This window comes from Rhipicephalus sanguineus, chromosome 10 (assembly GCF_013339695.2).
Source record: "Rhipicephalus sanguineus isolate Rsan-2018 chromosome 10, BIME_Rsan_1.4, whole genome shotgun sequence".
NCBI lineage: Eukaryota > Metazoa > Arthropoda > Arachnida > Ixodida > Ixodidae > Rhipicephalus > Rhipicephalus sanguineus.
The window spans coordinates 145760951-145905129 of NC_051185.1; the positions used below are offsets into that span (position 1 = coordinate 145760951).

General features: G+C 48.1%; 3 protein-coding genes across 3 annotated transcripts; all 3 read left to right on the forward strand.

Moving 5' to 3' along the window:
* Nucleotides 1–9018: 9018 nt before the first annotated feature.
* LOC119406799 (luciferin 4-monooxygenase-like) lies at nucleotides 9019–73541 on the forward strand. The gene is made up of 7 exons (XM_037673534.2): nucleotides 9019–9161; nucleotides 33334–33733; nucleotides 54849–55020; nucleotides 62389–62489; nucleotides 63353–63494; nucleotides 66858–67124; nucleotides 73322–73541. Exons 1-7 carry the CDS (start codon nucleotides 9019–9021, stop codon nucleotides 73450–73452), a joined length of 1356 nt encoding a protein of 451 aa, XP_037529462.1. The 3' UTR covers nucleotides 73453–73541.
* A 6161-nt stretch (nucleotides 73542–79702) lies between these two features.
* Nucleotides 79703–99208, forward strand: LOC119406800 (phenmedipham hydrolase-like). The gene is made up of 5 exons (XM_049420216.1): nucleotides 79703–79887; nucleotides 82677–82866; nucleotides 97037–97397; nucleotides 97578–97867; nucleotides 98918–99208. The coding sequence occupies exons 1-5, from the start codon at nucleotides 79703–79705 to the stop codon at nucleotides 99206–99208; spliced, it is 1317 nt and encodes a 438-aa protein (XP_049276173.1).
* On the forward strand, nucleotides 98805–105489 carry LOC119371863 (uncharacterized). The gene is made up of 3 exons (XM_037642325.2): nucleotides 98805–99142; nucleotides 102843–103168; nucleotides 105327–105489. The coding sequence occupies exons 2-3, from the start codon at nucleotides 102903–102905 to the stop codon at nucleotides 105487–105489; spliced, it is 429 nt and encodes a 142-aa protein (XP_037498253.1). The 5' UTR covers nucleotides 98805–99142; nucleotides 102843–102902.
* The last annotated feature ends 38690 nt before the right edge of the window (nucleotides 105490–144179 follow it).

A 144179-nucleotide genomic window follows, 5' to 3' on the forward strand; every position in this document is an offset into this window, starting at 1 on the left:
CGTCCATTGCGCCAACAGCACAGAGTTCGTTATCGCGTTGTGTGGGGTATTCCTCGCCGGTGGCTGTGCCCTCCTCGTCAAAACGAACATCACCGAAGGTCTGTGCTTGCTAACACAGTCATTGTACATTATATTGTTTCATCTGCCTGGTTTTAATTACCAGCCCTCGAATAGTGTCATACGTGTATACAGGAGCGATTAATGACGACATAATTATTTACAGTCTGGCCACCTAGTGTACATATATTCTCTAGTTGCTCATCGTTACGTCATTGACTTTGATGCCGCCACCATGCCCATACTCGCCGTCATGAACTGTTAATTTCATACAACATCCCAAATACTGCCTCACAAAGCTCTTAGCAACAGCCATTCTTCGCAATATGTAGAAATATTTTTTTTTAAAGACGCCCTTTTATTTCACTCAAGTGTGGTGTCGACGTCACTTGTTGTCTGTGCATAGCACGTTATATATAATTTGAAACCCCTTGAGATGAGAATTTACCCAAGAGACTCGAGTGCGCTGTCACGATGAATAGCGCAAGGGCGCGACACAGAAGATCAGCTGGAAACAGCAATTCTTATGCTTCTTGTCGTCAGTGTGGTATCTTTGAGCTAATTACCATAGATGCCTTCGAACCTACCCACGTTACAATTTCTCTGCATTTCAGGTCTCGTCCGACAGTAGCCGTCAGGATATTGGCAGAGAGCGCAAGAATTGAGAATTCACAAGAGGTTACGACGGGCGTCGTACTGGACGGATCCGGTTGAATTCGGTGTTGATGTGGTTCTTTATAATGTGCCTAACGGACGGCTTCGTGCAGAACCATTAAGCAGACAACATGTGCAGCGCCCGCTACAACGCAAAGGAGAGACGAGTGAGGGCCTCTTTTGGATCGTCAAACCTGTGTAACTGCGCTATTACGGTACCATTTCGAAAAAATTCTCACGCCTACGTGTTCGGTGTAGACCTGTGCGCACCTGCAACACCACAACTAAATTTTGACCTCTAGGTCATTTAGGGCCTACTAAATTGCCCTCCTTTCGTGTATCGGTTATAAAGGAGGCGAAATAGCGCGTATGTGCAAACACTTTATGCGTCAACTCTCGGGGGCTTGGTAGCTGTGGCATTCGGAGTCTGAACCCAATCGGCTGCATAGGCCGCATGTATTCTAATGAAGGAGTGGCGAGTAAAGAGCCTCCAGATGTCAAAATTTCGTCTGAGTTTCTCCGCTGCGGACCGTGTACCATGTCGTTCCAAAGCATCTCTTTACCGACTGAGGTATGCGAACGCATGTCTTGTTGCAATAGCCCTGTATTGAAGCACACCTTCTACAGAGGTATTCGTGAAATGATTTATGAAGGCAAAATGACGCTAAAAACAAATAATTGTCAACATTCAGCATTTCTGTTCAATTCAACAACATCAGTGTTTCTTGCGTAGACATTCTCTGTCAAATCCAAGGAAAAGTGCGTATATAGCGCTAACAGAAAAGATGGTCTTCGAAAGAAATAAATTTGTGATTTTTCAGTTCAAGAACATTTGAGTACCCAAAACAGAAAATCTTCCTCTTTTTTGTGTTATTTAACAGCTATGTTTTAGAGTGTGGAATGCATCCTTGGCGAAGAAAGCAATTCATGCTCAATGCTCTTTGATCGGCTGTCACGATCCGGGTCTGATAAAAAATCACACCATCTCCCGCTAAAGGGGACCATGAGGCGATGCGAAGCAGCGTTTCTGCATGTCGAGCCCGCGTTTCAGAGAGCGGAGTGGAGAGGGAAAGTGGAGAGGGTGAGGGAAGAAAGTGGGGATGGGAGGGGTGAGGAGAAGCGGAGAGGGGAAAGGGGACGTGAAGAGGGGAAAGGGGGAGAGGAGGTGTGGGGAGAGAGTTTGCGCATGCGCAGTATGGGTGGTCACGCCGCACACCACCACCACCACCGGATTGAACTCCGCCGTAAGATGCCTCCCATCTAAAATCTGAGCGCTTTCTTCTAGTCCGTCCCGGTAGAGACCCTGCGAGCCACTGTCTGTTATGTTTAGTCACGTAATTCACCATCCGGCATGAAAATTGCGGATGCCTTTATTGATGTTGGTACAATGTCAACAGAGAGATATATATAATAAAGCTAGAGAAAGGCAGGGAGGTCAACCAGAATTGTAGCATACGGTTTGCTACCCTAAACTAAGGGGGGGGGAAAGGGAAAGAAAGATGGAAAGGAAAGCGGAGAGAAGAGCAGGCCTTGCTATTGTATGTTCCGACCTCCTTGGAATGCGGTAGACACCGTTGGGAATCCCACTAGGAACGCCAATCTTGTGCGATCAACAGCACGATGCCTTAGACATTGAACCTTCATGGTCGCTGATGAGCTGCAACTAATACGTACAATAATAGCGAAAGTTGGGCTAGTTGGTGATTTATGCTTGGGATGTAAAAACAGCGCAAGATATAGACAAGGACAGAGGAAGCGCGGTGTTGTCTCTTCCTCTGTCCTTGTCTATATCTTGCGCTGTTTTTACATCCCAAACTAATACGTACTTGGGGATCGTCTATGAGCAGCAGGAATGATACACGCGGCCTAAGGATGGATAAATATCATCTGCGCATAGTCTTCGTCTTTGCTCTTTTTTGTTATGCTCTCGGATCGTGTAAGAGGACACTAAGGGCAGATTAGAAAGGGAATCCGGTGTCGCCTTTCCGTCAGCTTGGAAGCTTTTGACGGGAGGAGGGTCATTGTAGGGAAAAAAAAAGGTGCACTACTTCTGAAAGGCGCCATGAGGTCTGCAGAGAAGCACGAATGACACAATCAATGCATAGCGCGCACGGGATATAAAATTCTGTAAATGTCATATTTAGAAATTATTATTGAATCGTACAGTCTACTTAACATGCACGTAGCAACAGCTAGCTCTATGAATCCAACAGATGGTTAGGCCCTGAACGAATTGTCTGTTGGATTGACTTGGCTGCCCAACAATGAAACTAGCACCTCGGCTAAAAAATTCCCCTTCTTTCGTTCTATTACCAGCGATAGAAATAGAAAATGTATCTTTTCCCAAGTCAAGTGCTTCACAAAAGTAAACCGATAATAATAATAATAATATCTGGGGTTTAACGTCCCAAAACCACGATATGATTATGAGAGACGCCGTAGTGGAGGCCTCCGGAAATTTCGACCACCTGGGATTCTTTAACGTGCACCTAAATCTAAGTACACGGGCATAAAACAGTTTCACCTCCATCGAAAATGCAGCCGCCGCGGCCGGAATTCGATCCCGCGACCTTCGGGTCAGCAGTCGAGCGCCATAACCACTAGACCACCGTGGCGAGGCCAAACGTAAACCGAAGCAGAAACAAAAGGCTATGCTAGGTTCAAAGAATTTATTCACCGGGCACAGTCCCGCAGACGTAAAACGTCGCACAATTTGGCAGGAGCTGCGGAGACGAAATCAAACGAAGCGTCGTATGATTGGTTCTATAAGCTATGAAATATGCATAAGAAGCTCTGCCCCAGCAGCATCACGGGTGCAACCGCTGAATGAACTTGATCGCCGTGTACGTGGAAAACTAACCATTTTTTATTTTGTTTATTTTACAAGAACAAATGCCTGAAATCCTAACAAGCATCAGTAGACATCATACGATAAGCTTTATGCAAACAAACGGCGGTTCTTGCGTTTTGTTTATGCCGCTCGTTCGAATTTCTTTCTTTCTCCTTCTTTTCAGGGGAAATTAGGCGCCAGTTCAAGGACATTCGTCCAGTCTTTGTCATTTGCGATCTTGAAAACATTCCTCTAGTAAAGAAGACATGCCGAATCATCCCCTCCGTAAAGGTGAAATCCTGCTTCAATGTTATACTAAACACATTTATTTTATTGCGATAACAAATGTAGGGACACTCGCAGCGAAATTCCACCCATGGCGTCATCGTCGCAATTTTGGGAAAACCAGCGCAAAATGACGAACACACACAGGAAAAGAAAGACACAAGACGAGCGCTGTCTCACAACCAAAATTTAGTGAACAGAGCAGAACAAACGAAAAACCGACACCATGAAAAAAGTTTGCTAAGCATGTGTAGCTCGCAGTCTAACCAACGGACAGATGGTTCGGATATGGAATCATCACGCATCATTTTGATGAAAAACGCTTTCGCAAGTTCCCGAGCCATTTTATGTTTGCGCTTCAAGATAATGTGTTCTTGAAAAAAAGCTTACACCCACAACCTCCAATGATCTGAAAGATGTGAGGTTGGCCAGGGGCGTAGCCAGAAATTTTTTTTTTTTTTTTTTGGGGGGGGGGGTTCAACCATACTTTAGGTATGTTCGTGCGAGCGTTTGTATGTGTGCGTGTTTATATACACATGCAAAATTGAAAATTTTCGGGGGGGGGGGGGGGCTGAACACCCCCAACCCCCCCCCCCTTGGCTACACCCCTGAGGTTGGCGTTCCCTTTAGTGTATTTTGGTGCTGGCGAAGTCGTTCATTATTGCCATTACATTAATGGCTATGGACGCCTTTCCGAAGGAGAGGGGGATTCTCTGAACAACACCGACGGCACATGAAACGACGGGATTGCGATGCTCCTCCGAGCAACCTACAACCGTTGTACCTCTAACCTCCGTCTCTATTGCAGGAAGTTTTTCATACTGTTAAAAATTATAAAGCAATGTGATTCTAAAATCATCAAGACTGCATTGAGATTATATCCCAATGCATTGCGAAAAGTCAGGCGGAGGTGACGTCGCATTTATGGAGCAAACAGCTCGATGTGGGGCAAACAAAACGGCAACCACGCCGAAGTGCGCTCTCCGCGTTGGTTCTCTCCTCTGCAGATTTGAGGCCCGAAGAAAACTCAACACAAATTGCGCAGTGTCCATGTAGTTGAATGTATGTACACCTTTATCTGGCTGCTCGTGCGTGGCAGGACCGAATGCTCCCTGCTGATATGCTTCGAGAAGCGTTGTTGGGCAACAATCCAGAAAGTATCGGTACGTGCCGCAATAAAAAAAATGCCAGGCCTGCGCTGAAACCGCAGCACAGTCACAGCGAAAGCTGGAAGAGCGGCGTTTCTAGAGCCCGTTAAGCTCTCTTGGGGCTACAATACAAGTACACTAGAAAGGTACCCACTACGCCATAAATCACAATTTTTGTGAAGTTGGGAAGCACCTACTAAGCCATTATTCGTCATTCTGCGGAGAAGCGAGGCACCAGCTACACGTCTGTAAGGCATTATGTGCACTTTGTTGACGCGACGACTGATGACGATAAAGAATTATGGCTCAGCCCTTTGAAATGGGTTGGAATCGTTAAACGGCCCACCAGTTATGTAATTTGCATTGGGTGACGCCCAATCGCTATTTCCCTCTCCCGTCATGCTGTATAACATACGTTGACGTGGGAGAGAGACGGGGGGGGGGGGGTCGAAGAACTTTACTGAGACCCCGAGAAAATGGATCATGCACTTATGGGCTTCCTTGGCAACCAATACAAGTGCACTTGCGAGGAACCCACTACGCTATAAATCATTGTAATTTTACTGACACCCCGAGGAAGTGGATCATGCGCTTATGGGCTTCCTTGGCATACAAGTGCACTTGCGAGGAACCCACTACGGTATAAATCATTGTAATTTTTGAGAAGTAGAGCAGCAGGCACTGTGCCATTTTTCGTCATTCTACGGAGAGCGTTGGTACCTGCTAAACGCATGTAAGGCATTAGGCGCACTTTGTTGATGCTGTGCCTGATGACGATGAATAATTATGGCAGAGCCCTTTGTAATGGGTTGGAAGCATTCAACAACCTACTCGTTGCGCAATTCGCATTGTGTGACGCCTGGTTACAGAATTCGCGTTGTGCGACGCTTGGTGTTTATTTTACTCTACTTCCACGCTATATTGCATATGCTAATGGGGTTCCTTCCCGACATGAAGCCTGTATAGGACCTTTTTGCAAAGCAGTTTCAAGCACCGGCATGGCTCAGAGGTTGAATACTGGGCTCCCACGCAGAGGGCCCAGGTTCGAACCTCGTTCCATCCTGGAATTTTTTTCTTATTTAGTTTTTATTCTTGTTTCGAGCGATACTGGTTACGGACACCGGCGGCGGCGGCGGCGGCGGACAACTACGGCGCCAAAAACGGCCGGTGAAATGATCTCATAACAGCTTTCGCTGTAAGAAAAGCGTTCAGCGCCGGCACCTTCGTATTGAAAATCACTTGGCAGCGACTAACCCTTTGCGACACGGCGTCTTCGTTTGTGGACGCGAACTTCGCAGGCGCGTCCCAAGCCGCGTGTTTCTTCAAATGGCCTCAAACTCAGTGTGCACATTCGTGAACGCATAATACGTAGTCAGTAAATGAAGCGTAAGTTGTTGAAAAGGATGCTGGGTGCTAGGTGTTCGTTTTCCTTTCTCGCAACTCATTGCCCGATCGAGTGGTCGATTAGCTGTTCTCTCTGCGCATGTATGGAGTGCGCGCGGCACTGCACGAATTTAAGAGCTTATTTAGTAGTGTGGGGCACATCGCCAACCTGTGCATCTTTGACGTAAGTTTATGTTGGAAAAAGGATACCGCTGTACTGTATACGTAATCCAGTGTATTCCAGTGCACACACAACAACTAGCATGCAGTGCGCACAGCGCACAGTGCATTTACTTCACGTAGTCCCATACCAACTAATGTTTATTACCCTTCAGTGTATGAACACATTATCAAAAAACACTATACGATACCTTTAGCGCATAGTAAGTACTGCGTGTCGTACGCAAAAAAAAAAACAAAAGTTTACGGCTTAGGCAGCCGGTTTTCCGTTTTCTGTTATCACTTCCCTCTGCGAATGTCTAGTGCGAGAGATTAAGCGCTAAGGAAAAACTGTCGAAAAAGAACGCTAAAACAACTAGAGCATCAGCAAACTCTTCGTTAATAATGTCGTTATTGTGTGGCGATTGGTGTGGTTCTAAATCGTGCGCTAAGTGCAGCTCCACTACTTTGAAACCTCAGGAAGGAAGTGTGTAGCACGGGCACTCAGCGATTGCCGTTCGTAGGGTTCCCACTCCTTCGTTTACCAAACCGCCGATGACGCCAATGTTTGAGGTAAACATATAGGGTTTCGCCAGCACGAGTACCATCTTGTTAGGAAGATACGGAAGCTGGGTGGGCGACATGCGCGCTACATTGTGCTGAGCTCTATCGACTTCCAGCTTGTTACGGCAGTTCAAATACATGTAGTACAAATACATGTGTAGCAGTTCATATACATGTAGGTATTGACCACTTGATTATGAGTGTGATCACGCCATATGAAATCTGTGGATCGACGAGAATCCGAGCTTTTAAAGTGCTACGCACTTAAAAAATGTGCCGCCATGCCTTACATACACCTAATGGCACATGGACTGAAAAATATGGGATCACGCTACGGTGTCCCGGTACTTTTTTCCGCCCAGAACAAATAATGCAAATTGCGCCCGTTGGTGAACAACAAAAAACACCGAAAAGAAGGGTATAGCTTAAGTAAATGCGGTGTGAAGCACAGGAATATCCTGTGCACTAGGTGTAGTATACCAAATACCCTTGTCCTGTAGCAAAATGTATATACGGCAGACGGGGCGCTGCCTGTATGTACGTCCTAAAGAACCTTCTGGAACCATCAAAACACCCACACATGCCAATCTGCCTTCGTATGGTTAAACGTGCGGGTGTTCACCCCTTTTCATTGATATGACGCGGTTCTTCACACGTAAGGATCAGATGACCACAGAACTCGTGGAAGCCTACTACATTGAAAAATAGGGACAGTCATGCGTCATCCAAGCATCGATATGTTTGCATGCAAAGAATTAAAACCAATCAGTACTATGTTTGATTGCCTGACATGCATATTTGTCGCGCGTGTGCATTTTCTTCAGCGGGAATATTTTGTTTGCATTGTTACGTTCCTCACCAGCTCCTCTGCGCTTGTTCACTTTGTATATTATGCACGTTTAAATATTCTGCACGTACAAATAAGGCGTCATTTGATAGTCGGCGCTTGTGCTGTGCCACGTTTCTTCGTCCCGTCCGTTTGCCTGCTATATTTTTTAGACGATAGTCTTTCTTGGGGAACTTAAATGTGGAAATTTTGGTCTGTCTTTCTCTCTGTCTGTCTGTCTGTCCGTCTGTCACCCGATTCAGCCGCCCGGCCAAAGTTGAACCACTTCCTTGCCACCCACCCTTCTTAAACTGGTACGGCTGTTCACACTTGTGAATGTTGTCGACCAAAAAGTAAATATTACGCATATCTGAGGCGCAGCATCACTAGGTAAGTATTAGGTGGTGTGTTCCTTTAATAGAAAATACATAGATACATAATTCTAAAGACCCTAGTTTCTTAAGCTGCGGCTGCGCTGAAAATGCCATGCTATGCCCGCCGACGAACGCCCTCTGCCACGGAGGAAGGAAACGCTCTGCGCAAGCTCATGTTTCCCGATGTATTGCCAGATGGCGTCCATATCTCACGCAGCGTAGATGCAGCGCCTCCTCTATCGTATTTACACGTCATTTGCAGCGGAGCACGCAGATACGCGGCCAATTTTTTCTGTAATGTATTATGTCTGCGAAACTTAGGCTCCGTTGTCGCAGTTTGTTTACACTTCCATGAAATAAACATTTATGGACTGACTGGTAGCTTCGATATCCTGCTGTGTGCTGTGTATAATTTGCAGAATTCGCCCTCCTTGTTAAGTTTCTTTCTATCCTTATCGAATTACATTGGCGTAACGCGGGCAGTTTCCTCGCAATGTGAACGTAAATTAGCAGAGTAACACAGAATACACGTGCACGTGTCGCTCGCTTATGCCCCAAAACATGGGACAGCAGTGGCGGTTTCGCAATACAAAATGATCATGACAACGAATGAGAAACAATGCAAACATCACGACGCTACAAAGAATTCACTTGGTTATAAACCGTGTGATCTTACAAACCCAGAGAATCATTGTAACTACCGGAACCAGCGATGAAGTGCTGACGCTGGCGGAACTCATGCACTCAACAGCCAGCTATCCTGAAGTCAACGTGGGCCCGGATTCGGTGCTCATAATCGTCTCTTCGAGTGGATCCTCCGGATTACCGAAGGGCGTGCAACTCACACATCGCAACATTCTCACCCAGGTGACATCATTGCGGTAAGTATGAGATAGTGCGATGTAGTCCTTCTAAAGAAGGCAGGGCGTGCAAACGCGGACACAAGAAGTCAGGACACCACAAACGCCGACTAGCAACTGAAGAGACGCACAACGGCGGAAAATAAAGAAGGCACGAAAACCTATCTCCGCATGCCCATACAACAGGCGAACCTATCAATCCGGCACGCGTGTCGGTCTACGTGGAAGATAACTGTTAAGGCATTTGATTTCATCTTTATGCAAGTTAATCGACGGTTGGCTCACGCATGCGCTACCACTATTCTCGATATACCATGCTTCAATCATCAGGCGCGTTTCTTCATTTCTATGCCGGTACAACACTGCGCATTCATCGAATTTTGGCGTGCACTTACAATCTCGGCAATCTAAAGATAAATTAGAAGGTGAGCCTCCTGTTAGCGATCTCTTATGTTCCAACAATCTCTGGTTAAAGCATCGGCCCATCTGTCCTACGTAGAAGCGGCCGCAGCTGAAAGGGATCTTATACACCACACCCGTACGGCAATCAGTGAATTTGTTTGTGTGTTTTACGGAATAAATATAGGTCCGCTTCTTGTCTTTTACTCGCTAATTTTTCCTCTGCACAGCGGCACAAATCTTACCTAACTTATTGGCAGCCGTGAAAACGACATTAACGCCGTATCTACTTCCTACTTTCTTTAGCCTGTGAGATACGAAATGAATGTACGGTATACCTACGACACGTTTCTTCCTATCGATTTCTGCAACCATGCCCGCACTTGACATAATAGACTTCTTTAAACGTTCAGCGACAGTGGCCACTGCATCACGAGGATACCCTACATCTACAAGACGCGTAACCTGTGCGTTAAAGCTATCACTCATTTTGTGCTCACACGACTCGGTGAGGGCTGACTTAAGGCAAGACATGGCGATGCCGTTTCTTACAACCTTCGAGTGCTTCGACGAAAAATTTAACAGCGGTTTCGAAGATATAGAAGAATACTGCCAGCACACGTGGTTCTTCTGAAACGTTAAGGAAATGTACAGAAATTGTATTCTGTTATTCTGAAACGCGCCTGATGATTGAAGCATGGCATATCGAGAATAGTGATAGCGCATGCGTGAGCCAACCGTCAATTAACTTGCACAAAGATGAAATCAAATGCATTAACAGTTATCTTCCACGCAGACCGCCACGCGTGCCGGATTGATAGGTTGGCCTGTTGCATGGGCCTGCGCAGATAAGTTTTCGTGCCTTCTTTCTTTCCGCCGTTGTGCGTCTCTTCAGTTGTTAGTCGGCGTTTGTGGCGCCCTGACTTCATTCTTGTGTCCGTGTTTGCAAGACCTGTATATTTTAGAATGAATACTTACCAACCAGCTGAGTTCTCTGTTATTCTAAGCAATGTAGTCGTGGCGCACCCTCGGCCCTGAGGATCGTTAATTTGCAATCTTCACTTTCTTCACATTGTTAACTTTGGATCTCAAAAAAGCAACGAGCAAATCCAATCAAAACGTACACAGTCATAAGATAACAGAATTGCAGTTAGTGAGGACTATTGCGCAGCAACGCGTCACGCAAGGAAAAATAGTCAAAGTTTCGCCGCAACGGCGAAGCAATGAATGCGATAGCAACAAATTGGAATGTAACGTGGAGAACGGAAGCCAGCTCGAAATTTCCAGCGCGTCGCTCAAGCGCAAAGGACGCACGAAAAGAACACACAAAAGACGAGCGCGAACATCACAGCTTGACACTTGAAGCGCACTGCTCAACCATAAAGCAGGACGCACGAAACGAACGAACAGGTACACACAGGACGAGCGCGAACTGTCACAGTTGTTGCTTATTTCTGTTCGAACAGCCCGCTCCTTTCGCAAACGCGGCGGCTGTAGCGAGCAAAGTGACCTTCGTACGCTCTGTGACTTCAGCGCGGACATCCCGGGGAATGCACAAGAGAGACAACGCCCCTCTCCCCCCTCCCGCCCGCCCCCTTTTTTCCTCGGATAAGCGCACGAATGCGACCACGCCATGTAGGCCGAAGAGAAACGGCGTTCGCAGGTGCGGGGCAAGCTGGCCGACGTTATAAGTGCGCCCGTTGCGCTCCTAGCGCCATGTCGCTGGTAATGAAGAAACGCTTATAAAAGCCTGCCGTGTCCGAGTACTGCAGTAAAGGGTATGTATAAAACGCTCGCCGTTAGCCACCTGAACAATCTGCGCTTTGTGGCATAGTGGTTAGAGCCACGCGCTGTGGATCGAGACGGCGTTGGTTCGATTCCGTGCTCCGGAAGTTTTTTCGGAACTATTTTTCTTTGGGACTTATATATATATATATATATATATATATATATATATATATATATATATACACGAAGCATGACGGCGGCGACGGCAAGAACTAGCCGAGACTGTCCATATAACTGTCTGATCGTACCTATCAGGCTAGCATATAAGGAACTGCTAATGAATGGTAGGTACTATGGCTACGACGCCAACGAAGACACTGTGTACGAAATGACACCGAAGGAGCTTCAACCTGATATTTCAGCTCTGGCCCTGCGGTTTCGGCTGCACGCCGGTAGAAAAACGCGAGGGGCAAGTGTTCTGTTAAAAAAAAACGAAAATAACGGTGCTGCTAACTAACATTTCTATTTACTTATCGAAGAACAATTACCTGTGCAGCCTAATAGATGGCTGTGAAGCTGGTAATATTGGTCTAACCGAAACATGGCTAACTTCAAAATTATCGAACTGTGAACTACTTCGCTGTAAGAAATCGTTTATCATTTACAGGTGTGACCGCGCTAACACTACAGGCGGCAGTGTACTGCTAGCTGTTAACAAGTGTTAAGAGTGCTTTTCCATGCCGCTAATTGGTAACATTGATTTCGTATGATCTGTCTGAACGTTACTTTTTAAAATAAGCCACAGTTTCAGCGCAAGGGAGAAGCAATGAATGCGATAGCAACAAATTGTAGTGTTTAGCGAAGTGAGGCTGGCAGCTAACTGTCTTGTATTCGATCTCGCGTTACTACAAAACGCTGGTGTAAGAGAATGCGGCCGCTCCAGGGAAGAGGAGGAGGAGGAGGAATAAACATTTTATTCAAATGGCAAGAAAGGGATGCTCTCCGCATAGTCACTTCGTGTAGAGAGCGCAGCACGTTGAAGGGTATACGAGCCGCCAGCTATGATGGCTTTCGAGATAGCGCGCGCGCCAGCGATCGCGACCTCGCCCTTAGATTCAAAGTGGCTGCTGGCGCGACAAAGTGGCTGCTGGCCCCCCACCTCGTGTCCTTTCACGGTCGTTAAAGGGACCCTCCAACACTTTTCCAGGCCTCATTGTTTTACATTTTTTACTTTCGGGTTGCGTAGACTGAAGGCTGAAGAGATTAGTGCAGCAAGAACGGCAGCGATAGGGGCACGCAGTCCGAAGTTATTTAGCCTAGAACACTCAAAATACAATAAGATGAAGGCCTACCCTCAACTCGATTTTCGCGGGGTCACCTGACCATGTTTCACTCGCCCTGTGACGTTTGATGGCGCCCCAATGAAATGAACTGAAAGATCCTACGTACGGCCTGACCATGTTTCACTCGCCCTGTGACGTTTGATGGCGCCCCAATGAAATGAACTGAAAGATCCTACGTACGGGAAGCTTGCATACAATATTGAACATTCTTTCCAACGTAATTATGACGCCGTTGCGATAGTAACAAACAATGTGGTGCATTAAGAGTGAACTGCACATGCGAAACGAGGCAGATCGCGAACGCCTCTATCATGTTTTGTAGTTTTAGTCATCTTTCTTGTTGCGGCGGGCGGTCTATATCACCGCTTTTACATTTTTTTCCCTTCAGTTTCTTCAAACAACGGCGCCTGAAGCGTCCCCAGCGCGTTTCCTGCTGCGCAGTGGCGTTCAGCGCATTCTTTGCCGGGCGCTGCAGTTTTAAAGCTGAAAAAGTCTAAGAACGTTCGTCTAGTTGTTGTTCAGTGAAAAAAGCATGATAAAGAAAAACTAAACCCAATAATAGCCCCTTTTGTGATGCAACGCCGTTATTACTTCTAACGTTACATTTATCCAATCAAAGGCCAGCGCTCATCTCCGTCATTTCCGCTCGCAATAGTTCTAGCGAGCGCCACTACGCGTTGATGCGGTCGGCAGCGATGTAGGCACTTCAAAAAAGTGTTGGAGGGCCCCTTTAAAGACGGGCGGGGCGTTTCCTGTCTGCTTAGACGGCAGGCCTCCCGAGCGGGGTGATGTTATCGCATGCACAGGGCTTAAAGTCTCCCTTCATTGGAGGGGGGCCCTCAGAGGGCGGCGACCTATATGCATACATACACATATACGTACAGCCGCTCCTTAAGAAATAGAAGGGAAGGCCGGGCCACACCCCCCCCCCCGATACCCCCCCTGACTTTAAGCCCGGCACATGCACCCTCCGAGCGACGGAAATGTGCCGGCTTGTTTGATCTCAACTTCGGCCGCGTTCGTCGCCCCCGCTCGCGCGCTTTTACTCGCGGTACAACATACAATGCGCGAAAGGATCTTATCAGTTTGGACTTCGTACCGGAAGGACATGATGGCGACGGCAATGGCGACGGCAAAAACCCGTCGAGACTGTCCATATAATTGCTATCGCAATAAAGCTTATCACCGGAGTTTGTTGCCACGCAACATGAAGTGTTCCGTCATTTTGCCACAACCTGTAGGACTGCCTCAACCAGGTGACAGTTCACTTTCCTGCACAACCGTTTTGAAACTAGTAGAGATTATAGGAGAGGGAACTTCGCTGCTATTAACTAAGAGCTTGAAACATTTTTAGATCAGTTTTTGACTAAGTTTGAAAACCGTCCATCAGAGCTGAACTGGGTAATGTGGAAGACTCAAATAAGTAAAATACATAATCAATTCATCCGTATTAAGCGGGTATTTTTAAATCACGAGGCACTACGGTATAACACATCTGCACTATTGCTTATTGATCTGGGGATCTACTACGAAAACTAATTTAAGTAAACTAGAAGTTTTGCAAACGAGAGCCGTTCGTGCTCCCGAACGCACCCCTTTCAGTGATACCACATCTCCATATAAAATTAAGTATAAACTAGTTCCGCCAAGTCTTCTTTACACAGAGAAGCTCTCACTTTATATGTTCATGCAAATTAAAGAAAACTGGAAAATGTTGAGTCCAGCTATCTTCAAATGACCACAGCCCGCAACCTAGGTGTGATCAACTATAAACTTCCTAACACCAGAACAAATTACGGGACGCAATGCTTGAGATACAAAATGCCTAGGCTCCTAAATTCAAACAAACAACTGTTAGATATAATAAAAGAATCCTGCGTTTCAACAGTGTATCAAAGAAAAATGTGCAAATATCGGTAAATGTGTTGCACATTGCTGTGTTATCAGTGCCAACAACATTACAACATAATATGTTTGTAATGTTCCTTATGCTACTTCCGTCACTTGTTATTTATTTTACTCATGATGAAAAAATCCGTGAACAGGGGGTGGGTGCTCGAGCCGACGTTTCGACAAGTGGACTTGTCTTCTTCAAGGCTGGAACTCTTCAAGGCTGGAGCTCCTGCCTTGAAGAAGACAAGTCCACTAGTCGAAACGTCGGCTCGAGCACCCACCCCCTGTTTACGGATTTTTTCACCGCAAGTTTCCATCGTCCACTTCCTGCCGTTTTTTTTTGGATTTATTCTACTAATGTTACCATGTTGAATATGTTGTTTATGTTACTCGATCATGTGTTTATTGTCTACATAAGCTGTTGTTTTCTGTTTTTAATTATCTTGCTTCGCCGAGCACTGATTGTACATGGGTCAGAGCCTAAGTCAGGCGCATGCTCGCCTTACTCCTTTGGGGAGCATGCGCCTTACACCTTTAGCCCTTACCCCTTTGGTTTTTCATAAGAAAACTATCCAATGTGTCAATAAGAAAAATCGTCTTTCTAGCAGGAAAAATACGTGTTTTCGCATTGCAAAGCATAGGCAATGTCAATATAAATGTAATCCTTTTAAAAACTTTGCTTCCGCTTATTTAGCTACATTAAAAACCACTAAGTCCTAATTTTTGCCAGCCCCGCCCGCTCGCGACACACGGTGCACTCTCGAAAGACCCGACGAAGTCATTGTGGGACTCGCTTGGCTACGACCACCGCGTCCTTCCGTCCAGTTCTCCGCCCGCTGCACTTCTCCCAGTGCTACCCACCGGAAAAATCATAAAAACCCTGTGCCTTTTCATGTTATGACCTGGACTGCCTATGGACCCTTAGTTTTGCGTTACCAATTCACTTGTATAAACACCGCCATAGTTTTCATTCGTGGTTCATTTCTGCGGGGAAGTAAACTGTAGCGTCATCATCTTCATTATCATCATCATTTTCTTCCGCCGCCGCGCCACTCCTGTCGCGTGCCGAGAGCTCGAGGCGCGAGCCAGTATAACACCCTCACGATCTCAGCCGGAATATTCCGCAGTGGCCACCGCTCCGCTTCAGCATTCGCCTTCTGAATAAAGTGGCGAGAACGACACGGCCACATCAGCCGCCGTCTCTGCCTCTCGCTACAGAACACTATGTTGATGCTGTGCTACTGCTGTTGATGCGGATGAATTATGTCTGAGCCTTTCATTATCGGCTGGCAGTTTTCAACCACACATTATTTACGAAATTCACATGCTGTGACGCCCATTGCAATTGTATGCCTGTACGCCACGCTACATCTATCGACGTCACTGCTTGAACGACCTTTTATTGCGATAGCAATTATATGGACCGTCTCGGCTAGTTTTTGCCGTCGCCGTCGCCGCCGTCATGCACCGTATATGTATAAGTATGTGTATATATATATAAAAGTCTCGAAGAAAAATAATTCAGAAAAATGCTTCCGAAGCGCGGAATCGAACCAGCGACCTCTCGCTTCGCAGCGCGTGGCGCTAACCACTACGCCACAAAACGCAGATCCTCCTGGTAGGTCACGGCGAGCGTTATATACACACTCTTTACTGCTGGTAGTACTCCGAGATGGCAGGCGCTTATAAGCGTTTCTTCATTACCAGCAAGATGGCGCGAGGAGCGCAACGGGCGCATTTAAAAGTCGCTGGCGAGCACGCTCGCTTCTTCTAATATTTGCGCAGGGAGAACCTTGCCCTTCCGCTGTCTGCCCGCGTGGTTATCTCGTGGTGAGGGGAGGAGAGATGTTTCAAGCTTTCACCGTGATGTCCGCGCTGATGTTACGGAGCGTACGGAAGTCACTCGAGCTCAAGGGGCGCCGCTGAACGAACAAACAGAAGATAAACGCGAACTATCAAGTGTTACAGCTAGACACTTGAAGCACGCTAGTTTCCTTCGCTGCTTTGGCAGCCTTTGCAACAGGAGCGCTGTTCAAACTGAGAGTATCCATTCGCGAGCCTCACTTCGTATAGCATTACCGTTTCTTGCTATCTCATTCATTCCTTCGCCCTTGCGGCGAAACTGTAACATTTTTTCGCACAGCACAGCATGAAGGACAGCCACCTTACAAGTTCCAAGTTTACACCGATTGGTGTGAAGTCGCCTCCATCTAAAAGCACAAATGCATTGCTGTAAATCATTTCGCCAGAGGCAATATAAACCGTAATACATCAAAATATGAAGGCCCTGCAACGTTTTTATTAGTATTTATTAATTCTTTCCTGTTGACAAGGACAGTATAGGGTTTCTTTCCGAAGCAGTTTCAAGTTTTGGCGTGGCTCTAGAGTGGCACTAGGACGTTGACACAACCAGGATATTTCCATTATTAAATGCGAAGCATTTCTTAGCGAACCTCAGACATTTTGGGCCTTTCTATCTACGTATCTATTAAATGCGAAGCATTTATTAGCGAACCTCTGGCACTTTGAGCGTTTCTATCTACGTATCTATCTATCTATCTATCTAGCCGCCTACGTCTGGGTGCTCTCATGATCGCCTCCTTAACTTGGTGTAGACCAAAATTTGCATGGGAGGGTAAGAGGATTTGACGAATATGATTGCCGGGTCATGACATGAATAACGTTAAAATCCTGTCGCGTACGTCGTCAAACCCTTTCCACTAGACACGTGTGGCACATACCCGTTTACCACGGGCCGCGGTGTACGGGTATGCGCCACAGGTGATTGACAGTTTATATCTACCCAGGAACGGCGAGAACAGACATTGGTAACTTAAATGCTAGAGCGTTAAAGAAAACCAACATCGGCAGCGTTGACTCAACGAATGGAAAGAATGAAATTTAGGATCCCAGCAGGAATCGAACCCAGGCATTCTGCGTGGCGATCAGGTATTCTACCACTGAGCCACGCCAGGTCTGTAAACTGGTTTGGAAAAACAGCCTACGCAGGCATATTATGGGTGCAACATAAATTGTGGTTGTGGAGCTGGCTATCTAATTTTACAAGAAAGCAATAAACACTACATGATACTCCTACGATGTGTACTCCTACGATACAGGCGTCATATCAGATTAACGTATGTAGTTCCAGTGTTGGCTCCGCTTTTATAGCAGTCTAATAAACATTACGTTTGTATTTCTATGATTAAGCAAGCTATATTGAAGCATTGCTCGACCCCGGAGGAGTACATTAATGAAAGTTACGTATGATATCCACATCACCGCACCGTATAAGTGCACTTAGTCCGCCAGAACGACGCCGTGTCATCTTCATTTCTTACGAGGCTGGGCGATGGCCTCATGCTGACCAAGGATAATGCCAGAGTGACTGACAGCCGCTTTGTAGACAAGGCTACGTAGGCCACATAGGCCCAGGTAGTCTAGGAATACGACAACCACCACGGGCATAGCCCCCCGAAATTTTTCAGTTTTGCTTGCGTATATATACATGCGCACATACAAACGCACGCACGAACATACATAAAGTACGGTTGAACCCCCCCCCCCCCCCCCCCCCGCGAAAAAAATTTCTGGCTACGCCCCTGCTACCAGCCTCGACGGCCTACACCTCACCAACGCGAAGGGTGGCTTCAGGTTCCAACATGTCGCCGGCTCTGTCGACAGACAATTTGTCGACGAAATGACCGAGGCATCCACGCATTCCAACAGCTCTACTATACCACATACTTCACTACACAGGGTCCCCTCGTCACCACGATCACGACCGGATCCTATAACAAGTCATGACCAGCTGCTGGTGCTCACTGATCACGGTGATGATGCCCTTGTTCAAGAACTGTCAAGAACTTGCACACATGCCCACGGGTTCGTGAGATGTGCGGGCGTTCTCGGGACACGTATAAGCACTACATATAAGCTAACCGCTTCTGGTGTTGGTAATACCCACGTTGAAATTGGCAGCGTTACCCAGCCGTAAACAACTGGTTATATAACACATATGCGGCTCTTCAACACACATATATATATATGTGCTTATAACATTTATACAAATCTCTAGCGTCATTCTGTAACGTGTCGCTCAGTAAAAAAAAATGGCCGCGTATCTGCGTGCTTCGCTGCAAATGTCGTGTAAAGACGATAGAAGAGGCGCTGTGTGAGATATGGACGCCATCTGGCAATACGTCGGGAAACATGAGTGCTGTGTTGCGTGCTGGTAGTCCCGGCGCAGCAGCAGGTGAAGACCGGCGGTGACCAACGCGACCGGTGGGGACGCCAGCCAGCCCGAACACGCGGTTTGGCGCGAAGCGCTGAAGCAGAAGAAACGTCCGCACTCAACGAGTACTCTCCACACACACTTTTATTTACACGTCGCCTGGGTAAAACAGGAATGCCAGAGCGGCGCCCACAACCGGCAGCCTGAAGGCCGCCCACAACGCTGCTTTTTCATTTTTTAAATATTTTTTTTCACCTTCTTGGCCTTCTCAAATCTAAAGTTTTTCAACACCAACCCATGGCATTCGTACAGTGCAATACAGAACCGAAACAGAAACACAACAATGAGCTCGTGTGGAGGGCACGGAGGAAGGCAAATTTCAGCGCAGCTTAAGAAACTTGGGTCCTTAAAATTGCGTATGTATGCATTTTCTATTAAAGGAACACGCCATCTGATACTTACCTAATGATGTCGCACCTCAGATATGCATGATATTTACTTTTTGATCGACAACGTTCACAAGTATGAACAGCCGTACCAGTTCAAGAAGGCTGGCCCTTGGGCAAGTGGTTCAACTTTGGCCGAGTGGCTGAATCGAGGGACGTGCCGACAAACAGAAAGGCAGATATATTTTTTTCCTCATCTCCTTGGGAAGTAAGATGCTTTAGTCAATTTGGTTGTTGTTTTATAGTTGCTCGGTAGCGTACAGTGTATTACCCCAGCCAGTAATTGCGTCTAGCGTTTGTATAAGTTACACTGACGCAATTTATAAGTATCTAGTTTATAAGTGTCTCTCGCGCTTGCGTGTACAGGTTCAATAAACTTTCCTTTGTGATAGACAGACAGAAAGACAGACCAAAATTTATCCGTTTAAGTATCCCAAGAAAGACTATCGTCTTTAAAAGTTACGCCACACTGACCTACCCGCCGCATGCTTCGCATAACATCGACTCCCACGGGACGTGGGATCTGCCGAATTTTTCTACCTATCTATCTAGCCGCCTACGTCTGGGCGCTCTCCTGGTCGTCTCCATAACTTCTAATGTACCAAAATTGGCATAGCAGAGGATCAGTGTATGATGAACACGATTCACTGGTCATGACATGAATAACGCAAAATACCAGTCGCGTACGTCATGAAACCCTTTCTCTCAGACACGTGTGGCACATACCCGCATAACAGTTTATGTTATGGGGGTATGTGCCACAGGTGATACAAAGTCGCAACCTACACAGTAAACGCGAACACACACATTGACACGCAAGTGATAATAATAATAATTGTAGAGGCTTTAATTTCGACCATCTGGTATTCTTTAACGTGCACCGAGATCGCACAGTACACGAGCATCTGGAATTTCGCATCCATCGAAATGCGACCGCCGCGGCCGGGATCGAACCCGCGACCTTCGGGTCAGCAGCCGAGCACCGTAACCGCTACACCACCGTGGCGGACACAAGGAAAGTGAGGAAGCTGAAAACAGAACACCCCTGGAAGACGCTTAACTACCATGCACTCGTTCACGTGGTCCGCAACGTGGACCACGTCGATTACGCAAAAATCGGGATCAATGCTTCCTACAATAAACCTGCCGAGAGAACCAGGCCGCTCATCATTATCGGTGACTTCAACATTGGTTTATCAAGACCCAACAACGACTGGTCTTTATACTGCGTGAAAGACGGCTTGAATCTGGACAGGGCATCAAAAGACTAAATGTAATATTGCCTTGGGCTTATACATGTAGATGCATTGGCGTATAAAATATTAAAGCAGTTGTTAGTCAGCACTTGTGTCGTACGTTTCTTTTCTTCGGGTGTGCCATGTGCATTTGCGCTGTAATTTTGGCCTCAAGATTCTGGTCCTGGTGTAAGATATATACCGTCATTCTAGTTCAGCCGTCTCGTTTCTTCCCTCTTGTAGCATAAGCCTACAATAGCCAAAGCCTTCCCACTAGCTCGCGCCACCACGAGCCAAGGGGAGCTCTTCTTTTTCCCCGGCCGACTGGTCACGAGTGGCGCCGCGCTACAGCCCCAAAATGGAAAACTAGCGCGGGTCGCCAGCGATACGACGCAAACTCAGCGCACGCAACGATGCAGCATGGCCCGCGTCTCGCATAATTTTAATTTCGCCACGCGTGGCGTCCCGTCTGTTTTACCCAACGTCACCTGCGTTGGTATTTTGTCGTTGGTATCCTGGAGAATGAATGACGCATGGCGTAATTGTCAAAGACAGCGCGCTGCGGAGCGAGGGGTCGCAGGTTTGAATCCCCGGTCGCGCACTTCGGCAATGTTTTATTTGTGCATTTTATGTATATATACATACATATACATACCCGGGACATGACCGCGACCGCAAAAAATCCACCGAGAGTGTACATATATTTGCTGTCGCATTAAAATTAGACAGCACTGCAACAACAATTGACGTTGCACCAACATTACGCCTGCATATGGACTTTTGCTAAAGCAGTTTCACGACCTGGCGTGGCTCTGTGGTAGAATACCCGACAGCCCTGTAGAAAGCTTGGGTTCGGTTCCTGCTGAGCTTCTGATAGTTATTATTTGCATTCGTCGGGTCGGCGCTGCCGTTGTCAGTTTATCTCAACGCTCTGGGACGTAAATAACCAATGTATGGTCTCGACGTTCCTTGGTAGATATAAACTGCCAGTCGCTTGTGCCGCATACCCGCATACCGTGGCCTGCGGTATACGGGTATGTGCCACACGTGTCTGCAAGAAATGGTTTGACGACGTACGCGACAGGATTTTCACGTTACTGATGTCATGACCACGCAGTCATATACGTCAAGTCACCCTCCCATACCTGCTTTCGTCAACGCCAAGTGAAGGAGGCGATCGCCAGAGCACCCAGACGTAGGTGTCTAGAAAGATACGTAGATAGATGTATACGTAGTTAGAAATGCTCAAAGTGCAATTGGTTCGCTAAGGAATGCTTCGCATATAAAAATTGGAGCAGGGGGGGGGGTGTCCTAAGGCGCGCCCCCCTCCCCGCCCGTCCTGGTTTCCGGATTGATTGTGGACTTATCAGGCTCGTCGACTACACTGGCGCCCAAAGGGTAACCTATGTTCCGACCTAACGTCGGTACTCACCTCAGAGCAGTTTTGTCAGTTTTATCGAAATGAACTGCACGCTGCGGTGCGATGATGTCAACATCCGATGAAGCGGTTTTTGTCGTATTCCTCCGGATTGAGCAGCGGTTGAGTATAGCTTGGCGAGTCATAGGAGTTAATATGCAATGTATATTAAATTGTTTTAAACGCCGATAGCGAATACTGCAACCACAGTCGACGTTGACGCGACATGACGCCATTATACGGAGTTTTTAACACGAAAGTGTTTTATGCCGGGGTCCACCAAGACTTAAGTGACGTATTTCCGTCACGGAAATGACGCCGGAAAAATTTACACGATCAGATGGCAAAGAAAAAAAGGTTCCGTCAACGGGCATCGAACCCACGACCGCTCGGTCCGCAACAACAGATGCCGGGCATGCTATCCACTACGCCAGGGTCACAGACTCTAGAGGCTTTAGAAACGCGCCTTTTATATCTACCACTCTCCCGGTCGGCGGGCTGGTGTTGCCCTCTGGGAGCGGTAAGGTAAAGTAATTCGTCATTACTGTGGCCTCCGCGATTAGCACCTGCAACGCGTAACACGTCAGTCCCATTCGGCGCGTTTTCAATAGAAGTTCAATTTTGTCAATGCCTTAACACACCGCGAGGTGGTGACCTTAGCATAAGCGTCGTAGGGAGCCTTCATGTGTGCGCGCCCCCTAAAAAACGGAGGGGGCGCGCACACATGAAGGCTCCCTAAAGCGTCGTAAAAGCGTCGGCCTCGCTCATAGCATCACGTAATCCAAACCAAAAATAGCTCTGCGACGCGCGCCTGCCTCACCTGGCTGTAACTCCGCGTTCCCCGCTCACGCGCTCCCCCCGAGAAAAATCGCGGCCGGTACCGGGGCGGCACGACGCGCTTTGCGTTTCCCTCTAGTGCGGCGGTAGTGTTCAATCACATTTTAACACGCCGTGGGATGGCAACCAAGTTCTTCGCCCAATATGCGACGCTTTTCTGGCTATCACACCTCGTTCTCTGAATACGCTTTCACCGTTAACTACTACAGCTGCCACAAGGGTTTGTTTAATCATTTAACACGGACGTTAGTCGTCGGGATGGAGATGCACAACCAATCATCAAAGTGGGTGCATACACGTTAAATGGTGCCATTAGCTGCCCGACATCAATACATATTCTGCAAACTCTCTTATATCAATGTACGGTAAACATTAAGTTACTTCTGTAAGGGCGCACTATACTTTCGTGTTATTCCGATTCCTATGACGGAGGGATCAACCATGTTTTTTCGTAAGCAGTTTCAAGCACTCGCGTAGCTCTGTGTATGAATACTCGACTGCCACACAGAATGACTGTGTTCTGTTGCGGATCTAACCGTTATTCTCTGTTGCGGATCTAACCGTTATTCTCCTTCCCTCTCATTTCCCTCGCCCCTAACGCTGCCCACGCCTGCCCCGCATTTTCTCCGACACAAGCTCCATAACGCGATCGCGTGAAGATTTTTGAAAGTCTGTTATCACCGTTAATGGGTTAATACGAACTGTGAATGACCTGCACATACCCGCATTACATGGGCCGTGGTATTGGAGTATGTGCCACACGTGACTGAAGGAAACGGTTTCATGACGTACGCGACAAGTCTCTCACGCTGTTCATGTCCATCGTGCCCATCGTTTTCTTTTATACACTAGTGCCCTCATATGCAAATTTCGGTATGTGTCAAGTTAAGGATACGACCTAAAGAGCACCCAGACGTAGGCGGCTAGATAGATAGATAGATAGATAGATAGATAGATAGATAGATAGATAGATAGATAGATAGATAGATAGATAGATAGATAGATAGATAGATAGATAGATAGATAGATAGATAGATAGACAGACAGACAGACAGACAGACAGACAGACAGACAGATAGATAGATAGATAGATAGATAGATAGATAGATAGATAGATAGATAGATAGATAGATAGATAGATAGATAGATAGATAGATAGATAGATAGATAGATAGATAGATAGATAGATAGATAGATAGATAGAAACGATCAAAGTGCCTTTGGTTCGCTAAGAAATGCTTCACATTTAAAAATAATGGACGAAGATATACCCGAATCTCGATACTTTTCGGAGAGCAACCATATTTAGTTATTTGGAGCTCTCATATTCACATGTTTTTATCGGTCAATGCAGGTATCATGAAGCGTCTATTTTCCAAGAGGGCGACGTTGGCCTGTGCTCAGCGTCTATTGGTAACGTTGGCGGCTTTTGGTTGTGCTTTTGTTTTCTTGGTAACGGATGCAAGGTTGTTTTGGTCGACACATCGGACTTCACGGCCGTTTTACCCGCCATCGAAAAGCACAGGGTAAGTACGGAACGTCTGACGCGGAAACGCTTGTAGTAACAAATGAGTTTAACTGTTGCGTCAACAGCGTGATGACATTCCTCATATGTTTCCATGAGTTGCTGGTGTATACTATGTTTTGATTCATAAGATGGCAATGCCCACTTATGTATACACTGATACTGATTATGTGTATTCGTTACTCCCGATAATATATATGTGCTATACTGTTTAACGATAGAGCCGTTGAAGCGAAACAGAAGAGATTCAATGAAAAAGGCTCTTCACCACCTCGTTGCGCCTGGACATCCTCGTCCAGGCGAAACGAGATATAGATGCTCCTGAACAAAGGCCAGCTCAGCTACACAGGTCCAACCCAGTTTCTACGTCACCTGTACCACTTGACTGACGACACTGTAGATCCACTGGACACGGCCGTATTACTTGAGTCGTTCCTACAACGTGTTCCAACCAAGGTGCGAATGGCTCTCGTCACAGCGAAGCATAAGTCCATGTTTGAAACTCTCGAACTAGCAAAAGATACCATGGACGTTGCTCCGACATTCACCGATTCTTCCCCTCTAAAGTTCAAATCAAATGAAATTTATTTCAACATACAAGTGATGTCGTGGACAATGAACTAAAAGCCAGCAAGGCTTGACAGGGTCCATTGCCCATTTTCGGGCAGTGACAAAACGGGAAAAACAAGAAATACACCGGAATAAACTATGGATACACCGCATCATATTACAGGAATTCAACAATTACAAGAAACACCTGAAGTTCCTGAAATAGATTCCCTCGGAGAAACACCAAACAAACTCGGCGCCATCTGTCGACAATCCCGTAAGCTCGATCCGCCATGTATTGTAGCGCGCGAAAACGAAACCAGTCGCATATCGCAGCCTTTCAGGTGCTATCTACTGGTTCTTTATCTTCGTTATGCGATGACTTCACAATGCTTCGTGCGCTGTTCAGGCAATGAGGGAGCCCTGACAGTGCCGGGAACAAGGTACCACTATTTTTAATCATATACCGTAATTACTCGAATCTAAGCCGATGTTTTTTTTTCAAAAAAACGATGTGCGAAAGTGGGGGGGTCGGCTTAGGTTCGAGTACAATGAATAGGTTTTTTTACTTTTCTGGCCTTGCGAATTTCGGGGGTCGGCTTAGAATCAGGGCCGGCCTATATTCGAGTAAATACGGTATATCAGTTACCTGAACGAAGAAAAAGAAAGTACCTACGCGAACTTGTTTCTTCAACAAGATCGGCACTGTGCTTTGGTTCGGAAATGACCGGCCCGCGCGAAAACGCTCTTCAACCTCAGTGCTGAGTTGCTCGCCTGCAACATAAGCTAGACTTGCAGAACAATATATTACGATACATGCATTTTAAAAGAGACAGCCGACGTTGCACACGTGCGAGTGAGCATCATTGATCGACATTATCTTTTCGGTGTTTCAGATCGACGAAAGCAATGGTTTATGTATATAAACGCGTGTAGGCAGTGCCACAGACACTGCTGCGCGCGTCCGTGGCACTTGTGGCGCGCGTTCATGGCGCGAGTCCGTGCCGCCACAGGAGACTCGATCGGCGCAAAGTTTCCAACAGGCATCTCTTTGCAAGCTTCGCAAGGTAATGTGCGCCGAAGCATAGTCCGCATGCCGCGTCTGCCATTCGCTTTCCACCCCCTTATCTCTCCCCTTTCATTTTTCTTTTGCTTTCTTTAGTCAGCGTGCGCTGACAACACGGAGCAAAGAGTCATGGAGCCGTACAGTCGATGGAGCTGTTCGTGCTGTCCATCATATTTCGGTCTACGCCAAGTTAAGGCGGCGATCATGAGGGCACCCAGACGTAGGCGGCTAGATAGATAGTTAAATACGTAGGTAGAAACGCTCAAAGTGCCGAAGATTTGCTAAGAAATGCTGCGCATTTGAAAAATGTACGGAGTTTTTGCAGTGACTCGCTATTTCTATTTCGTGCCGCACTGGACAGCTGCAAAACACACCAATACCTCATTCAGATAACTGCCATAAATACAGTTTGACGTCCATGCATGAAGTCTAAGTTTATTATCCTAACGCACACGCACACCAAGAACTAATTCAGTAGATCATACCAAAACTGGCAGTGTAGATAAAGCGGTTTTTTTTTCGCTAAGAAAATGTTTGTGACGCATTAAGTTAATTTCAGTGCCGTTCCAAGCAACTGTGTGGCTCTGTGGCAGAACACCTGCTTGCCATGCATACGGCCTGGGTTCGATTCTCATTCGAACCTAAGATTTTTTTTATTATTTGTTTTATACAAGATGGATGATTTTTCGCTCACAACCAACGCTGCCGACAGCGGCGCCGATGCCGACACCGGAATTCCTGCGGAATCACATCGTCTAATTCGACACATCAATCGCTAATAATTTTTAAATTGTCATAATGACATAAAGATTTTTGGTCATTTCCGAGGTTATGAACTACGGTCTAGGCTAATGCCGGTATTCATTAAAAATAACTCTTCATCCTAACTATATCTGCAACCTGTATTAGAACTCAAAAATTTCACACTACATGATCCTCCCAACTCGCGGCCGATCCTCATGAGTGGGTAGGTGCCAATCATCCCAGGAGCATCATCATCACCATCATTGGGATTTCTGCGGAACGAGCTCTTTAACGTTACCGCGTTAAAAAAAAGTCACAGTTTCGCCGCATCGGTGAAGCAATGAATGCTATAGCAATAAATTGGAATGTAACGCGAAGAACGGAAAGCAGCCCGAAATTGCGAGCGCGTCGCTCGAGCCCAAAGGATGCACGAAAAGAACGCACACAGGACGAGCGCGAACCATCATGCGTCACAGCTTGACACTTGAAGCGCACTGCTCGAACATAAAGCAGGACGCACTAAACGAACGAACAGGTGCACACAGGACGAGCGCGAACTAACTGCCACAGTTGTTACTTATTTTTGTTTGAACAGCGCGCTCCTTTCGCAAACGCGGCCGCTGCAGCGAGCGAAGTGACCTTCGTACGCTCTGTGACTTCAGCGCGGACATCGCGGGGAAAGCATAAGACATACAACCCTTCGCTCCAGCCCCCCCCCCCCCCAGCCGCCTCCTTCTTCGCTCGAGATAAGCGCACGAAGCCGACCACGCCCTGTAGGGCGAAGAGCGACGGCGTTCGCAGGAGCGGGGTGACGATCTATAAAGCGCGCCGCGCGCGCACTTAGCGCCATCTCGGTGGTGACCAAGAAAGCATGCTGAAGTAAATGGTGTATGTAAATAGCTCGCCGTTAGCAGGCTGAAAGACGGTACTCTTCGTGGCCTCTAGCCGTCTAACGCTGCGCGCTGTGAAGCGAGAGGTCCCCCGATCGATTCCGCGCGTCGGAAAGTTTTATGAATTACTTTTCATTGTGGCTTTTATTTATTATATATATTATAAGGGGGTTTATTAACAAAACCAGAGGCCTGGGTTCAGCGGTGTCAAAAACTGTAACGCGCGCTCACGATCGGCTCTTCGTCTTGTGGGAGAGCACGCGCGCCCATTTCCTTTCCTTAAGGCTGGCGCGATCGCGAACTGACGGCGGGAGCCGGGGACCACTAGGAGAGGAGCACCGTCGCCCTTTCCGGACAACCCCTTCTTTCCCGCCACTCCGCGCGCCATTCCTCGCTTCCCGGCTCGCGGGAAAGGGAACTCGCCCTGCGAGGGAATCAACCCTCGCGGTGGGGAGGGACACGGGAGGTGAACAAAACTGCCGACCAGGCAGGGAGACGGTCGCTCTTGCCCTGCTGACCGGCGAAGGAACATCTCACCGCCCCGAGACCCGCGAGCCGATCATCGACCGAAGGTGTAAGCCATACCCTTTGTTTTCTACGAGAGCGGACTATCCCTCTACGCGACATTTACGCGTTATTGCTAACGTAGCAATAAAGTGTTGTTTGTTGTGCTAGCCTGTTGCCTTATTCGCCCGAACCCGTCGTAGCTGCGATGACGCGCGCTACGGGAAGGGGACGTTGACACGGTACGACTATTTGCGGCTGGGACCGGAGCTAGGCTTCTGCACCAGCCGTACATAGAGCGGACCCCCTCATCTGGCGCCCAACGTTAACGAATTTGGCAACGCGGCTAGTTTTGTGGACGCGAGCGACTACCGACGCTCCGTCAACGTAGGACAACGGGCATGTCTGAATTCCAGGATTTGTTCATGTTGTCTGATGTCGCGTCGCAGAATGTCGATCCTATGGCTAACGCGGGGGCATTGTTTGGACTTTCCGACAGCGTGAATTTTGGTTGTTTCACGCGGGACAACCAAGGTGTTGCGGCGACCGCGTTAGGAGAGATTAGGCCTACGACGGAGAGCGCCACGCCGGGTGCCCCGTCACCTCGCGACGCGCACAGCGAGACGCCGCCACATGCTGCTTCGGCACAAGCCGCAGATGTGGTCGCGTCTTCGGGCAATAGTGTGCCCTCGAGCGAGGTACTCTTGCAGAATGCGCTGTCAGTTATGCAGAGCTTAGCCAGCGCGTTGCAAAACACAGCGCAGCCTCCTTCGCAAAGTGCGGGACCACGTGTCAAGGTAGACATGCCTACCTACAGCGGCTACCACGACTGCAGGAGTGCGAATGAGTACCTCGACCGACTGCTCTACTATCAGCAAGCAATGGGGCTTCCCGACGCCGAACTTCTCGCGCGTGTGGTCCCGGTGTCGCTGACAGAGCAAGCGGCCCGATGGTTCCGACTGACCGGACATCGCGCCCGCACGGTAGAAGAGTTCCGCGAGAGCTTCCGCGACGAATTCCTTCCGGCGAATTACGAGTGGCGTTTGAGGAGGGAGTTCGAGCTACGCACCCAGCATCCGGACGAATCCTTGCTGGAGTACGTACGGGCGATGGACGAACTTTATCGCCTCGCTAACCCTCTCGCCACCAACGCGGAGAAAGTCGAGCGCGTTACACGGCAAGCGCACCCGACTTTTGCGGCTCACTTCAGGGGATGCAAGTTCGCAGACCTAGAAGAGCTCGCCGCCGAAGCGAAGCGCATACAAGGGGACATCCTCGCGGCGCGAGCGTACCGCCCGCCTCCACCCGCAGCGCAGTCACTCGAGCCTCGCTGCGCGTGGAACGGTGGCGCGGTCAGTTCAGAGGCGTTTAGGGGTAACGCGTCAGCATCGTTCGCTGATGAGCACGTACCGCGCGGTTGGGAACTGTCAGACCGCGCTTTGGACCCCTACGCTTACGCGCTTCGTACGGCCCGTGCTGCGCCTGCACGTGACATTCCGCGGCAGGAGCACGTGGTCGAGACGAGCCCAGACGAGTGGCGCAACGCGGAGCGAGGCCCGCCGGATCGTGGCGACGAGCGCCCGGGCCGGAGTGGGGTCCGCGGTCCTTGCTACCGGTGCGGCGCACCGGGGCACATCGCTCGCGAATGCGGCCGCGCGCCGGGTCAGGAGCGAACACGCGGTTCGGGAAACGGACGACGCCGCCGGTGAACCACGTCGGGCACCGCGCGGCGATCAGTAGTCCTACCGATGCGCTCGGATCACTAGCACCTACAGTCTGTCGCGCAGGTGATGCCGTAGACTCGCCCGCACCGTTAATCGAGTTAACGATAGCTCGAAAGAAGTTTGTAGCACTGTTAGATACTGGGGCAAGCGCTTCATTATTTGGGGACGAGGTGTTGCACCATCTCTGCGAGAACAATATCCGCTTGAGACAAAGCAACACCACCTTCCGCCTTGCTTCGGGCACAGCGCAATCGAGCGGTGCGGCTAGACTTGTGATCCGCTGGGAAAGACGCGTGAGGCGACAACGCTTTGTCCATCTTCCCGGGTTGTCAATGCCTCTAATCCTGGGTCGAGACTTTCTCGCCAAGTCAGGTATTGTCATTGACATTGCAAGAGGCGGTTACCGAGAGCGCGACGGCGACGCGCTAAAGCTTTTCTCGAAAGCACCCGCATTGACAACGGCATGCCAATCGCAGGGAGCAGCGCGAGTGAGAGAGCAGGAAAGCGCGCGGAGTAAGCTAGTAACCCCGCCAGAGCAATGTGCCGCAGTACAGGGAAGGTCAGTGCACCCGCTTTTGGCAGAAGCACACAGCATGCCAGAAAGGGAAAAGGTGCAGCTGTCGTCGCTGTTGTACGAGTACGACGCGATTTTCACTGACCGCCCGGGCCGCACTACGCTGGTCAAGCACACAATTGATACGGGTGACGCACGACCTTGGAAATGCAATCCCCGACCGATTAGCTTGGCTAAGCGGAAAGCACTTGACGCCGCCTTGGACGAACTCATCGACACAGGCGTGGTCGAAAGGTCAAACAGCCCATGGGGTTTCCCGGTGGTTCTAGTTCCAAAGAAGGATGATACATATCGCCTTTGTGTAGACTACCGCAGGCTGAATGAGGTTACGAAGAAGGACGCATACCCTCTTCCATCCATTTCATCGTTAGTATCCAACCTAGGCGGGGCGAAGTACTTTACGACGCTCGATGCTAGTCGCGGATATTTTCAGGTCGAAATGGACGAGCGGGACAGAGAGAAGTCAGCTTTCACATGCCACAGGGGACTTTTTCAATTCAGGAGAATGTCTTTTGGCTTGGTGGGGGCTCCCGCTACTTATCAGAGGCTAATGGACCAAGTTCTGGGAGATGCAAAGTGGCAGCACGCCCTCGCATATCTAGACGACATAGTGGTTTACTCGAAAACGTTCGATGAGCACTTGCGCCACTTAAGAGACGTTCTAGAAAGGCTGAGGTCTGCGGGCATCACTCCGAACCCGAACAAAGCTCAGATAGCGGCGACCCGAATAACATTGTTGGGATTCACGCTTGACGAGGGTCGCATTTTGCCGAATAAGGGTAAGCTTGAAGCGATAGTCAGCTATCCGTCGCCGAAAGACATCGGCGAGCTGAGGCGCTTTCTGGGGATGGCGAACTTCTATCGCCAATTCATTCCAGACTGTGCAGCAGTGCAGGCGCCTTTGACAAAGCTCTTGAGGAAAGGCGAGCGTTGGGCTTGGGGTCAAGAGCAGGAGGCCGCACTGCGTCGCCTCACTAAGTTGCTGGCTAACACGGCTGAACTGCAGCTACCCGATTTGAACAGGGAGTTTGTGATTCAAACAGACGCAAGCGACCTGGGCTTAGGAGCAATTCTGCTTCAGGAGCATGGAGGTGCCCTCCGACCGATTGCGTTCGCGAGCCGTTCGTTTGACGCCGGCGGAGAGGAACTACTCGGTAACAGAGAAAGAGTGTCTCGCGATAGTTTTCGCTCTCCGTAAGTTTCACTATTACATCGACGGAGTGGCGTTTGTTATTGAGACAGACCACGTGGCGCTCACGTGGTTGAGGCGCTTGAACGAACCAAGTGGCCGCCTGGCTCGTTGGGCATTGCTTCTGCAGCGTTACGACTTCACCGTACGCTACCGCAAGGGCAAGAACAATGCCGCGGCCGACGCACTATCGCGTGCTCCAGTCCGTCACGAGACTGACCCGGAACGGACTGAGAGCGAGACACTCGAGGTAGCGCTAGCGGAAACAGTAGAACAAACGTCAGTTCAAGGCACAAGCGTGAACCACGTAGAGGCTGTCGTTAGCGCGGGGATTGTTTTCAGCAGAAGGGAGCTGTTAGAAGCTCAGCAGAAAGATCCGTTTTGTCGAAAGGTGTTCGACGGGCTCCGGGAGCCGGGTGGCGAGGCCACCGCGCACACGGGGGCAGCTGGTATTGCTGTCGGTGCGGAGCGCTCGGCAACAGCTGGTAATGCTGTGAGCGCGCTGGATTCGTATCTGCTGGATTCTGACGGCGTCCTGCTGAGGTACATCCCATCCGACGATGACACAAGTGAGTCATTCAAGGTCGTTATACCGCGCAAGTTGAGAGGAGCACTGCTTCGCTACTTTCATGACTCGTGCATTGCTGGGCATGCGAGCGGCCCTAAGACTTATGCTAAGTTGTGTCGCCTCGCTACCTGGCCAGGCATGAAGCGGGATGTGATTCGTTACGCCCGTTCATGCCACGTGTGCCAAAGCGTCAAGCCCCGAGGCGGACGACCGCCCGGCCTCATGCAGCCGATCAACAGCCAGACTCCCTGGCAAATCGCGGCATGTGACGTAATGGGACCGTACCCCACAACTCCTAGCAAAAACAAATTCTTGCTGGTGGTCACGGATCACTTCACTAAGTGGGTAGAACTTTTCCCCCTTAGAAAGCTGACGGCTCGAGTGATCTTGGATAAGTTGATGGAGGTTTTCACCAGGTTTGGTTTCCCTGAGCAGTTGATAACAGACAACGCGTCTTATTTTACTGCGAAGGTGTTTGTTGACACGTGCGCCGCGCTTGGCATTAAGCACAAGAAAACAACCACCTACCATGCTCAGTCGAACCCCACGGAACGAGTTAATCGCAACATCAAGCACATGCTTGTCGCGTTCTCTGAAAGGCACAAGGACTGGGATACCTGCCTTCCAGAGATCGGGTTTGCGTTGCGATCGACTGTGAACCGCTCGACTGGGTATGCGCCTTCTTTTCTAAACCTGGGAAGAGAACTGCCGAATCCGATGGAGACTGTACTCGCGGATCGCAGTGGAGTGCCAGTGGCGTCATCAGCACGAGCTGAATACGCAGCGCAGTTGCGCGAGAAGCTAGCGGAAGTTTTACGTAAAGCACGCAGTAATCTCGGCACTGCTAGGGCACAACAGAAGGCGCAGTACGACCGCTCGCATCGGAACGTACACTACGAAGTGGGCGATCTGGTGCTGCGACGCCATCATGTTCTTAGCGACGCTAGCAAACAGTTTGCAGCCTCGCTGGCAGCGAAATGGTCCGGGCCGTACCGAGTGCGAGAGAAGGTTTCCTCGCTTGTTTATCGGCTCGCGAACATGAAAGGCAAACCGAGCGGCGGACCAGTGCACGTATGCGACTTGAAACGTTACGTGTCACGGGAGGAGCATGGGGACGACTATCAGTCCCCCTCCGAGCCGCAGCCGGCGGCTGAGAACGCTCGAAACCGAGTGAAAAGCCCTGAGCCGCGGTACTTCTTGCGAAACAGGCGGAGACAACTCTGCATGTTGGATAAGCAAAAGGGAAATAGGTGCCGCCGGGACGGCTTGGAGAGGAGACCGCCTCCTCACGGCGAGCCCACACCCACATTACGTCGTCGTTGTCGCAGCCCCACCACCACCGGCAATCATCGGCATGGACGCCTGACTGGAGATCGACCGGTACATCACGCCGCCACTTCCACGCTACCCCATCGCCTCACCGCCCAGCCTCCACAGAAGAGGCCCGAAGACCAATGCCAACCCAACTGGGAGAGCCAGCTGCCTGGGGGCCGCAGCCACCAGGACGTGCCAGGGTTGTGTGGACACCCCGATGGCCTATGCTCTCTCAAGGCCACGGCGCAGCACGCCGAAAACCCCGAGCCCCGCCAGACCGGAGGAGCCCGAACCATGCTGGAGAGGCCGCCTGGAATGAAACGCCTCGCTGACTCGCTCCTGTCAATCACCACCAACGACCAGAGAGGCGGGGCCCAAGGAGACGCGGTCCGGACCACGGGGCTGCAGGAGCAGGCCAGACCTACCGCAGCAGTGACGGCGGAGGCGACGACTGGGGAAGCCATGACGCAAGGTGGCACGGCAGCGAAGACCGCAACGAGGCCGGTGGTGGCTACTTCGGAGGCAGCGGCGACGCCAGTGGGGGCACCGGCGACACCCACGGCAGAGGGCCGACCGCAGGAGGGCACGGACCTGGACCGATCCGTCCTAGCCTTTCTCGATGAGGAATAACAAAATATTACCTCATGGTGCAGTCTCTGTCGTCCGAGGGCTTTCTTAAGGGGAGGAGGATGTGGGAGAGCACGCGCGCCCATTTCCTTTCCTTAAGGCAGGCGCGATTGGGAACTGACAGCGGGAGCGAAGGAACCACTAGGAGAGGAGCACAGTCGCCCTTTCCGGACAACCCCTTCTTTCCCGCTACTCCTCGCGCTAATCCTCGCATCCCGGCTCGCGGGAAAGGGAACTCGCCCTGCGAGGGAATCAACCCTCGCGGTAGGGAGGGACACGGGAGGTGAACAAAACTGCCGACCAGGCAGGGAGACGGTCGCTCTTGCCCTGCTGACCGGCGAAGGAACATCTCACCGCCCCGAGACCCGCGAGCCGATCATCGACCGAAGGTGTAAGCCATACCCTTTGTTTTCTACGAGAGCGGACTATCCCTCTACGCGACATTTACGCGTTATTGCTAACGTAGCAATAAAGTGTTGTTTGTTGTGCTAGCCTGTTGCCTTATTCGCCCGAACCCGTCGTAGCTGCGATGACGCGCGCTACGGGAAGGGGACGTTGACACGGTACGACTATTTGCGGCTGGGACCGGAGCTAGGCTTCTGCACCAGCCGTACATAGAGCGGACCCCCTCAGTCTTGGTCTTCTTCCACTCCTACTCGATGCTGTCTCGCTGTCTCGCTGTCTCTCTTCCCCACTACACTTGCCCCGGTGTCGAAGAGGAGCCATCCTGGCGACTCAAGGCGAAGCAAGCACAAGCGGATCATAATAGGGCTTTAAGCGGCTGACGTGGACTGTTTCACGGCCACGACATCGTCTGTCGGTGGGAGGTGTCACTGGTTCGACGACGTAGTTGACCGGTGACGTGCATTGAACGATGCGGTACGGACCGGTGTACTTGGGTGCAAACTTTCGGGAGAGGCCGGGAGACTGGAACGGAATAGAAAGCCACACGAACGAGCCGACGGGGAAGGTGTGGGCAGGCTTGTCCTGGTAAAGTCGTTCTTTTTGAATACCTTGTGCGACGGATGTAAATGACCGCGCTAACTGGCGGCACTCTTCGGCACATTGAACGAGTTCGGAGGCCGGGCGGTATTCAGAAGCATCCGGGCGGTATGTAAGGATTGTGTCAAGCATCGAAGAGGGCTCACGTCCGTATAGGAGAAAGAAAGGTGAAAACCCAGTAGTGGCTTGTGTGGCCGTGTTATATGCATACGTCACGAACGGAAGCACTAAGTCCCAGTTGGAATGGTCGGATGATATGTACATGGAGAGCATATCACCGATAGTGCGGTTAAAGCGCTCCGTCAAACCGTTCGTCTGCGGGTGATAGGCCGTAGTGGAGCGATGAATAATATTGCACTCAGTGAGAAGCTCCTGTACGACTTGCGAAAGAAAGACACGCCCTCGATCGCTAAGCAGCTCACGTGGCGCGCCATGGCGAAGGACGAAGCTGCGCAAGATGAACAAGGCAACATCACGAGCTGCAGCGGCTGGCAGAGCGGCGGTTTCGGCTTAACGGGTAAGATGGTCAACGGCCACAATAATCCATCGGTTGCCAGCAGGTGTGCAAGGAAGGGGGCCGTGGAGGTGTATGCCAATCCTATCAAACGGGCGAGCTGGACAGGGCAAAGGTTGCAATTCGCCAGGCGCATGACAAGTTGTTTTCCGCCGCTGACACTCAGTGCAAGAACGTATGTACTTGCGAACGTATGTGTACATTTCACGCCAGAAGAATCGCTGGCGAAGTCGGTCGTAAGTTTTCAAAGCGCCAGCGTGGGCGCTTTGTGGGTCTGCGTGGAAGTACGTGCACAGGTCGGAGCGCAAATGGCGAGGTATAACAAGAAGCCACTTTCTACCATCTGGCTGATAGTTGCGGCGATACAACATGGCATCCCGTATCGCATAATGAGGGGCTTGTCGGCGTAATGCACGAGGTAGCCGTTGGCATGGTGTCGCCGAAGACGTGGAGAGAACGTCTATGAGCGACGCTATCCAAGGGTCTTTGCGCTGTTCCGAAGGCATGTCAGCGAGATCAATGCTGGCGATAGTAGCCTCGGCAAGTGAAACGGGTGCAACGGAAGGCAGGGGCGAACGAGAAAGTGCGTCGGCGTCGGTATGCTTGCGTCCGGAGCGGTAAATCACGCGAATATCAAATTCCTGTAGACGGAGCGCCCAACGCCCAAGCCGGCCCGTAGGATCCTTCAATGAAGCAAGCCAACAAAGGGAATGATGGTCGGTAACGACATCAAACTGATGGCCGTACACGTACGGGCGAAATTTGTGTAATGCCCAAACAATGGCCAAACATTCCTTTTCGGTAACCGAGTATTTGCACTCTGTCTTTGTGAGGGCGCGACTAGCATACGCAACGACATACTCGGAGAAGCCTGGCTTGCGTTGAGCAAGGACAGCGCCAAGGCCAATGCCACTGGCATCCGTGTGCACTTCGGTTGGAGCAGTAGGGTCGAAGTGGCGTAAAATGGGTGGCGAAGTCAGGAGATGGCGTAATGTTGCGAAAGCATCATCGCATGCTGGCGACCAATCAGAGAGGTGTCCATCACCAGTGAGCAGCTTTGTGAGCGGTGCGATTACAGTACCGAAGCCTACGACCGTGAAAGCTGCGAAGCGCTTTCACGGTCGTAGGCTTCGGGAACTCAGCAACTGCCCGAAGCTTCTCCGGGTCAGGGAGGACGCCCTCCTTTGAGACAACGTGGCCCAGTATTGTAAGCTTGCGAGCTCCAAAGCGGCACTTCTTGATGTTGAGCTGAAGGCCTGCACGCGTGAGGCAGCTCAAGACTTCTTTGAGACGACGCAGGTGACTGTCGAAATCGGGGGAGAAGACAACGACATCATCCAAGTAACAAAGGCATGTCTTCCATTTTAACCCACGCAAGACGCTATCCATCATCCTTTCGAATGTTGCTGGCGCATAACAAAGGCCGAAGGGCACAACATTGAATTCGTATAGGCCATCGGGTGTCACGAAAGCAGTTTTCGGGCGATCTGATGGTGCCATGGGGACCTGCCAATAGCCGGATCGTAAGTCTAGTGATGAGAAGAATTCAGCGCCTAGAAAGCAGTCCAGGGCGTCATCGATGCGTGGCAAAGGGTACACATCGTTGCGTGTAACTTTGTTTAAACGGCGGTAATCGACGCAGAAGCGAATCGAGCCGTCTTTCTTCTTCACGAGGACAACAGGTGACGACCAGGGACTGCTGGACGGCCGAATGACGCCGCGTTGAAGCATGTCGTCTACTTGGTCGGTGATCACTCGACGCTCAGCAGGAGACACGCGGTAGGGGCGCTGTCGCAGAGGCGCTTGTGAGCCGGTGTTGATGTGATGGACAACGGTGTGTGTTCGACCTAACGACGTCTGCTGGCAATCAAACGAGCCGCGAAACTGGTGCAGAAGTTCGAGGAGATGCTGGCGCATCAATTGAGGGTCCAAACTCATCAATAGTCGGGCGATCGGGCGTACAGGCAGATGGTGTCAGTGCATTAAGGAGCAAATCACTCGCGCCGCCAAGGCCGAAGATGGAAGTATCGTCCAACTCTTGATATGTGCCAATGCATTCTCCGTGGAGTAAGGTTGATGTAGGCGGCAAGGGATTCGTGACAAATAAGTTCGTAACGCCGGTGGTTACGTCGAGAATAGCGAAAGGCAACGCGAGGCTCCTGCGACGTTGGAAGGCTTGGGAGGGAGTAAACAAAACTGGAGACTCGGACAGATCGGCACAGGACACGGGAACAAAGGTTGCGCTATTGGGTGGTATGTCGATACCGTCGGCGACAAAGAGCTTGTTCAACGTAGCTTCAGGCGATGAGGAACACAACGCAGAGAAGGCAACTTCGGCACGAGCACAGTCGATAACCGCATGATGACGAGAGAGAAAATCCCAGCCGAGAATCACATCATGTGAACACGCAGGTAGCACAAGAAATTCAACGGTATACAAAACACCTTGGATGAGAACGCGGGCAGTGCAGGCAGCTGATGGCCGAATATGGTGAGCACTGGCGGTACGGAGGGACAATCCCTCTGACGTCGTGGTGACCTTCCGAAGCAATCGGCAAAGTTTTAAATCTATCACTGAAACGGCAGCACCAGTGTCCACAAGCGCAAGGGTACGAAAGCCATCCACAAAAACTTCGATGAGGTTTGCCGGAGAAATGCGAGGACTTGATTCTTTCGACGACGACGCAGTTCGTGCCTAGGGAACTGCGGCATCTAGTTTTCCGTGTCTGAAGGGTAGGGTCGACGGCGCATAGGTGACAAGGAGCGACGTCGGGGCGATGGAGATCGGCGGCTAACTGAGGGAAGGCGGTCGGGTGAAGAAGATTCTTGTGGCCGTGTTGTGCTGCTAAACCGTCGAGGGTCGTGCGAAGATCGTGGCAATGTATCTGTGTGGACGAGACGGCGGCGGCGGCAGAAACGTGCCACATGTCCTGCATAGCCGCAAGAATAGCAGATAGGGCGGTTGTCTGCGGTGCGCCACGGGTTAGGAAACGTAGTGACGGGTCGGCCGAACGGAACAGGTGATCACTGAACAGGCACCGGCGAGGGAGAATAAGTTGGCTGACGGGGCGCTCTGGCTGCGACGACCTGTGCGTACGTCAAGGGCGCAGCCTCCAGAGGTGGTGAACGAGGGAAAGGCAAAGCGTCAGTTACCTCTTGGATAGCTTGTCGTATAGCTGGGGCCAGATGATGTGTCTGTGCTGGTTCGGGCGTGCTTGATAAAATGGAGAGCTGCCGAGCGACCTCCTCACGCACAAACTGTTTTATCTGAGCCAACATGGAATTCTGGTCTCCGAGAGTCAAACCTGCGATCGAGTCACGATGTTCCAGAAAGCGTCGTGTCTGGGCGCGTTGCTTGCGCAACTCGTCAAAACTCTGGCACAAACTGACCAGTTCGGCTACGGTTTGTGGGTCCTTGGCTAACAACATCTGGAATGCGTCATCGGCTATTCCCTTGAGAATCTGCTTGATCTTGTCTGCTTCGAGCATCGATGGGTTCACACGCTTGCACAAGTCGACAACGTCCTCAATATAGCTGGTGAAGTTCTCTCCTGGCTGTTGAGCGCGTTCACGAAGTCGCTGTTCCGCGCGGAGCTTTCGTACAGCGGGGCGGTCGAAGACTTCTGAAAAGGCCGTCTTGAACGAAGCCCAGCTGGTAATATCAGCTTCGTGATTCCGTAACTAGAGACTAGCGACGCCGGCCAAGTAAAAGCTAACATAAGTCAGCTTAGCCGCATCGTCCCACTTGTTCGCTGCGCTCACCTTGTGGTATGTAGCCAACCACTCCTCAACGTCTTGGTCGTCAGTGCTGCTGAAGATCGGCGGGTGACGCAGTGGCAACACGCCGGGACAATGCAGTGGCTGGAATCTGGGAGGTACCTTGGTTGGTGGATTCTTCCAGCATTGCTGACACTGGAGGTAAGGTGCGGCTTCGTAGATCCAGCTTCGAAGGGTACCCAGCGACTCCACCAAATTATAAGGGGGTTTATTAACAGAACCAGAGGCCTGGGTTCAGCGGTGTCAAAAACTGTAACGCGCGCTCACGATCGGCTCTTCGTCTTGGTCTTCTTCCACTCCTACTCGATGCTGTCTCGCTGTCTCGCTGTCTCTCTTCCCCACTACAATATATATATATATATATATATATATATATATATATATATATATATATATATAATATATATATATAATATATATATATATAATATATAATAATATATATATAATATATATAATATATATAATATATATATATATATATATATATATATATATATATATATTGTAATGATTAATTAATATCTGGGGTTTAACGTCCCAAAACCACCATATGAATATGAGAGACGCCGTGGTGGAGGGCTCCGGAAATTTCGACCACCTGGGGTTCTTTAACGTGATATTGTAATGACGAAGAACGACACCGGGGCTGTGGCGCGAGAGCAGGATGTGCGAAGAAGAGAACAACGAGGGTCAGAATAGAACAGCCGGCCTAGCGTACGGGCGTTGTCTCTGTTCTCTTCCTTTACAATGGTGCAGTCGTCGAAAGGCTTCGGCGAACCCCGGCTGTTAGCTTAAGGCAACGCGTCTTCCAGAGGAACGCCGTCACGCTTCCTCGCTGATGCAACCCGCAAGTAGACCACCGCGGCAAGCATCTATCCCACCACCAGCGGACGGCGTCCAGGCCTCCATTGTGGTTCCGGGGAACTACTTGTCCGGTGACGCGCTACTTCGCGGCAACAATGCGCACGGGCTCCTCTCGCCCAGGGACGGCGTACATGCCTCCTCGCCACCACCTGCCAATCTGTCGGCGCTTCAGGCACCGTCCGTGGACGGCGTCCAGGCCTCCTCGGCGGCTCAAGCCTCCTTCATTGACGCCGCAGTGCCAGTTCACGACAAGCCATCGCGCGGGTACCGGTTACCTCGGAACGCGGTTGACGCTTCCACCGGCAAGGACCCCGGGAATGCCGCCCACGCTTCCCGCAGCGACAACGGCTTACTGAGTACTCCATCGGCACCTGAGCCGCTTAGGGGTGCTGTGCAAGCTCCCTCGGACAAGGGTCCCTCCTCTGTGAGTACGCTGATGGTGTCCTACTCTTCAGACGTCACCACTGGCTCCACGCGCGGATCGCCCGAGAGCGCCGCCGAGCTTACCGCCACCATCGCGCGACTCCGAGTCACGGTGAACGCCATGGCAGCGTCAATCTCCGTGCTGTGTCCTACCGCCTTGCCAGCACTGCACTCGCTCAATGCCGCGTTGGCCGCCGCCGCCTCGCAAGACCATGAAGAGAGCTCACCCGAGAGCCGCAGAGAGCTGCGGTATGCTCTCACGCAGCTCTCTTACCAACTGGCCTGCTTAGCGTCGGCTCACTCTGGATTTTCACCTGGCATGTTACCATCGCCGGCTGCCTGCGAAATACCGGAGTTCCGCGGCTTTCAGGACCACGTCGGAAATTGGGTGGCTACCATCAACGCTGTGGGAGCACGCGAAGCCTGGACAGACCAGCAGAAATGGTGGGTGGCCATCGATCACCTTCGCGATGCCGCCAAGGCAAGGCATGCCTACGAAGGCGTCCGGCAAGGATCTTGGCCGGAATGGTCAGCCAAGCTGTTGAGTCTTTTTCGCCCGCTATCTCATGCCTGCGACCACCTAGCTCAAGGTCCACTGTCAGCCCCGGATGGGAGCTGTCAGACCCACAGCCTAGACAGTGCAGCTCAAGCCTTTACCGCCCTGCCCTCCCTCAATGACCGAGATCCTGAAGGGCATCATCCCGACGGTGCAGGTGCGCCCTGCACCGACGTGCTCACTACATGTGCCGAGTTCCTGAAGAGAACTGCCGCGATGGTACAGCTGTGTCCTGTACCTCATTCACAGCAAGCTTTGCGGAACGCACCACCACAGACACTGACGCAATCTGCAAGGCGGGCATCGCAGTCCAGACCTCAGACTCCGCGCCTGGACACACCTTACGACATACCTTGCTCCAGACCAAGACCACCTGCGGGCCACCGAAGCCGATGACGGGGACCCCAAGCTCATCATCACTTGGAAACGTGGAGACTCCGGCTCCTCTAATGCCTGACACGCGTGCAGTGCACAAGCCGAACGAGCCCATGACAGCAGATGGTCACTTTGCGCCGAGTGGGAACCGGGGAGACCCCCCGGAGGCCGGGAGGCCCATGGAGGCCAGGGAGACCAACACAGCTGCAGACATTGAAGACATGCCTCTGCTATCTAAGTGTTACGCTCCCGCGACGCCAGCGCAAGACGTTTCCTTGCATACACATCTGTCACCTCTGTGCGACGCTAAAGTTATGGACACTGATGACTCGGCAGCGCTGAACCTTCTCCCAAGGTCGCGCAACAAGGGTCATCCACTAGCGTCATTTCCTGCCCCTCAGCCTGTTAAGTCACAGCGTGACCAAGGCCTTCAACGACCACTCCGACGCAGCCAATGTCGCCCTCCGGAATGCTCGGCAGCTCGGCAGGACAAGTCGCGGCGTATACAACACCGACCACCACGACACAGTCAATGCCGCCCGCCTGAACTACGTTTCACACCTCATCAAACCACGTCACTGCGTGGCCGCGATCGGCCACCTAGATGCAGCCAGTGCCGCCCACCAGAGACACTGTCGGCAGCTGCGGCCGCTCGCAGTCGTGGCCGAGTGTAATGACGAAGAACGACACCGGGGCTGTGGCGCGAGAGCAGGATGCGCGAAGAAGAGAAGAACGAGGGTCAGAATAGAACAGCCGGCCTAGCGTACAGGCGTTGTCTCTGTTCTGTTCCTTTACAATATATATATATATATATATATATATATATATATATATATATATATATATATATATATATATATATATATATATATATATATATATATAAATACATACATATGTATATATATATATATATATATTGTGATGAAGAAGAAGTGCACCCTGAAGAGCTAGCTACACAGTCGTATCGTCAGCGCTACACAGGAGCAGCTCGTGCTGAACGTTGTTGCTGTTTGCGCTGGCTAGGCTTACGGTTCTATACTGTCATATTACAGTTTCTCTTGTCCACGCCGTGTCTCAGCTCTTTATTATAATTGGTGGAGGTTGCTAGGTCTTCTGACAATCCTGGAGTTGCGCAACCGGACTCTACCTGCCGCCATGACCACCGAAACTCACACAAGCCCGCCGCTACCTGCTCCGCAGGCCACCGCATGCTCCGGCGCGGTTCGTCAGCGGGACCCTCCAATATTCAGCGGCACTGATGACCACGACGTCGACGACTGGCTGTCTACCTATGAACTCGTGAGTGTCCTCAACAAATGGGACGACGCCATGAAACTGGCCACTGTCGGTATTTACCTCGCCGGCATTGCTCACTTGTGGCTTCGGAACCATCAATCCGACGTTCCCACCTGGACCGCGTTCAAGGCTAAGTTCAGCGAAGTCTTCGGCCGTCCTGCTGTCCGCAAGCTTCGCGCGGAACAGCGCCTGCAGTCGCGCTCTCAACAACCTGGCGAGACCTTTACCAGCTATATTGAGGACGTCATCGACCTGTGCAAACGCGTCGATGCTACCATGGCCGAGGCGGACAGAATCAAGCACATCTTGAAGGGCATAGACGAGGACGCATTCCAGATGCTGATTTCGAAGGGCCCGGGTACTGTCGCTTAAGTCATTGAGCTGTGCCAAAGCTATGACGAGCTCCGCCGGCAACGCCTCGTCACCCGCCGCCCTGTCCAACATCAGGAATCGTTGTCCGGCTTAACTCCCTCGCAAGATCCCGTACTTCTCTCGCAGATTCAAGCTTTTGTGCGCGAGGAAGTTGCTCGCCAGCTCTCACTAATCCCCATCCTGCCGGAGCGAAGTACGCCGCTCAATCCCGCACTACAACGCCTCATACAAGACCAAGTGTCTGAGGTTCTTCCACCAGAGCTGCCGCCACCAGTCACCGCACCGTTGACGTACGCCGAAGCAGCAGCACGACCACGACCACAGACGTTCCGCGTGCCGCCTCCGTTGTCTACTCCTGCTTACGCCACGATGCCGCCACGACCTCCGGTCCATCGGGTCGCCAATCCTTGGCGCACAGCCGACAACCGGCCAATCTGCTTTTCATGCGGTCTACCCGGACACGTTGCACGCCTGTGCCGCCGCCGACCACTACGTTCACGTGACGACCCACGCGCAACTGATTACAGCCACACGTTCTCCTACGCTTCAGACCGCGAGTTACCCCTTCCACGACCAAGCCTTCGACCAGCTTCTGACCGTCGTTCTCCTTCTCCTCGTCGTCGCTCGCTCTCCCCGATGCGTAGACGTCCATCTGCAACCGACACGGAAAACTAAATGGCGCAGTTCCCGAGGCAAGAACTGCGTCATCGTCGCAAAGTACAAGCCCTCTTCTTCCGCCGCCGAATGTTATTAATGCCGTTCTCAAAGGTGTATCTGTTCTTGCTCTCATCGATACGGGTGCCGCAATATCTGTCATAGCCGAAAAATTGTGCCGCTCAATCCGAAAAGTGACGACCCCCTTCTACGGTCCGTCTCTTCGCACTGCCACAGCACAGCCCGTCCAGCCTGTTGCGGCGTGTACTGCCAGACTCATCATTGAAGAAGTACCCTACACAGTCGAGTTCGTCGTACTTCCGCACTGTTCTCACGATATTATTTTAGGTTGGGATTTTCTGTCCCGTCACCAAGCCGTCATCGATTGCGCCCGTGCAGAAGTCGCCTTCTCATCTCTTGCCGATGCTTTACCTGCCGGCGATCACCTTTCCTGCGCGAAGTTGGTCATCACCGACGACACCCAGATCCCTCCGCACGCTACTGTCTTGGCACCTGTGTCATGTTCCGCTGCCTCCAAAGGTATCGCGCTCTTCACGCCTTCCGCTGCTTTCGTTCATCGCCACCTCTCACCGCTCCCAACCGCTCTGCTTACCCTTCAAGGTGGTACGACCGACGTCCCTGTGGGCAATCCATTCCCATTACAGATTACATTGCTTCGAGGTGAATGTATCGGCACAATGGAGCCTTGCGAAACCATCACGTGCGTTCCTGATGGTTCATCAGAGGTCAACGCCCTCTTCTGTAGTCCCTTGACTGGCGCATCGGCCAGTGACGTTTTCAGCCATGTCATCGACGACGATCTAAACCCGCAGCAACGCCGTGACCTTCTATGCCTCCTTGACAAATTTCTCCCAGCTTTCGACAGCCACAGCACTTGTCTAGGCCGAACATCAACTGTATGCCACCGGATCGACACAGGTTCTCACCCACCACTACGGCAGCGACCGTACCGTGTGTCGTCGACTGAACGCCGCGTCATTGATGAGCAAGTAGGTGACATGCTAAAGCGAAGCGTGGTTCAACCGTCAGACAGTCCGTGGGCATCACCAGTTGTTTTAGTTAAAAAGAAGGATGGCACGATACGCTTTTGCGTAGATTATCGTCGTCTGAACAAGATAACGCGAAAGGATGTTTATCCTTTGCCCCGGATAGACGACGCCCTAGACTGTTTACAAGGTGCAGAGTTCTTTTCCTCCCTCGATCTCCGCTCTGGTTATTGGCAAGTACCTATGGATACAGATGATCGGACAAAAACCGCATTTATCACACCGGATGGCTTATACGAATTTAGTGTGATGCCATTCGGCCTTTGCAATGCGCCTGCGACTTTCGAGCGCATGATGGACACTATTCTACGAGGCCTCAAATGGCACACATGCTTGTGCTACTTGGATGATGTGGTGGTATTTGCGCCTGACTTCCCAACGCACCTTCGTCGCTTGGAGCAGGTTTTACGATGTCTTGCTGAAGCTGGCCTTCAACTAAACTTTAAGAAATGTCACTTTGGGGCGCGCAAGTTGACCATTCTCGGACATGTCGTATCGAAAGATGGCGTACTCCCTGATCCCGCTAAGCTACGTGCCGTTAAAGAGTTCCCGAGGCCTGCGTCTTTAAAAGAGTTGCGCAGTTTCATCGGCCTTTGTTCATACTTCCGCCGATTCATTCGCAATTTCGCCTCGATTATGGCACCTTTGACAGACCTGCTTCAAGGAGACCCCAATCTGTCCGCGTGGTCCCCGGCTTGCGATCATGCGTTTGCGACGCTACGTCAGCTACTGACCACACCACCCATACTGCGTCATTTCGATCCAAGTGCTCCCACAGAAATCCACACGGATGCTAGCGGTGTCGGTCTTGGAGCAGTCCTCGCCCAACGAAACCCCGGCTACCAGGACTATGTTGTTGCGTACGCAAGTCGCACAGTAACAAGAGCTGAAGCAAATTATTCAGTAACTGAAAAAGAATGCCTAGCGATCGTCTGGGCCATTACAAAATTTCGGCCTTACCTGTACGGTCGGCCCTTCGATGTCGTTACCGATCATCACGCACTTTGCTGGTTGTCCTCCCTCAAAGATCCCTCCGGCCGCTTGGCAAGATGGGCTTTGCGGCTCCAAGAGTACGACATCCGGGTTATCTACCGCTCAGGCCAGAAGCATGCCGATGCCGACGCTCTTTCGCGTTCGCCTGTTTACACTGACATTGCGAGTGTCTCCATTCTGGACAACTTATGTTCGCCATTAGGATCCATCGACATGGCTTTGGAGCAACGCAAAGATTCGTGGATTGCGTCTTTGATAGATTACCTCTCTGATGCGCTCGAACGCCCGCGATCTCGAGCACTACGCAGACAAGCCTCTCACTTCGCCATCCGTAATGGAATCCTTTATCGCCGCAACTACCGATCTGACGGCCGCAAATGGCTACTTGTCATACCCAGGCAACTCCGCGCCAGCATATGTGCTGCTTTCCATGCCGATCCACAGTGCGCACACGCTGGTCTCTTTAAAACCTATGCCAGACTACGTCTTCGGTTTTAATGGCGCGGCATGTACACATTCGTACAAAAGTACATTCGATCTTGCACAGAGTGTCAACGCCGCAAGCCCGATCCTTGCCGCTCTTCTGGACCAATGCAGCCGTTGCCGTGCCCAATGCGACCATTTGACCGGGTTGGAATAGACCTTTACGGTCCTCTACCATACACATCCGCCGGAAATCGCTGGGTTATTGTGGCGATAGACCACCTCACGAGATATGCAGAAACAGCCGCTCTGCCAGCCGCAACGGCACGTGACGTTGCGTCTTTCCTGCTTCAACGCTTTGTTCTACGTCATGGCGCTCCTCGTGAACTCCTGAGCGACCGAGGGCGCGTCTTTCTCGCGGATGTTATTCAAGAACTTCTCGCTGAATGTCATGTGATTCACCGCTGTACTACCGCATATCACCCTCAAACAAACGGGTTGACCGAGCGTTTCAACCGAACTCTTGGAGACATGCTTTCTATGTATGTCGCCTCTAACCGCACCAACTGGGAACTTATTCTTCCCTACGTCACGTACGCCTACAATACGGCACCCCAGGCGACGACCGGCTTTTCTCCCTTCTTTTTACTCTATGGCCGAGAACCATCGTCTCCGATCGACACCATTCTTCCCTACCGACCCGACTCCTCAGAGGGCACACCAGTTTCCGAAGCTGCTCGATATGCAGAAGAATGTCGGCAACTAGCCCGCTCCCTTACAACTCAGGAACAGGGGCTACAGAAATTTCGACACGACGACGGACGGCCCCACAATCAATTTTCGCCCAACTCTCTTGTTTGGCTCTGGGTGCCTCCCACTCCTGCGCCAGGTAACTCCTCGAAGTTTGTCAGCCGGTACCATGGACCCTACCGCGTGCTACAGCAAACTTCTCCCGTTAACTACATCATCGAACCCCTCACGCCCACTACGGACCTGCGTCGCCGAGGCCGCGAAACTGTTCACGTGGATCGCCTCAAGCCATATCACGAACCCCTTGTTCTTACGACACCTTAGAACGCTTACTGGGCTCTGTCTTCAGCGAGGGGGAAAATGTGATGAAGAAGAAGTGCACCCTGAAGAGCTAGCTACACAGTCGTATCGTCAGCGCTACACAGGAGCAGCTCGTGCTGAACGTTGTTGCTGTTTGCGCTGGCTAGGCTTACGGTTCTATACTGTCATATTACAGTTTCTCTTGTCCACGCCGTGTCTCAGCTCTTTATTATAATATATATATATATATATATATATATATATATATATATATATATATATATATATATATATATATATATATATATATATATATATATATATATACGGTGTAGACGCTACGGTATTAGCGGGTACAGAAGAACTGAGCCAGGAGCTATCGTGTCGCCATGATAGAACGTGTTCTCACTTCTTCCTCTTCTTTGCCTTTTCTGGCTGGCTGCGTTTATTTATCATTTTCTACATCCTGCCCCGCCCCAGAAGTAGTAGGCATTTCTAGGGGATGCAAAGCTTGAGAGGGTATTTTAAACACTTTTCCGTCGTACGTCTTGATGCTGTAAGCCCGCACCAGTCCACGACGACGAGGTTGTACTTCCAATAGTCGACCTAGAAGCCAAAAACAGATTCTTCCTGTCGTCTTGTAGTAATTCGACACCGTCCAACATTATACATCGCTTGAATCTTGGAGGGCATCCATACGGAGGTCTTAATTTCAGGAGATACTCCGTTTTCCATCTTTCCCAACGATGAGGGTCCTGACGGTACTTCCTGAACACATCTTTCATGGTAGTCCGATGACAAGTTGATGTGTCACAGGAGTGGTGATCCAGATGAGCGATGATTGAATTCCTGACGAGTAAGCGTGCACAGCATGCCAGATAGGGACTGAATATTCTGGAAGTTGTTCGTGGTGTAGTCCGCTTCGTTTCCACCTTGCCCGAAACTAGCAACTTTGTTGCTGCATTTGAAGAACCTTGCAATAGGGGTGTGCGAATATCAAATTTTTCGAATACGAATCGAATACGAATATCCACCTTCGAATATCGAATCGAATATCGAATATCAAAGGAAAAATGCTTCCACAGTAACAATATTTTATTTAACATGTAGCTATTTGAAAAAAAGAACATTAACAGCCTGACTGGCAACACAACATACACTGCTCTCTCAAGAACACAATGTCCAGGTTAGCACAATGCACATCACAACACAAGCAAATATCACGGCACAATGAAAGTAATGACTAGATGTTATCATGAAGACATATGAGTTCTTCCTCCACATGATCAGGCAGCGGGCGCTTCCTTCTAACAGAGACAACCCCCCCCCCCCTCCCCACCCTGCCACTGAAAAGGCACGCTCGCTTGGAACAGAAGTAGCTGGTATAGGGAGGTACGTACATGGGGCAAAGCTTTGCCAGACTGGGTATCTGAAGGTGCCTACAGTCCGCCACCAGTCACATGGGTCACTGTCTTTCTTCAGAAGTGGTCCCGCATAGTGAACGAGTGGTAGTGCGGCACGTTGCCGCCGCATAATACTGAAAATGTACGGTTACATGATCGCCAACAGCGCTGCAAGTCGGAGATGCACCAGCAATAAATCATACGTATTGGGGCGCTCGTCGCAGACAGATATCGTGCCTCCGTGTACTTACGATGTTTATCGCTCCTCTCGGCAACGTTTTTAGCTATAAGAACGCAGCATAAATGTGGAAGACGAGTTATTTTATGCATGATAATCGAATCGCATATTCGAATTTTTCGAATATTCGAAGTTATCGAATATTCGAAATTTTTCGAATACACGATTTTCGAATCGAATACGAATATTTCGAATGTAATATTCGACGAATATTCGAAACTTTCGAATATTCGCACACCACTACCTTGCAAGTAATCTTCGTTGGTGTTCCAGCGCATACCTAGAACTGCTGCGGAACTGCTGTCACATTCTTGTAGACACGCTTTGTTTTCCTCAGAATCTTCAAGGAGTTGGATGTCGTTTCTTTCACATTTCCGAAAGTTCATTCCGGCGTTGCCCAAAATTGACTTTGCCTCGTTGTCCTCATCTAAGGCTTGGTCAAAACTGTCGTCTCCTGGCCGCAAGTCATCGACAGAGAAATTCTGCTTCGAAGTCCGGGCAAGAGTTCTGTCTTCTCCGCTTACGTTGTTTAAGCCGTCGTGTAGCACTAGAGAGTCTCGGCCGCAAGACTGCTTGATTGTCTGCTTAAACTGCAGATGTTTATCAGAAGGACATTTTTTATAGTAATTGATGCTCATAGACTCTATCTTCGGGAAAGACCATGAGATCTTCGCTGCAGATTCTTCCACTGCATCCACTCGCAAGACGCTGACCAGATGAGTACCGCAGTCCAAGAAGGTCTTTTGGGAGACTGGTCCTTGTATTGTCCAACCGAAAATAGTATCGATCGCCACAAGTCCTGGAACGTCTGGGCATCGGATGACTTCGCCGGTGATTACTTGCCAGAGATAATCAGATCCTATTATCAAGCCGATTCCGGTGTCTGTTGCGTCCTTAGACCAGTCGTTCGCGAGCAACTTTCCTTGTCCTCTTAATTCTTGAATGAAGGTGCTGTTGGCTGACGGCACAGTCAACTCGTGGCAAATGGTAGGAACGACTACAGCTTCTATGCGAATGACAGCCTTGTTGTATCTGTTTCGAAGCTGTATTTCCACCACGTTCCGCTTTTCTGGTGCTGAAGAGCAAGTGCTTCTGAAGGTATTCAGTGCTAACCGTGTCTGTCTGACCACCTTCAGGTTAAGCATACGAGCTATATTTTGCTGAATAAAGGTCCTCTGGCTACCTCCATCCAGAATCCCGCGAATGCATTTGCGCTTGTCGTTGTTGACTATGTCAGTGCAAAATGTCTGAAGGTAGACCGTGTTGTCCTTGATTGGTTGCTTGCTGGATGGTGTTTCATCGCAGGAATCAATCCCGTTAGAAGAAACGCACACTGTGGTGCTTCTTGATTTTCCTGTTGTCGTCGTGGTAGCCTTGTAAGTCGGGTCGCACATACTTGAAGCGTGTCTTCCGCGGCAAGAACTGCAGGTGAGCTTGACTCGGCAAACCTTCGCTCGATGTCCTCTTGACGTGCAGCGGAAGCACCGGTTGTCCTTTTTCAGCTGCTCTTTCTTGACAGCAAGAGGGATATCGGCGCTGCAGCTTCGCGTCCCATGTTGATGAGTGCGGCAGAAGAAACATTCCCACCTTGCGACAGACGAGGCGTGCAAAACTGACGCCGTTGGGATGCCACCGTGTGTGCTGTCCGTGCGATCTTCAATGGAAGGCCTTGGATGTGGGAACGCGTGCTGCTCTCTGCTTTCTAGCTCCACCCGCATGAACAGCAAAAGATCGTGCAGCTCGGCGTCCGACGCAGCTGACGCATCTGCTGGTGCACCCGAAGAGGAGACTTGAGCAGCACGTACATCAGAGGGCCGTGTCAAGGCGCGTTGTCGTTTTGCTCGAGTGAAAGAGATACTGATGTCGCGCGGTAGAGCCTGCTGCAAGATGTCGAAGAGCATAGATGAATATGTCAGAGTGGGCACGTTCAGGGCTCCAAGGCAGCGAATATTCAGTTGCGTGGCATCATACAATTTTCGAAAACCGCGGATGTCATTGGTTGATGTCACGTTCGGAAGATTCCTCAATGCTGTCAGATGGTGCTGAATAATCGTTGTTTGTTCGCCGAATCGTTCCTTCAGCATAGCCACAGCGTCGGCGTAACATGATTCGGTCGTCGGCAAACCCGCGATCGCTGCTGCTGCGTCACCGGCTAGGAAACTCTTCAGGTAATAGAATTTAGTGGAAGGCGTCAGGTCGTTGTTGAGATGAACAACTTGTTCGAATTGCTCCCAAAAGCCTGTCCACTGTGCGACGTCACCTCTGAACGTTGGGATATGCAGCTGAGGTAACCGGGGCGCCATGAATCTTGCGGGAGCCTCATTTCTGAAAGCCGGTTCTTCTGTGCTTTCACCACTGGGAGCTTGAGCATGGCCGTTCCGATCTCTCTCCATTAGGGATATTCGGCATTGTAGCTCAGCAAGGATGCCAGCGGCTTCATCCTGGTATTCAGCTATAGCTGTATATTCCTGTTCGATATTTTCTGCCGGAATATACTGCAAATATAGCTCGTCGATCTGAGAGCTCTCCGTTGCTAGCCGCGAGTCGTTCCTTTACAGCTGAGAGCTTCGCGATGTCGACGTCAGCGGAGTCAAGCAAGAGTCGCGCTTCTTGATTTATCTTCGTGTTCTGCACGCGTCGTGCAGATCGCTTGCCTTTTAGTCGATCCATTGGGCGAACAATGCTGCTGGCCGAAGTCGTTGTACCAACGCCGATCTTCGCATCTACGATCCGTCGATTCCTCACCGCCCGCGACGCGAAGCGAGAGTAGATTCCTGGTCGCCGTGCGTAGAAGGAAGGCGCGTCCGCACGCGGGTTTTCGGCACCAAAATGTAGACGCTACGGTATTAGCGGGTACAGAAGAACTGAGCCAGGAGCTATCGTGTCGCCATGATAGAACGTGTTCTCACTTCTTCCTCTTCTTTGCCTTTTCTGGCTGGCTGCGTTTATTTATCATTTTCTACATACGGAGCACGACGCCGTTGACGGCAAGGACCAGCCGAGACTGTCCATATAATTGTTATCACAATAAAAACGTTATGCCAGCTTCGCCTTAGTGATGCTAAGCCTGAAGGAAGAGAGAGAGAATAAACTTTATTTGGCTCTGGAGCTGTTCTGCAGAGCGCTGTTCTGCAGAACGCCTGTGGATGGATCCTCAGTCCAGGACTCCCACGGCCTTTGCTGCCCGTCTGGCGCGTTCAACCAGCCAGATCTGGTCGTCCGCTTCCCGGCTGGACAGCGCGGGTGGCCTTGTTTATCTCTCTGCTTCATTCTCTCTCAGTTTTTGTTTCTCTTTATTACTCGCTTTCTTCCTGTTTCTGTTTTGCTCTGTTTTTTATATATCCTTTTTGTGTCTGTTTCTTTTCGTATATTTCTCTGTCTTCCTATTTCTATCTCTTTTTCTATCGCTTTTTTTCTGTATTTCTTAATCTCTGCTTCTATATTCTCTTTCTTTCCATCTCTTTCTTTTTCTCTCTCTTTCTCTCTGACGTGTTTCACGTGCTCCATTTCGCCGAACAGAGTTTTCGTTCAACAATCGCACCTGCTGTACTCGGCAATGAGGCTTGTCCAATTCCTGTGGAGCATACCCACCTGTGGAGTTTTTAGGGGCGAAGCTCCTTAAGGCGGCACCCGTTCGTCCCTCGTAGTCGTCGTGGTCGTAGTAGTGAGTAACAAGTCTTACGCTTTGACCTCCAAGGTGGTGCCGGTGGGAGATTTCTCCTGTGCGTTGTTGAACAATAAAAAATTCGCAGCGTGCGCGTTAACTAAAAGCCGAATTCTTCTGTCTCTCATTCCCCATTAGCAGCCATTGGCATGTTCCAGTAGGAAACGTTAGTAGAAGTAGAAGTGTAAGTGTTAGCTAAAAGCCGACTTCTTCTGTCTCTCATTGCCATTAGCAGCCATTGTTTACCTCCAAGGTAGTGCCTGGTGAGATTTCTCCTGTGCGTGATTAAACAATAAAAATTTTGTTCAAAACGCCGTTGATTGATGAAATAAACCAACGAAAGACGCCAGATGTTTTGTAAAAGCAGAACGAAAGAACGCCAGATGTTTTTCTTAAAGTGTAGTAGTAGTAGTTGCATGTAGCCACCTCGCCCGATCGTCAACGGGCGAGGTGGACCGGCAACGGCGCGAGGACCCTGCCGTACGAGAGTTAAATCACACTAAAAGACATACTTTGCGGGCGATACACTCTAGTGAGCTTTCAACTTTTCGTCTTAATGTACATGATAAAGAAATTATTTCTACGAAAAACGCAAGGCACACCTTGAGCAATATGTTTGGTTTTGGGACGCTAAATGGAACCATGAGGCGATGCGAAGCCGGAGCACTTGCACGATCGCGTTCCGTTGGCTTTCGTTGGGCATGCTACCGACCTCGCGTCGTGGAACGCGCGTCCTGTCTTCCCTCTAGCCTTGCCTTTAATTCGCACAGGGCGAGCGGGGAATGCGGTCGCTCTTGGCGCTCTTTCGCTCGTGAGCGGACTTCTTCCTTGCATTTCACCGATCACAAGTGATAATGAAGGGACCACGTAAACCAACAGTACAATAAAAGTTTGATGTTTAATATATACACGATGTTTCACACTCTTTATATTATGTACTGGGCGCATTTCACGGAAGAGTTTCACGGTTTACAGATGATTCCCTCCGTAGCTTCGCCCCACTCATCATCATTCACCCCGTGGATATGCTGTGATTTTTTTTTCAACACCATACAAAGTACGGCGAGCCACGACGGTTTCGCTGTTTGTCCTACACACAAGTGACAAAACTTTGTAGGCAAGGCACCCACTTTTTTAGGAGCTAGCTCGCCAGGTTCTTATTAAGCTGGGGCAATGTCCCGCGTCGCAAGCGTAACCTTAGTTCCATAGGCGACCGCTACAGGTGCAGCTCGCGCGAAAGAGAAGTCTTCTTCCACTTCTTCTTCGAGCGCCTTGATGATGACATTAAAGCAGGCAAAACCACATTTCCTTGATTTCCTCGACCACATGTTCGGCCACAGCTGCAAGGTCTGCAACCGTTTGTGGTTCGACAACAACATGACAACAATCGCTACTATAAAAACGTGTAACGTCTTTATATGACAGAAGAGGAACTGCATGGAGCATTCACGGTTTACCCGATTATCTGCGAGCCAGCTCTTCAATCATCATTCACTTCGTGGATATGGCGTGATTTTATTTCGACGACCATTCATGTGCTACCAATTAGCCCAGCCCAACCATGCACGTTGTTGAGTCAAATTGAAGGAAAAGTCGGACTTCAAGCTTCACGTCGAAACTTCAGAAAGTAAACGGTGCCGTTATCCTCACTTATGATACACCCTATTGCGGGGAATCGGCGCTCCTGTGAACGTTGGGCTGTCGCGTCGTCAATCGTCTTATGTGACGCGCCTTGATCGTTTGTAGTAGAGTGACTTGTCATTTAATTCCACTTGGACATGATCCTCCACCATGATCTGGCTCTCTGAGCTGTACCCTCTCATGTCTAAATCGACGGATGCCCATGGTTGGACAGATCGGTCGCCTACCCGTCTGCCTAGCCAGAGAGACTCTTTAGTGTAAAACCGAAGCGCGGAGTCACGGTTCCGTAGCTATAATCGCCTAAGTATAATGACCTAATTAATCATTAAGGACGTAAATATAATGTCTATAGACGTAGACGTAACGGCAGGGACATTTACGAGCTAAAAAAGATTAAAACGTCATATCTTTTAAACATGAAGCCGGAAACTTGAAATTGGATTATTTGGTTAAGAAAAAAACATTTTAAGGCGCACTTGACCAACACGTTCATGTAAATGATTTCAAATCAGGCAACTCAGCCAGAAATTATTAGTAAAACGAAAAAAAAGATATTCAATCTCTCGATTCCTTTCTCTGAACAGGCAACAACACTACTGCTCTACCCAACGCTCACGCTGAAGCTGAACCAGCACCCACTGCTGGGCGAGTTTGACACGAGCAGCCTCACAAAGCTCTTGGTGGCGGGTGGGACTGTCACAGGTCATCTACTGCAAAGCATCACGAAGAAGCTGAACCTGAAAGGAATAACACAAGGTTGGCAAAGTTCACTTCCCTAAGTAAGCATGGGAACAAATATTTTAGAGAGCGTGAATACATCAGGCAGCGCAGGATTCTAAAAAAAAACCTGAAATAAAATGGACCTGAATGCGAGGTCACGTTGAAAACTCCTGCAGGCCAAGTATGCTACGTCGTCAAGGTCAGTCCATCAATTCATGCAGATCAGCAATCCTTTGCGTTTAAATTTATTCTAGCACAGCCGTCTGCTTCCGCAGTACAATACTGTACGTTTTATTTGCATCAATGCATTACGTATGTAAGGTTAAAATTGAAGTGATAACACTTGACGGTGTTCCCAAGGCCTTTACAGCAGGAAGCAGCCAGAGGCAATTGTCATTCTCGTCGTGAATAACAACGTGAATTCAGCTCATCTTAGGCACTGTGCGGAACGGACTCTCCCTTTCATTAACGCTAAGGAGGGCACAGGCCAAAGCCTATGCTCACACGTTTGATTCACTGTTAGTGTACAATGTTTTAGTCACCTTTAATTCACCTGTCCCAGTGGCCTAGTCGTTATGATGCTTGATTGCTGACCCAAAGGTCGTGGGATCGAATACCACCCTTGGCGGCCGCATTTCCGTCGCGGTAAGATGGTAGAATATCGTTTACATAGATTTAGGTGCACATTAAGGAACCGCATTTGGTTGAAATTTCCGGAGCCCTCCAGTGCGGCCTTTCTCGAATCATGTCGTTCTTTTAGGACGGAAAACATCAAAAATTGGTATTATACTACTTACAGGCGTGCACAGGGTTCTCCGTTAGGGGGAGGGACACATTTAGCCGCAGTGCTTACCTCCCCTAAACCCGCTGGTAGAGAAAACTAGCTCTGCAATAAATTTTAATGAAGCCATGGTGTGCTTCTCACAAAGGCCTGCCATCGGTGCCCGGCTTTAAAGTGTAAACATGAGAAGAAAGGAGTTATTTATATGCAACATCAGGACTCCTCGGGCACCATCATGCTAAAAGAAACGCCAGGCCTGCGCGAAATATGCAGCATAGTCGCAGTGAAAGCTGGAAGTGCGACATTTATAGAGCCCATTGTAATCTCTGTTGGGGCTACTAATACAAGTACCCTTGCAAGGTACCCATTACGTCATAAATGATAATATTTGTGATGTTGTCAAGCGCCCACTACGCCATTATTCGTCATTCTGCGGGGAAGCCAGGTACCCACTACAGAGCTGTAAGACATTATGCGCACTTTGTTGACCTGGCGGCTGATCACAATGAAGAAATATAGCTGAGCCCCTTGTAATAGGTTGAAAGCTTTAAACGACCCCCTTGTTGCGCAATTAGCATTGTGTGACGCCCGGTTGTTATTTAACTCTTCTACCACGCTATATTACATATCTTAATGTGGTTCCTTCCCGACATGAAGCCTGTATAGGGGATTTTTGCAAAGGTGTTTCAAACACCGGCATGGCTCTCTGGTAGAATACTGGGCTGCCACGCAGAGTTCCCGGGTTCGAATGCTGTTCCATTCTAGATATTTCTTCTTATTTCGCGCTATAGCGGTTATGGATACCGGTGGCGGCGGCGGACAACTACGGCGCCAGAAACGGCTGCTGTTGTGATCTCATAACAGCTTTTGCTGTAAAACATCGAAGCCACAAGCCTACGCATTATAAAATAACGTGAAAGGTACGAGTGAGTAAAGGTAACGGGCAAAAGTGGCACCCGCTTTCGATGATTACTCGGAACGGCCGCCCTCCTGCGCACGCCTATGATATTACTCACCTTTAATTCATGTTACCTTTAATTCGTTTAAATCACGTTAAACCTGATTCGTTCTTGCTTTATGTTTCATCTATATCTGATTGCTTTATTGAAGTTTCGTTCACATTTAACCCTTTGACACGCTATGTACACAATTGTGTACATCACTTGTTTTTGTCATTTGTGGCGACTAGGGGCTAAGAGAGAGCAAGATACATTGAGGTTTACATGAAATGAACCTCCTGCATAATACATTTGTCCTCATTTACCTTCATTTTGCAGTGTACTGTTGTATATAATCAGTTTGCTGAAGGCCCTACGCAGTTCGACGAGTCGTTCGACGTGCCCCTACCCGCGAGCCACGTCAAAAGTATAACTTTTCTTTGGTCCAAGTGGATATACCCGGAAACAAATTGGCACTATATTTTTGGCGTAAGATTCCATTCTATTAATGCAAATATGGAGCATGAATGACATCAAAATAAATAGATATTTAGTTACGTTTGAATACGAATTAATTACTGTAGCACGCATAAATTACCGCATTATGCCAACATGTTTGTTTACAATAGAATATCCAGTGCCTTGAAGTAACGTTGCATTGATTTGACGCATTTACAACCAGTTCTTCATAAGTAGCGTCTGAAAGGGTTAATGCACCCTTGATTCCCTTTAGCACACCTCAATTCGCATTCTTTTCACCTTTACTTAAATTGGCACCCGTGAACGCGGTTATGCGCTACGCGTGACTTTCGGTACCATTGGGGCTATGGGCGCCGGATTTTTTATTCATCAGCGATATAAGGGCGTCAATTTAATAACAGCAGAATGAACAAAATAACTGCTTCTCATCATGCACGACTGCTCAAAGAAGAAATGGGTGGTTCTTTTAGAACTTAGAGATTCCGCATTTGAAATCTGTTGTTTGTGAATTGCGAAAAACGTACCTGATAATTAAATGCGTGGCGTTTAGGCTTTATATAAAATGATCACCTCCTGCAGGGCCGAGGTGCTCACGTCGTCTACGTTAACATACACGCCAGTTAATTAATACTAGTAGTGGCTGACAGCTCTTGACGTCCATAATTTTCCTGGCTGTGGATAACGATCAGCCTGGTTAGTGGTATCAGCAACGCTGCTGATGTAACTGCCGTAGGGCCAAGCAAGAAATACTTTCTATGTGCTTTCTTCTTTCTCTCTAGAAAAGGCGTAAAGATCATAACCGGGAACAAGGCTGCTTTTATTTTAAACATCTTTCTACGAGTTCAATTCTGCGAAATCCACACAATAAGGCGCGCTGCTCGTTCCGCAGTGTAATTGCAAATAGCGCCCCCAATATGTCACGACGGGATCACGCGCGCGGCCGCTACTGGTGGCGCTGACTGTCGCAGCACCGTGGCGCCACCCTACCAGCTGCCGAGGCATATAAGCAATCAATTCACAAGTCGCATACAATGCAGAAGGAATACAGGTAGCACAAACAATAGGATCGACTACAATCACTGATGCAAGACACCGAGTTTCCCCGCACTTTCATTCAAACCACCTGCGATTGTGTTGAATATAAAGATGAAAAATGATTCGCGAACTACCCTGCCATGATGCGTTCAAAACACAAACTCGATAATCGTGGCTGTGATGTCAAATGAGTGGCCCATTACGTTAGCATGCCTTGATACTCGAAGGTGAGGAAGTGAAGAGATATGAGCTGTATCGTTGCTAAGCCATTATCGGAAGGGTGTTTCGGTTTCGCTTACATATTGCATTTTAGAGATTGGGCATTCTAGGACATAAACTACATTATGCGTGTCGAAGTTTTAATAACACCATTTATTATTAGCAATTATTAACCATTTATTAGTAATAATTTCATTTTTTAATAGCAAACCATTTATTATTAGTAGTAGTAACCATTCAAGTTGAAGTTAGATGCGGTGCTGTTTGCGATAAGTGAAGTGGTCATATGCTGGCAGACTTGGCAACGAGGATTGTTGCAAGGGTGGCAGCCAGTTGGCTTATTGCGCGCGATTTTTAACGACGTGAGTAGGTCACGCAAATTTTGGGATCTTCTGCAAGTCACACGCGGTGCTTCTGGGAAAGTTGATTTCAGTCGTTCGCTTTGTAGAAGCATGTTATGGTGCTTTCATAAAACGGCATTTACGTGCTGCGCAGGGGCGGAAAAAAGAAAGCAGGCTGTTTATTTTTGGCGCTTAAAAGTGCTTTGCGGCCCTGGTTTTTTTTGATGACGTCATCAATAATCTTGGATGGCTTTTTCTGTTGTAGAGCTGTGCACGGGCCGTATTTCCGAGCCCGAGCCCAGCCCGAACCCGACGGCAAAGCGCTGCAAGCCCGTCCGGCCCGGCCCGACGTACGAAAACACAAACCCGGGCCCGGCCCGGCCCGGCCAGGCTTTTTCAAGGTTCGCTGCGAAAACAAAACACGTTTTATTGAGCATATCGAATATGATCAAACGACACACGACGAACAGTCTCTATTACACGGATTACAAATTGTCGTGCAAAAACAGCAAGCAGTCCAACGATTCCGGCTTCAACGAAGTGCGGCGCTTTTGCATTATGTAGTTCGCCGAACTGAAGTTACGTTCGCTGCTTGCACTCGTCGCCGGAATTGCTAATATCTTTCTGCGAGCCTGGCAAGCTTGGGAATTTTATTTGCATTGCATACCTGCGACAACGCGGCACTTTTGCTATACAAGTAGACGGCCTCATGCCAGCAACAATGGAGTTCGCTCGCCAAAGCCGTCACGTGTATGGCGTATGCCCATGCAAGCGTCAGCTTGCACGATGGTGATCTACGTAGGGTCGCTCGTCGCTGTCGCGTGCATTTTCACTCATATGGGGTTTGGCATTAAATCTAACACGAACAGTCGCGTGGCGCCGTCACTAGCTCAGGTGGTGTTACTTCTCTGTTTGTCGGAGTGCAACAGAGGCAGTTCTTTACCTGCTCCCCTTTTGTTTAAAGTAGCGAATGGAAAGGAAAAGCGGTAAATGGCGGTCGCGGAAAAGGCGCTGTATGCGTGCTGGAAAACAATTCCCGCTCATTCTCTATATTTCGGGCTTGAGTCGGGCTTTGCGCCGGGCCCGAGCCCGGCCCGCTAAAACTCCAAGTAGCCCGAGCCCGGCCCGGGCCCGAGGAGAAAATACGTCGGCCCGCCCGAGCCCGGCCCGCGGGCCGCGTCGGGCTCGGGCTTTCGGGCTACCCGGAGCCCGTGCACACCTCTATTCTGTTGTGATAAAGCACTCCGAAACTGCGCACAATTGAAACTAAAATCAGTTTGTTGGGAACATATTCTTTTAAAACGAAGGGCCTCTTTTAAAACGAAGGGCATAGGGTATGTTGTTGACATGGTCGCTATTGAAAGGAAGGTATTGTTATCAGTTGGCCCGCTGTAAACATTACTGGTAAGTTGGCCTACTCACATTGTCGCTGTTACGTCCTGAAAGTTAATGGTTCGTCCGGAGTAGGTACGAGAGGATGAAATGGACCGATGAGCGTTATTGAAATCGTGAATGAACGATAAGAGATGATCTGCTAGCAAACTGCGCAGCAGACGGGACACAAAGAAGGAACGAGAGGGTCAGACGAGCCCAGACTCACAACTAAGAGGTGAGGTTCACCGTGTTGCCAAACCATGAATATATCACCATTGTACATTTTGAAGTACAATGATTTAAGTGAACAGCTTGTCAGAAATTCGTTTTCGAGTACGCCCATGAAAATATTGGCATAGTTTGGGCCTATGGGTGCGCCTATCGAGGTGCCAATAACTTCAAGGTACCGAATGCGGTTAAATTCGAAGTTGCTAGATTGCGAGAACAATTTTTAAAAGATCATCAAAGTGGAGCTTTCAATTATTTTATCACAAAGACTCGTAAGAGTGAAGCCCGTATTTCATCGGCATGAGGAATGTTCGTGTGTGGGGACGCTACGTCCAGGGTAATCAGGAGCCAATCAGGGGGGGGGGGGCGGAAAGGTCGACGATGTTACACAAGAAGTGGTTAGTGTCTGTGATATACGATGAAAAAGAAGACCGAATTCGGTTACTTACTGTATCTACAAATTGGAAGATCAGTTCCGTAGCCGTACTTATGCCGGAAACGATGGGTTTACCGGGGTTTTCTGACATGTATTTCTGGCAGGAGGTAAAAGTGACCCGTGACCTGACTTAGTGGAACCAAAGAATGCAGAGCCAAATTAGGACTTTTTTGCTTTTCAACAAGGCTAGTTAGTGTGCTTATGAGAACAGATTTAAACTGCTCAGTGAGGTCTCCGTCGAGCCACCTGTAAAAAGTGCTATCGGAGCGCTGTCTAGAAGCTTCCCTGTCATAATTGTGTTTGTTGAGTAGTACCACTGATCCACCTTTATCAGCTGGCCTAATTATGATGTCATGACGGCCTTTTAGCTGCTGCATGGCTGCTCTTCTATTTGGTGAAAGGTTTCTTTTTAAACAGAACCTGTTTGCGCCAAATCTCTAGTACGTCGCGTTGAACGGCAGCGATATAAAGGTCTAGGCACTAATCTCGTTCGGTAGATGGGGTCCAATGTTTGTAAGATAGCGAAATGGAAGTAGGGGCATTACCAGGGTTTTTGCCAAGGAAGTAGTCTCCCAGTCTTAACTTTCTGGCAAAAGTGTCTAAATCCTTCATGATCTTAATTTCACTAAAACCCCCTGTCGCTGGTCAAAAATTGAGTCATTGTGACAATAGCGAGATTTCGTCAACGGAAAGTTCATATGAAGACAGGTTGACTCCGTTACTTGACGATAATGGGTCGCCTCGAGATCTGGAATTATTAGAGTGGGAAGAAATTTCAGCGGTGTGCATCATAGGAGGAGCATGTGGCGTAATAACTTTGTCCAAAAGTTTCTTCCCTTTAACTGCATGTATGTCAGCTCATTGTTTTCGCTGGTAGTCTGCCAGCAGAGCGCATTCACGGGCGGCGTCCTTATGATGAGAAACTAATAGTCCTGCTTGGTTACGAATGAATTTGAGCAATGTTTCGTAATGACGAATGTAAATGCGGACCAAGCCAAAATAAGCCTTCGAGGGCTCCTCGTTCCACGCGACAACCTCAAAACCAGACATGTTAGCTGTGGCAGGTTTTACGATAATTCGCAGGCCTCTCGGTACGATGCCGGCTTCTAAATAAGTATTTAAAGTAGAGATATGCCATTCGCACCAAAGCCGCTTTTCTACAACTTTATGACTTTTCATGAATATTATAGATACAGAATAGTCAGATGAATTCTTACCAGAACATGCAGTTGGTAGTAACTGTACTTGGTTTTTAGAGGGCCGTCGGTGTGACGTCAGTTCTGCGGATCCCGCAACAAGGCCGAAGTGGTAAGAAAGGAAAACTGACAACCACCCTGCGGCTTTGTGGGAATACACAAGAATTTCCTTGTGAAAATCCTTGAGGGTTTCCTTGTGGCTTCCTGCTACGAACGGGTGGTTGTCGGTTTCCCTTCCGCGACCTTGCGGGACCCGCAGAACTCATTTGCAAGAAAAAGATACTTCGCACCGTCCTTGCGCAACCGATTCTGCATCAAATGCCAGAACATGCTAGACATATATACTTCAACAGACGTTCGATTGTCTTTTCTGCAGTGTATGGCATGACAGAATTAACAGGAGCTGTTACACTTTCTACACCAAACCTCATTGATATCAAGAGCGTGGGAAAGCCTGCGGCCTTCATGGAAATGAAGGTATGTATGTAGCTGAAAATCTTATATCCTGTATTCACACTAAACAAAGATAAATTACGGGAACTGAAAAAGTTTCTTGAAGCTTCAATACCTAGTCGACATCCTAAACTAGACCAATATAGACAAGCCATCCACCTTGACAATATATCTTCATGTTCACCTATGCTAATTCGCTAATTTGGTCACAGTTTACACCTCCGAGGCCCAATTGATTGTCCTCAAGGGAGACCTCACGCAAACCCAATGTGAAAGACTGAGTCCTGTAATACAGACACCAATAGAACGATTTTATGCGCATAACTTTGTCGATAGTTATTACCAGTTTGGTTTGTCGTGAGAGCTAATCTATTTTCCAAAGCTGATTACGTGACCCTCCACTTTTGGGAAGTTTTCTTGTACTCAAAATATAAAAGAGCGCAAGTCATTTTTACTTGCGTGATTCATCGGAAGAAACGTAAGTGTAATTCACACGCCATATAAAAACAGCATCAAGAACCAGCCAATTACGGATGTGAGATGATGCTATGACACAGAGCATATTTCGCAACAAGTGTAATTCGGATCTTTTGTTCTTTCGCATGCTATTTGCCGCTGAAACTGCCTGTGCCACATCTTAAGCATCCCAATTACCTGCATTTAGCCGATGACCAGTTCTTATTCCTTCGGTGGCGCAGGCAATATACAGCTTAATGGTGTAGTTCTGGCTTCCAATAAAGAGCTTATTTTTTATTCGTAGCGGTTAATCTTTGACTACACAAAGCACGATTTTATATTATGCACTTTACATATTAAAAGTGGCGAATGATTACACAGCAGGCCCATTTTGTGCACACTCATTAGCATATTCATGATTGTCTTCGCAGGAAGTCGACCCAGAAACCCGGGAATCTTTGGGGCCACTTCAACACGGGGAGATTTGCGTCCGGGGTCCGAGCGCTTTCAAGGGATACGTTGGGCGACCGGAGGAAACGGCAGCTCTTTACGAGGACGGCTTCATCATGACAGGTTCGGTGTCCTATGACGCCTTTCTTTTTTCTCAATAGCAGCAAGCACTTCCCCTGCGGTAAAAGAATGAAAAACGTATGGCAGCTCCACTACTGTGAAACCTGAGGAAGTGCGTCGCACGGGCACCCAGCGATTCCCTTTCGTAGAGTTCCAGAGTTCCCACTGCTCCGTTTACCAAAGCGTCAGTGACGCCAATGTTTGAGGTAAGAATGTAGGGTTTCCCCGGCACGAATATGATCTTCTTAGGAAGATTCGCAAAGTCGGTGTGCGACATGTGCGCTACTTTTTGCTGCGCTTTATCGACTTCCTGCCTGTTACGGCGGTTGAGACACGCGTCGTCTGCCGCAAATTCCATCAGGTTGATTCCTCCATCAGACGATGTTTTCCCATCAGTCACGTAGCGACGCAGCGACGCGCCGGCGCAGGGGGAGGGCCGTTCGCTCGCTCGGCGAGGCGGTGGCGTCCTCTCTTGAGCCCCGCCGCAGTAATTACCCCATGTTGCCGAAACGTTTTATTGGTTTTATCGTAATTAATGCGATATTTTGGCTATTTTTGTTAATTATGTGATTTTAGACCTTCTTCCTTCATTTTAACCCGGAATTGAAAATTGCTAGCCTTGTTGTGGCCTTATTGAGCGCTTTACTGTAAGCATGACCACGCCACAGGAGATGGATATACGACGTGCCGGGCCCCTAAAGTGCCCCGCACTTAGAAACCCTCAGTAGCCAGATAGTTTCTCATTCTTTCTCGTTAATCGTATTCTGCCGCATAACGGGATACGATTACCACCCTTTCTCCCAAATGCGTCCTATTACCAATACATCTCAAGCAAACATGAAGCTCTTTCAAATGATGACAATTTCTAGTGCCCCAGGGGCATGACAGCATTACTGCCAAGATACTGAAATGTACGCAAGTATTTTCCAGCTCTGCATTACAAGAGCTTTTACGGAGTCTACTACAGACAGCTCGCTTCCAAATAATCACAAAATTGATGAAGTACATCCGGTATAAAAGTCTGGCAGGCGCTCTTATTCATCCGACTGTCGTCCCATTTCGCTAACAAGCATTGCCTGCAAGCTCCTAGGACATATATCGTACCCGCAAATAGCATGACATCTTCGTAATCATTCCTCCTTTTTCCACAACCAACATGATTTTCGGCCTGGCTTATCACGCTATGCACAGCTTTTTGAATTTCTTACTGAACTTGACTTAAACTTAGACTCATCATTTCAAACTGACTTGATCTACCTAGATTTTGCCACAGCTTTTCACTGCGTTCCCCATCAGCCACTTTGTCGAAGCTTTCATGCCTCCAATACATATTTCCGGTAATCCTTGCTCAGCTACTAATGGCGTGATATCTGTAGTACCGCATTCCGGCCTTGGTCCTCTCCACTTTCTCTTCTTCATAAATGGAATTCCTAATGACATTTATTATACTCCACTTTTTTGCATATGGCTGCCTTCTTTATCATCGCATCCCGCGCCGATCTGACGATGATATCCTTAAAAACGACTTAGACGAAATGAAATTCTAGTGTCCAAGTTCACTAAATAAACTCAACGTCTCCAAATGCAATTTTCTTATTTTAGTGCACTGTAAAAGAAGACTAGGACAGAAGAAAGACACGGACACATCAAATGCAAAGTGGCGCAGATATCTCGTAAGCGCTTAAACAAGTATTGCACGTACTCCCTAATCTCGACAGCTTTATCCTCCGTTGAATCGTATCGTTATCTCGGTATCACAATCAAAAGCAAGTTGACATGGTCTCATTACATCACAATATTATCTGCCAATACTACGAAATAACTTGGTTACGTCAGGCATTCCCTTTCCTAGTGCCCCTCATCCGTGCAAAAACTGGCTTACGAAAGTTTTATTCAGAGTAACCTCGCATATGCATCAGCTATTCGGAGCCCACGTCAAGTACACCTTATTAACATGTTAGAATCAACACAAAACTCTGCGGCCAGATTCATTTCTTCTAGCTTTGATCATGATGAAAGTGTCAGTGTCATAAAGTCATATCCAGGAGTCGAATCATTGGTGTTCCGTCGGAAAATTGCAAGGCTGAGCCTTTTCCATCCTCTATATCATAACTTCCCGCAAGTGCTTGGTAAACTTCTTCAATCCAACCCGTACAGCCGCCCAAATCTTTAACTATCGTGCGCGAGCGTCGACATTTTTGTGCGTCTGCGCCGTACGACGGAGCCAAGTTGCAAACAGGGCGAGAGTAAGCGCAAAAAAAAGCATTATAACAAATGAACGATCCACATTTGTCAGCTTAACTCATGCGGGGGCGCGTGTGACGCTTGCTTTAGATTCATGTCCTTAAGCTTCGACAGCAAAGTATTCGTAGCGATTCGGCCCCGTTTTGGAGAGCCGTACTAAATAATCGATGCTGTAGGCTTAGCAACTCGAGATGGGCGCTTCCGAATGCTCGGAGGAGATAGATAACGCGTTTGTTAGTTGTTTCTAATCCTCCATAGCTGGCGCCACTTGACCTGGCGCCAGCTTGAGGACACTTGATTTGATATTACGCGACGCTTTCTTTAATGCCGGACAGACTAAAACGCTTTATCGACTGCTGAAACCATGCCTGGCAACGACACGGACGACATACTCACTTCTAGCGTGAAAAGCGCAGCAAAAAAAAAAGCGAGCAGCTCGAAGCGCCCCGCGGCAGACGCAGACGACGCGGAAAGTCAAAAGGAGACGACGCGGCGCGCCGTAGTCATGGCAACCGCTCCTCCGTCGCTGATTGGCCACGTCGCTCTGCGGCAGACGGAGGACGGCGAGAAAATGGGTCTCGGACCTATTCTGCGGACGGCAAAGAACGGCAGACGTGCGCGAACGAAATCGCTTGCGCACGGCAGCCTGAGAACGTCAAACGGCAAACGGCGAGCTGCCGTGCCGCTAGCGTGAGTGGGCCCTTAAAGATTTGGGCGGCTGTACATCTTGCCGCCTTTTTAACTGTTGTAACATTCAGCGGTTGCACTATTCAACGTCTTCCTTCAATTAAACGTTTTTGCATATCGCCGTGGCGGAGTGGGACATCTTGCCAGACAAGGTTGTCACCGAGCGTAACCCCCTTGTCTTCAATGTAACATTCCTAATGAATTTGCACCGCTTTGTTTTTCTTATTAAAATTGCGATCTTTTTATCTTGCACCTTAACATTGTGCTTCCCTGGGGGTTGTGCTTTGATGCTGTTTTATCTGTTTTACTTCCTATTTCTCTCCCCCCCCCCCCTTATGTAATACCGCGACAGGGGTCTTTACGAAAAAGTAAATGATGGCGATGACATATGTCCGGTTGACTGGCTATGTTCACCATATTCGACTATTTATCCAGGTGACACCGGCTACTACTCTGCGGATGGCCTCTTCTACGTAAGCGGCCGAATCAAAGAACTGATTAAATGCATGGACCAGCAGGTGGCGCCAGCAGAATTGGAAGAGTTGCTTGCCGCCGATCCTGGGGTCCGGCAGGTGGTCGTCGCAGGAGTGCCGCATCCTCAATTAGGAGAAGCAGCCCGCGCATTTGTGGTCCCTTCACAACGTCTACAAGGCCCCTCTGAAGAGCAGCAGGAGGCCAACAGGCTCAAGGAACTTGTGGCTGGTATGACATGCGCCAACTCACTCACTCGATTCTCACGGTGTTTTCCCTCGTGCTTCTTGTAGACTACGTAATAGGGATGTGCGAATAATGAATTTCGAAACCGAAGAAAATACGAAAAGGAATGGAATACTATTGAAACAATTCTCGAATACTAAGGAAGCCGTTTTAGAAACAGCCCCAGGATGCAACAACAGTTTATTTTAAGCAAGTATTCACGTAGTTTAACAAAGCAAGATTACGAACACTTTCAGCGAACAAAAAATGGCGCAAATAAGCAAGCACTAAGGAGCAATCTCGCTTCGCTTAACGTCGAAAACGAGACCATATAGAGACAGCGCGTGTGTGAGGGCTCCGATGCATCTCCCAGAGGCCGAACAAGAACCATAATCAATGTTATGATAAATAACCCTTTGTGTCCCATGGCGAATTCATTTGTGCGAGAAAATATTTTTTGCATGTATGCAATTAGAAAGACGTAGTTGAGCGTTTGTTGGGCATTTTTTCGCCCCAGCGGCGAAGGAATAAATACTATAGCAACAAACTGTAATGTCATACGAAGAACGGCAAGCAGCTTGAAACTTGCAACGCGCTGCTCAAGCAGAAAGGACGCACAGAACGAACATACACACGATAAGCGCGAACTGTCACAGTTCTAACTTATTTTGTGTGAGCAGCGCGCTCCTTTCGCAAAAGTGGCCGCTGCAGTGAGCGAAGTGACCTTCGTGCTCTCAACGTAAACTTGCGGTGAGAGCACAAGACGTACAAACCACTGCCATCAAGAGATAAGCGCGCGCACAAGCGACCACGCCCTGTAGAGGCGCGCACTCATCGCGATGCGTGGGGCGTCGATCTTTAAAGAGCGCTCTTCGAGCCCTTCACGCCATCTCGCTAGTGATAACGGAAACACGCTGATGTACCACCGATCTTTGAGTACCGCCACCGGCAAATGGTGTATATAAATAGCTCGCCGTTAGCAAGGCGAAGAACGTGCCGCCTGCGGCCTAATCGCTTTGCGCCCCGCGCTGCGGAGCGAGGGGTCGTAAGTTCCACTCCCGGTGACGGAACTTTTGCTTCTAGTTTTTTCTTTGCCATCTGTTAGCCTTTATATTTTACATCGTCATATCCGTGACGGAAATAGGTCAGTGTAGCCGTGGTGGACCCCGGCAAAAAACACTTTCGTGTTAAAAGGCAGGGGAATGAATTAGCTGAAGCTGCCGCCAGGCAACAGCTTCCTCTCGGTTGAGGGATATGTGTAGTGGTGGGAAGTACGTACGGCTTTGTCTGCGATATTGTAGCGTTTCAGTGTAGTTTAATAGTTCTCTTGCTTTGTCGTCTGGGTTGGATAGCTCTTCTGATGGCGCCCGGTTTGTGAGCACTCGAGCAACCGCATTAGCACGTTCATTGCCATTGAGAGAAGCGTGTCCATTGAGAGAGGCGGTCCTGTCATCCAAATCATGACACGCGTGTCTTGTGGAGCATAATTTACATGACATGATCTCGGGGCGCTCGAGGCCGTTTAATTAGATGGATATATACCAAAATTGGTACGACAAAGCCTTTCTGCATGGCGAACATAAATGACAAGTGGTAACATGAAAATCGTGACATTCATATCATGTATGCTATGACATACATGCCCCGCTCATGGTGCGCTTGCGGCCGTTTCGCTATCTTGACACGTACCAAATTTGGTATTGCGTGACGTGACTGTTTGAAGACGATAAATTACAGGTGGCAACATGAAAATTATGATATGCATGTCATGCCCAACATGATTCACATGCCATGCTCATGGTGCGCTCGTGGCTGTTCGCTAGCTTGATATACACCAAAATTGGTATTGCGTGGCGTGACTGTACGACGAGCCTAAATGACAGGTGGTAACATGACAATCATGACATGCATTTCATGTGCAGCATGATTTACATGCCATGCTCATGGTGCGTTCGTGGCCGGTTCGGTAGCTTGGCATACCCCAAAACTGGCATTTGGAGGCGTGACTATATGACGAAGAGAAATGACAGGTGGTAACATGAAACTCACGACATGCATGTCGTGTAGGGCATGATTCACATGCCATGCTCTTGGTGCGCTGGCGGCCGTTTTGCTAGCTTGATAACACCAAAATTAGTACTGCATGACGCGACTGTACGACGAACATAAATGACAGGTGTTAATGAGACCTAAAAGACAGTAACGCCAAGGGAAGTTATAGGGGGTGTTATCTGTAGTATTTAGAATATTAATGTGAAGAAAGTAAAGTGGACGAACAGATAACCTGCCGCCGGCAGGGACCGAACCTGCAACCTTCGAATAACGTGTCCGATGCTCTACCACTGAGCTACGGCGGCGCTCATCCCCACGTTCACTTTATGGGGTATATATGTGCATTTAAACCGCGGCCATGACGGCGAGTGTGGAACACTTTTTTCCGCCTATTGGCGTCACGTAGCACGTGATCTGTTTACGAGCTGGCAGCTGAACAATAATCCCTCGCATACTACCTAAAGGCATCAAATCTGCCAGGATGAGACCCTCGCTATGATTGAAGGAAAGGAGATGACTCTTAAGGGCTCGTTTTTCTTTGTGAGACACAATATTAATGAGAACTAACAGACAGTAACGCCAAGGAAAGTATAGGGGGTGTTATCTGTAGTATTTAGAATATTAATGTGAAGCAAGTAAAGTGGACGAAAAGATAACCTGCCGCCGGCAGGGACCGAACCTGTGAGCTTCGCAGCTTTACTGTCTGTTAGACAGGTGGTAACATGAAAATTATGACATGCATGTCGTGCAGGGCATGGGGCATATTTTGTATGCCACGTTCATTGTGCGCTCGCGGCTGTTTCCCTAGCTTGATATACGCCAGAACTGGTATTGCGTGACGTGACTGTATGACGAAGAAAAATGACAGGTGGTAATATGATAATCATGACATGCATTTCATGTACAGCATAATTTACATGCCATGTTCATGGTGCGCTCGCGGCTGGTTTGCTAGCTTGGTATACCGCAAAATTGGTGGCTTGTGACGTGACTGCATCATAAACGTAAATGACAGGTGATGACATAAAAATCATGACATGCATGTCGTGTAAGGCATGATTTACATGCCACGCTCATGGTCTGCTCGCGGCTGTTTCGCTAGCTTGACATACACCAACACTGGTATTGTGCGACGCGCCTGTATGATGAACGCTAATGGCAGGTGGTGACATGACAGTCATGGCATGCAGTTCATGTACAACATGATTTACGTGCCAGGCTCATGGTGCGCTAACGACCACTTCCCTAGCCTGATATGCACCAAAGCTACTATTGCGTGACGTGACGGTGTCACTAGAGTGTACTAGAACAGGGGAGTGCTCGGAACGGCCGCAGCACCAATGCACAGAAAATGAAGCCCGAACAGGGTACCCACCTGCGCCGCTCCGATCGGTAGTCTGCAATGTGCCGTCGTTTAAGAGTTGCGCGCGGCTCCGCCAAAGTGGTGCAGGGGTAGAATACCAGCTTCCCACTCAAAAGGCCCGTGTTCGAATCGCAGCTGTAGATGATGGGTTTTAATTCTTAGTGTCACCTTTTATAGCTGTGTTGGTTTTCCTTTGTTTCTTAAAGCTAGCTTCTGTTGCTACGTATTGCGACAAAAAGTAGCGTAACAATTTTGACAATTTTGTGCTAATTAGCGCAATGCATACACTGGGCGTTCACGATAACGTCTGCCAAAATTTGCAACGCTACGCGCCGCGGAAATGGGTCAAATTTCAAGGCGAACGCTGCTTGCCCTTTCTCTCGCGGGCACGCGCCCAGAGAATGAGGGGATGACGTAGATGAGAAAATGGCCCTACGTAAATGGTAGTGCTGTGACGCGGCTCCTTTACGTAGACGACTGTGCTCTGACGTCGCCAACAGTAGCACGTGACACTGTGATAATTATTTGACACGACATGTGTAGTTTGTGCAATTTATTGCCTGAATAGATTAATAAAACTTGAGAGAAACAATGAGACACACAAAGGGAATGTGTGCGTCTTTTTCATTTTTTTTCGTGAATTGCAGCGAGATGCGGAGCTAATGCGCCTCCGTTTCCCATGCGTTCGTGTCCCCGCGGTTAGCGCATCGAGCAGACGCCAGCCCTGGAAACGAAAGTAATGTGGCGCGTTCCAGCACTCATTATGCTCATTTATTCTACCGCGTCCAAGTAAACGTTAATGCGGCACTGGCTCATGATACCGCCACTCTCGTGCTCGTACAAATGTCGCAACTTGTCGTACAAATGTCGTACAAATGTCGTACAAATGTCGTACAAATGCCCGTCCCGCAGAAAGAGGCAGTACACCACAGAGAACGCCGACACAACGCCCACGGCCGCTACATAAAAAAAAACCACAGCATATCCACGGAGTGAATGATGATGAGTGGGCGAAGCTGCGGAGGTTCATCGGTAAACCGTGAATCTTCCGTGAATTCTGCCCAGTACATCATCACCGACGTGAGATCGGGCGCGTTTATACTAAAGGTTTGATGAGAGTTATGACGACTTGCAGCTCACTTTAATTTTACATGTACGCTGTGAATTTTCATTGTTTAGAAAACCATTGCTTTAGAAAACATCTGGCGTCTTTCGTTAAGCAGCTGGCGTCTTTTCGTTTTGCTTTAGAAACATCTGGCGTTCTTTCGTTTTGCTTTTAGAAAACATCTGGCGTCTTTCGTTGGTTTATTTCATCAATCAACGGCGTTTTGAACAAAATTTTTATTGTTTATTCACGCACAGGAGAAATCTCACCAGGCACTACCTTGGAGGTAAACAATGGCTGCTAATGGGAATGAGAGACAGAAGAAGTCGGCTTTTAGCTAACACTTACACTTCTACTTCTACTAACGTTTCCTACTGGAACATGCCAATGGCTGCTAATGGGGAATCAGAGACAGAAGAATTCGGCTTTTAGATAACGCGCACGCTGCGAATTTTTTATTGTTCAACACCGCACAGGAAAAATCTCCCACCGGCACCACCTTGGAGGTCAAGATCTGTTACTAGCGTTACGACTGGTTACGCACTACGACTACGAGGGACGAACGGGTGCCGCTTTAAGGAGCTTCGCCCCTAAAAGGAAGCGGCCGTGCAACGCCGCTCGCGTGCTCGGGCTGGCTCAAGCACGTCATGCACACGTGACCATGTATGCGCATGACGTGTTCATGCGTATGTGTCAAGTGAAGAGGGCAGGGAAGGGATTTGGCTTGCGAAGGCTACACGGGGCGAGTGGCAAGGGTTTGAAACTCGCCTCCTCGCATCATGGTTTCGTGCCGCTACAAATTATTGTTTTTCTCAGCTCGTAATGAACCGATTTGAAAAATTCTTGCGGCAATCTGCTCTTCATTTGGCACACAACAACTTCCAGCGTCTAACTAAAATTTGCTATGTGGCCTTTGCATTCACAAAGAACATGATGTAGATCTTCTTGGACGTTACATTGGACGCACATTGGTGAGTCCGACAGCTTAATCTTGCTCCTGAAGTAGTTGGTGTATGCGACGTTTAGTCTGATGCGGTGAAAGCGATCCCTCTGGAGAGATGCTAATCACCAGTATGGACCACTTTACAAGATCGCCCCATCGTGTAACTTCGATATGCCGCGAGACCTTTTTATCAAGGTCAATAGCAGCAGTCTGCAGCAACTACTAAATTACACCATCTGCCAACCACCGGCCGCCTTGAAGAAAGTGGGGACGGGCGACTGTACGAACAGAGGGTGCTTGAGAAGGTCGCAACTCCGCGCCCCGCTTGTGAACTCTATGTGGTGCTCACGACCACAAAATTTCACTGATATGCTTGTAGCGGTGTTTGCTGTTCGTAGAACGTGTTTTGCACCACGCCTTAGAGGTGGTTAAAGAGTTCTTCAAGTAGGTGTGTTGCTGGCGTATAGCGTGGCCGAAATTTAACAGCACTGCATCAAAGTTGATGATACTGTTTCGCACCTTTCTACTTACAAATCCTTTATACAGTTGATTTCTCGGAAAGCCCTCCGACACATTCACCAGCCATTCATCTGTCTGCATTATTTTTATCAAGGCTTCATCGGGATGATCTTCAGAGAGAGAGACAATTGTCCTTAAAGTGAAAAAAGCCGATGTACTCCCTTCAATATCTCTTGCCGCAAAAATAATTTTATGTGTTTGTGTCTTTTTTCTCATTTCAGTCAATCTGGCCATCCACAAACACCTACACGGAGGAGTTGAGTTCTTGGAGCGTATACCTCACACAGAAAGCGGCAAGGACTTACGCAGGGCTCTCAAGGACGCATACCTTGAGCAACAGGGTGGCGATTAAATTGATCCTGTCTAGCAGCAACTGTCATCAACGCCCACCTATATTCGCGCCACTGCTCCGTGTCTGCATCACACAGCTTGAGTAGCCGACAGAAGGTTTATAAGTGTATTCCGTGTACTTGTCGGCTGTGGATGCTGAATATATTTTTACCTTGAGGAACAATTACGACCAGCGTCTTTCTCATTCCAATAAACCACGCCAAGACACTCTTCTAGAGCCAGCATGTTGAACTGCATTCATAGAACGCAAGAAATGATTGAGGGTTGCCTAACACTGTTACAAAATGGCACGATAACACCGCAGTGCACTCTTCCTTTACTAGACCCGAAGGTCGCGGGATCAAATCCCGGCCGCGGCGGCTGCATTTTTGATGGAGGCGAAAATGCTTGAGGCCCGTGTACTTGGATATAGTGAAGGCTAAAGAACCCCAGGTGGCTGAAATTTCCGCAGCCCTCCACTACGGCGTCTCTCATAATCATATCGTTGTTTTTGGGCGTTAAACCCCAGATATTATTATTACACTCTTTCTTTGTTAGTGATCCTAAACAGATCAAGACGAAGCTCTGGCAGCTGGGGAAATTGCTGACCATTTCTTTCCTGCTTACTTCCATAATTTAGTGTTAGAGCTGTGCTTTCTTGCCCTCATCCTCCACTGATTGTGCCCATGCGAACAGTGCACCAGTGGAGTCACCACACTCTGAGGCAAAGGGTGTTAAAAGGGCGCGTGGTTCGTCCCTTTGGGTACTAATGGGGCTGTCACAACTATTAATGCCTTTAAGGACTAAAGGCACCGGGTCTAACCATTAGTCCCCAAGCAGCTAACTGTTAGTCCCCACAGATCACCTCAATGGACTAACATTTATTCCACACATTTACAGCTTGCTGGAAAGCCATTAGTCCCCGCAGTTGCACCTCGCCGGACGAACGGTAGGTCCACTCAAATGCTCCATTCGGATAAACTGTTTAACGCCCAGCCAGGCCTGTGCCACTGAAATTGGGCAAGCCACTGCTTGCCACCGGTCTACTAAAAACTAAGAAGTGAACGCACGGACGGCAAACACCAATTCAGGTTTCTGGACATATATAACCAATCAGGCACGTAGCCAGTATTTTTTTTCGGGGGGGGGGGGGGGCAAGGCCTAATTATTCGAAAGAAAGTCTTCTCATGGAAAAAGAAAAAAAGTTGCCCAGGAATATAAAAGGCTTGACGAATTTCGGGGGGGGGGGGGGCCGCCCCCCCCCCCCTTGCCTACGTGCCTGTAACCAATACTTGAGAAAGACCTTAACGAACCGTGGTGAGTAACCCAGCGATAATGACCGGGGCCGCACGTTTCCTCTTCGTTGGTTAACCATCCGTGCAGATGTGCTTGTGCGGTGTATTTTCTTCTCGATTGCTTGGCGACGAGGATTCCCCGGTGTCGCCCTAACGGCGCTAAGCTCTCCCTTTCATACTCTTAAAGGGCCCTTCACCAGGTGACATAACAAATTTTAGTTAGACATTGGAAGTTGTTGCGAGCCCAATAAAGAGCATTATGCCACAAAACTTTTCTAATCGGTCAGTTAGAAGCTGAGAAAAAAAAACTTGGACCATCTTCCCGAAGCGAACCCTGGTGGGATGCGAAGCAGCAGCGGTGCGCACGGCGTTGACCCGGTTGAAACGGGCGTCGACGCGGGTGCTGGAACAACGGTTTGAAGCGAAACTCGGTGTAGCGTTTACTCGAGTAAACGTTTGTTTGAAACGCAAAGGCACGGGAGGCGGGTTGGGTTTCAAGTAAGTTTCATTCAAGGAGGTTAATTTTTTTAACCTCCTTGGTTTCATTAAAGCGTTTGGCAAGACTTCGTAGTCGTTTTTTTTTTCAGAGTCGAGACACGGGCGCTGGACCGGAGCAGGCGCGCGTTTCGCCTTGACTACCACGGGTGAAGCGAAAGAGAAGTGACACGTTCAGAGGTGTTGCGAGCGGGCGGAGCAGCCGGCAGCTGCGGGCGCTACGGCGAGCATGCTGCGGGTGAGGGAGAGAGTGACGTCAGCGCGCACCTGCGAGGGAAGCGCACGAGGGGAGCATGACGTCAACGCAAAGCTGTGGCGTGACCTACTTGGCAACGCTCCAACACCTACGGCGAGGGGAACGCGTTGCGGCGCATTCGTACGGACGCACGTAACGTACCGCGTTACACACGTGAGTCAAAGAGCTGCTTCGCATCTAAAATTTGTAGCGGCGCGAAACCATGATGCGAGGAGGCGAGCCGCAAACCCTTTCCGCTCGCCTCGTGTAGCCTTCGCAAGCCAAATCCCTTCACTGCCCTCTTCAGCACGCGAACAGGAGAATCACAAAACGCATACGCATGAACAAGTCATGTGCACACAATGTCACGAGCGCATGACGTGCCCGAACCAGCCCGAGCCCCCGAGACGCGAGCGGTGTTGTGGCGGCGTTCTTTGCGCTTCATCTCTGCAAGTTATGCCGAATGTGCCCTCGCCGATCACTTGGCTTTCAACCCATGTTCAACCTATTACTGAGCACGAAAGCTGCGACGTTTGTACGGACGCGAGACTAGCAGTGTGCCGCATGAACATCTAGTTAGACGCGGGAGGATAAATGCGCCTAATGAGCACTGGAAGGCGGTGGAAATTAGTTTCGTTGTAAAGGGTGGCTTCTGCACGATGCGCAAAGCGCGAGAACACGAACGCGTGCGAAACGGAGGTAGTCTCCAATCTCACTGCGATTCGCAGTAAAAATTAAAAAAGAAAACGCACACATTCTGTTTATATGTTTTATTATTGCTCTCATGTTTTATTCATCCATTCAAGCAATAAATTACACAAACTACACGTCGTGTCAAATAATTATCGCAGTGTCACGTGCTACTGTGGGAGACGTCAAAGCACAGTCGTCTACGTGGAGGAGCGACGTCACAGCACTAGCATCTACGTAGGGCCATTTCACCATATGTACGTCATCCCCTCATTCTCTGGGCGCGCGGCCGCGAGAAGAAGGGCAAGCAGCGTTCAGCTTGAAATTTGACCCATTTACGCGCCGCGTAGCGTTGCAAATTTTGGCAGACGTAATCGTGAACGCCTAGAGCATGCATTGCGCTCGTCAGCTCAAAATTGTCAAACCTGGTGAGGGGCCCTCTAATGAACAGAAACGCATGTGGACATACACATATTTATTATATATTTTGCATTCACTTACACGCGCAGACAGAGGTTTCTACATGTTTGTCGTTAACGCTCCATTTACTTGTTCCCACGCATGCAGACAGTATAGCATGCCACAGGGCTAGAAAATGAAGCAATAATATGACTTTAACGCCACTTGAGGTACAGGATATTTTCCAGCGCGAAAAGACAAATATATAGTTGGCGCAGACAAGAGGAAATGACAGGGCAGTAAGAACGCTGGCAAATATCGCTTTAAGTACGGTCATCTGAGGTGTTCATGACGTCATTTTGGTATGGTAGATAATTCATGCAACGCAAATGTGCTACATGTAGAGTCGGTCCTACTTCTCTTCACTTATGCAAAGCGGGTTTGCAAAATGTAGCCGTAATGGTATTGTAATGTTCAATTTGTGCAATGTAACATAAACGGACTTTATGGGCCTCAACAGCAATGCCCGCCTACCGTAAACTATTTAATGGACGCGGTGATAACGTGAACATCGTTCATAAAATGCACCATTGAAAGATGCATGTAACACCGGTCAGCTCGATGCTGTGCGCGGCAGCCAGCCACAGGCGCTGAGAATCACTGCATGTGTTTGCTCTTTAATCGTAACATCTTCCCGAACTTTTTTTTACATTTCTAGACCTTGTGGTTGAGCGAGAACACTATAACGACACGTGTGTTAGATATAAGTAACAAAAAGTAATTATCCATTTCTTGAGAACTAACCTTTTAAAGTATTCTTTCTTTTCCCGTACCGTAAATGAATGGAACAACTCACCCGAAGCTAATTATGCAGCACTGACGCTATCGATGAAATAAGTTGTTGAATATGCCGCCGTATTTCGTGCCCCTTTTCTGCATTATGTTTATCTGCTAATTCATTATTTGTTCCTGTAATATCTCTGCGCATTAGCAATATTAACTTTTTCTTTCAGCTGTTATCTTCCCTACAAAAGCCGAAATCTATAATTTTAGAGCGTCTCATAAGACTACGTCGACTGCTGTGGAGCTCGCCGCACTCCGCAGTGCACTTCGAAGAATTGAACTAGAGTCACCACAGAAATGGGGCATATTTACAGACTCGAAGTCAGCCCTGCAGTATCTGCCATCAGCTTTACGTCGTGGTGCACAAGACCAACTAGTATTAGAAATAAGAAAAACCTATCAGCAATTAAAAGACAAAGGACTTGACATAACTTTTCAGTGGCTTTCAGGCCACTGTGGCATCGACGGCAACGAACATGCCGATAGTTCTGCAAAGAATGCTCATGAAGGTGGCGTGCAGGAATCCATTCCATTATCACGAACCGATGCAGCATCAAAGATTCGCTCGCTCGCACGTGATCTATTGCATTCAATGTGCAATACGTCCGATTTTCTGCACACCCGCCTTCGCCGTCTGGATCCGTCACTTCAACTTCAAATTCCATCCGAATTATTCCGATCCGAAACACCAGTCCTCTGCCGCCTGGGGCTTGGAGTGTCTTTCACGAACAACTTTGCTTACCGAATCGGAATGGCAGACAGTGCTGCCTGTGCTCACTGTGTCATCGTCCTCACTACAACTCCCAAAGACAACAGCTCTCAGCAACGCTAGCACGCCTCGATGACCAGCCGCTTTCTGAACAATCAATTTTGGAGTGCCGGAACGTTCTAGCTTCCAACCAGAAAGCGACGAAGACGCTCCTGAAGTTTCTCCGCTCAACCGACCTCGCTAAACGACTATGACGCTCCCGTGCTTGAGTGTGTGCGGATTTTTTTTTCTTTTTTACAACTCTTTTTTCCTTCCTTACCTTTGTATCCCCCCTTACCCCTTCCCTAGTGCCTGGTAGCAAATCGAAAAACTTTTGGTTAACCTCCCTGCCTTTCACCTAACCTTTCTCTCTCTCTTTTAAGCTTCAAAGTGTTCATTTTTGCACTATGTTTTACGCCTCGTTAACGAATTGTATTATTGTTTAATCATAGTGTTCATTTCCTCCTATTTTCTTATATCTGCTCGTGTTGCATGCTTATGCCCGTCCTGCTTGGGCCCTTACTAGGCCAGTAGTATGTTAAAAATAAAAATGTTCAACACCTAGCTCGAAGCATGATTTTGCTACGCTTTTGGCGCTCACTTACGTGATCCGATTCGCGTTTCTTAATTATTTCTCATGAATCCGTCTTGCTTACCAGTACGCCGACTGTAGACACGCTGTCTACGTCATTCGACTGTTTCACAGTATCTCTTCTAAACGAGAGAAGGCACGCAGTGACCGCTACGAGTGACCTTCCACAGTTTTCGACAAACGCCCTCCCCGTCCAGGCGGGCTTACTTTGCGAAGTCAAGCGGAAAAACAGCACAAGCAGCTTCAACAAGACAATAAAGCATCTTGCTGGGCAAGTTGGTTCATCCTGCGCAAAAGGTAACGATGCAGCGCAAGGCGTAACAATGTACGCTCTTTCCTGTACCTCTTGTTTCTACGCCTTGCGTTGCGTCATCATCTCTTGCGCAGTTTCAACAAGCCAGCCAGGGCGTGCGTCCTGCCACTCGAGACGTCGACATCTCGGACTTTCTTTTTTTTCACCGAAAGCGACGGAGACGGTCCAGATATGTCGGGCCTCAAACGTCTCCGTCGCATGGCCATCGAGCCAACTCGGCCATGCAACCAACTTTGTGCGCAGAACTAAAACTATGTCGTGCATGATAATTGGGACCGCATTATTGCTTCGAGTCATTACTGCTAAATATATATTCTTTAATCTAGAGGCGCCGGTCTCTTACGATCATCATGTGTCAATAATCTTAATTTCAGTTTACAATACTTTGGGTGTTGGGGAATTACGGCGAAATGCAGCATTTCGAGCGATTTGAGGCCGCCATCGAGGCTTATAATATTTTCAGCCGGGGAAAAGAGGCATGCGGAGGGCGATAGCGGCCCCGCAACTCCGCTGCTGATGCCTGTGTCCTATACCGCCCTTGTTCCCAGCAGTGGGCTTGTGTCTTTTTCCGCATTCACGATCATCATCATCGCCCAAATGAAACACTAGAAGAAGGATCGCCAGCCAGGCAGCAGCTACTTCGACATTCTCTCCTCCAAAACATGGACACCACAGAGAAGCAGACAAGCGAGAAAATTTCGACGTCACCGTCGAGCCGGCGCAGCAGCCGAAGTGCCGGTTCCAAGCGGCGCGGTGACGCCAGTATCAGTTCGAAAGCTCGCTCGAAGGACAAGCGTTCCAGGGAGAGGTCCGAGATCGACAGCAAGGTCGACACCGACAAGAGCGGGTGAGTTACTGGTCACAATGGTGCCCACTTCAAAGGTGTGACCTGTGTAAGAACTGAAGCTCGGACGAGTTGGTAAGGATCCATTCAGGAGGTCTGGCTCCTTGCCTCAACCTATCCTGTCCCTCTTCTTTATGGTGTATGCGCTCATAATACCTTCTTAATTAGTGTGACCCCGCTGGCTGTGTTGTCATATAGCGTGAATAAAGATTAGTTACGCATATATGCGTTAAAATATCGTTACTAATTTTCTTTCCTGAGGGTTCAGCCAGAACGTTAGTAACTGTAGTCAGTTACAACCTGAGAATTTATGCAAGCTCCGCCGCCAGAACTGCGGCGCGCCTGTCGTTCATCTGTGCAAGAGAGCGGTGCTAGGTGGTTTCCGTTCTATCCATAAGTACTTTTTCGCTGCTAATGTAAATACCACGGATACTATGAATTCAATGTTCGTTGTCCCTTGTCAAAAATCTTACGCCTGGCTGAGCAGTTAAGTCAGAATCCTTGCTGAATTACGCCAGGAAGTCAAATTTTTCGACCAAAAACTAGCGACACCAACACCTGCCTACAAGGGAAAGTCACAGTCACCATATAAGCGAGAGGTGCTTAACGCCACGTAAATAGTCAATTGCCATTATTTGTGCATTCATGAAAATTCTCACTTGGTGGGAAAGCGACGGCTGCTGGTGGAGCTCACATTTATTTTTAGGTTTTAACTGACTACAGTTCCGGAGTGAAATCGTTCGGATTTCATCCCGGCGCAAAAATTTAACAGTGGCCACTTTATGGAAGTTACAAAACGGCGATGGGCTCTTTGCAGTAAGGACGCAACCGCCAGCCTCCTCTAAATAAATAAGTAGTTAATGTAATTCCTCTAGTTACTGCCGTATACTGTCGACAATTACCTTAAGATGTCTGCTGCCAGAGAAAAAGAATCATGAAGCCAGCGAACAAATATCGCACTCCCCTCATTTATGAGAATTTTCGGACACATTTCTCGAAACATCCTGTGCAGGTCGGCTCCCAGTTATTGACAACACAGGATAGTTATTACAGCTGTCATAAAGCATAAAGTTTCCAAAGTTCCATACCTCTCTCTACGGGTGGTGACACGAATGCAAAATTCGAAGGAGTTGACAGAAAATACGTGAATTTTTCGCGTCGCCATTTCACAGACATGTCTCTCAACAGCAACCGGTGTCAAACGTATCGCCTATTAGGGACATTGCATTTATAAGGCCGACATTCCTCTTTTTTTAAAGCTACTGATTTTAAAGGCGATCGACATAGAAAGCAGATAGCTCATTCTCTGGAGCTGTCTCACTTTCATGGTCCCACTTCAATGCTTCAAAGTACACCACTACTCCCTAGGTGGCACTGGGGTTTTCGGTCTACGCACGCAGTGATTCCCTGGAAGCTTATAAAAACTCCGCTGTGCAAAGCTGTCACCCATCATCTTTTTAATTAAGACCCAGTGCGGGTCCCCACGGAGCGTACTGTTAAATACGGAGACCAAAAAAAAAACCATGGCTGCTCCCTCTTTCATATAGGAATCGGTGTAACACGAAAGTGAACCGCGTCTTCACAGACGCACTTTAGCGTTTCTTGCGCATTATTTCACCCCAAGCGTGAAGGAATGAAAGCTATAGCAACAAATTGTAATGTCACGCGAAGAACGGCAAGCAGCTTGAATCTTGCAACGCATTGCAAAAAAGGACGCACGGAACGAACATACACAGGATGAGCGCGAACAACTGTCACAGCTCGACAGCTCAAGCACCACGCTGCTCAAACACACAGGAGGACGCACGAAACGAACGCACAAGTATACACAGGATGAGCGCGAACTGTCACAGTTGTAAATTATTTGTTTGTGAGCAGCGCGCTTCTTTCGCAAAAGCGGCCGCTGCAGTGAGCGAAGTGACCTTCGTGCTCTCTAACTTCAACGCAAAGTTGCGGTGAGAGCACAAGACGTACAAACCACCGCCATCACGAGATAAGCGAGCGCACACGAGTGACCACGCCCTGTAGAGGCGCGCACTCATCGCTACGCATGGGGCGACGACCTTTAAAGGGCGCCCTTCGAGCCCTTCGCGCCATCTCGCTAGTGATAACGAAAACACGCTGATGTACCACCAATCTCTGAGTACCGCCACCGGCAAATGCTGTACATAAATAACTCGCCGTTAGTATGGCGAAGAATGTGCCGTCTGTGCCGAGTCATTTCGCGCCACGCGCTGCGGAGCGAGGGGTCGTAAGTTCAACTCCCGGTGACGGAACTTTTAGGGGCGAAGCTCCTCTTAGTCTAACCTTGTCACGCGTCCGGCGTAAGGCGTAACCGGCAGTATACTACGACCCATCACCGATCCTTTACAAACTGCCCACTACTTCGTCTTTGCAAACATCCCACTACGATCCATCACCGATCCATTACTTCACCGACCATAAAGATATACAGTGTTTGTCACGTCTTTGATGATGTACTGGGCTATCGTTTTGAGAACTGCTGGGCGAAACCACTGAAGATTTCACGGTGTAACTATGATTGCTTCAGGAGCTTCGCCCAAGCTCTTCATCATGCACCCGTGGATATGCTGTGAATTTTTTTCTCGTAGAAATTTCTTTGCCATCTGTAAGTCTTTATATTTTACAACGTCATATCCGTGACCGAAATACGTCAGTGGAACCGCGGTGGACCCCGGCATAAAACACTTTCGTGTTAAAAAAAAGACTACCTCCGTACAATTCACTGTTGGTGCCAAAGTATAACGAGTCGTATTGCTCGCTGCGTGCAGGTCTTCCTTTAGCACCACGGAAACGCACAAGCACAAGTCGAGGAAGGGCAAACGGAAGAACAAGGAAAAAATGGACGACGCCTTTGGTACATCGAGTACGGCAGGCGTAACTAGTGCAGCCACGTTCCCGGAGTTCTCGCCGGGGCCGAACCTGACCATAACGCCGACTCCTGCGATCGACGTTGAGTCCGTAAGCATCCGGGATTCGTGTAGTTGGGTACTACCCGTATCATGCATGCAATCTCAGTAAAACATTTGGAAATATTCGAGAAGACTTCTATACATTCACGCACTGCCCGCGACGAGCGATAGCGCGTTTCAAAATTTAGGCTCAGTAACCTTGTCTACATGAAAAAGAAAAACAAGTAGGCCTGTCAATACAGACTGAAATGTTTTGTCTGCTGCAGGGATTTTTTTTTTCATATACGCTCTGACGCAAAAGAAAATTACGCATGTGAGAATGGCATGAAGGCAGAACTGTCACCCGCCGTGGTGGTTTCTAGTTGTTATGGTGCTCGAATGCTGACCCGAAGGTCGCGGGATCAAATTCCGGCCGCGGCGGCCGTATTTTCAATAGAAGCAAAATGTTTGAGGCCCGTGTGCTTAGATTTTGGCGCACGTTACAGAACCCCTGGCGGTCAAAATTTACGGAGCCCTCCACTACGGCGTCCCACATAATTCATATCGTGGTTTTGGGACGTAAAACCCCACAAGTTATTTTATTAGTAAGGCAGAACTGTCAACAAGTACATTACCTTGTTATGAACACTAACCTCGATTACTGGTGTGTTGACTCTAGCTATATAGTTAAGAAAAGCATCGTAATTCAACATCGCAAAAGTCATCTTTATTTTGTTTTTATTGCGATAGCAATTATATGGACAGTCTCGGCTGATTTTTGCCGTCGCCGTCGTCATGCTGCGTATATGTATAAGTATGTATATATACATCAATATCCCAAAGAAAAATAAATCAGAAAAATGCTTCCGAAGCGCGGAATCGAACCAGCGACCTCGGAATTCGCAGCGCGGTGCGCTAAGCACTACTCCACAAAGCGTACATCCCTCTAGCAGCTAACGGCGAGCGTTATATACACACCCTTTACCGTTTGCAGTCCTCCGAGACGGAGGCGCTTATAAGCGTTTCTTCATTACCAGCGAGATGGCGCTAGGAGCGCGCGGGCGCTAGAGTCACTGGAAAATTTTCAGAGTATCGCATCTGTTTTCCGCGCGCCGCCGCCGACGTGATTGGCTTACTCGCATCACGTGACCTCTCGTCGCCATATCCCTTCCAAGCGCTTTGGGTGCAGGCGCGTTTAATGCAGAGCGTGGTTGGACATTTACAAGTAGCATAGTCCCTAGAAGTACTTCGTCGCTTTTTAAAACGCGCCATGCAGACGGGGCGTAAGCAGAAATTTTTGTCGGAGGGGGGAACCTCCTTGATCTGAAGTGGGGGCCTGGCAGGCAGATGTGGTTGAGTGTCATTTCGTGCTATGTATGCCACGGGAAAAAATTTCCGGGAGGGGAAGGGGGTGGGCACGGGCCCGGTGTGTCACCCCCTGGCTACGCCACTACATGCAGGTGCCAGAGAATAGCTCACCAGCAACCGAACGTTACTGGTGAGCTACTCTAGGAATCTCGTTTATTTTTGCATGCCATGTGGGAAACCTTAATGTCAAAGAGCGCCGTTCTACGTGGCTGCATAGTTGGCCGGAATGAATTCACCCCCCTTCCTTTCTGCAGTGAAGTAACCACACAAGCTTTGCGTGAAAAGATGTAATGCGACATGATACTTCACCTTTTCGGTTCGCTATGGTCAGCGATATTGAAAACTACATGCTTTTCTATTTGCTCGGCTGTTCATATCTCGATATGTTGAACAGATTACGCATGCTATTAGAGTTATAAGCGTGTCACGCAGGAGAGCGAAATCGAAGATTTATTAAAACAATAACTGTTTACTGGTATACCGTGACATGATCATTTGCCACTGCGCAAAACAGAACCGTGGAACGTTGTTGATAAACTTGGTATAAGGCAATGTTTATTAAACGTATTTTTTAATTTTCGTGCAAAAAAAAATTTGATAATACTGAATTGCGCCGAGCGTACTCTTAAAATAATGTCTAGTGGGTGAGAAATGGTCACAGCAAAAAAAAAAAACAACCGGCAGATCCCACGCATTGAAGGAGTCGATTTTATGCGACTCCTATAGGACTATATACATACTATGTTGCAGTAGCACGCGCTTTAAAAATTTCCGGAATGTGCTATTTCTGATCAAAAGAACATAAAGCACCATGCCGAGGAATTTTTATTACGAGCGCATTATGAAAAAAAAAAAAGTGCAGCAGTGCAGAAACCGAACCCCAGCTGTTTACGCGCAGGCAACGCCAAAAAAAAACTGTTTGTTGGAACACAGCAAAATATTTGTAAATGCACTGCAACGTTGTGAATATTAAGAAGACATAGGAAATGAAACAATTAGGCAGTGATGTCGATCATTTTTGGTGGCCCATTTTCTACGTATCGCAAGATAAGATGCACCTTACCTACCTCACGCCGATTGGCCCGTGCGTTCGGCTGCTGGCGTTCCGAACCAAGAGACAAATACGTCGCGCACAACTTCCAATTAACGTACACACACAACTTCTATAAAAAATATCAACCAGTTGAACAGCAAGCATGGTGCGCAAGCAAGATATGCGCCAGCGATCTGCCGAAGGACGCAATGTTGAATGTTTTGATGTTGTTCGATAACGTTCTCGAGTGCAGTGAACCTGAACACGGACTGCAAAACTAGCTCAAACAGTCAAGATTCACCAAATGTCAAAGTAAATGGCATCTCGCGCGATGTCACTGCGCTAATGCAACTATGTTTACAGCTCCAGACCTAGCGAACACACCCGGGCGTGACACGAAAAGAGACCGATGAAGCCATGAAGCGTGTTCGCGAGCACATGGCAACATTCGCCGCACGTTTCCCTAGTGACACCACTAACCGCGCGGTCGATCCATCCATAGCTGTCGATTACTCGAAATCACTTCTAATATCCTCTTGAATAAACACACACACATAATGACGTTCCGCCCAGCGTAACACGGCACCGAGGCGAAAAGATCGGTCACTTCTCAACACACGCTAGCCACGCGCCGGACAGTGTGGAAGGGAAATGGCCGCCACCGCCCAATGTTGCCTGCGTGCAGCCTACCTTTGCGGTACTCTGATTTTCCATTGACTCTAGCGGGCGCACGTCGGCCAGCTCTCTCGCTTCTTACTATACTTCTTATATTTGCGCAGCGAGAACCTTGCCCTTCCGCTGTCTGCTCGCGCGGGCGCTCGAACAAACTACCGCAGTGTTCATGATTCTCAGCAGATCGAGTTACGTGGTAGCTCTCACCGCGCGTCGCGTTCGTGTAGCTAAAAGCGTTTCAGATGTCGTACACGTAACGTACGCGTACTTTTCACGTTTGCGTATGAGAAGTCCCTACGTACGTGAAATTAAAACTGTCTAGTAGCTGCCGGGTAGTGTGGACGCACGGTAGTCGCAGCGCCTCCATCACGGGCCGCTTTTCTTGCTATCGCATTCATTACTTCGCTCTTGCGGCGAAACTGTGACTTTTTTGTTTTTAGCTCTTCTTTAGTTGTGATTAAAGAGATTATGGTCTTCAAGGAACTGCGCTCACAATAAAAAGAAATGCCTCCAATGCCTCTTTTTTTTTGTATACCAGGGCACGAAACCGACACCACTGCTGTTGCAGTCACTGGTAAGGATGTGTTTTTGCTTCGGAAAGTACGCTCATTTATTATAAAACAAGTTAAAGCTTGCACACGCAGAGTTAAGAGATGAAAATCGAACAGAATAAATTTTCCTTTGTGTGTGCACGCCTAATGTTCTCTCGTAATAAAGAAATATTTTTTTTTACTGCGATGGCACAGTAGCCAGGTCGGGAGTACACAACTATTGTACATTCGACTGGTCGTTTTCGAGCGCTCTAAATAAGTTTGGTCTTATGAGCTGCGCTTAATAAGTTACGACCATGAAATTAGGATTCTACATTGAGATGGAGGAGGAGCATGCAGTGGTTTGCAGGAGAATTTAGCCTTGCAGGAAATTGCAGGCAAATGCACCGCCATGTGCCACCTTTGAGGGCATGGTGTAAATTGACAAATTTTTTTTGTATCACCATCAAAATTACCGGAGCATTAAAATTACCGGATGCGCTTAGGACGACTTGAAGACGAAAGCACATGTTGCTTTTAAGATGGCGGCGTTTTTATGTGTTTTTTTTTTACGCGAGCGCCGCAAAAACGACGTGATTGCTTGCTTCTGCGCATTGAGCTACGGTATGTTTTATTTTTGCTATCTTTTCTACCGTTTCGTGAACATGCCGGATTTTTCACTTGATACGGGCATATAAGGCTTTCGTCAATAAATACTTCGAAATGTTTTTATGGCAATAGTTACTTCCGTTTCAATTTTCGTGCTGTTTATTTGCTTCATCCTTTGTTTAGTCGTTTAGCAATAATTTGCGCAAGTTTCTATTGCTTGTCATTTTTGATAGCACTTGCCTATCGCCCTGACGGGCCGTTAGGGTTCTCAGAGAAATAGAAAACAAAATTCGCTGATCATGAAAATGCAACGACACTTATAAAAATAATGTTTCTGCGCATCAATTTCTTTGGTTATAGAAGACAACTCGGCAACCTGGCAAGGCTGTTAGACTACTTGAAATTTTAACGAGAAGTCGGTGCAAAGACTATCATTTCTCGCGAAAGTATTCATTCAACAACCATGTTCTCCTTTCACGTCAATGAATTCACTAAGCGGCCACGCGCAAGCGACTTTACTATTGCTCCAACGTCAATCAAATTACACGAACACGTAAAACGCCAAATCGGTTACGTGAACGTTGCAAACAGTCTGTTTATTGCATCTGTCTCAGTGAAAAATATTGAGACAGCTACGCGCTAGCGGTGCGAAGACTGAGGATACAGCGGAGCTGGTGACCTCTCCCTCCTCGTTACCCTCAGTTATCCTTCTCACCCCTTCTTATACTATACCATACATGGCAATGCAATGCTCTACCCTCCTTCTTCCCCTCCTCCTCATCCTCACGTCACTCCTCACCATCAGTTCCCTTTCCTACCCCCTTGCTATGCCATACTAAGCATGGCCGTGGAAAGTTTTGCCCTCTCTCCTCCTCCTCCTTTCCCTCCTCCTCATGCTCACTTCCCTTTCCCACCCTTGCTATACTATACTATACAAGATTATACTATGCTTTGTTTCTCTCTTTCTTTCTGTTTCCTTCTGTCTCTTTTTTTGTCTCTCGCCCTCTATCTATCTCTTTCTTTCGTTGCCTCTCTTTCTCTGTGTTTCTTTCTCTCTCTCTCTGTCTCTTTCTCTGCCTCTCTTTCTATTTCGCTCGATCTTTTTCTCGTTCTCTGGCCCATAGCAGCGCAATGATATGGTTCTCGTTCTATTCAAAGCGCACAGTTGTGCCAAGTGGTTGCTAGGCAACGCGCGTGTCTCGTCTACGCGATACGGACAAACAAAAAGCTTAAACGGCTCCGCTGTTGAAAAACTGACAGTTTCGCCGCAAAAACGAAGCAGTAAATGCGATAGAAACAAAATGGAATGATCTACGAAGTTAGGCTAGCAGATAAATTCTTTATGATCCGCTCTCGCGTAGTGTACAAAACGCCGGTATAAAGGAACAAGTCTGCTCCAGTGAGCGAAGCGATTTTCGTGCTCTCTGTCATCTCAACGTGAAGTAAGCAGTGAGAGCACATCACGCGCAAAGATATGCGAGCCGTCTACTGATGTCCGTCGAAATAGCCCACGCGACCACGCCCTTTTGATAAAAGGTCGCTATTGCTGCCTGAGCGACGCAGCCCTACTCCACCTCGAACGCCCCCCACCCTCCCCTCAGAGACGGTCGGGGCGTCTTCTCTCTTCTTCAGGAGCCTTCGACGGACGGCAGCCCTCACACTCAGGGCGATGTTATCGCATGCGCCCTTCGTGCGACGGAGATGGCCGACTCGTTTCATCTCCGGTTCAGCCTCTTTCGTCGGCAGCGCTCGCGTGCTTTTACTCACAGCTCACACCTCACACTCGCACTCGTACGACGCGTGGGGCACGTTATCGATGAGAAATTTATACTGAACATGACGGCGACGGTGACGGCAAAACCTCGCCGAGAGTGTCCATATCATTGCTATCGCAATATAAGCCTAGTAATTGAGTCCCAGTGTATCTCTAGAATATATATATTGCTCTAAAGATGAATAATGATGCTTTGTTTCCTCAGGAGCAGCCGATTTCAATAACAGCAATTGTTCCAGTGACACAGCTAGAGACACAGACGCGGCGGCAACGGTAAGCCTTTTTGTGGTTTTTTTTATTATCGTGTTCTTTACATTTCCAAAGCCCGCTACATCCTTCCAAAGAAGCCGGTTACGGCTCTCTCGCGCGCGCAGTTCCATTAAATGCTATAACAGACATGTTAAAGGAGTGTAGACACCAAAATGGCCGGTGAAGGTTTCAGAAACTCCCGCCAAAGAAGTAGAAAACCTCTGTGTAGCGACATGCATTAGTATCACGCGACAGAATAGTCACGTGGTGTACCAAAGCGGCAACGTTAGCAAACCTATGTTAGCCTGCTGCTTCGTTTCACACGTGCGGCACCAGTTCTCCAGTAGCGTGCAGTTGCGTCTCCAGACAGCGAGACTATATTTAGCCGTCGCTATTTCCGTCAGGCGAATCCGACATTGAGCGTCCGCTGTACGCGAGCAAGTAGAGGTGGAAAACCATTTCGTTTTTGGTCCCACGGCAGCATCGGACGCTGGAATTTTTTTCATACTACATGTGGCCGCACTCATCATATTCTCCAACGTCACACCTTCGGCAGCTCTTTCACGTTTTCGGTTATGCTTATCGCGACCATAGGCGTGCGCACAGGAGGGGCAGGGGGGCGGCACCCCCCCCCCCCTATTCCCACAAGTCAGCCCCACACATTGACATAATAGGGAAGGGGGCGCTGCGACTAGGGGTGGGGGGGGGCGGGGCGCAATGTCAGCGCCATACATTGACATAATTGGGAGGGGAGGGGCGCTGCGACGAACCTTCACCCCCCTGAAGGGGAACCCGGCGCACGCCTATGATTGCGACAGCTCCGGAAAAAGGAACCACGCCTCATTTCTAGACTTCAAAATTCGAACAAATTAGCTTTGGGTCACCTGTTCTGAGTCCACATTTTTCACAGCAGTCCTTGCAAGCACGCAAACCTCCTGCTCAATTTCGTGCCAGGTTACCGAGCGATATCGGTGTCTATCCACCTTTTAACGTGGCCGCGGGCCAGCAGCTAGCTGCTCACCACGTTCTCTCTGTACGTGAGAAACGAGTCCGTGTAGGCATTGTCCGGTCAGATAAACAGTGGCGCAGGTCGGCCGTTAAGAACCAGAAAATTATGAACTCGACATCGCGTCAGCGTGCCTTCTTGCCGATACTAAAGCTCGAGTTCTCAATGACGCCTCGATTCGCCAAGAACCAGCACTATTATGGTTGGCAAGTGAACTTTTCCATGAGAGGTTCCCCGCTTATGCCTCAGCGTACTACGTCATCGTTGCATCTTCCTTAAACGATAGTACATTTGTTGCACCAACTTTCTTTCTTCAGGCCCATTGCATGCATATTGCCACCCGCACTTCTTTTTCTATTTTCATGCAACCGGCCCGTTACACGTGTAACCACTGCCTTGCACAGGTTGCGCCGGAATGTCTCGGGACGTTCCCGTTTATTTCAAAATCTTCCTATAAGATTGCGTGCACAGCGCGAACAACATAGTTTATTCTGGGACTAACGCGGCCCCCCACCAACGATAATTCTAGAATCTTCGGCGCCACATGCATAATTGCCGACCCGCCTTACTGCTGATCAGATTACCGACGGCCGGCGACAGTGATCGCTGATATCAGTGTACAGCGTGTATTGCTTGTACGCTGACTATTCGCTCCTGGGCACAAGTTTGCCCAATAAAGAGTTTTCTCTTTAACAGACCGGCTGCCGACATATTTATCGTCACTACCAAATGACAATATGACACACCGACGAAGCTCAGGCCAAACAGCTCGGGAAGCCCTGTCATAAAAAAATCATGCGCAGCCTAAATTAGGCAACGATAGCTTAGTAAACATTGATTTTAAACTCGCACTCAACGAAAATGCCGAAATGCTGCATGCTAACTCTGGTAGTACCAACCAGATTAGCTTAAACCCTAGCGCCAGCAAAGAGAAACTTGATGTAATGAGGTGACTGTTGGGTCATGTTAGCAACATTTAGGTGCATCTGAATTTATTGGAATGCAGCCGCCATGGCTCAGAAGTCGAACACTGCGACGCTATAGCAGCTAATCCGACTACGCCGCGGGTAAGCCCATGCATAAGCAGACAAGCGTACGGAGTTTTAACGCGGCAGCGTTAAAACGCCGTATGATTCATTTATCGGCTGGTCTGTCCTCCTAACCGAGTGTTCCTCCTCGCCGTGCGAGGAGGAAGAGCCGCGAGCGCGCGTACTTGCAAGAATACAAACGGGTTCTTTTTGCGGATGGCATGGCCAGACTAAAATGGCGATGTCACGGCCAACGCTGGGGATACCGAAAGGCCCGAAGAGAACACGTTTATTGCAACTTGTGGTGCGCCCGCGGCTCGTAGCACCGCCGTGTTTGGCATTGTTGATCGTGAAGGCATTCCGAGCTCGATGCACGCGTTTACTTGAAAGGTTAAAAAATTATCGGAGGTGGTTTACTGGCCCCTTAAGGACGAGCGCATTCAAACCAAAGTGCCGGGTTTGAACGCTACTGCACATCTATAATAACGTTGCTGGATGCAAGTGATGCGCTTTGTTCTTGCCCTCAAGCAAATCGCATTGCGGCGTATTGTCACACCCGTGAATGTGAGATGATGGCACTTTCAACCAACTTCTGCTGCGAAATCCTGCAGCCAATACACATGCCAGGGGCGTAGCCAAGGGGGGGGGGGGGGGGGTTGGCGGGGTTCAAACCCCCCCGAAATTTTTCAATTTTGCTTGCGTATATATACACGCACACATACAAACGCACGCACGAACATACATAAAGTATGGTTGAACCCCCCCCCCCCCCGAAAAAAATTTCTGGCTACGCCCCTGACACATGCCTTCCTTGTTGTCCCACATTGCCTTTTTGTAGGGCCAGTGAGCACTGACCGTGAGCGTTCTTTTGGCGGAGCCGCACTGTTCGAATGATCAGTGTCTGTCACGTGTTCGGAAGACAACAACGCATCCTATCTCGAGTGCAGGAGGATGGCGAGATTCGCATATCGGGCCGTAATTTTTACGGCCATCATGGTCATCCTCGTCATCGTGGCAATCCTGTTCAGGCACAAGGACGCCACAACCACTGCTTCTGGCGTAGCGACAACTTCGGCCCAGTCGGTAGCGTCAAATGGTGCCAGCAGAGCAGAAGTAAACGCGAATCGAGTGAGAACGGCCATCGGGACAATGGCTGCGTGGACCGGGGTACCAGCAATATCAAGTGTCGAGGTGAGTTGGCAGAATCCGCTATCCTTTACGATCACGAGGTATACTCGCGTCTGTGTGGTGTATATTCCGTGTGTTGTGAGCAGCGTTACTGTGGGAGTGCGAATTTATAGTTACTTGCTAAACTGAATCAAATAATTCTAGCGGCGAAAGCTTATGCTTATATGCTCTCGAAATTTTATGCTTATTCGTAAGTGTCTCCAGTTATAGAGAACGATTGCCCCTGAAGCAACTATAGCTGCGAGACCGTCTTTCTGGCCCTCCAGAAAGGCAGAATGGTAGATAGGCGGGCTAGTTGGTATAGATTCGTTATAAGATGACTTGGAAGCGCAAATTTACAAACGAGACACGGAAGAGCAGAATACAAACAAGCGTTTGGGTTGACCCTTCCCTCTTGTAATGCCCTCTCCTCTCGGGATTTTGCGGTAAATATTTCTTCCATTAATAAATCTAAGTTTCTGTATGCGTTTGTTTGTGTCATGTTCGTCCATGTCTCGTTTGTTTGCGATTCCAGGCTTTTTTTTATATTGCCTCCAGAAAGGGACGAGGGGCCGCGGAGGGGGGGGGGGGAGGACAGCTGGACTCCGTGCGCAAGGCCTCTCGGTGCATCGTGCTCCCCTACGTAATTCCTTGTGTTCTTTTCCAAATGTGGCAACTCGGATGAAGTTTTCGACACTCTTGGTTCACATGTCGATGCTGGGAAATATTTATAAAAATTTGCATTTACGAATATTCACAACTTGATTACTAAGAGAATCAAATGGAGCTGTAAATCACTCGATATTCTGAAGTTTTCGATATTCAAACACTCCTACTGGCATCGCGGACTTTCAGAATTAGAAACTAACCACATCTACACAAAACGCGGCTTAGGAAGTCACTGGACGTTTTGTCATGGAGTCGGCAGATATAGTTGAAAGCTCGGTAATGTATTATGTCATCCAATTAGGCAGCAGCACGAGGTTACAAGATAAACCCATACTGGCTTTTCAGACAGAAAAGTTTCCAAATGAAAAAGTTGTCTTTGTACGGAATGGAAAGCGGGAGCCAGGGCAAAAAGGTGGTCGCTCTGCCATCATTCGAACAGTGAAGCAGATTGCATGTCGAGGAAGATTAGGGTGCTGCGTGGGGCACTAATATAGAAAGTTTGTTATGCGAAAGCCTTTGAGGAGGTGTAAAGTCCGCGAAAGGGAAAATCGCCGCACGGAAAAGATCGACTATTTGCACTGCCGTCATCATAGCCTTCATTTCAGTGCATTATAGCAGATCGTTTTGAAGATATTCGGCGCAACTTGGCATTCACTCGAAAAACACACATTCACACACGCATCCACTCAGGAACACACCCCACACACTCGGAAACCACACTCACATTCACACACGCATCCACTCAGGAACACACCCCACACACCGCTCCTGAGTGGATGAGTGTGAATTTGAGTGTGTTTTTCGAGTGAATGCCAAGTTGCGCCGAATATCTTCAAAATGACAAGTGACCAACTAGCCCAACAACAAGTCCTTTTAAGTTATAGCAAATCGAGACGTTGGGTGAGCAAAGAACATGTTAGCACGACGGGTGCATATTTCACCGAGCCAAGATGTTGTAACTCGTGCTGAAACAGTGCATATGGTCAGCATGTAAAAGAGGAACAGAAAAAAAGTCCCGTTGTCTGTGGATTTCTTTGTTACGTCGGGTCTCTTGGCGCTCTTTCTGCTCAAGTCGCGGACCAACCAGCTTAAGTGCCTACGTTTCAGGGATAATTTTTTTGAATGAGTGCATTTTGTTTACTGCACATATTATCTTGAACAAATTATGCACAAACTGTATGGTGCCATAGCCAAAGGCTAGTACAGGTCCCATTTAGAAATATACATAACAGAAACTGTAATAGTTATGCTAAAAGTAAACAAAGCAGAAAATGAAAATTGAAATCATCACGCAAGAAATAACGTTTCGCTACTGGCAAGAGTAAATTGAATTCGATTAAACAAAGGGAAAAGAATGAACATGACTTGTAACAAACACACAAAAGTAGGGTAAAGGTGGTGCACAGCTATACAAAATGAAACTTGGAGTTACACGTATCAGTAATAGTTCCCTTCAATAGCTTAATAAGGTAAACAGGGATATTACAACACTTTCCAAAGAAAACACGAAAAACACAAAGAAGAATATATGTACATGGTTAAACAAATGTGAACCCAAAATACCAGTCAGTTCAAGAAGCAGAGAAAGCTACCTCAAAGTAATACTTTTTCAGTGATGTCGACAAGTTCTGGGTGATCTTTTTATAATGTGGTATACCATTCCAAACTTTCACTCCGGTATATTGAAGTAGACGTTTGCTGAAGGCGTTTTTTTTTCTCGTGGGCGATGTAATGAAGTTCTTAAAAGTTTGGTTCCTTGTTAGGGCGTCGGGGGATACAGAGTAATGAAATAGGGAAAGGTTCATTGTTCTTTACAACACTGTTTGTACATGTAGCTAATCTTAGTTTCCGCACGAAATCATAAGGTAAGATTTCCAACCTAGAAAACAGTGGTTTGCCATGTTCATAGTTTCGCAAGAAAGTTGTCCTACTTATAGGTCGTTTTTGCAACCGTCGTTCTGGCTCAAGTTTAAACGTATACGTGAAACCCCAGGACACTATGCAATACAAAGGGGGGCCAGTTTACTAAAGTAAAATACAAAATGAGCAGAATTGAAACGTCAAAATATTCGCGAGCTTGCTAGGAGGCGTAACAAATGGAAGCTAGTTTCGAGCAGAATGCGTCTAGCTGAAACTGCCAGTTTCAGCAGCTGTCTAGGACGACGCCAATGTCAGTAAAATAGTATGTACGTTAAAGGGAGCAATTACTGATGTTTAGTAGTATATCATGTCAAGTAGGATTTTTACGGGAGTGGAATAACATATCTTGTTTTTTGTCATTAATGGTAAGCCTGTTACCAGCAAACCAATAAGCAAGTTTGGCTTGTTTACTCACAATAGGCAGAATTTCATTATCTCTATGCTGTCTATAACGAAACTACTGGGTAAGGAAGTTGGCTCATACAGTGCTTTGTTAAGAATAGGTACAATTTAACTAATGAAGGGCCGTCATTTGTAAAGTAAGCATTGAAGTCATTGACAGTATCCTTATTGACATTGTCAGGTAGAGTTTTTCAGTACGAGTATGCCCAATTGCTTCGTTTATTATTTGCCCGTTTTATGAAACGGCTGCCGATACACGGTCCCATTCAAAAAAAAAAAAAAGAAAAAAACGCCACGTCCACGAGCTGTTAAACTGTAGTGGCTTCATTCTAGTCGCCCTGTTTGAGTGCCAGTACATTGAGAAGTTAAACTTGGGACATCACGTGCAAATCTACCCATGCTCGAGGGTAAATGCGCAGAAGACGAAGACAGAGAAGAGGCTTGACACACACGAGCGCTGACTTACAGAGAGAGAGAGAGAGCAACTTTATTTAAAAAAAAAAGGTCCGGCGAGTTCTTCGGGGATTTGGGCTAATATCCCCACCTAGGCGTCGGCCACGAGCCCTTGAGCTCTGGCGGCTGCCTCGGCCCGCTGGACGGCCCAGAGTTGGTCCTCGAGGGCGAAGCTGAGCAGTGCAGTCTCCCAGCGCGTTCTGTTCGAGGCTGCGTCTCCGTCTGGTACCCCACCTCTGTCACACCCCCATAACATGTGTTCCAGGGTAGCCCTGGCCTCGCAAAACTTGCATCTTGCAGAATATTTTATTTGAAAACAAGCAACCATATATATGGCTAAAGACCTGTGACCCATCACGTGTGCGCCGTCCGCACAAAATTCCTATCACGACGCGAGAAACATATCTCTTTCCTAGAAAGAGCAATTCACGGTTTTGAAACAGAGGCATCACCTAACCTATCAACCAGTTCCGCCTCAATAATCTCGCGGTTTAACTCATTTCCACTTCTGCTCACAACTGAACACTCATTGTAAACCGGATAAGACGTGGTCATTGCAGTACAAGATCTACAATGGGCGTCTGAAAGCACCCCTCTCATTTCAGACACATCGTTACGATGCTCCCGGAGCCAGTCATTAAAGCATCTTCGCTTTTGTTCAACATAATTGTCACCACAAGTCAAAGGCAGATTGTAAACTGTACATTCTGCACAGTCAGCGAAAGTGGTTTTATGCTTCTTATTGCACTCACTCTTCTTGAGGGCACACACGCTAGTCAATCTGCACAAAGATCGCAGTTTATCGGGCGTAGAAAACACAACTCAATCCTGGCACGTTCACCGGTACGTTTGAGACGATGTGAAAAACCGTGAATGTACGGAATAACTGCTACTTTAGTATTCGTGGGTGGCGAAGGGGTTGTTTGCGGTAACATGCCATTCAGAAGGCCTTCAGCAACGCTAATGAGTACATGCGAGGGACACCCCTCATCCCCGAGGCGGAGCATCTGCTCGTTGAAACTGTCCCTCATGAATTCAGGGCAAGACCTATACACAAAGAATTGGACAGGCCTAACTTCGCAATGCTCCTTTTTAGCAGCTTTGAGTGTGCTTAGCCATACGGGAGCAAAGGTTTATTGGCACGCGGCTCGAATTTCTAGTATACAGTTTGTTCGCGGAATAAAAGTTGATTGTCAAGAAAGCGTAAGCTTCTGTTAGATGCTAACTCATGAGTTAGTCAAACTAAGGGTGATAGGCCATGACGAAAATAAAAAAAGACGCATGAGGTGTACCAACCTTGTCCAACCTTGAGGTAGAAGACCCTACGCACGAGCTGACTGCATATTTCCATCACGACCAGGTGAACACTACCGTGGGCAAACTGAAGGGCGCCTCGGTAGACTTGTACGGCGTGAAGCTCCACCGCTGGCTCGGCGTGCCTTACTCCCAGCTTGGAGTTAGAAGTAAACGCTTCGCGTTCGCACAGCCTGTGAAAGCAAGCAGTCGCATCGCTCTTGATGCAACCGAGCCGAGCCCACCGTGCGCCCAGGTCATCAACGACACACTACTCGGCCGCGAGGACTGCTTACGCGTGAACGTGTGGGCGCCTGCCCAGGACTCGGCAAATGGTGCCAAGAGGCCCCTCCTTCTGGCCATGACGCAGGACTGGTTCTCGAAGGGTACAAACAATTTGCTCGAATGGGAGAGACTGGCTGCGAAAGGTGAGTGAGCGAGTCCTATTATACTCCCTTTACTCCTTCTAGGACAGTCCATCACGTTTGTCCTTGGCTGAGCGGACGATCACTTTGCAGAGATTACGTAGTGACGACTGTGTACGCAATGCATACACCGAATGTATCAGTCTCGCTAGCGTTCCATTCCTTCCCCACCTGCTTACGTAGCCGACGCGGTGGTGGTGTCTCCTAACGTGAGACTGGGCGTACTCGGTTACCTTGGCCGGACAAGTCCAGCAGAGTTGGGCGCTGACCTGGCCATCAAGGACGCCGTGGTCGCTGTCCGTTGGGCGCTGGACAACGCCGCCGCATTTCACGCCGACCCGTCCAAGCTGATGCTTGTGGGTCACGGCTCCGGTGCCTACGTTCTGACGGCAGCCGCTCAAGCGCTGAAGCTGAACTGCCTGAGAGCCGTGCTGGAAGGACCCGTCCCTGGATCAGTGTTACCAACAAACACGGCAAGCTCTTTTAAAGCGATAGCGTTAACGAGCTCGTTTCGCAGAAATTCCGCTGTTGGCGTTGGCGTCGGTTTCGTTGGTTGTGAGCCAGGCCCGTAGCCAGGAATTTTTTTTGGAGGGGGGGGGGGGGGCACTTGCTGAAAGCCTGCTGAAAGCCACTTGCTGAAAGCCTGGAGTATTTGAGAAAACCGCCTATTTTCATTATTTATTTTCGGTAAAACACCATGCATCACAAAAATATCGCTCCCCCCCCCCTGGCTACGGGTCTGTTGTGAGTGAAAGATCGGCGTGACTGAACGGATTCTTGGTGACGGATCCAAAGTAGGTTTTACCTTGCTTTTTTTTTTTCTCTATGCGAGAAGCCGAAGTAATTTCTGCAGTCTGACGTACTTCTGGAATACTAAACTTGTAGCATGAGCTTTCACACTGAGCATAAATGATGTGTTTATGCAAAGGCTGTTCTTAAGGCAGACATCATAACAAAACAACAGAGTTGCTAAGTAGTTCACAATAACGACGGCACAAATGGGGCGGTGACAAATAAAATAAATTAAAATATAGCCGCCGTGGTAGAATTGAATGAGTCAGGCTGAGAACAATTAATAGATAATACTGTGACCTAAACAAAAAAGCACTGAACAAGGGGTTTTAAAGATTTACAGTCGTGTTTCATGCAGTTCATCATTCGCTCCATGTCATTTCGGGAATTTCGTTGCCCCAAATAAACAACGCCATGCCGCGTTCTACATTTCTACATTTGTGTTACATATGTGTACTCTGCAAGGTCAGTAAAAGTTGGGAACAACAAGGAACAAAAAGAAATAGCACAAAAGCAAAACTTTCATATACAGTGCAAATTGCAAAAAGCTAAGCTATGAATGTCCCGCTTTTCCTTCCTTTCTTTCTTCCTTTATTTCTTTCTTTCTGTAGAGCATTTTATTGAAACAAATACACACGCAGGCAAGGCATTAGGCCGAATTAAAAATTGAGCTCACCGGCCGCTGCTCCGTTACAGTTAACAGTAGACGCTCATGGCATTCATCCATCCAGGACACGGTCGACACTTGGGAGAAGCTGGCCACTGTTCTTGGCTGCCGTGGAAACAGCGAGTCAGAGTGGGAATCTTGTTTCGAGGACGCCGAGCTCTCAGACCTGCTTGCAGCTACGGCCAGAGCTACGTACCCCTTCGCACCTCGATGGAACCCGAGCGAGTGGCCAGCCAAACCCGTTTCCATTCAGGTGCAAGAAGTCGTAACTGGCGTCGACGTCGACGAGGTTAGAAATAGTCTTGAATCGTTGCGCATTGTGCAAGAAATGACACGACGAAGGCGGGCCACGTGACCTAGGCCTTCGTGTTTGTCTTGGATTCTCGGTGCAGCGCAGGAATTTCAATAAAACATTTGTGAAATATTTCTGGTTTGTCACGCTGATTCGCGCGCGCCGTTCATGACCGGTAAATACCGCGCACGTATTAAGAATGCAAGGAATGCACGTGAGCCAGATGACAATTATTATCCTCTGACGGAAAGACGCCCCAAATACGCCATTTTGTCTTACTCTGTAAGGAAGAAATCGCGAGTATTTGGGGAACCTTTGTGCCACACAACTATAATCGTCATCTAACTCGCGAACTTTCCTTGCGTTATCGCCACGGTGCCAGCATTTCCCGGCCACGAGCGAGTGCCCGCTATGAGCGTGACATAGCATTCTTGATGTAAAAGTGGCGTGATCCGGGTTTCCAAGAAAGGAAATGCGACCAAGCCAGATGACTAATATAGTTGTGGCAGAAATGCTCCCCAAATACTCTATTTTTTCTTAAAGTGTAGAGGATAAAAATAAGGGATGTATTTGGGGAGTCATTACGTCCTACAATAGTAATCTTCATCTATCAAGCTTGCTTTTGTGTGTGTTATCGCCGCGTGTCCGGTACTTCAAGGTCTAGAACGCCTTGCGCACTATCAGTGTGATGTACCATTTTTGACGGGAAAGTGGCGAGTGCCGCGATCTGAAGGAAGAAAACGCAAGCAAGCCAGATGACAAATATTCTTATGTGAAACAAAGGTTGTTCCCAATAAGCCTTTCTTTTATAGAGTGTGCGATGTGGCAAAGACAAAACGTTTTGTCTTTGCCTTGGATGGATGGAAGCAACTTTGCCGCAATCCATGTACTACTGATTGACGTTTGTCACTTGGGTTATATGTATCCTTACTGCTAGGCAGAAATACCTACGAGTTGCTTATTACAGCATTATTATTACAGAATTATTATTATTACAGCTAGTTTGACACGACGGACCGCATTCCGTGGGCAGACGCATGACGTGACTGAGCCCCAGCAAATTGTTCCACCTGCAGCTTTTCCGCTTTATCATTGTGTTCCCCGTGATTGAGGAACATGCGTCGCGTGAATCCTGCTTTACGCTTCAACATTTTGGCAGTGTTCCGTACGCTACACTACAGTGACTGCAATCACGAATACATCAATGTTCAAACAAACATAATATTTTTGAGGTTTTACGTGCCCAAACCATGATATAATTATGAAGTACGACGTGGTGGAGGGCTCCGGTAAATTTCGACCACCTGGGTTCTCTAATTTTCACCTAAATCTAAGCACACGAGCCTCTAACATTTTTGCCTCCATCGAAAATGCGACCGCCGCGTCCCGGATCGAACCCGCGACTTTTGGGTCAGCAGCTAAGCATCGTAACTGCCGTAATTGCTATACCACCGCGGCGTGCGACCAGAATTATAATTCATATGGCGTAGCGCACCGTAGCGACAAAAATTAATCGGAAGTCATCCACGAATGTTTGCCTTATAGTCGCATTTCGGTTATTTTTGTCACATTAAACTACAAAATTTATTTGGCCATCAATGATATTTCTACAGTCTCAAAGATTTTCGTGGTATGAACATACATGCCCAGAAACCGGATTTACTCATGCTTGTGCTGGCCTCTATACTATTTAGCAAATAATGAGTACACGTGCGATATGACGACACTTATAGAACAGCAGCGGTGGTGACGTTGGGAAGTGTCTGTCTCCAATACGGGAAGGTACTGTGTTCGATTCCCATTGGCACCGGGCACCCACCGCTCTTTCTAAAGGGGAGATGGATATCCCAAACTTACTTCTGGTCAGTTTGGGATATATTCCGCGATTTTCTAGCGATTACGGTGCTTCCCTGCTGACCCGAAGATCGCGGGATCGAATCCAGCCCGCGGCGGCCGCATTTAGATGGAGGCCAAAATACTAGAGGTCCGCGTGCTTAGATTTAGGTGCACGTTAAAGAACCTCAGGTGTTCGAAATTTCCGGAGCCCTCCAATACAGCATCTCTCGAAATCATATCGTGGTTTTGGGACGTGAAACCCCAAGCATTATTATTACTATTACTATTGGCTTTCGGTAGCACATTGGTGCAGATCTCAAGAAGGTGGCCTTCCGCTAAGTTCTATCTTTCACTCCCCTTCACGCTTCCCCCTCACACCCGTCACGACGATAAGCCACGCATCCTCATGCCCGGGTCGTACAAATTAGCGTCTTTTCTGCCCTCTATGTACTGTCTGCACTGAAAAATTATATGTTGAAAGAGGGAGAGTTGGTAAGTTTAATCGCCGAAAAATGCAATGAATTAAGGCATGCAGACACTGGCACAGCCGAAATTGGACAACCCAAAAGCCGGCTATTAAATTAAAGGTCACAATGGTGCGAAAGAGAAGGTACACGAAGCTTAATGGCTGATACAGCGCAAACTACGGTACAGTGAAACACACGGTACACAGCGCTAACTAGTAACTACCAAGTGCTTTTTTTTTTTTTTAAGGCAAAGCATGCATAGGTAGGAGCACAATCAAAACGGGCACAAACGCTATCAAGTGACTCTGCCGGTCGACAAATCTATTCGGCCTTATTCGACTTTGACTGCCCTTTTTTGAAAGCTGCTTTTTACTGCAATGCGTTAACTGTTAACCATTATCAAAATTTTGGCTTTGCATGACGACCGAGTGACTAGATAGCGTTTGTGCCCTTTGTTTTTTCTTTTTTCTTTTTTGCTCCTGCCTATGTATGCTTTGATTTTCAATAAAAAGCCAGTTGCTAGCGCTGTGGGCAATGTGTTTAACTGCCCCGTAGTTCGCGCTGTTCTGCCATAATGATTATAAACTAACTAGCCCACCTAAGGACTCTTGTACACGAAACTTATCAGCGCACGCTCGAAAATGGCAGCACCGCTCGCCAATCGGGCACGTGTGCGGGTCTGCGCGGGAGATAATACATATGCCCGCGCAGAGGCGTTAGTGATGGAGAAAGTGGGTGTGTGTGGCGGGGGGTGGGAAATCGCCCCTCTCCCCCGCGCACATCCTAGGCGGACCCTCACTCCATTCCCACCCCTGGACCGCATGACTTAGCAGCCGTAATAAGCGGCGGCACTTTCTTCTAGACGTTTACATTAAAAATTCACTCAGAGTTTCATCGCCGTAATAGAATATCTATCATGTGCCCTTGACTCTCGGCTTAACATACCTTGATATTGGGCGACATTGCGCTTGGCTTTCGGGAAAATTAAAACGTAAAAATACACGTTCACACAGGTGTTTCTCGACCTGTGTGAATGTCTATTTTTGCGCTCTAATTTTCCCCAAAGCTCGCTATTGGTGTAGAGTTACTCTCCCCACCCCCGCTAGATGCCGGCCATGCCACCCTCCTACTCGGGGCAAGTTGGAAACGTACAGCTCGGCAAATGCGCACTGCATACATCCATGTATCATGGTGCACAAGGTAAAAAGCGCCACTGGGGTTCCATATAAGTGGCCTCGGATCCTGTCAGATCATTATGCCACCAGCGGCGGAAGCATCAAGTTTATAAGCATTAGTTTCGGGTATATTTAATTGGCAGACAGTTTCCAGCAACCTGCTTCGTGAACCTGCATTCAGTGAATTACAGCGCGCACTTTTGGCGTCGCCGCGCACAGGTGCGGGTGTTCTTCGAAGAAAACATCAAGCCGTGGGCCGTCACCAAGGGTTGCGCCGCCATGGTGGCACAGCTCTACGGTTGCACGCTCGAGTACCTCTTCACAAATCGAACACCCGCATACGAGAAGCTACTGCGGGTATTCGAGCCGAAGAACGAGTCGGACATCGCGCGCCTCCTAGCGATGCTCATGTCCGGATGCGACACTCACCGCATAGCAAAGGGCGCCTCGAAGGCGGGCTACCACTACATCACCCAAGGATCGGGAAGGACACTCTTCGAACCTGTCCTTGACGTAGATGTCCTCGCAGCATTTCTGAAGGACGGGTGAGTGTACACATGTCTTCGTAAGTGCCTACAGCGGTTTCGGCAGCAACTAATTAACGGCCAATATAAAGTAAACATAGCCGATATTTTTTGTTTTTCTTCTGGCTACTCTACCTGGCAGAGACAGGACCTCACCATAACTCACTTTCCCACACGCATTAATTGCTTCGAGTTTTCATTCTTTCCTCACACCATATTCCAGTGGAATAAACTAATGCAATTGTTTCAGCACCCTCGTTGGCATTGTTTTCATCGGAATTAGAAAGTGCACTTACCAGTTGAATCCTGTTACATACTACTGTACGTGCTTGTATAAATGTAATCTTCTAATTTTTTATTGTATCTTCTTGCCCGTGGAAGTTTGTATTTGCCCTATGCACATTGTATAACCTGTATATATCATCTGTCCATGTACTTGCCATTTGTTCACGACTAACTTCATGTACCACCCTGTTAAAATCGCCAAATGGTGAATGCGGTACCTGTAAATAAATAAAAAAATAAACGGAACTGCGTAAATCACCACGGAATTTCGATGACGGAAAACTGCACCGTTGTACACCGATTCATGAAAATCAACGCCATTCTTATGTTCACTTATTTATCAGTTTAAATTCGCTGTATTTATTTGTCCGAAACAAATTTGCATATTGTAGATGTTTTGCACGAGAAACGCGCGTTTCCGTGGTCACGGTATGCGCCTTCCGTGGGGCCGTTCAGATGAGGAACGCGAGAAAGATAAAAGGCGTCGGGGGTGTCGATGTCGCCCGGCAAAAACGTTGCAGAAACGGCCGCAACCATAGAGTTTCCAACAATAAAATTTTACACTTACCTATCACTTAGCTCACAAAGATCTGCGTGGAATTATTTTTCAAGGAAATACCACGCGTCATATTTGTCCGCAAGGTCAATAGCATGTATGTAGTTCTGAATGCCACGAAAGGAATAGAAGAAACATGAACAGACGTATTTCATCCGTGTCTAGAATTGTTCTGTGTCTAGCTAGACTTCACGTCAAAAATGACAGTGCAGCGAAAGGCATACGGAACGAAAACACTCGGGAAGCCTTGTTTAAGTTCAGATAAGAAAATTGAAAACTACGTAACGTCTGCCGTTGCTCTATCATTGTGTCTGTCCTCTCAGCAGAATTCAATGGATCGGGAATCGTATTGTTATTCGCAGTTTCTTTGTTAATTCGACGCGTAGATATATTTCGCTGGCAAATCCACCTTCTCTTTCAAGGTCATTCGAGATTTCCGGTTGCCGTAACATCTTCCATTTTGCGCAATATTTACGCTAAAATTACTTTTTTGTCATTTTATTATACAAAGACGAAAGTGATAGCTATACTTAATTATTATAATAACAAATTTAATCGCAATGAATATTTTCGAGAGGTGCGGTTTTAACAGTCAAGCAAATGTGACATATACGTCCACTTATGATGTGTGTGTGTGTGTGTGTGCGTGTGCGTGTGCGTGTGCGCGCGTGTGCGTGTGCGTGTGCGCGCGCGCGTGTGTGTGTGTGTGTGTGTGTGTGTGTGTGTGTGTGTGTGTGTGTGTGTGTGTGTGTGTGTGTGTGTGTGTGTGTGTGCGCGCGCCAGCCCTCAGCTTAGCCTTCCTTAATGTAAACTATGGTATCTCTTACTTTTCTTTGCTAAGATTTCTAGTCTTCATGTGAACAACGTAAAAAATTACGAAGCCAGAAACACCGCTCCTTCAGAGAGCACAGCAGCAATTGTTTGGGCGCATGCATTACAAGTGTACTGATATCATATTGGATCAGTTTTCCTAATATAAATATTAACTTCAATTTCTTGAAATTCAAGTTGCTTGGTTTGAGTTGCAATATGATTGCTTCGCATCAGTTGTAGAATGCGATGCTTCACGTGCACAAGTTCGTCGGCTTTTTTTTTTTACTTATACAGAGGATGCCTGACATTATTTTGTGTTACTGAAGTTATTCTAGCCAAATTGCACAATTGTCACAAATAATATCGGCGAAAAAATGAAGTGATAGTATGCTTGCTGTTGGTCGGTTCCCTTATCTATGAGTATTGTTATTAAAATCGCCATCAGTTTTTTTATCCGTTCTACTGTATTGAAGCCTACAGTCTTGTTTTCTTCTCTTATTTATTTGCTACTTCCTCCTCGTTCAGGACAGTGCCAGTGCTGAAGGGCAACATTGTCTGGCACCCGATGACGCCAAACGATGAAGCGAGTCGTGTCGTCTTCGCCAACGACACCGACGTAATGGACAGCAGGACACTCCCTGATGTGTGCCAGTTCATTTTCGTTGGCCCTGCCGCAGGAAAGAAGTGATAGTTGTACAACTATTTAGTGAAACTGATTTCCCACCTGTTAAATGGGTCTTTTTCTGATGTCTGAACTGTAGTTGTGGCGCATGTAGAAAAAAGGCACACTCTAGGCCGCGCCAGATACTTTTTTTTTTTTGCATATGTGCAAGTGCTTGCCATTTCGTTTTTCTGTGTCACTTCCCTTCGTGCCGCATACGCATGTTTTGACACGAAATAGACGAATATGTTTGTATGACACATATTTCCTACGTAGCATAAGAAAAAAACGCCAGGCCTGCGCGGAAAGCGCTGCACAGACACAGCGAAAGCTGGAAGAGCGGCATTTCTAGAGCCCGTTGTAAACTCTTTTGGGGTTACTAATACAAATGCACTTGCGAGGTACCCACTACGCCATGGGTTGGAAAGTTTAAACGACCCACTAGTCGCCTAATTCGCATTTTGTGACACCCGGTAGTTATTTTACTCTCCTACCTCGCTATATTATATGTGTTAACGTGAGAGAGAGAGAGAGAGAGAGAACTTTATTGAGGTCCTGAGGAAACGGATAATGGAGGCCTTATGGTCTTCCTTGTCAACTAATACAAGTACACTTGCGTGGTACCCACTACGCTATAAATCATAATTTTTGTGAAGAAGGGAATCATCCAAAATGCCATTATTATTAAATGCGAAGCATTTATTAGCGAACCTTTGGCACTTTGAGCGCTTCCATCTACGTACGTATCTGTCTATCTATCTATCTAGCCGCCTACGTTTGGGTGCTCCCGTGATCGCCTCCTTAACTTGGTGCAGACGATAATTGGCATCGGAGAGTAAGAGGATTTGCCGAATATGACTTTCGGGTCAAAACATCAATAACGTGAAAATCCTGTCGCGTACGTCGTCAAACCCTTCCCTCCAGACACGTGGTGCACATACCCGTTTGCCACGGGCCGAGGTGTACGGGTATGCGCCACAGGTGACTGAAAGTTTATATCTACCCCGGAACGGCGAGAAGAGACATTGATAATTTAAATGCGAGAGCGTTAAGGAAAACCGACATTGGCAGCGTTGGCCCGACGAATGGAAAGAATAAAAACTAGGATGGCAGCAGGAATCGAACCCTAGCATTCTGCGGGCCAATCGGGTATTCTACCACAGAACCACACCAGGTCTATAAAGTGGTTTGGAAAAACAGCCTATGCAGGCGTAATGGCGGTGCAACGTCAATTGTGGTTTTGGTTCTCTATCTAATTTTACACGGCTATCTGTTTTACAAAAAAGCGATAAACACTACATATTTACTCCTACGATACAGGCGTCATATCAGATTAACATGTGTGGTTACAGTGCTGGCTCCGTTTTATAGCAGCCTAATAAACATTACATTTGTATTCCTATGATTCAGCAAGCTATATTGAAGCGTTGCTAGACCCGGAGGAATACATTAACGAAAGTTACGTATGATATGCACATGATTGCACCATAAAGTACACTTAGTTTCGATAATACTGACGTATGTACATGTACTCTATCGTGAGGGCTGACGTTACGTCGCGCCATTAGTTACCCGGTGTTGTCCACGTGCCTGGTATGCCCACGATGTGCACACAGCCGCTACACTTGCAAAAACGCATCGATGCACCTCGTAATGTTTGGCTCAAAGCCATAAAATACAGCGTAGAAGTACTCGCTGGCTGCTTCGCATGAAATCGATTCCCACAACGCCTGGAATCTGCCTAATTTTCATTCTGCGGAGAAGCGTGGTACCTGCGACACACCTGTAGGGCATTATGTGCACTTTGTTGAAGCTGTGGCAGATGACGATGAAGAATTATGTCTGATCCTTCTGTAATGGGTTGAAAGCGTTCAACGACCCACTCGTTATGCAATTCGCCTTGTGTGACGCCTGGTATATATATTCTAACGTGGTTCCCTCCCGACATGAAGGCTGTATAGGATCTTTTTGCAAAGGAGTTTCAAGCGCCGGCATGACTCTGTGGTAAAATACTGGGCTGCCACGCAGAGGGCCCGGGTTCAAATACCGTTCCATTCTGGGTATCTTTTCACATTTCGTTTTCTTTAACACGAAAGTGTTTTGTGCCGGGGTCCACCACGGCTCCACTGACGTATTTCCATCACGGATATGACGTTGTAAAATATACACTAACATATGGCAAAGAACAAAACTAGAAGAAAAACTTCTGTCGCCGGGAGTCGAGCATACGACCCCGCGCTCCGCAGCGCGTGCTGCGTGGTGCGAAACCACTCGGCCACAGACCGTACGTCCTTCACCCTACTAAGGGCGAGCTATGTGTAGACACCATTTACCATTGGCGGTACTCAGAGCGCGGTGGCTTCAGCGTGTTCGAGTTGTCACTAGCGGCATGGCGTGATGAGCGCGGAGGGCACTTTATTAAAGGTCGTCGCCCCGCGCGTTGCGATGCGAGCGCGCCTCTGTCTCTCTCTCTCGCGCGCTCGTGATGGGGGCGGTTTGTACGTCTTGTGCTACCACCGCAAGTTTCCGTTGACATTACAGAGAGCACACCGGTCACTTCGCTCGCTGCAGCGGCCGCGTTTCCGAAAGGAGCGCGCTGCTCACACGCAAAGAAGTAACAACTGTGACAGTTGTTAGTTATTCGCGCTCGTCCCGTGTATGTTATTTCCGTGCGTCACTTCTGCTTTAGAGCGCACTGCAAATTTCGAGTTGCTTGCCGTTCTTCGCGTGACATTGCACTTCGTTGCTATAGCATTCACTCCTTCGCCCTTGTGGCCAAACAATGCACAATAAACGCTCAACTACCCCTGTGAAGACACGTTTCACTTTCGTTTTATACCGAATCCTATGAAAGGAGGATCAGTCATGTTTTTTTTTTATTATTTCGCGCAATAGCAGTTACGGACACCGGCGGCGGCGGACAACTACAGCGGCTGTTTTTGTGATCTCATAACAGCTTTTGCTGTAAAAAGACGACAGGATATGGCAACGTAGACGACTTAAATATGAACTTCCTATTTTGCAATTGGTGAATGCGAAATGGAATTGAAGTAAATCATTGTAAAGGATTAAATGAGAATCCTAAACGCTAACTCATTATGTAACTTAGAAGTTCGCTATATGTATGTTTTGGTTGCTGTACAGTATCAAATTAATAACAAAGCAATCAAAAGGGGGGGAAATTCTGGTTAATTAAATAAATCTACACATACTTTAGATCTTGTGGGTCACATGATCACTTGTCAAATATCACGACCTCATTCTCGGCATAACTTCGAGCTCTTACCAACATCGAATCACAAAAAAAAGATTCAGTTACAACCTGAATGTCTCGGCTATCTCGATTCATCTTATACTGATGTTTGTGCATTAAGACGCTCATGTGGCTTTGTGTGGTGCACTTAATTTAATTTTCTAAGGAATCAGCCTTTTCAGAACACTGGATGCTATAAGACATACACTTTAAACGTCCAAAGCGGCCCTATAAACTGTAGCAGTTGCAACGCTTACAAGGCAATATCTTACTGAGTATGATCAGTTGACAAAGTCGCGAAATTCGTATGAATCTACAAGGTTCAGGTTTAGGTAAATCCGTGTGCCAGCCGTAACATTGACGTTTCTTCAAGAGCCAAGCTTGCAGCTCTCATATAATCTTGCGCCAGAGTTCTCTCTAATAACTTACGTAGTAACTTCTTTGGTAACGCATCTAGTAGACTTGCACCGGTGGTTATAGACCAGTAGAAATATTTTGACTGTGAAGAGTGGGACATTGTGTGTATTCGAAACTCCGAGTATTCGATTCGAACGGTTTGGTATTCGCTTCGATTCAAAATCCACTTTTACTATTCTAGACATATTCTCAAGACATACTCCAAACATAATAAAGAGCGCTTAAGCTTCATTAAGAATATTTTACCTTGAGGATACGAACAAGTGGGACGACGTTCTTTGAAGCAGTGAGCTACGAGACCAACTCTAAGCTGTTCAGAAGGCCCTCGAAGCGGCGGAGAGCCTAGGGCTCCCCGTCCCGGCGTGGGAGGTGCCTTCTGCACCTTGAACAGTCGGTACACACCCTTTTCGGAAATAGTTTTACAACCAACGCCATCAGACAAGGTTGGGAGTCATTTCGCCGAGATAACGATGCAAACTTCGTATTTTCGCTATTTTTCCCGCAACGGCCCGCACCTTCCACAACGGCCTAGAGATGATCGATTAACTTTTTAATCAGTTAATGGTTACAAATCGGCCTTGACGTCTACAGGAATGGAGACGGATAGAGGAGATGAGGAAAGAGTGTCGCGGCGCTTGCCTCGGCGTGGTTTGGTGGCGGTGCCGCAGTATCACGTAGAGCACTGCGAGAAACCGGAGATTGCGAGAGGCGCAGCAAGCTCATGCCGGAGGAACAAGCGGAGGGGCAACGAAGCGAATACAGTCAGCGGTGGCGGGGTTGTGCAGAAGCGAAGAATGCAGCCAAAGACGCTGAGTCCGAGCAATAACGTCGCCGTCTACAGTCGCTCACGCCGGGAGAGCAAGCGGCGAGGTGTCTCCACCTGAGAATACAAAATTGAATGAGAATACAAAATGAGAATACAAAATCGAATACTACAGCTTCGCTGGTAATCAATCCCCATATTTTATGTTGCGGCCCCACAAACTTTTCTCGTTTTTCGTGTTTCATCTTGCTTTAATGCGTAAGCATTCTAAGACTCCTTACACCACCCCCCCCCCCAAAAAAAAACACCCTACATCCGCAGTGTAACGCCCTCCCGCACATAAGGATGCATGGCGTCTTGCTTTGGGTATACATGACAATGCGTCATTAGTGCAGAAGCAGAACTATAGTTGCCATTACAAGCAAGCATACCTTACAAGTTTTAGTGTAGCATAAATGATGACTTGTCCCGGCTACTGTTCGCCAAATGACGACTAATATAGGCTTGTGTTAGGTAAGGTAAGTGATGGATAACGTTGGATAATGTGGCCTACAATGTTGCAATGGGAACTCACCACAGTGAGGCGGCCGTCTCAGTTAACTGTACTATAGTGACAGCGCAACATTTATAACCCTGTGGCATCCGAACCATAAGGCGACGAAGCATTTTTACAGCGAAAGCTGTTATGAGATCATTTCACCGGCCATTTTTGGCGCCGTAGTTGTCCGCCGCCGCCGCCGCCGCCGCCGCCGCCGGTGTCCGTAACCAGTATCGCTCGAAATAAGAAAAAAAAACGAAGAAAAAATTCCAGGATGGAATGAGGTTCGAACCTGGGCCCTCTGCTTGTGAGCCCAGTATTCAACCTCTGAGCCATGCCGGTGGTTGAAACTGCTTTGCAAAAAGGTCCTATACAGGCTTCGTGTCGGGAACGAACCACATTAGCATATGCAATATAGCGTGGTAGAAGAGTAAAATAAGCACCAAGCGTCGCACAACGCGAATTCTATAACCAGGCGTAACACAATGCGAATTGCGCAACGAGTAGGTTGTTGATTGCTTCCAACCCATTACAAAGGTCTCTGCCATAATTCTTCGTCGTCATCAGGCACAGCATCAACAAAGTGCGCATATTGCCTTGCATGCGTTTAGCAGATAGCACGGCTCTCCGTAGAATGACGAAAAATGGCACAGTGCCTGCTGCCCTACATCTCAAAAATTACAATGATTTATAGCGTAGTGGGTTCCTCGCAAGTGCACTTGTATTGGTTGCCAAGGAAGCCCATAAGCGCATGATCTATTTCCTCGGGGTCTCAGTAAAGTTCTTCGCACCCCTCCCCCGTCTCTCTCCCACGTCAGCTAATGTTATACAGCATGACGGCAGAGGGAAATAGCGACCGGGCGTCACCCAGTGCAAATTACAAAACTGGTGGGCCGTTTAAAGCTTCCAACCCATTACAAAGGGCTGAGCCGTAATTCTTCATCGTCATCAGTCGTCGCGTCAACAAAAGTGCACATAATCCCTTACAGACGTGTAGCTGGTGCCTCGCTTCTCCGCAGAATGACGAATAATGGCTTAGTAGGCGCTTCCCAACTTCACGAAAATTTGATTTATGGCGTAGTGGGTACCTTTCTAGTGTACTTGTATTGTAGCCCCAAGAGAGCTTACAACGGGCTCTTGAAACGCCGCTCTTCCAGCTTTCGCTGTGACTGTGCTGCGGTTTCAGCGCAGGCCTGGCGTTTTTAAAGACGATAGTCTTTCTTGGGGAACCTAAACGCCTAAATTTTGGTCTGTCTTTCTGTCTTTCTGTTTGTCGGCACGTCCCTCGATTCAGCCACCCGGCCAAAGTTGAACCACTTGCTTACCGCCCACCCATCTTGAACTGGTATGGCTGTTCATACTAGTGAACGTTGTCGATCAAAAAGTAAATATTATGCATATCTGTGGCGTAGCATCATTAGGTAAGTATTAGGTGGTGTGTTCGTCTAATAGAAAATACATAGATACGCAATTTTAAATACCTTGATGGTATGCGTTTAACGTTGAGACAGTAACGCTGAAGCGATCAGCGGTCCAAGCCGAGCAAGCGCGAGCGCCAACAACAACCGTCTTCGTCTTCTTCTTTCGCAGGCGTTCTTGTCTGCGCCCTACCATGTTACAAATCACTCCCCCGCGGAAAAGGAGCCATCCTGGCGACCTAAGGAACAGGTACAACTGGTGGGTCATAATGCGGCTTCAGTCGATCGACGTGAACAGTCTCGCGGCCGCGACGACGGCGGTCCGTAGATGATTGAACAGGCTCAATCATATAGTTAATTGGGGATGATTGACGTAGGACGCGGTAGGGGCCTTCGTACTTAGGCAGTAGCTTTGTGGAAAGGCCAGGAGCGGAGGAGGGAACGCGAAGCCACACCAACGTTCCAGGCGAATACGACTGAGGAGGCAGGTTTTCGTCGTGACGGTCCTTCTGGCCCTACTCGCCCTACAATGTTACAACCCTAGTTTCTTAAGGTGCGCTGAAAATGCGACTGCGCTGAAACTTGTCTTCCTCCGTGCCCTCTGCACAAGCTCATGTTGTGTTTCGGTTTCGGTTCAGTATTGCATTGTACGAATGACAGGGGGCGCCGCTCTGGCATTCCTGTTTTACCCAGGCGACGTGTAAGTAAGAGAGTTTGTGGAGAGTACTCGTTGAGTGCGGACGTTTCTTCTCCTTCGGCGCATCGCGCCAAACAGCCTGTTTGGGCTGGCCGGCGTCCCCGCCGGTCGCGTTGGTCACCGCCGGTCTTCGCCTGCCGCTGCGCCGGGACTACCAGCCCGCAACACAGCACTCATATTTCCCGACGTATTGCCAGATGGCATCCATATCTCACGCAGCGCCTCTTCTATCGTCTTTAGACGACATTTGCAGCGAAGCACGCAGATACACGGTCAATTTTTTAAGCTTGAGTGGTCTGCCGTTGTCACTTGGGCGCACGTCACCTACGGTTCGGCCCTCGAACGCGTACGCGTGCTGATTTGTTGCGATAGCAATTATCTAGACACTCTCGGCGGGTTTTTGCAGCCGCCGTCGCCGTCATGCTTCGTTTAAAGTCCAAATCTATAACATTGGCTGTGTTCCAATTCTGGACAGCTTCGTAGACAGTCTACGCTGACAGCTTAGAAGACAGCATCGAGCTCATGTTGTCCGAGAAATGGAACACGTCTAGAAGACGTCTACGCGAAGTGATGCCACCTCGCATCGAGAAGAGAAAGCTAAGAAAAACAAACGTAAATGTTCTTTCTTTAGCCTCTTTCGTGTTCAACCCTATGAAAAAATTAACGTAGCTTACATTGAGCGCCTGGAAAAGTGCCTACTGGTGTACAGACGACCATACCGGCGGGATCCGAGCTAGGCGAGCATTTCGCTGAGCCGCCATCTTGTTTGGACAGCAAAGTAGCCTGCATCGTTTTTGTCTCCGATGCTGTCTTCTCGAAGCTGTCTATTTTGCCGGCTATGTGAGAATTGTAATGGTACTTGAGATAGCCGCTGTCCACTTAGCTGTCTATTTAGCCGTCTACGGTGAGTATTGGAACACACCCTATTGCCCCATGCGTCTTATGTTCTACAACGGCCGGGCTAGACCGCACGCGCGCGCTCGCTTCTTACGGCCTTCGCATCGGGTGTAGTACATACCTCTCGCCGCTGCTTTGAGGGGGGCGCTGCGACCCTGACCCTCCTCCGCCGCTCCGTGCAGCGCGCGCAACGTCGGCACATGAGTTCGGGCGCGCTTCTTCACTCACCGCGCGTTGAAAAACAAGTTGCCTAATCGTTGAAGACGCACAAATGGTTTATTCTGACTTCTTATATGCGCAATGTGCATCGAGCTTAAGCTTATCGAAAAACGTATAAATGCAAGAGCCGGGAGTACAGCGCTCCGCCATCAAACGTGTATATAGACATTCTGAGGTCTGGAAATAAATATTTATTGCTCGTAAGCACTCGCAAATAGTTGAACGCTTTCAAGTGAAAACTTTGTCGGACTTCACAAATGTCTCGTTCACAACCTAAAATGCTTCCTAGTCCGCTTGTGTGCGTAGGTGGAAGGCTTGTCGTTCGCGTCAGTCAGTTGGTTTGTGTGATTGACGAGGAGAATTCTTAGGAATTTTTCGGCTCTGAGATCTGCGGATCGTCGGGATTGGCTGTCGTCAACGCCTTCAGGGCAACTTAAGATGGGAGCGCGTTGCAAGTAGGGCTGGACAGCTGTTTCCAAAACTTCTAGTACATTCCTGCGTGGCAGCTGTTCAGAGGCCTTATTGAAAAAGACCACTATCTTGTCCAAAAGAGCTAGAAACTCAGGCCTCGGGTTGTGTAGTTCGTTCCTGTCTTGTGCTCGCAGTAGCTTGTACAGCTGATGCAGCCTGTTGTTGGTCGTCAGTAGCGCAGTGCAAGAGTCAAATCCGAGGTAATAATAATAAGCGACGAGGAGAGTCTGAAGAGTGCGAGCGATTTGAGCGGTTGTGCGTTTTAGCGGTGTGATTAGAGCGGTTGTGCGTTGTTAGCAGTGCGATTTGAGCGAATATGCGTACTCGACTTTGTGTTATGAGTTTTGCGTTGTAACCAAGTTGTTGATAATTAAATGTAAACTTCTTTTTCCCTTTTAACTGTGTGTCGTGCGTTGCGTTTTCTATTGTGTCTTATTTTACGGCCCAGCCATCCTGACGCTAACAAAAGGAACGCAAAAGAGCTCGGAGTCCCTGGAATTAATGTTTCCAGGTGGTGTTAACACCAGGTACCACTCTCGGGGCGTGCCGTCAGAAGGGGTTATTCAGCAGCAAGAGTCCTCTCTTGTTTTTTTTTGCTTTCTTCCTCCCTATACGCAGTTATTTTCAACCATTAGATATACAACTCACGTACATGTTTCAAAGAGCTGTCATGCTGCAGATCGCAGCATTTTGCCCTGAAAACCACTCCAAATGTATTTGGAAAAATAAAGAAATAGAAAATAGCTAGCAAAGGGAAGGCGAGCTCTCTTAATTGCGGCCTCATTGTCCAACAAGACCAAGGGCCAAAGGTATTTGGTGCTCTCTGCTTGCAGAACAGGTGCAGCGTTGTTTATCTCTTTCTCTGATCGTTGCCAGTGCTTCATGCCTCCTGCATTATGCCTCATGATGGTTAGCGCAAACGCAACACGGACGAAAAGAAGAAAAAACGACTACACAATTGAGCGCTATCTATAACAACTGAATGTTTATTGGAAAAATCACAAATATATATGTCTAAGAAAGAGAACTGCGTGAGCTGCCCTTCTATCGCTTTGATTGATGAGGAAGTGTCTTTCCTGGAAAGGGCGTAGTTTTGTTAGCATACACGTTTTTATCTGTCAATTATCTTTGGCGCATGTGCGGGTTTGTTGTTTTTTCTCTTTCTTATACATATATATATTTGTGATTTTTCCAATAAACATTCAGTTGTTAGATAGCGCTTGTGTCGTCATTTTTTATTCTTTTCGTCCGTGTTGCGTTTGCGCTAACCATCGTGAGCAATTTCCAACTCGCCCACTTCGCTACCCTGCTGCATTATGCCTCGTTAGCCAATTCTTCCGTAGTTTTACTGAGTTTAAGCTTGTATTATCCACGAGCACATGCATACCGACATTATGCGGAGAGCCGTCTGATAACATTCGTTTTTTTTAAAGGAGACGATCCTCCCTCTACCCCTGACTTCTTGAATAATCCCCCTCCCCTTTCTCCGTCGAGAACCCCCCTTCCGCGGTTTCACATCGAGCGACGCTCTTGTGCCGAGTGCGCGGCGCAGGAGATGCACGGTCTAGAGTCACTGGAAAATCAGAGTACCGCAAAGGTAGGCTGCACGCGGGCAACATTGGGTGGCGGCGGCCATGTCCCTTCCAGACCGTCCGGCGCGTTGCTAGCGTGTGCTGAGAAGTGACCGATCTTTTCGCCTCAGTGCCGTGTTACGCTCTGCAGAACGGCATTATGTGTGTGTGTTTCTTCAAGAGGATATTAGAAGTGATTTCGAGTCATCGACAGGTATGGATCGACTGCGCGGTTAGCGGTGCAACTAATGAAACGTACGGCGAATGTTACCATGTGCTCGCGAACTCTCTTCATGACTTCATCGGTCTCTTTTCGTGTCACGCCCGGGCGTGTTCGCTAGGTCCGGAGCTGTAAACATAGTTGCATTAGCGCAGTGACATCGTGCGCGATGTCATTTACTTCGACATTTGGTAAATCTTGACTGTTTGCGCTAGCTTTGCAGTCGGTGTTCAGGTTCACTGCACTCGATAACGTTATCCAACAACATTGAGAACATTCAACATTGCATCCTTCGACCTGTCGCTGACACATAGCTTGCTTGCGCACCATGCTTGCTGTTCAACTGGTTGATATGTGTAATAGAAGTTGTGTGTGTACGGTAATTGGAAGTTGTGCGTGACGTCTTGATTCGGAACGCCAGCAGCCGAACGCACGGGCGAATCGGCGTGCGGTAGGTGAGGTGCATCTTATCTTGCGATACGTAGAGAATAGGTCATCAAAAATGATTGACATCACTAAATTGTTTCATTTCCTATTTCTTGTCTCCTTAATATTCCTAACGTTGCAATGAATTTGCAAATATTTTGCTGTGTTCCGACAAACAGTTCTTTTTTTTGGCGTTGCCAGCGCGTAAACAGCTGGGGTTCGGTTTCTGCACTGCTGCACTTTTTTTTTTCCTAATGCACTCTTATTAAAACTTCCTCGGCACGGTGCTTTATGTTCTTTCGATCAGAAATAGCACATCCCGGAATTTTTAAAGCGCATGCTACTGCAACACAGTATGTATATAGACCTAGGGCTCGCATAAAATCGACTCCCTCAATGCGTGGGTCTGCTTTTTTTTTTTTTTTTGCTGTGACCATTTCTCACCAACTATATAGTATTTTAAGGGCACGTTCGGCGCAATGCAGCATTAGTAGCATTTTTTTGCAACAAATTTAAAAATACGCTTGATAACATTGCCTTATACCAAGTTTATCAACAGAGTTCCACGCTTCTATTTTGTGCAATGCCAAATGATCACGCCACAGTTGCCTTCAAGGTATACCAGTAAACAGTTATTATTTTAATAAATCTTCGATTTCGCTCTCGTGCGTGACACGCCTATAACTCGGATAGCACGCGTAATCTGTTCAACAGATCGAGATACAAACAGCCGAGCAAATAGAAAGGTGTGTAGTTTTCAATATCGCTGACCATAGCGAACCGACAAGGTGAAGTATCCTGTCGCATAAGATCTTTTCCAGCAAAGTTAGTGTAGTTCACTGCACGAAGGAGTGTTATTCGAGGGGGGGGGGCGAATTCGTTCAGGGCAACTATGCAGCCACGTAGAACGCCGCTCTTTGACATTAATTTTTCCCACACGGCAAACGAGATTCCCAGAGTAGCTCACCAGTAACGTTCGATTGATGGTGAGCTACTCTCTTCTGCCATCTGCATGCAGTGGCATATCAGGGGTGGCACACCGGGCCCGTGCCCCCTCCTCCCCCCCGAAAATAATGTCTGCCTACGCCCCTGTCTGCATGACGCGTTTAAAAAAGCGACGAAGTACTTCTGGGGACCGTGGTACTGCTAAATGTCCGGCCACGCTCTGCATTGAACGCGCCTGCACCCAAAGCGCTTGGAAGGGATATGGCGGCGAGAGGTCACGTGATGCGAGTAAGCCAATCGCGTCGGCGGCGGCGCGCGGAAAACAGATGCGATACTCTGAAATTTTTCCAGTGACTCTAGCACGGTCTAGAGTCACTAGAAAAATTTCAGAGTATCGCATCTGTTTTCCGCGCGCCGCCGCCGACGCGATTGGCTTACTCGCGTCACGTGACCTCTCGCCGCCATATCCCTTCCAAGAGCTTTGGGTCCAGGCGCGTTGAATGCAGAGCGCGGCCGGACAATTAGCAATACTACGGTCCCTAGAAGTACTTCGTCGCTTTTTTAAACGCGTCATGCAGATGCCAGAGAGTAGCTCACCAGTAATCGAACGTTGCTGGTGAGCTACTTCGGGAATTTCGTATATTTTTGCATTCCGTGTGGGAAACATTAACGTCAAAGAGCGTCGTTGTACATGGCTGCATAGTTGGCCGCGGAATGAAGTCGCCCCCTCGAAGAACACTCCTTTCTGCTGTGAACTACACAAACTTTGCTGGAAAAGCTCTCATGCAACAGGATACTTCACCTTTTCGGTTCGCTATGTTCAGCGCTATTGAAAACTACATACATACCTTTCTGTTTGCTCGGCTGTTTGTATCTCGATCGGTTGAAAAACGTGTCACGCACGAGAGCGAAATCGAAGACTTATTAAAATAATAACTGTTTACTGTATACCTTGAAGGCAATTATCGCATGATCATTTGCCACTGCGCAAAACTGAAGTGTGGAACTCTGTTGATAAACTTGGTATAAGGCAATATTATTAAGCGTATCTTATTTTATTATTTTTTTCAAAAAAGAATGTTGCTAATGCTGCATTGCGCCGAGCGCACCCTTACAATAATATTTAGTGGGTGAAAAATGGTCACAGCAAAAAAAAAAGAAAAGTTGGCTTATCCTCTCACGCATTGAAGGAACCGATTTCATGCGAGCCCTAGATTTATATACATACTGTGTTGCAGTAGCATGCGCGTTAAAGATTTTCGGGATGTGCTATTTCTGATCAAAATAACATAAAGCACTGCGCCGAGGAAGTTTTAACAAGAGTGCAGTACGAAAAAAAAAAGTTGAAATTAAAAGCAGTGCAGAAACCGAACCCCAGCCGTTTACGCGCTGGCAACGCCAAAAGAAAAAAAAAACTTTGTCGGAATACAGCAAAATATTTGCAAATGCACTGCAACGTTGGGAATATTATGGAGACAAAAATAGGAAATGAAACAACTGAGTAGTGACGTCAATCATTTTTGACGGCCTATTTTCTACGCATCTGTTAGGAAATGACAACGTATTCGCAAAATAAGATGCACCTTACCTACCGCACGCCGATTCGCCTGTGCGTTCGGCTGCTGGCGTTCCGAACCGAGACAAATACTTCACCCACAACTTCCGTATACACACCACTTCTTTTACAGATAACACCCAGCCGAACAGCAAGCACGGTGCGCAAGTAAGGTATGCGTCAGCGATCAGTCGAAGGACGCAGTGCTGAATGTTCTCGATGTTCAATCATGTTCTCGAATGTGCTATGAAGTGAACCTGAACACCGACTGCAAAGCTAGCGCAAACGGTCAACATTCACAAAGTGTCGAAGTAAATGGCATCTCGCACGGTCATTACGCTAACGCAACTATATCTACAGCTCCGGACCTTGGGAACACAACCAGCCGTGAAACGAAAAGAGACCGATGAAGCCACGAAGAGAGTTCGCGAGCACATGGGAACATTCGCCGCACGTTTCATTAGCTACACCGCTTACCGCGCAGTCGATTCATGACTCTCGATGACTCGAAATCACTTCTGATATCCTTTTGAAGAAACACACACACACATATTGCAGTTACGCCGAGCGTGACACGGCATCGAGGCGAAAAGATCGGTCACTTCTCAACACACGCTACCAACGTGCCGGACGGTCCGGAAGGGAAATGGCCGCCGCCGCCCAATGTTGCCCGCGTGCAGCGTACCTTTGCGGTACTCTGAAATTTTCCAGTGACTCTAGCACGGTCAGGGTCGCAGCGCCCCTACCGCCGACGGGCGGCGAAACATACTGAGAAACTCTCCCATTGCTTTCGCGACGGGTGAGAAGGCCGTAAGGAAAGGAGCGCGCGTGCGGTCTAGCCCGGCCGTGGTTCTACGCGCTAGTGAAAACTCGCGAACGCTGGCGACGAGCGCGACTGAGCAGAAATGAAAAGAACCGGCCGTCTCCTTCGCACTAAGGGCACATAAGCGATAACATCATCCCGGGTGCGAGACATGGCGTCGATGACTCATCAAGCTAAAGGCTCGCTCACACCCACCCGCGACTAGCACCGGTCGCGGAACCATTTCCGGCTGGCGACCAAAAAGCGACTCTAGGCGACCGATGTTCACACCTTCGTGCGACTTACACTCGTCACCACACAGAATTCACGTCTGCTTGCATATGACTCGCATTGAGATTGCCCCGTAAAATAAGCTGACGCCCAGTTCCTGCGCGTCTGATTGGTTCAGAAGTTTGCGACCGCAGTCGCGCGACTGAAAAATCGAGCAGCGAGCAACTGAGTCAAAGCAGTCGCCTTGCGACCAAAGCGGCCATTTGCGACCGTTTGCAACCAGTCGTTTTGCGACTAAGTTGGTCTAGTGACTGATTCTAGTCGCCGATGTGAACCAGCCTTAAGAGAAAACGCCCCGCCAGTCTTTCGTCACCACTGAAGGGGGGGGGGGGAGCTGCGTCACTCGAGCAGCAACAAGGCAGCAACTGCGAACTTTGGTCATAAGGGCCCGGCCGCGAGCGCTGGTCGCGCGCTATCTAGACAGACATTGCTAAAATGCTCGTATACGTGGTGTGCTCTCACCGCTTTGCGTTGAATCGACAAACAGCATGAAAACCGCTTTTCTCCCTGGAGCGGCCGCATTCGCTTTAACCAGCGTTTTGTAGGGTTACGCGAGATCTGATCCCAAAGAATTTGCTGCTAGCATTCCAATTATTTGCTATCGCATTAAGTGCTTCGCCCTTGCAACGAAACTGTGATTTTCTTAAGTGCGAAGCATTTCTTAGCGAACCGAAGGAACTTTGACCGTATCTATCTATCTATCTATCTATCTATCTATCTATCTATCTATCTATCTATCTATCTATCTATCTATCTATCTATCTATCTATCTATCTATCTATCTATCTATCTACGAGGAGCGTTCAATAAAGATTTCCCCTGACCCACTTCCTGTAGACGGAGATCAACGAAACTTTGCAGATTTATTAGTCCTTCTCTACATAGGTGACACAACGGGACACACACTTCTCCCATCTTTTTATGCAACTATAAACACCTCACTTGTAGAAGTCGACAGGTTGCTCCAAAAGCCATGTTGTAACTTCAGAAATTAGAGTCTCATCATCTGGAAAATGCTTGCCCTTCAAATATGACTTCAATGTTGGAACGAGGTGGAAGTCCGATGGTGCGAGGTCGGGTGAATAATGGGAATGCGGTAGAATTTCAAAGCCGCAGGAGCGTGCTTCCGTCTGGGCAACATGTGAGTTGTGAACTGGGGTATGGTCTCGCAGAAGGCGGACGCCTTTGGTGAGCATGCCACGTCTCTTGTTTTTGATGGTCTCTCGCAATTTCCGCAGCAGTGAAGCATAGCATGCCCCAGTAATCGTGGCACCCTTTGCTAGGAAATCCATCAAGACTACTCCGTGCTGGTCCCAAAAGACTGTGAGCATGACCTTGCCCGTCGAGGGCTGGGTGCGTGCTTTCTTTGGAGGCGGTGAGTCCAAGTGCTTCCATTGCATCGACTGGACTTTAGTCTCCGGATCATAGTGATGGACCCAGCATTCATCCTGTGTAATCAGTCTGTTGAAAAAGTCCTGCTGGTTTCCATGGCACATGGTCAAAAGAGCCTGGGAGCATTCGACTCGTACCTGCTTTTGGAAAGGTGTGAGCAGCCGGCGAACCCAGCGATCGGATACCTTACGCATATGAAGATGGTCCTGAATGACTTTTTCCATGGACCCCACACTAATCTTGACATGTTGGGCTAGGTCTCGAACGCTAATGCGGCGATTTTCCAAAATGGCGGCCTTCACTTGCTGGATGGTGTGTTCATTGACAGCGTAGTGGGGTCGCCCTGCAATCGGAGCCGCTTCCACGGAAATCAGACCATATTTGAATTGGCGATGCCAGTTATTCACTACATCATATGATGGGGAATCCTCCCCATAAACCTCTTTTATCTCATCGAACGTCTTCCTTGGAGTGCGGCCTTTCAAGTACAGGAACTTGACTGCTGCTCTGTATTCCACTGCATCCATTATCACACCTCACACCACTTCAGCACCTCTAAAAGAAAGACCGTTATTAGTTTAGAGTTGCAAATTGGCACGTCATCTACAGTGACTTATGTCATTACACATACGCAGTTTCAGCACCCTGCAATAAATGGAAGTTAGTCAGGGGAAATCTTTATTTCTATCTATCTATCTATCTATCTATCTATCTATCTATCTATCTATCTATCTATCTATCTATCTATCTATCTATCTATCTATCTATCTATCTATCTATCTATCTATCTATCTAGCTAGCTAGCTAGCTAGCTAGCTAGCTAGCTAGCTAGCCGCCCGCGGCTGGGTGCTCTCCTGTACGTCTCTCTAACTTGGTATTTACCAAAATTGGCATAGGACCTTAGTGTATGAGGAACCTGACTGGCAGGTCACGGCATGCACGTCACGTACGTCGTGAAACCCTTTTCTCCAGTCACGTGTGGCGCATACCCTCATATCACGGTCCTTTGTATGCGGGTATGCGCCACAGGAGAAACCCACAAGCTGCGAAAATAACCACCGAATGATTTACGAGACCATAATAATTTTATTTTCTGAGGTTCTACGAGGCAGGACTACGATATGATTATGAGTCAGGGCGTCGTGGTTCGACGACCTCCGATTCTTCGACTTGCAAATTTAAGCACACGGGTTTTTTTTTCGATTTGGTCTCCATTGAAACACGACCGACGTGGCCCGGTATCGAACATGCGCCCTCGAGCTTAGCAGCATGACACCCTACGTGCTAAGCTAGCTACCACGGCGGGTTATATTATATTACATTTGGCGCGGGTTAAGTAAGAGAAAGACTAGTCGCTTGGCAAAGGTGGTGATGTTAATGTCACAGGCAAACGCCGACGCACGTGCTGCAACGACCCTCAGCCAGAAAGCACTGTACAGATCGTAAGCCCACGAAATGCACACGACTACACGACTACGCAATTTACATAACGACGTCGATCCACAACGTAAGACTTGGCTCAAAGCCAGAGAATGCGGCAGCTCCTCGTTGACTGCTTCGCATGGAATAGATTCCTACAATGCGTGAAATGTGCCGGAATTTTTCACTCATTCTGCGTCCCCTCGCGTGTCCTTTGTTAATCTTTCACGCTCATTCATTCATTCATTCATTTATTTATTCATCCGTGGAGACGGCTGATGAGCAAGTGGCACGAGGTGGGCGACTTGTTCGTGGGTGACCCTACGGAGTTGGGGTGGCAAGCGCGACTCAGACATTTGAGCAGCTGGCAGAAGAGGCAGCTGGCGCACGAGTTCACAAACAAATTCCCCGATTTGGTCGAATAACGACGAATTAGAAGGAGCAGCACAAAAACTGTCGCTCAAGGCCGAGATCGCGACATCTGGTACGAATATTATAATCATGGCTGGGGTTTTACGTCCCAAAACCACGATCTGAGTATGAGGGACGCCGTAGTGGAATGCTCTGGAAATTTTGGTGTTCTTTAACGTGCGCATAAATCTAAATACACGGGCCTCTAGCATTTCGACATCTGGTGAAGGCTCAGCGCGTAGAAAGCCGTTGTTTGCGCAGCTCATCGTCGCCCCGGCAAAGAATAATGCAATGGTTAACCGCCTGAAGGTTCTTTGCCAAGAGCATCTGAAAGACGTCGCTCTACACAGCTTTCATGACGTTCTTTATGTTTTCGTCTTTGGCCATGGAAGGATAAAGGTGGCGGCAAAGGTCAGTCAATGGCATCTTCAGTGTAGCTGGTGAAGTTGTCACCGTTTTTGAGGGCGACTGTGAGGCTGCTGGACTTCCCAAAGCTTGCGCATGGCAGGGCGACCAACTACTTCTTGGAGTTTAACTCTAAATGCCATCGAGGTAAAAACATACTAATGCATGGTTTTCAATTTGACGACTTGCGACCCCTGAAATGTAGAATATAACGTAAGTGAACTTATCGGCGTGATTCCATTCATTAATCATACTCACTCTGTCGTACGTTAACCGCCGATCCTTCAGGTCATGATGATAAGCTCCGCCGCAGGGGCGTAGCCACAAATTTTTTTCGGGGGGGGGGGGGGGGGTTCAACAATACTTTATGTATGTTCGTGCGTGCGTTCGTATGTGTGTGTATATACACGCAAGCAAAATTGAAAATTTTCGGGAGGGGCGGGGTTGAACCCCCAAACCCCCCCCCCCACCCCCCCACCCCTTGGCTACGCTCCTGCTCCGCCGAATACCGGAGGGTTTCGTTCGCGTAGCGTACTTGAGCAGACGACGGCAGGCGATGGCTGGGCAGGATTGCTCTGCACAGCGTCCTCAGGCGTGGTAGATTATGCGGGGAATTGTCCGGCTTCGTAGTGCCAGGTTTACAAAACTTCCAGCACATCCATCAAACGTCGGGGGGCGTTTCGGATAACCAAAGTCCTCAAACGGTCGAGCCGAGCAGCAACAGGTAGCACAGTCGACAGACCACCGGGACAAGGTTCTTTAACAGCGGTGCTGTCTAAGCCGGCCGTAAGGTGTAATACGTAGACTGAAAAAAATCTCGTCGAGCGATGTCGTCACTCCCAGAACACGTGCGCGGCTGATGTGACGTCACGCGCCGCCGCCGAGCATAGAACATGAACCCCGACGCGCTCTCTTCGTCCTCGTCGTTGTCTTCTTCATCTTCTGTTTCGCTCCCAGAACACGTGCGCCGATTTCTCCAGCGCGGGATGCAATAACTCTGATGGGCGAGGGACCGAGTAGAGAGAGAGAGAAAGGAAGAGAACTAAAGTTAGGGAAAGAAGGGAATTCTAGGGGAAAAAGTTCATTCGCGAAGCGAGATTCTAACCCGCGTACCCACGATCCGAAGGCAAGCGTCTTAACCTCTCGGTTGTCCAGGCACGCTAGGAGACCCTAGCATAGCCTTGTATAGTATGGTATTGGCCTCGAGGCCCACCACTGGAAACGCCGGCGCCACCGTCGGCGTGACGTGCTTGGCAGGATCACGTGGTCTCAGCGGCCGCGTCGGCTGCTTGTGGCGCACTGCCGCGTGCTTTGAAAACGAGTTTCAAGTCCCACATGCGCTGCGGTCTGTTCAAATTCGGAAGTTTTCTCTCATTTTCTACTCAATTGAAACCATTGTAATAGAGTGGCTGCCTCCGAAGGCGACGAACATGGGGCTCTACCACTCGGTGCCGCAGTGTCGCGCTTACGCAAAGGAGCCCAGTGTCAGTCTGCACTGGTAACCGCGGGACAAGAAACAGCGTGAAGCATGGGTTGTAAAGCTAAGAACCGGCAAGTAGCCATCGGCTACGAGTCTTGTGTGCAACAAGCACTTCCGCGACGAAGACTTTCGTTACTGCGTCGGGCCTGCGATGTTCGGTGCGTAGCAGACAGCGCGCACCGAGACGATGGCTCGCGCGCGCTTCCCGCCGGCAAATGATGCTTATCTGCCGCAGGATGGTAAAGGCGCTACCTTTTACCATGTGCGATGCCATCTCAGAACCCTCCCGTGCGACCTCTTGATCGTCGGCCCCGTGCTCAGCGTCCACAAAATCGGCTGCAGATGCGCAAGTCATTGTTTAGATACGTTGAATTAAAAAACGCACAGGGTCCCTTATGCATTCGTTAAAGATGACGACAAGGCGAAAGCCATCATCTTCTTCTCAGTCGATGTACTGATTCTCCCGCGCCAGCCTCCAAAAGCGTTCTGCACCTAACGCGGTTTTGCACGGCCTCCGTGACCGATCACGGAGGCAATGCAAAGCGACCATGACGTGTGAATACGCCATCCTGTGACGTCATAATGACGCTACATATTTTGGCGATCTGTAACGTCATGATGACGTCATATGGTGACACCATCACGCGACGATTATTTTTTGCATCACTCGTGTTGACGCCACCGACGCGGGACGCCGACGGGCAACCTTCCCATTTGATGAGGCATCTAGGGCTTTCGCCTTCATAAGCTACATAAATTTTGCATTACCTCCGTGATCGGCCCACCGGCCAACCCCATGTATTTTCTTGGAGCCTCATTTGTTTACGTGGGAAAGATTCCACCCTGTTAGCGTTAGATACGGCACTGCTGCCAAAATTGCTGTGGTACTCGCCAAATAATTACTATCCTGTTTTTCGGCTGCTGGTTGCTGCAATAACTTCTATTTTATTCACCGCTATTTCAAGTTCTTGTGGGTCCTAGTTCACAGCCGACGTTTGCAGAACAAATCCGGCGAACGTTACTGTATTTTCTTTCTCTTCCTAGGCATCGCATGCTACTATACATGCTCGGTCTCGTAGACTGGTTCTCCTTCCACCAGCAATCTCGAAATGGTGAAGCTTTGGTCTATGAATTTGTTGATGACAGAGTGCGGCAAGTTCACTGGAATGCAAAGGGAACGATAATTAAGGAGCATTAAAGAAAAGGCGTCGCATTTGCTCACGTTTTGTGTGAGCACCAAACGAAACGAATGCACTGTATAAAGAAACAGAAGCAGCGGCATTTGCCCGCTGAGAAGACCGATCAATATGCAGTGCGAGACAACTTGTCAAATGACATTGAAACGTACCCGAATTTAGACCGAAAAACAAAAAAAAACACTGAATCGTCGGCACGGCAGATCACAAAGTATACCATGCGCACCGAAGCCGCAGTTGTAACAAAATTGTTTTGAACTGCTCTGATTGGGTCCGCGCAACAGTGGTTGTTTGTGTACTCACAAATTCTGATATTTCGCGGCCTAACGTTCACAGCGCGGTGCCAAAACGCGCTCGTAGCAAAAGCGAAACCATCAGTACGAACATAAATGCAGACGCTCATACATGCAGAGGCACCGTCAGTCGTCGCGAACCCGTGCGATCGCTGACTTGAGGCTTCTTTCTGTTATGCTTCGTTTGGTTATACAGCCAGTCTACTCTAACGAGATATTTCACATAGTTTGCACTCAGCGAGTGACTACCTTTCACGCAAGAGGCCGGTTCAGGGGTCTCCAACGCGGTGACAGCGTGAAGCGGGTGCTCAGTTTTCTGCAAAGAGACAGCGACTGTAGACTTTCTTGTGCTTTCAGTTCGTCGAAGATGATTATTTTGACAGCAAAGAACACAGTTCCTTTCGAAAGTACTTACAGAAATGCCCTGGAGGGCTTCCGCGAGGTGTTTTTGTAGAGCGCCGACAGCAAAACCTATGGGGAGCGCGCCGGCGGTATCCTACATAGCACGCAATCCAGGCGCGTCCGATAGAGGGCGACTCCGTAACTCCTCGAGGCCAATAGCAAGGGGGTGGGAAAGGGAAGTGAGAGTGATGAGGACAGATGTGAGACTGAGAAGGAGGGAAAGGAGGAGGGGATTGAGTAAAGCAAATTATGGAAAGAGAAAGAGAGATAAAAATAGAGAGCGAGAGAAAGAGCTGGAAAGAAAGAGGAAGTGAGCAATACACAGAGAAAGAAAGAAAGAAAGAAAGAAAGAAAGAAAGAAAGAAAGAAAGAAAGAAAGAAAGAAAGAAAGAAAGAAAGAAAGAAAGAAAGAAAGAAAGAAAGAAAGAAAGAAAGAAAGAAAGAAAGAAAGAAAGAAAGGAATAGACAGAGACAAGAAAAGACTTGCACAAAGAACAGAAAGATGAGAGAAACAGAAAGAAATAGAGAAAGTAAGAAAGAGAAAATTTGCAAATCTTAGCAAAACAGCAACAGCCAGGACCACCTATAGGTACCTGTCAGCTCCGCTCTCTCTTTAGCATTGCGCCTCCAATGCAAGCTACACTGATTCCGTCGTGAAATAATGTCGTCGCTATTATTTCAAAGTCATATAGCAATGCTCCTTCACTTGTAGCAGAACTAATTAATTATAATTAATTCGTTGCTATTGCTGTCAGTGCTTATTTTGATTGATCCTGCCCCTTGCTGGGCAAGGAAAGCGTAGCAGACATTTAAACGGCACCAATGTTCCATGCATTTTCTCTATCTTTAGTTTGTTTAAAGGATAACCTGGAAACTTAACATTCTTTTGCAGCACTCTTTATTGTTTAGGTTACGAGTAAAGCTATTTGGACAGGCAGCTGAACTCCGCATTATAACCAGATCGAGCACGGCGGCTTTTCAGGATGACTTGTGCTAGATGAATCCTTGTTCATTTGGCTCCAGCGACAGTGTCCTCCTCGTGTCGAGTTGTTGATGCCTTTTTGAAGGGCCCATCGCCAGGTTTGACAATTTTGAGCTGACGAGCGCAATGCATACACTGGACGTTCACGATCACGTCTGCTAAAATTAGCAACGCCGCGGAAATGGGTCAAATTTCAAGCTGAACGCTGCTTGCCCTTCCTCTCGCGTGCGCGCGCACAGAGAATGAGGGGATGAAGTACATGAGGAAATGACCTTACGTAGATGGTAGTGCTGTGACGCCGGTCCTCTACGTATACGACTGTGCTCTGACGTCGCCAACAGTAGCACGTGACACTGCGATAATTATTTGACACGACATGTGTAGTTTGTGTAATTTTTAGGGGCGAAGCTCCTTAAAGCGGCACCCGTTCGTCCCTCGTAGTAGTGCGTAACCAGTCGTAACGCTAGTACCAGATTTTGACCTCCAAGGTGTTGCCGGTGGGAGATTTTTCCTGTGCGTTGTTGAACAATAAAAAATTCGCAGCGTGCGCGTTAACTAAAAGCCGACTTCTTCTGTCTCTCATTCCCATTAGCAGCCATTGTTTACCTCCAAGGTAGTAGGTAGTGCCTGGTGAGATTTCTCCTGTGCGTGGTTAAACAATAAAAATTTTGTTCAGAACGCCGTTGATTGATGAAATAAACCAACGAAAGACGCCAGTTGTTTTCTAAAAGCAAAACGAAAGAACGCCAGATGTTTCTAAAGCAAAACGAAAAGACGCCAGCTGCTTAACGAAAGACGCCAGATGTTTTCTAAAGCAATGGTTTTCTAAACAATGAAAATTCACAGCGTACATGTAAAATTAAAGTGAGCCGCAAGTCGTCATAACTCATCGAACCTTTAGTATAAACGCGCCCGATCTCACGTCGGTGATGATGTACTGGGCAGAATTCACGGAAGATTCACGGTTTACCGATGAACCTCCGCAGCTTCGCCCACTCATCATAATTCACTCCGTGGATATGCTGTGATTTTTTTCTTGAATGGATGAATAAAACTTGAGAGAAATAATGAGACACACAAAAGGAATGTGTGCGCCTTTTTCATTTTTTCCCCGTGAATTGCAGCCAGATGCGGGGCTAATGTGCCTCCGTTTCGCAATGGTTTCGCATACGTTCGTGCCCCCGCGGTTAGGGCATCGAGCAGACGCCAGCCCTGGAAACGAAAGTAATGTTCTGTGCGTTCGAGTACTCATTATCTCATTTATTCTACCGCGTCCAATTAAACATTAATTCGGCACTGGCTCATGATACCGCCACTCTCGTGCCCGTACAAATGTCGCAACTTTTATGCCCATCCCGCAGAAACAGGCACTACACCACAGAGAACGCCGACACAACGCCCACGGCCGCTACATAAAAAAAAGGTAGCGGCCGTGCAACCCCGCTCGCGTGCTTGGGCTGGCTCGGGCATGTCATGCGCACGTGACCATGCATGCGCATGACGTCTTCATGCGTATGTGTCAAGTGAAAAGGGCAAGGAAGGTATTTGGTTTGCGAAGGCTAGACGGGGCGAGTGGCAAGGGTTTTAAACTCGCCTCCTCGCATCATGGTTTCGTACCACTACAAATTATTGTTTTTCTCAGCTCGTAATGGACTGATTTGAAACATTCTTGTGGCATACTGCTCTTCATTCGGCACACAACAACCTCCAGCGTCTAACTAAAATTTGCTATGTGGCCTGGTGAGGGGCCCTATAAGGCGCTGGCACACTCGGTTTTTAGGGGCGAAGCTCCTTAAAGCGGCACCCGTTCGTCCCTCGTAGTAGTGCGTAACCAGTCGTAACGCTAGTACCAGATTTTGACCTCAAGGTGGTGCCGGTGGGAGATCTTTCCTGTGCGTTGTTGAACAATAAAAAATTCGCAGAGTGCGCGTTAACTAAAAGCCGAATTCTTCTGTCTCTCATGCCCCATTAGCAGCCATTGGCATGTTCCAGTAGGAAACGTTAGTAGAAGTAGAAGTGTAAGTGTTAGCTAAAAGCCGACTTCTTCTGTCTCTCATTCCCATTAGCAGCCATTGTTTACCTCCAAGGTAGTGCCTGGTGAGATTTCTCCTGTGCGTGATTAAACAATAAAAATTTTGTTCAAAACGCCGTTGATTGATGAAATAAACCAACGAAAGACGCCAGATGTTTTCTAAAAGCAACACGAAAGAACGCCAGATGTTTCTAAAGCAAAACGAAAAGACGCCAGCTGCTTAACGAAAGACGCCAGATGTTTTCTAAAGCAATGGTTTTCTAAACAATAAAAATTAACAGCGTACATGTAAAATTAAAGTGAGCTGCAAGTCGCCATAACTCATCGAACCTTTAGTATAAACGCGCCCGATCTCACGTCGGTGATGATGTACTGGGCAGAATTCACGGAAGATTCACGGTTTACCGATGAACCTCCGCAGCTTCGCCCACTCATCATCATTCACTCCGTGGATATGCTGTGATTTTTAGATGCGAAGCATGTTATGGCGGAGCTCAATCCGGTGGTGTGCGGCGTGACCATGCTTACTGCGCATGCGCAAACCCTCTCCACACACCTACTCTCCACTCCCCCTCTGAAACGCGGGATCGACATGCCGAAACGCTGCTTTGCATCGCCTCATGGTCTGCTTTAGCTGGAGATGGTGTAATTTTTTGTATTACGTGGGGGAAAACTGGAATTTCCAGCAGCGCCATACTGAGTTAAGAAAGAGAAACAAATCAACCGACTCCCCATGCTACGAATAACAGAGAGCTGAGCAAGTTGGTAGGTATTCATTCTAAAAAGACAGGGCGTGAAAACACGGACACAAGAATTCAGGACACCACAAACGCCTCCCCCCCCCCCTTTTTTTTTTGTAGCGTTAGCTACACTGGCCGAGCCGGAGCGGTTTCGCGTGCGCATACAAGGTTTGTCCTCGTTCGATTTGCGCCAAACGTATCCTCATTTATGAACCAGTGCCAACTAGCTCAAACCAGAATTCTGCTAGAACCTTAATCAAGCTTTTATCAGCCCCGGAGTGATGTCACGCAGGCAACCACTACGGCTGGCTGGCTGGCTCACGAACACCACGAGTAACCTTTCCAGTCTAATCATGAACAAATGTTAGAACACTTCATATTTGAATATTAATGAAGTCACAGTGTCGCCTCAGTGGCGAAGCAATGAATGCGATAGCAAGAAATTGCAATGTCACAGGAAGAACGGCAAGCAGCTTGAAACTTGCTGCGCGCTTCTCAAGCACAAAGGACGCGGGAAAAGAAAACACACCAGGCGAGTGCGAACTAACAGCTGTCACAGCTCGACACTTGCAGCGCGCTGCTCAAACACAAAGAAGGAGGCACGAAAAGAACGCACAGGTATATATAGTATGAGCGTGAACTGTCACAGTTGTTACATCAACTTACCCTATACTTTGGCTCTTCTAGCGAGCAGATCACTCCTTTATAAAAACGCGGCCGCTGCAGCGAGCAATGTGACCTTGATGTGGTCTATAGCTTCAACGCAAACATTGCGGTGAAAGCACAAGACGTACAAAACTCCCCCTCAAGAGATAATCGCGCGAGCACGGTCGACCGCGCCCTGTATGTCAAAGTACAAGTCGAAGGCGCAACAGTCCCAACTCCGGCGAAACACTAGACAGTTTTAGAATTGGGGAACCAAGAAATATGCGAGCCGTCAGGACGCATGCGCAGAACGCAAGCCACTCTAGGACTCTTGCGCTCGCGTTGTCCCAAGACCCTGCAGCCAGCGCCTCTGCAGCGCCTTCCTCTGGGCGGCAAACAAAACCGCAGAGTGGTGAAGGGTTCCAGCAGGTTTCAAACGCGAGCACAAGAAAAGAACTCACAAGAGGCTGGACTTACAACTGAAGTTTATTAAAAAAAAGGTTTTCCCTAGGACACCGCCACGCATGCGAAAAAAGCCAACAACATCATCATGTCAACATACTATCGAGCACGCACCCCCACACCCCTCTTGCATGACGTCTAAAGTGTATCAGATACCTCTCTCCTGTGGGAGGCTATGCTGCTCAGCGCGTGCCCGAATGACCAACTCTGGGCAGTCCGGTTGGCTGAAAACGCCGCCAAGACCCAAGGTCTGGCCGCCGCCTGAGGAAGGGGGGCTCCAGTAGGGCTAGTCTACCGGCCCCCGCCTCCCTTGTCGCCAGCAAGGACAAAAATAAGGTTATCTCTCTCTCTCTCCTGCGGTCGGCCCTACGTCAGCCAGACGGGCCGATGCCTCAATTAGCGCATGCGGGAACATCGTAATTTGCTGCCAAATGGCACAGGAGGGCACTCGCCCTTTCATTGCAAAAGGTGTGGATGCACACCCCATTTTGACTGTCTCGATTGTGCGGAGGGAACGCAATAGACTAGAAAGAGAAATATGCGAAGCTTTCCACATCAGGAAGTTGGGCGCTGAATTATGTGTCAGTGAACCTTTGGTGCATATAACTGATAAAAAATTTCAGTACCTGGAGAAGCTATTATTTCCCATGTAGCACACGTGTTAAGGTCCAGTTAAGATAAAGAAAAAGGGGGTGTGGGGGTGCGTGCTAGATAGTATGTTGACGTGATGATGTTGGCTTTTTACGCATGCGTAATGGTGTCCAAGGGATAACCGTTTTTATTAAACTTCAGTTGTAAGTACAGCCTTGTCCTGTGCGTTCCTTTCTTGTGCTCGCGTTTGAAACCTGCTGGAACCCTTCTCTACTCATATACCAACTGGCCCAGAAAACCACACTGCTAAAGCCTCAGAGCGCACGACCTCAAGAGAACGAAATAAAGACGGCGCTTGGCAGTGGCACGTGAAGCCACGGCTCGCGTTCCCTGCGGGCGTCGATTCTAGTCATTTGGCTCTAGTTGGTACATATTCCTGAGGCTAAAATTGCAGCGCAAAGACAGTTCGTTGTCATTCTTACTTCTTTACTTCTTTGTCCCTGCACCTATCTGAATATAATTTCATGTCTTCGTGTATCTAATACACTATCATCCAGTGGCGTAGCCGGGGGGGGGGGGGAGGCCACCGGGCCCCTGCCCCACCCCCACCCCCGAAATTTCTCCCCTGTGGGATGCTGAGCACAAAGTGACACTGGAACCCAATGTTTGGTCAAGGAGGTGCCCCCCTCCTCCCCCCCCCCTGAAAAAAATTTCTGCCTACGCCACTGCTATCATCCTTGTGACACGTTTTGGTTTAGAGCTATTTTTGTGTGCGCATGTGCGGTAAGTTTGCTTTTGGCTTATATATGCATTGGCGTATAAAAGAATACAGCAGTTGTTAGTCAGCACTTGTGTCGTACGTTTCTTTTCTTCGTGGGTGTCTTGTGCGTTTGCGCTGCAATTTTAGCCTGAGGATTCTGGTAGCATTGTAACATATATACTGTGATGTTGGTTCAGCCATCTCGTTTCCTCCCTCCTGTGGCATAAGTCCACAAGAGCCAAAGCGTTCCCACTAGCTCGCGCCACCATGAGCCACGGGACGCTCTTCTTTTTCCCTGGCCGACTGGCCACGAGTGGCGTGGCGCTACAACCACAAAACGGAAAACTAGCGTGGGTCGCCAGTAATACGATGCAAACGCAGCGCCGGCAACGATACGGCACGGTCCGCGTCTCACATAATTTTAATTTCGCCACGTGTGGCGTCCCGTTCGTTTCACCCAACACCGCGTGCGTTTGTATTCTGCCTTTAGTATCCAGCTGGAGAACGAACGAGGCATGGCGTAACTGTCTAAGGCAGCGAACTGTGGAGAGAGGGGTGCAGGTTCAAAACGCCGGTCGAGCGCTTCGGAATGTTTTTCTTCTGAATTATTTTATTTGTGGCCATTATTTATACATACATACATATACATATCCGGAACATGACTGCGACGGCGACGGCAATAATCCGCCGACAGTGCCCATATAATTGCTATCGCAATAAAAAGAATGGTTACAGAAGGGTGTAGTGTGTACGTATCTCACCGGAGTACGGCCACTAGCGTGTGTTCGGACTTATAGAGCCACAGGGCCGCGTATGCCGTCGCCTCGCGTGAACTAGCGTGCCGCTGCACACGTGTGTTCGGGCGCAACAGGTGCCGAGCGCAGCGCGGCATATACACAGTACTACTCTCGAAAATCCGCAACACTTTATTTGCCTCCGGCAACACCACAAAACGTACCACGTTCGCTCCTAAAGGCGGTGGGAAAAGCAAAGAGGCTTAACCACGCCACGGGTGGAAATACAGAACAATGGGCGCCGCTAGCACGTCTCCGTGGACAATGGCTCACGGCGACACGTCACTAAGTGAAGAGGTCCCTCGCGACCATGCTGCGTACCCTCAAGATCAGCGACCACTGGGCCCGATCGCTTGAGGGAGGGCAAAGTCCGTTCGCATTGGCTTTTTGATAAGTGCAGCTCGGCGTAGTATGACCACGCGAGAGCACACTGCACTGCTCCTCCGCCAAGCGTTCGGACAACGTCAGGTAAGCGCTCGCCGCTGGCGCAAGGCACCGTTGGCGAAATCCGTCCGAGCGAACCCGAGAACAAAGGAGCCGACGGACGGGAAAGAAAACACGTGCTTACTCCACTATGTCCAGAGATCTTCCCGCCGTGCGCGAAACGTCCCGCAAGACCACGCGCGGCGCCACCGTCGAGATTCGGCTCCGGGTGAGGGATGCTAACGTCACCTCCGCTCGCCCAGCACCGTAGGACCGCGGAGGAGGGGACAGTCATGATAGGATAGTCATGATAGGGGAGAGTCATGATAGGAACATGTCACCTAGTGGTGACATGTTACCGCCAGAATCACGTGACACGTGCGTAGTGAGGCGAACCGACCGAAACCGGAGAAGAATTTTCAAATCTAGCCATACTTGGTAGTAGTAATAGCAAAAACTGAGCATATAGAGCAAAGGTTTGGCATTACTAGTAAAACCTAGCTAGGCCAAACACTAGCTCCGCTGTTCATATCTTAGAAATGTATGTCAAGACAAGTGGTAGTCGCCATTCGTAATGCAAAACCTGTCCTTTTCAGAAAGCTCCGGCAAAAAAAGACGGGTACAGTATTCGGTAGCATCAACGTACAGCACTTCTTTAGTAGTGTAAAATTGTTTCGCAAGAGCTTTTGCACGCTGCCGTCGCCGTTGCTTGTGATGCCCAGTGTGCATGTTTCTAGGGAGCGGTGGAATGTGCTTAGTCATGCCAAGGAGAAAGGCCACATCCCTGACTTCACTTCGGAAAACCAGCTACCAAGCAGCCCAGCGGCACTTTCTCTGGCGGCTTCACGCAAGGTAAAGCTCTTATTATTGCACCATCCCAGTATGAAGCAAATTCTGTTGTAAAGTCGTAAACAATCATCAAGCTTTACGATTGGTGTTGACAAAACTTGGGAAAGGAAAAATTATAGTTGTCTTGATAATAATAAGCCGATAGCTTTTTCAGATTTAGTAGCTTATTATTCTTGTTAAAATGCGTACTTTATTATTTGTGAGCTCACAATATTTTCAATATTTTCAGGTATTTGACCACGACTACGCCGTCTTGGACACTCCGAATACTCTAAAAAAGAGGCCTGATAGATGCACAGACACCGTAGAAGGAATTAAGAAGCTGAAGCTTAGCCAGCATCTGGGTGGCAAACAAGCCCATATTAAAACCAAACCAAATTGATTTTTGTAATGAGTGTCCAATTTGGTGTGCTCATGCTGATTTAGAGAGTCGAATACGGCTTGCCCTAAAAAGAAGACAGTACGCTGCTCTTGTCACCCTTGACATAGCTAAAGCTTATGATAGCGTCGAGCACTCCATTTTACTGAATACACTACAGAGTTTAAATTTTTCACAATGTATTATTGAATGGGTAGCAGAATTTTTAAAATCGAGGGAATTTCATTCTGTTAAGGGTGGATGTTGTTCATCTAAATTCAAACAGAAAAGCGGAGTTCCTCAAGAGGCAGTCCTATCTCTGGTATTATTCAATGTACTGATGGACTCTATTCCAAATGACCAGGATGTCAATGTCTACATTTATGCAGACGATATCGCGTTTCTCGCGGCAGACAGTGACATTTACTCATTACATCAAAAATTGCAAAGATATATTAATACCATAGAAATTTGGCTGCAGTCGATTTCATTGTTAAACATCAGTAAAAGTGCGCTCTTGGTGTTTCCATTAGAAGATTCAATTTCAATTTCCGTATTATATAAGCAGGAACCCAATCCACAAGTGGATTCTATAAAATATTTGGGCATGATTTATAATGAAAGACTTAATTGGAGTCCACACATAGCATATGTAGCAAAGGCGCAACAGGCGTTAGGCTTATTGCGTAGGCTGAGTAACCGAAAATACGGGTTACGTAGAGACACCTTGTTAATGTTGTACAAAATGTACATGCGCCCAATATTGGAATTTGGGTGCATATTATTTTCGGGCGGCCCTGCTTATAAAACAAAACCTTTAGTTCTATTGGAGCGTGAAGCGCTGCGATTGTGTCTGGGAGTCCCAAAGTTTGTGGCCATTAATGTTATGTATCAAGAAGCACGCCTTCCAACACTTCTTTGTCGATTCCGCATCTTAACGGTGCAAAATTTTTAAATTTTTACAGCTTACCAGCTAGAAGATCTGAATACGCCTTTATCAGTGACCCCGACTCCTTCTTTCTTGCTCATTGGCCACGATTTCATACACCCCAAATCATTTTTGTTCAAAAGAAACTGGACAGCATTAAGGTGGACATTACAACGGTAATTGAAACTAATGGCTCACATCGTAATATTACGATAGAATATGATGAAATTGTCCCCAAACAATCTAGGTCCCAATCTCTCAGATTTTTTAATAACAGGTTAGAAGATTACTTGGTACATGCAGAAACAAAAAACATAATAGCCACAGATGCTTCTGAGAATAATCAAAAGGCAGGCGTAGAAATTGCTTCCGATTTGCTTGGCTGGTCATTCTCAGTGAGGCTGCCAGATTTTACTCCTGTTTTTGAAGCTGAGCTCATGGCTATTATTCTGGCGCTTCGAAAACTGCTTTCAACCGAAATTAGTGCAATCATACTAACAGACTATCTTTCGGTATGTACAGCACTTACAGCTTCAGAACATTCACGAGCTCTAATGACTTTGCGCACATTAGTACCGCCACAGCTGGAACTCCTGAAATTATTGTGGTCCTAGGTCACTGCGGGATACTATTAAATGAATTTGTCGATTCTTTATCCAGGGCTTCACTTGATGGACCAATAATTTCGGTACTCCCAGAAGTAGAATACATAGCAGTACTCACATGTCGCAAATTCGCAATTCGTACAGATATGATGGAAACTATAACTAAATAGACAGAATATCAATACTGTAAATTTCCATGGAAACCTAAGTGGATTCAATCTAGAAATTTTGAAGTTATTATTACCAAATTTCGATGCCGTGTCCCCCCATTAAACTTACATTTACACAGAGCTGGTCTGGCGATATCACCCCTTTGCCCATTTTGCAAAGAAACAGAATCTATTGAACATTATTTTATATCATGTCGCAACTATTCAATAATCAGGAAAAGACTTCTGGTTATTCGTTTTGCGACGATCGGTTTAACTGCAAAAAATGATCTAAATTTCGGTGCCTCTGTTTTGGGACATTGTCATAAAGAAATTTTTTATGCTGCGTGTAAGTTCATTCTAGCCACTAAACGTATTCCAACATAATGTCTACTTTAAGAAATGCTGGAAAAATACTCGTGAAATAATTACAAAATGTGATTAAAGGTAGGACATACAGTAGAATTTGGTCGGGTCAGGTAAACTCAGCTGTCTGTCGGCTCAAAATTTCAAACTTCCTTTATTATAATAGCACTTATTTCCTTTTTTGTAATTAATGTAATTATCATCCATAGGCTACAATAAGTCTTCTTTGCCAATCCCTCAGAGTGGGTATTTGCCAAACTTGGTAGGCTACAAACAAACAAGCGAGAGCGTCTGCTGAAGACCAAGGTCACATCACTAAGTGAAATTCTCGATGACCTAAAGAACCAGCGTTTTGTTTCAAACGATGCTTGCACTATGCTTGATAAGTGCTTTTCAGGAGTGCCCCTGGAAGTTATGCAACGCCTCTTGAAGCAGTCAAATGAAAGTGACGAACCTGCCAGGCCAAGCCGGGACAAGTACTCATCGACAATGCGCATGTTTGCTCTGACATTGCAGTTTTATTCGACGAAAGCATACTATTATATGAGAGAAACTTTTGACTGTGCTTTGCCGCACCAATCCACAATAACCAAGTGGTATAGCTCTCTAAATGGGGAACCCGGTTTTACAGGTGAAGCCATAAACGCCGTTCGCGCGATGGCCACTGAAGCCAGAAAGAACCAAAAAGAGCTTGTATGCAGGCTCAGAGTAGATGAGATGGCCATCAGAAAATATGTAGAGTGGGACGGCCAGAGGTTTCGAGGTTATGTGGATATCGGAAATGAGATGCACGATGGCAGCAATGATGTTGCAACTGAAGCAATAGTTTTTATGCTTGTGTCTCTCGATTCTCATTGGAAAATCCCCTGCGGCTATTTCCTCGTCAGTGGCATGAATGGAAAAGAGAGAGCGAACGTTGTAAAACTCTTTGGCAAAATTGCACGATGCAGGAGTTTGTGTAGTGTCACTTACCTGTGATGGGCTCAGTTGCAACTTTGCAATGTTTAATTAACTAGGGGCTTCTTTAGTGGATATTCGTGCGCTGGTGACATCATTCGAACACCGTGTCACAAAAGAACACGTGTACTGCTTTCTCGACGCATGTGCCCTTGCTTCACTTTGCTGTCTAAGAATACTTCGGGGTGATGTATACAGTGGCAGTACATGCGAGAGCTACACCACCTCCAAGAGAATGAAGGCTTGCATGCTGCAAATAAGCTGCGGGCCTCACACGTTGAATGGCAGAAGCAAAAAATGAAAGTTAATATGGCTGCCAAAACTTTGAGTTCCAGCGTAGCTGATGCCATTTACTTCCGCCGCAATGACCTGAAGCTCCCTCAGTTTAAGCGATCCGAAGCAACTGTGAAATTTATTAGACTCTTCGACCGCCTTTTTGACTGTCTTAATTCACGCAACCCTTTGGCAAAGGGATTTAAGGCACCCCTCAGGCCTGGCAGCAAAGGTATATGGATGACATTTGGATGGCCTCTAATATACCAAAGAGTATATTAGAGGCCTCACCGGCCCAGCAGGGATACCAATTTTCAGGACCCAACGAAAGACTGCTTTTCTTGGTTTCCTTGTTACTATTGAAAGCACCATCCTTGTGGCATCTTCCCTGCTGTTCGGCGAAGCTCCCACATTACGTTATTTACTAAAGTACAAATTCTCGCAAGACCACATAGGGCTCTTGTTCTGCGCCGTACGCTCCAAAGGACGGTGGAACAATAACCCCACAGTCACGCAGTTCGTGGCAGCGTACAAACGCCTCGTCGTGCACAATGAGGTGAAAAGAGGGCGAGGAAATTGTACGGCTCTTGATGACACCCGAACCTTATGTGAGAAGTGCGACAGGTGCTTATGATGAGGTGGATATGACCGTGTCAAAGCAAAACGGTAGCGGATATCGCCTGCATGTTAATGAGCGCTCCCAAGAAAGTAAACTCGAAATGGAGGCGTCTCCCTTCGCTTTCACCTTACGTTGGGAATGTAAGTGGCTATATTGCGCAGTTTGTTTGCCTGATGGTACGGAGGCGGATCCCCTGTGCGACGTGCTATTCGGCGACAGTGTCAAGCAGTCCTTCGGCCTTCTTTAAGCGCAAAAGCCGCGGCGGACCGCAGGTGCCATCATCGCCAACAATATACACTACACAGAAGATGATCCGGCTGGAAGATAAGCTTCGTGGCATCAGGCTTCAAAATAAGGGGAATCTTTCTGATATTTTGATGGTTGCAGTTATGAGAGCGCTTTCAGGAAAGCTTCACCAAATATACCCGGAGTTGCATGAACACATGATTGAATCATCTGTTGAGTCGAACCACTTTGTGCGTCTTAAGTTCGTAATTTCATCATACATTATGATCAGGACGCATCACACGGCGAAGACAACGACGGCCAAAATTACTGGATCATACATCCGGAGGCGATTCACGAAACTGATTCTCTTCAATCACCAGTAGTACTTTCACTTTCGGAAAGGAGCGCCAAAAAACACAAATAAGGTACACAGTGGTACACCCATTCTTTACGAGCACAAGCTTTGGTGCAAGAGAATTTATGACTGTCGATCGCTCAAGGCTGGCACACAAATAATAAACCACTGTTTTGTTGTGCGATTTTTTCCCCGGTTTCTTTTGCATGCGCAGCATTTTTAGAATGCTTAACTGATACGCATCACATAATCAGCATAAGGTTAACAGTAACTGTAACCGGGCACTGAAACTGCTTAATCTTAGATTGGGCAAATTTGGTGCTCAGGCTTTAAATTAGCCATTATTATGTATCACCAACTCAACAAATTACTTCTGCAATTCTAGTTTGGCCAATGCTTAAGGCTGTCCATGATAGAATCAGTCGTCATAAATTCGAACTAGATGTTTTGGAATGTTCAAAAAAGCTTTACTGTAAATGTTCCCGGCAAGTCCGTTATAGTCCAGATAGTGAGCAATAATGCTTAACAACGCGCACTGGCGGTGCCACTTATTTGAACTAAGATCAGTGGGCATTGTCAGCAATGTGACTATCTAAAAGCCGCTGTTTGCACTCTTATCTAGCTCACCTCTGATCTATGGAATGAAGTTTATATAGTGTTTTGCTTTTTCGATGAACACTTTACCGCTTACAATGTCCTTGCGCTCTAATTCTAATGAAGGCCCTGAAAATGCAAGCGCATTTCGCTCTCTACAGTGGTAAAACGACTCACCGCTTATTTTTCCTTCCTTTACATAGGCATGTGCACTAACGGAGTGATAGGGAGGCATTTCTGAAACCTTTACACATTACAAAATCATGAAAAGGCACACACTGCACCTCAAAACATATAGGAGCAGTGGATAAAGTTAGTCATTGTCAGCAGGTAATGACTGCGCGTGTTGTAAAAAAAAAAAGAACAATCGCAGCATTACCGAACGATAACAAGCGTCAATGTCTCTGTCAGAAAGGAGCACATAGGAAAACATGACAGTTTGGTGTGCGCATCTTTTCGTCTTGAAAAGGTGCGTTCAACCAAAATTCATTTTCATCTGTGGCTGCCGCACGCTCTCTTGATTTGCTGGGATGACCGCGAGCAAGGGGGGGATCGGAGATCTCTGTTCGTTCCGCGTTCGTTCTGGCGGTGTTACGTCACAAAAGTGGGCGGTCCGCAGCTCTCTTCCGCCGAGAGGAATAGGACAGCCAATCGTCAAGCGGTGAGCGGCGAGCTTTCCGGAAGTAGACGCGCATCGTTTGTCCTCGGCAAGGGGACCGTATATTTGAAAACGAAGTGTTTCTCGCCTTCTAATAAATACAGTTGTTATACGAAAAGATATTGTTTTTCTTTTCAAGCTCAAACAGTTTCTGAAACAGCAGTAGGTTTGAGCGCTGATATTTATGGGTGTTAGTTTTCCTAACGTGCTCGCTATTTGAAGACGCGTACGCGAAAAAAAAAGAAAAAAGTAGCGGTTGGCGCAGTTTTTCAAGATGTCGTCCCACCGGAATGTCTGGCTTGGCTCCCGGGTGTCGAATCGTCAAAAGGAGCTTCTGCTGGCTTTTATAAAAGAGCACCCACAGATACCTACGCCGTCGTGCCCACTGGGGCCGTCGTTCACGAGTGAGGACCGGGACGACACGTGACAGTAGCTGGTAGCGCTTTTGAACTAAGAAGTCCCTGCGCGTAAGACCACAGCCCAGTGGCAGGCCCGTTCATTTTGTTCGCACTGTTCGTTTCGAGAACAGAAAGCGACGCCGCACTCGCTCATGTCTTCAAACGCATCTCGCACCTCCAACCGCAAGAGAAGCACACGTCGCAAGCGCCATTTTCTCAAAATCAGCTGTTGCGGCAGCCGCAACCGCCGCATCATGCCGTGCGAAGCCGTTTGTTCGCTCGAGAGAACGCGTGCGAACGGTCTCGCGCTCCGTTCGTTTGTAGCAGACGACATGCTCGTTATGACGCGGTATGACGTCAACAAAAAATAAAAGATCAAGCAAAAAGAAATGTGGCTACGCCCCTCAGAGATGTGGTTTTTTCCGGCTTTGGCCAATCGCGTACGCCGCCAGAATGGGTACAAAACGAACGGCGCAGAACAGAGATCTCCTATCACCCCACTTGTTATACCGCGATATGACGTCACCAAAAAAGAAAAGATCAAGCAAAAGAAAAAAAGAAATGGCGACACCCCCCGGCCTTGAGTGGCATTTCACGCTTCAGCCAATCAGCGCGCTTGTTTTCCCCCTGGAGAACGAACAAGCGGAACGAACAGATCTCCGATCGCCCCTTAAAAAAAATTCGGCAGATCCCACGCACTGTGCGATCGATGTAATGCGAAGCAGCCAGCAAACAGCTGCATACAACGCCTTGTTTGTCTTTGAGGCTAATGAAGTCATTCACATCATGACTTCTAGCCCACTATATATCGCATATAGTGGACTATCGCTATAGTATCGCATATATTGTACATGCATGCGTGCATGTACAATACGGTATATACCACGCTATTGAAACATATATTCTGGTACATAAAATACATGACCTGTCGTTTATGTTCGTCACGCACTCATGTCATGTCATACCAATTTTGGTACATATCCAGTTAATAAAACAGCCGGAAGTGTACCAAGACAGTGTCATGTAAATCATGTCGTACATGACATGCATTTCATTATTTGCATGCTAGGACCTGTCGTTTATGCTCATCATGTAGATATTTCGCGGAGTACCAATTTTTAGTGCATATCAAGCTAGCGAAACGGCCGCGAGTGCACAACGAGCATGACATGTAAGTCATGCCGTACATGACTTGCATGTTAGGATTTTCATGTTACCAGCTGTCATTTATGATTGTATTACAGTCACGTCACGCAATACCAGTTTTGTTGCATATCAAACTAGCGAACCACCATAGCGTAGCATGCAAATCATGCTGTACATGAAATGCATGTCACGATTGTCATGTTATCACTTCTCATTTATGGTTGTATTACAGTCACGTCACGCAATACCAGTTTGGTGTATATCAAGTTAGCGAACTGGCCGCGAGTTCACCATGAGCGTGGCATGTAAATCATTCCCTACATGGCATGCATGTCATGATTGTCATGTTACCACCTGCCATTTATGTTTGTCGTACAATCACGTCACGCAATAGCAGTTTTGGTGCATATCAAACTAGCGAACCGGCCGCAAACGCACCATGAGCGTAGCATGCAAATCATGCTGGACATGAAATGCACATCATGACTGTCATGTTACCATCTGTCATTTATGTTCGACGTCCAGACACGTCTCACAAAACCAATCTTTGTGTATATTAAGGTAGCGAGAAGGCTGCGAGTGCGTCATGAGAGTGGCATGTAAGTCATGCGCTACATATCATGCATGTCATGTAACCACCTGTCATTTATGTTCGTCATACAATCACGTCACGCAATACCGGTTTTGGTGTATATCGAGCTAGCGAACAGGCCGCGAGCGCACCATGAGCGTGGCACGTATTTCATGCCCTACATGGCATGCATGTCATGATTGCCATGTTACCCCATGTCATTTATGTACGTCATGCAGTCATATCTCGCAATACCAAATTTGGTACATGTCAAGCTAGCAAAACGACCGCGAGCGCACCATGAGCGTGGCATGTACATCACGCCGTAGATGATATGCATGTCATGATTTTCATGTTACCACCTGTTATTTACGTTCGTCATACAGAAATGTTTTGTAATACCAATTTTGGTATATATCAATTTAATTCAACAGCCGCCAGTGCCTTGAAACCATGTCATGTAAATCATGCTGTACATGACATGCACGTTAGGACCGGTCACTTACGTTTGTCATACGCTCTTGTCACGCCATGCCAATATTGGTACATATAAAGTTAACGAAACGGCCACAAGTGCACCAAGACCATGGCATGTAAATCATGCCGTTCATGACATGCATGTCATGATTTTCATGTTATAACCTGTCATTTACGTTTGTCATACAGTCATGTTATGGCATACCAATTTTGGTATACATTCCATTAACGAAACGGCCAGGAGAGCACAAAGTCGTAGGCGGCTAGACAGACAGA

Bases quoted from the DNA above. Each gene is read 5' to 3' on its own strand.
- LOC119406799 (XM_037673534.2), top strand. From the start codon at position 9,019: ATGCACTCAACAGCCAGCTATCCTGAAGTCAACGTGGGCCCGGATTCG. The intron at 33,734-54,848 runs GCCAGACCTACC...TTCTCTGAACAG, and splicing joins CCACGGGGCTGCAGGAGCAG to GCAACAACACTACTGCTCTA. The intron at 67,125-73,321 runs GTATGACATGCG...TTCTCATTTCAG, and splicing joins GCTCAAGGAACTTGTGGCTG to TCAATCTGGCCATCCACAAA.
- LOC119406800 (XM_049420216.1), top strand. From the start codon at position 79,703: ATGGACACCACAGAGAAGCAGACAAGCGAGAAAATTTCGACGTCACCG. The intron at 79,888-82,676 runs GTGAGTTACTGG...CGCTGCGTGCAG, and splicing joins GTCGACACCGACAAGAGCGG to GTCTTCCTTTAGCACCACGG. The intron at 97,398-97,577 runs GTGAGTGAGCGA...CTGCTTACGTAG, and splicing joins GGAGAGACTGGCTGCGAAAG to CCGACGCGGTGGTGGTGTCT.
- LOC119371863 (XM_037642325.2), top strand. From the start codon at position 102,903: ATGGTGGCACAGCTCTACGGTTGCACGCTCGAGTACCTCTTCACAAAT. The intron at 103,169-105,326 runs GTGAGTGTACAC...CTCCTCGTTCAG, and splicing joins GCAGCATTTCTGAAGGACGG to GACAGTGCCAGTGCTGAAGG.